This window comes from Chrysemys picta, chromosome 9 (assembly GCF_011386835.1).
Source record: "Chrysemys picta bellii isolate R12L10 chromosome 9, ASM1138683v2, whole genome shotgun sequence".
NCBI lineage: Eukaryota > Metazoa > Chordata > Testudines > Emydidae > Chrysemys > Chrysemys picta.
Genome location: NC_088799.1, coordinates 91,550,612 through 91,663,816, shown reverse-complemented (window position 1 = coordinate 91,663,816; position 113,205 = coordinate 91,550,612). Strand labels below are relative to the sequence as shown.

The 113,205-nt window shown below is 43.4% G+C and overlaps 3 protein-coding genes and 1 long non-coding RNA gene across 8 annotated transcripts; 2 read left to right on the top strand and 2 right to left on the bottom strand.

Annotated features, from left to right (window-relative positions):
- Nucleotides 1-8,001: 8,001 nt before the first annotated feature.
- Nucleotides 8,002-42,828, bottom strand: CUL4B (cullin 4B). Of its 2 annotated transcripts, none has more exons than XM_008173065.4 (21): nt 42,726-42,828; nt 41,094-41,600; nt 37,506-37,621; nt 32,190-32,293; nt 31,077-31,146; nt 30,461-30,534; nt 28,682-28,844; nt 28,489-28,578; nt 28,079-28,161; nt 26,160-26,227; nt 24,821-24,939; nt 22,920-23,112; nt 20,457-20,561; nt 20,006-20,116; nt 17,716-17,801; nt 15,898-16,005; nt 15,459-15,572; nt 14,781-14,886; nt 14,535-14,707; nt 13,703-13,855; nt 8,002-11,693 (listed from the first exon to the last, which is right to left on the bottom strand). In XM_008173065.4, exons 2-21 carry the CDS (start codon nt 41,302-41,304, stop codon nt 11,598-11,600), a joined length of 2,343 nt encoding a protein of 780 aa, XP_008171287.1. In that variant the 5' UTR covers nt 41,305-41,600; nt 42,726-42,828; the 3' UTR covers nt 8,002-11,597. The 2 variants fall into 2 exon arrangements, with proteins under 2 accessions (XP_008171287.1, XP_005307468.2); XM_005307411.5 differs by having other exon boundaries at nt 42,491-42,737.
- Nucleotides 42,829-42,943: 115 nt separating this feature from the next.
- LOC135973455 (uncharacterized) lies at nt 42,944-44,820 on the top strand. The gene is made up of 2 exons (XR_010590294.1): nt 42,944-43,240; nt 44,033-44,820. It is a non-coding gene; the product is annotated as an uncharacterized LOC135973455 (long non-coding RNA).
- An 8,904-nt stretch (nt 44,821-53,724) lies between these two features.
- Nucleotides 53,725-64,290, top strand: MCTS1 (MCTS1 re-initiation and release factor). Of its 2 annotated transcripts, none has more exons than XM_005307410.5 (6): nt 53,725-53,991; nt 56,589-56,741; nt 57,485-57,582; nt 58,794-58,927; nt 61,533-61,600; nt 62,751-64,290. In XM_005307410.5, the coding sequence occupies exons 1-6, from the start codon at nt 53,981-53,983 to the stop codon at nt 62,830-62,832; spliced, it is 546 nt and encodes a 181-aa protein (XP_005307467.1). In that variant the 5' UTR covers nt 53,725-53,980; the 3' UTR covers nt 62,833-64,290. The 2 variants fall into 2 exon arrangements, with proteins under 2 accessions (XP_005307467.1, XP_042707018.2); XM_042851084.2 differs by lacking the exon at nt 53,725-53,991 and adding an exon at nt 54,239-54,513.
- A 3,003-nt stretch (nt 64,291-67,293) lies between these two features.
- Nucleotides 67,294-71,131, bottom strand: C1GALT1C1 (C1GALT1 specific chaperone 1). 3 transcript variants are annotated; one of them, XM_005307413.3, is made up of 2 exons: nt 70,958-71,131; nt 67,294-68,727 (listed from the first exon to the last, which is right to left on the bottom strand). In XM_005307413.3, the coding sequence occupies exon 2, from the start codon at nt 68,719-68,721 to the stop codon at nt 67,765-67,767; it is 957 nt and encodes a 318-aa protein (XP_005307470.1). In that variant the 5' UTR covers nt 68,722-68,727; nt 70,958-71,131; the 3' UTR covers nt 67,294-67,764. The 3 variants fall into 3 exon arrangements, with proteins under 3 accessions (XP_005307470.1, XP_065412724.1, XP_065412723.1); XM_065556652.1 differs by lacking the exon at nt 70,958-71,131 and adding an exon at nt 69,888-70,025; XM_065556651.1 differs by lacking the exon at nt 70,958-71,131 and adding an exon at nt 69,080-69,272.
- Nucleotides 71,132-113,205: the final 42,074 nt, after the last annotated feature.

Here is a 113,205-nt window from a genome sequence, read left to right as displayed (position 1 = left end):
GCTGGTGCCCAGGCAGTGTGGAGAAGGACGCTGCCTGACTGGAATGCAGAGGAGAGAACAGCTAACCTAGCAGGAGAGAAATGAGTAGATTGGGACAAGGAGCCTGCTGACACTGGGACTGAAGGGTTGGGGAGAGAGAAACTGGGACTGGCTGGTCAAGGAGACTGGTACAAGGAGCAGGTGAAGGAAACAAGTGAGGACCAGGAGCTAGTTGATTGGGAGGGTAACCACTGAGATTGGACAAGGTGTAGGGGAGACTGGCACTGGCTGGACAATGAGACTGGGACAAGCAGCCAGGGAAAGGGGTGGGACTGAGACAGGGAATTGGGAAGGGGGTGGGTATAAGGATTAGATTGAAATTGGATGAGGAGCCCTGTGCGGGAGACTGGACTGGGAGCCAGTGGAGGGAAGAGGGAGACAAGAAGTTGGGAGGGGAAAAGTGGGACTGGGTAGGCATGGAGACTGGGGACAAAAAGTTGGGATGGGGGCGTGAAATTGATAAGCGAGTGGGTGTGGGGAGGGGGCAATTCGGACTCAAACAGGGAACTTGGAGGGGAAGACTAGGACTGGCTCGGCAAAGTGACTGGGACTGGGATGAGAAGCCTGAGAAATGGAGCCTGGGACTGGGTAGACAAGGAGCCAGGGATGGGAGAGAGACAGGACTGGGAGAAGGACAGATTGAAGGGCATGGGCAGACAGTTTCAGACTTGGTGAAAACAGTCAGAACTCTCCCGTCCAGAGCCTGAAATGGAACCCAGGATTCCTGAATCTCAATATACCTCTGCTGTCAACAAATATCTGTGAAACCCATTGGCAAAGTGTGTGACCCATCCAACCCTAGTGCTGGTCAGCGTAGAGAATGACAACCTATTACTGTATTGCTATCCATTACTCTGTTAGCTCAAGTGGCAGAGATCTGTGTAGTGGATCTAAAGGTTTGCTGATATCCCATGTGGGATTTTTTGTTTGCTTTTTTATAAACTTAAGAAATTACACATAAAAAATTTCATTTAAAGAGCACAGTAAGGCTGGAGAGTCAAGCATGCAAAAGTTAGCAAATGGCAATATTAAGATTGCCTATGCAACCTTGGATGTGTGGATTATAATGGTCTTTAATGACATGATCACATATTGTTTTTCAAATAAGTAATAATAAATATGAATATAATATAACATAAGTGTAATTATGGCAACTGCCAAAACATTGTCTCAATAATGAACAAGAAACAAATATTAAAGTAGTCCCTTTCTCAGAGGTTACAATGTCAAGTGATTTATTATGCATATAATTCATTATTTAGAATATTTATAATGACTACAAGTGCATTAATGTTACTGTAACGTGAACAAGCTATTTATTTTAATGTTATTTGATTTTACAGTAGCATTCAGAAGGCCCAGTCCAGATTGGGCCCCCATTTTGCTGGATATTTTGCTTTATTAACGGTCATGAAGAGCCCTGCTCCTAACATCTTACAGTCTGAAGCCTTAAGTTTTAAAATGCTTACATGCTTATCTTTATGCACATGAGTAGTCACGCTATGGTCTATACCCCTGATCCTGCTTAACTCTACTGCAAATGCAACTGAGCATGTGCGTACGTCTATCCAGGAGTAGGGCCTAAGAAACTTGAGCAGACAACGAGGGAGGAGCAGAGTCATGAAAGTTCTTGAAGGTGAGGTGAGGCCAAGAAGGTGAGTAAATTGATGGGGTGAGCCAGTGGAGGGATTCAAAGAGGCAGTGTAATGATGTAGACAAGACAGAAAATCACAGGAGCTGTGTTATGTATGGTCCTGAGGGGGCTGGTGTAATATGAATTATCTATAATATCAATAATTGTAATTTGCGTAATCACTTATAATGCTTTATTTCTCCAAAGAGCTGCACAAGCAATTAGCCTGATATTGCAAGCCCTTCAAGCAGGGAACTCCATTGAAATCAATGAGTCTTACTGTTGGGAGTTCCTCACACAAAGTGCTTGCAGGATTGGGCATATTAACTAGGTCAGTCCCTTCCTTTTAAAAAAATGTCTAATTACTCACAGGATCAACCCAAGCTCTGTGGGCATGCAGCTATATCTCATCTCTCTCTCCAGGCACCACTGTATCTGACCCCCCCATTCCTATTTAGATGGAAATAATGACAATCTTTCTTCCTTCCTTCTCCGTATGTTGGAGAAATAGCTTGATTAGTAGATACGTTTTTTGTTAGCGTGTATGTAGAACTTACTGGAAAAAAGCTAAGCTGAAGAAATTAATTTTGCATGTAATACCTGATCCTGTGCCTATTGAAGTGAATGGAAAAGCTTTCTTTGGTGCAGGATCAAGCCATTAGTTCTAAAAGTAGCAAGGACTGTGGTCATTATCTCTTGTAGGAGTAAATATGTGACTTTTGTAGTCCAGGTCCAGCTTTCAGGATCATGAAGTGTGATCTCTCAGGAACATAGGACCAGTTGCAGGAAGGAGTTTGAATACCAGAACAGAGATCTTCAGCTAGACTCTGTAATGAATGTGGAGCCACTAAAGAAAGGAGAGCTCTCGGTTGATGTGTTTGTAGCAATCTGTATTCTGGAATGCTGTATTTTGTATCAGTTGGAGCTTTACTTCAGGGCCTGTGGGTTCAGTCCTAAATGTATGTGGATTTAAATGTTCCCTTGTACTATTTGTATACTGTACATTCCAGCCTTTGGCTAGTGCATCAGAGCCAGAATGTGAACGTGAGCAGAAATTCAGGAGAAACAAAAGTGAAACTGGTTAGTCTGTTTCATTGTCTCAGTTTAGTAGAGTGATAGAAGGGACCAAATAGATTATTAAAACTGAACAAATGTTAAGAAGATTTGCTTATCACTAAATATGCCAAGGTATGATTAGAAACAGGTAAGCGATTTCTTAACATATATCTCATTTTTAACCTGACAAGTATGAGTGTCCCCGTTAATCAAGAACACTAAAAACATTCAGGCAGTTTTCTTTTTCACGTGGTTGCTTTGCCCTCCCCTACCCCCTGTAAGACTGCCTGTGATGTCACCTAATCTCATTGTGAGCTTATCACATGCATTGTGTGTTCTGGGATTGGCTGAAGCTGCTTGGTGGTGGTGTGTCATGTTGACTGTTTTAAGCAAGAGAAAGATGAGGAGATAGTTCAACCCTGGGAATTGTGGGAAAGCTAATTTTTCTAATACAATTGATGGGCCCAATCCTGCTCCCATTGAGGTCAGTGGCAAAACTCGCATTGATGTAAGTGGGAGCTGGAGCAGGATTTAATTTTTCTTAATAAAAATGACAAAAATACAGTCTCTGCCTTAACTTATTATTTTACTATCACACAATGAAACAAGAGATGCTGATGGCTGCCCTGGGTCTGTGGTTGCATGGTTGCAAATTTCTGTTAGCTGCAGTGATCATGATGATGAGACAGCCCCTGGGAAGATCTCTCTAGGTCCCAGCCCCGAAATGCAGAGCCGTTGAGGACCTCTGTAGGCCTGGTCTGTGGAAACACAGGGACAAATTCTACTCTGGTGTGAGTGAGTGCAAGCTCCATTGAGGTTAATGGAGTTGGATCCAGAGAGGAATTTGGTCTGCAATCTTCAGAACCCTCACTCACCCTTCAGCCCCCTTAAGTGTTGGGTTTAGTCTTGCACAGGAGACATTTGCATATTTTAACCAGCTTCCAACCTTATGTCAGCCCCTTAGTTCTCTCTTTTTCTCTCTCGCTCTCCTAACTTGAATTACCTTGATCCTACTAACAGAGGCTGGGTTTTCAAGATATTCTCTCCAGCCCCAGCGTGGCAGGCATGCAGCCTGCCCGACCACCTTTCTGGCAGGTCCCAAACCCTTTGCCCTCACCTTAGTTCTGGAACTAGCCTAGTTAGGAAGGGACAAAATAAAGTCTTCTCCCTTTAGCAAAAACTACCAGGTTAATTTTGTAAACCCACACAGCTATTTTTATTGAGCGAGCATGACAGCAACATTTGTGGGTTGGGGTCAGACTTAGGGTGCCTCATCCTAAAAGGTGCAAAAAACTCTCCACTCCCAGTGAAGGGAATAGGAATCAAGGACCTTGCAGGATTCAGCCTCTGAGGAATACTTAGTATTAATCATGTTTATTACCCTGGTGTCTAAGGGCCAATCAAGAATAGTGCCCCGTTGTGCTAGGTGCTGTACAAACACAGAGGAGCAGACAGTCCCTGCCCTGAAGAGCTTACAATCTAAATAGACATGACAGACCCAGTGGGGGTGGGGAGGGGGGAGAGAGATGGGTAGAACACATCGGCAGAGTGAAGATTGTGATGGCAGCAAATGGCATGTTAGGGCCATGACTTTTTGGAGCAGGAGGGGTTAGTTAGGAGGCACCAAGTTAAATGGAAGGGAGACAGGTAGGGGAGAAGAGGGTAGGAAAAATGAGGCTGAGGTGAAAAGACTGATGGAGAGGGAGGGAGAAGGTTGGAGGAACCAGCCTATCGGCACAGAGCAGAGAAAGTCCAATCAAAACTATAAAAAGTTCTCCCGATGTCTCTGCTTTGGCATGTTCTTATGGTTGCCAACCCTCCAGGAATGTCCAGGATTTGGCTATAGTCTGGAGAGCTGCTTAATGAGGATCATACTGTATCCACCAGGATGTTACCATTACGAGGAGTCTACATTACATGAAAGCATTAGCCTTTTAACATTAGAAAAAAAGAGTAGATCTTGACGGCTTTGGATTGCTGGACTGGTGTCTTTAAAGCAATTTCTTAATACCCAAAGTGAGTAACAACTATAATAAAGTAATGCTTCCAGGAGCCACTAGTTGTTTCTGAAATGCAGATTGTCTGAAAGAGGCGGTGACAGTAAACCAAACAATTAAATTCAGCACCTTAATGAAAGCGCTGAGTCAAGACTCTAGCAGTCACCTGATGCATTTTAATCAGAAACAAAGGAAACTTCTATTATAACTTATAGGAATAATAGATCATGCTGCAGGAGAAAAACAAACAGACAAAGTAAAACTTTCAAAGAAAGGGAACAGGCTCTGAAGTATGACTTTCTGAAACAGCTGGGGATGTTTTGTGAGCTGACCAGAAGGACAGGGAGGGGTTGAGACAGACAATATTTCAACATGAAGAGCTATATAATTGAGCAATCAGTTGCTAATCCTTTTAAACTTGATTGCATTACCTGTCTGATTCTTCCTGAGGTGAGAGCAATTTATGCTCAGGCTTTAAATAAAATGGCACCCCTACCTCATTGAGATTCAGTGTCTTCTTCAGCATCAGTTTCAGCATAGATCTGTTCTACAGTCATATTAAGTAGTCAGGCAGCTAGGGCTAACAGTGATGACAGAATCAAACTTTTATGCATTGTGTAATAAATGGCAAGCTAGTTAAGGGGATTTTTTTTTTGAGTGGTGGGAGTGATGGACAGTAACTTACACTGGTCTAGCAATCCAGCCTTTTCCTAACACAGTTTCTTTCTAAAGTCAGATTGTATGAGGTACTAAACATTGACATTTTAACTATGTTTCATATTAGTGATCAATGCAGATCGGTGACAAAGGTTTCAGTGCTTATAGTCTCTGGGGAATTCAGGACATATAAAAGCCCCAAATACAGGACTCATCTGTAAACTATAGAAAGTATTAGTGAGAATGAAAAATGTTCTTGTTTTCATATTGAACCACACTGACTGACACTATTCCACACATATATATCATAGCACCATCCACACTGATAGTGCTATATAAATCCTGAAGAACTGTCATTTTATTCCAAAGGTTTCTATTGCATTAAGACAGATTCAGGATAAAATAGTATGTTAGGTACCAGCTGTCTTACAGTATAAAATCCTAGAATATCAGGGTTGGAAGGGACCTTAGGAGGTCATAGGGGAGGAAGAAGGTGGATGTGGGTGGGGGCACTGCACAAAACTTTTAGCTTTAGATTTACCTTTCCAAAAGGAGAGAAAGGCTTCATAGTTTTATTCACAGTCTTTTGCATAGCACTCCCCATTGTAGCATTGTGCCTCCATATACACGCACTGCCATAGTTCTGTTACAACAAGCAAAATCTGGAGCTTGATGCAACGCTAAGTTCTTTTCAAGACAGGCTCAGGTGTGTCCTTTAAAATCTGATGACTCACATGGCCTGGTGAACAGGAGGCATAGTGACTTGGAAATCCAATACTTTGCTTTGAAAATGCTAGTGGAGACATATTAGACCTTTACTGCATTTTAGAAGGAAGGGCCCTATTTATATTTTTGCAACCCTCTTTGCAAAATTCTGACCATTAAGAGACTATATGGATGCCCTTCATATGGCTGGAAACCCAGAGCAGGCGAATGGCTCAGAAGGAGCAGTGAGATTGTCCCTTCCTTCCTCCTATGAGGTATACCTTAATCCTTATCCCACAGATATGATAGCAAGGAATTCCAGGTGGGCAACGTTAAAAAAGGCCAGGAGGAATACCACTCCCTCTGCCTAGGGATGTTCAGCATCTGCCTCCCTTCTCTGCCCATTATCCTCACTTCCTGTGGATTGATTCTTATTCCTCTCCCCCAGTGCTACTCTAGAACTTTAAGTATTGCTAGACTGGAAGATATCTTTGTACAATAGAGTTCTAAGCACCTAGCCCAGCAAAAGTATTTTGATTAATTACCTAGTTACAACATTCAGTAGCTTAGGGTTGGTTTCTGCCTAGGAATAAACTGTTATACTGGCATACCTTGCCCTGCAGATGGTTTACTTTTTTTTTTTTAAACGTACACACCCACACACACACCCACCCCCCTACCTGATCTTATTGTAAATGGCCTTATACAATAAAACCATATTTTAGGAGGCCTTATCAGCAACCTTATTTGTTACATATCTTCTATTTTTCCAGAAAGAAGATATTAAGAGACCAATTAGCCTTCATCCCCCTCCTCTCCTCCATTCACTTTGCTTTAGGGAATTATTTAAGCCAAAAAACGGTTAGATGCACAGGAAGAAGAACAAGATGCAGATTATACCCATATAGAGAATGCACTGTGTAAGGAGCATTAATTTCTTAGACAAGATCTCAGCAGTATCATTCAAACTCATTGTTCCTGAAGCACCATCCTAATCTTCAGCAGAGGGTATTGCATAGAGAATGAAGGACTTGCTTTGCTTCAGGCCACCAAACTCTTCAAGCCAGCCATTATGTGTTGAAACATATGCCCCGCACCGTCATTGCAAAAGCAACTGATCTGGCAAACCCTTACTCATGAGAGCAGTCCCACTGACATCAGTGGGACTTGCTTTGTGAAAAGGGAAGCTTCTCTGTCAGTGAATTCTGCATGGACAAGTCCTATGCTTGTAACAAGTTTTCCCAAAAGGCACCAAGTGTCAGATGGCACAACCCACCAAAAAGGTGGCCCAGCATTGTACAGAAGTGAGTATCAATGTGTTTTTTTCCAAAAGTGTTCTTCATATTTCAGATTAGTATATAAAATGATTCTGAGCAAGCTCTCACTTGACAGCAGCAACAGTAGCGACAAGAGACAATGATTCAGGGCTAGCTGCAGCCAGTCCTGTTTTCTCAAGAAGTCACTCCCCAGTCTGGCCTGGGAACTGTGTATTTGGGTTCTGTACTATGGAAACAGGCAGCAAGCCCTATTTGGTACTTTAGTGCAGTTTTTAGTACTCCCGTGCATTCTGGGCCTGGTTCAAAGCTCAGTGAAGTCACTGGATTTAATGGGGCTTGGATCAGGCCCTTAATTTTTAAACCATGTTTACCAGCCCCTCTCTTAGAAAACAGTGTGTCAGATCTTAAAAATATAAAAATAAAACAAACAAGGTGAATCGAAGAATGGAACCCACTTGGAAAACCCAAGTAAGTGTGATACCTCAACAAAAGGTAACTACTTCATCGGATGAACCCAGGAAGAAAGCAAAAATCTTGTTATCAAAATACATCCCAAAGATATAAAGGAGAGTGCCAAAGACACATTAGCACACCAATATATACAAGTCTGATTAAAAAGACACTTCACACACACAAATAAGAGTTTATCAACACAAAACTGTTTAATATTTATTAAATGACACAAAATACCTAGATAACAGACTCACTCTTTGAAAGGACATGTATTTACATTATTTACCAACTTAGCAAAGACTCTCTGTACCCATTTTAGACTTGTTATGAAACATTAAAAAGGTTTTGCTTTTTGCATTAAAGGACGCAATGGTGACACATGTCCCATTTGCAAATCTGCAAAACTATAACATTTTGATGCAGTTAAACAAGCACAATTTTATATTCTAGTAGCCAAGTGACGAGGCTTCTTAAAAGTAACAGGGTTAGTTTTTTCACTCCAGAGATACTTCTGAAGAATTGTTATACAAAAAGTATATTACATTTTTTGAATGCTGCTGTACTCTTACAACTTTACTGTAACTTTTCAAAGAAAATACTCTTCCTATTATATGAAATCACTAAAAAACAGTGGTATTTGAACATTGTTTTAGATGCGCAAATAAAACATTGTTTAAAAAGTAAGCATTAGGGCAAATGATATGTTTAGGGAAACGAAAAATACTGTGACTGAAAGATGAGCATTAGAAAGATCAAAATATAAACCACGGCTACAGCAACTTAACAAATTTGTTAGGTCTCTTATTAACTATTTACTTTGGCACCTTTGTGTGAACTATAGAACAAAACAATGGTTTACAACACTTTCGCAATTACAGCATTTAAACAAAATGGTCACTTTTTTTAAACCAGCCAAGACAAAAAAAATAGTCCATTTATGGGTATAAAGATTAAAAAACCTAAAATATATACTTCTAAGAATAAACTGCAATTTCTTATGAACTAGTCTGCTATAAACTGCATGCAAGAGTCAGGATTAAAAATATGTGGCCGAACAGACAAGCTGTTTTATAGCCAAATGAGTTGTGGTCCAAGCCCACTAAAACAAAAATTAATATATGGCTCAGTAGGCAGGCACGTGATCCCAGCAAGAAGTATGGCTGGATGCTAATCTTGGCTGCAGCTTTGTCACTAGCCAGGAGCAAAAACCACTAGCAGAAGAAATGAACAATTTGTCGGGGATAGGCCAGTGTTCTCATAGGCCATTCATTGGGTTAGTTTAATAGCTGGACTGCCAGTGAAAAGGTTAACTCAGTTTCAGTGTCAAATCTTGAAGTATGTTGACAATTCAGGACATGAGTTTTCTACACAATAGTCTCTGCATTTACTGGTTGAAATAAATGGGATAAATAAAAACAAACAAAAATAAAACCTTCTGGTTGGTTATAGTTGAAATTCAACACCCCTCTAATTAGAGATTCTAATGGAGTCTCCTTTTTAAAGTATGTGGCATTGGTTGTATTTAAACTGTTGCAACAAATCAGAACATGGGCAGTCAAATATTTTGGTTTCCATCCCTCCCCTAAAAGTGAATATTTTAAAGCTTTCCCTCCATAAACAGTATCTTCTTTTAAATAAATCTTTTATTTGAGAAAACAACCACAATATACATGGAGAAAAGAGACATAATGCAACTGATACAGAAAGAAGTTTAAAAATAATGAAGATAGAAAAACCATGATCTCAATTTCATTGTTGTCCTCTCTCTGGTGGCTCTCTGCTTCTGAGCTAATAGTTATAGGCTTGCCTGATTCCCTACAGAAGCAGCCTCCACAAGAAATGACCCCACTGGATATATTATGCCTCTCAAAGGTAGTGACCCTGAATGTCTCCCATTGGATTAGACTGATAACTACTATGCAAAAAATTGACAGGTTTCTTACTGCGGCTCATGTGGAAGAGAGCTGTGCAAATTTTATAAGAAGTCAGCATTGAGGGAACAATATGAAACGAGGAGTGCTCTTTACTTGGGGGAGAACCCAGCTTCTTTGTTTTGTCAAGTGAGCACTTTATGTAAAGGAGCCTGAGAAAAAAAATGGAGGCAATTCACACCATACAGTTGTTTACAAAAAGCAACATTCAGGAAGGGGAAGTTCTGGATATAATGTGTACACACACACACACTACAGGGTTTATGTACTCTACAGGGCCATAAGGTGATGAAATAATAGATCATCAACAATATATGAGTGCTAGTCATCAGGCGGGTTAAAGAAAGGCCATTATTATTATTATTATTTTAAAATAAAGTAACATTTTCTTGCCTCCTAGGGTTGTCTGGCATTTCTCAGGGCTGTAGATGCCTGAAAGTGAATCATATTCTTCATCTTCCTATGCCGCATGGCTGAAACTGGTGAGGAGGGGTAGGGGAGCTGTCACATGTCTAGGAAAACTGGAAAAATTAACTCTTCTGCTGCCACTTTATATTCCTGGCATATTCTGCTAGAGCAAAAAAAGTTTCCAGTTGCAAAAACTTCAAGCAATAACCTCACTGTTTGGGGAACTTCTGTATTCAAGCTATTTTTTCCTCCCAGGTTTCACGAAGATCCAAATAATGCTCTTGTCAACTAGGAAAACAGGATCTAGATGCCTTGAAGCAATATTTAAGTATCTTTCTGTAGGAGAGGTAGGCTTAGGGTTCTAGGAGGCAAAGCCTGCTACTGTCTAGGACTGATTTCGTAAAGCTTTAGGTTGGCTTGAGTTAACTCCTAAAAGCAATCCAACGCAGGACATGTCTATAAGATTCTCACCCTGTCTAAACCTAGGGTGAAGTTCAAGCCATTTAGATTGTTTCAAAGAAAAATAGTATTAAAATCCATTTGTAATTTTTGTTCATGTAGCTTTTGTGTGTGTGTGCGCAAGAACTGTGTTGCTTTTTGCCTCATTTTATAATATAATTATCTTTTGCTGAGTGTTGCTGCAAAGAGTTGGACTCTCCTGCTCAAGACTAGTAAAAATTGTCACTGTTTCTGTTGCTGCTGTTTTATGTTAAGAATAGGGTAAACACTTTACATTTTGGGGTAAGCCATATAAATACAAGTCTAAGCTTGTTAATTAAAGTAAGTGGCACAGTTATTTAAGGAATGGTACATATTTTGTAACCTTACAATCATTTTATATTGATACCGTTTCCTTTACATTTCCTCCTAATTGCAACAGAGAATGTTTTCTATATCAATAAGTATAACTTGACTTGGTAATTATTTCCACCCCCCGCCCCCCCAGGGTGAAATCCAAATATGAGTGAATCAAATCATTGGTCATTTTGCGACTTGATAAATATATCCAATATTCTGTACAGTAAATTAAAAGTTTGCATGCAGTTTAAGCATTTTAAAGGCTATTTTCTGTATGTTAATTAACCTTCTACTTCATAGTTTAAAGATGTAAAAGAACATTTGTCATATACCAAGGGACTCCTCTTCAGACTCGGAGACAAATGGAATCACGAAGACCAGGTACTTTCTTACAGTTTTCTGCACATCATACTAAATAACATGCAAAGAGTTCAACAGCATTCTTCTTAAAATGTAAATAGTACTCTTTAAATGGGCATGTTAACCACTGAAAAAAGTCCACTCTACTATACTTTTCCATTACACCGCTTTCATTCATTCATCGGTAGTATAAAAAGTCAAATAATGGGCGCAACAGGCTAGTTTATCCACCGGCAATTTAGTATGACACCAAATGTGCAGAAAAACAAAGGCCAACATATGTTTATGCAATATAGTTGTACTGGTTTGGGTTCTCTTTGTCTCTTTCCATGTAGTCCCTGTCAATTAAGGATTCTATTCTCTTCTTAAGGTCAGCAGGCTGTAAAATAATGCAGATCATCAGTACTACTTTTTTTGCAGCCATCTTTACAAAGTTTCTGATCACTCAGTTCCTCCTACTTTAACAATATTACATGAATACATTTTTCAAATTACCATCTGAATAGCTAAATATCCTATTGAGCAATTACAGAAATGCCACAGAAAATCCTTCAGGTACAAGAGCATAACAAATCTAAACTGTCTTTCACAGAAATAGAAAGCAAAAGTATGTGATGGTTAATTTTGGGGTCTGTCAAACATGAATGCCCTATTAAAACTGGAATTCAGGCAGACATACTTCCCATAATGTAACGCTTTCGTATCTTCTAAATCAGGTCACAAAGTGTATTTTGTAACACAATTATCTTATCTCCTGTTTGTGTGGAGCTTTCATCCAGTAACAGAGACGTACTTTGTACATTTGAAAGCATATTGTATAAGTTAGTGACCTAGATTGATGATGTGCGAAAGACCCCCACGAACAAGGGAGAAAACACATTTATGTCAGCTATTATACCTATGCATGCCTGGCTGCCAATTTTATGCAATACAAATGCTTACTTATCTGCAGAGAAAATGTAAAAATTGGTGTTTTTCAAGAAAGCTACAGAAGAAAGTGGCAAAGCTTTCTACTTTACATTTCTTGCACTGGAAAACATCAGAAGTTACAGCTGGCTGAAAAATGAAACAAGTGATTCACATGTTTATTTGCAAACTAAGCTCCAAGTTCAATATGAACTTGACTGGATCTCTCCCTATAGATACAGACATCATTCATTGTTTGAGACAGCCACAAGCTACATGTGTTTGTAAATCTCAGTTTACACAAAGTTTTAGCCCGAACTGTTGGTCTGAAAAGTTGTATTAGGTATTTGTTATTCTCTTCTTGATAAGAAGTTTGAATTAAGCAGCTGGGAAGCAGCACCAATACTATGCAACTTGTCGCAAATGACCACCCACAGAGTCTTTCCAGAGAATGCATAGCCAGAACATGTTCCCTAACAATTGGTGAGGGCTTATAAATAAGGCTACATTTTAGTCACGGGTATTTTTAGTAAAAGTCAGAGACAGGTCACAGATAGTAAAACAAAAATTCACAGCCCGTGACCTGTCCATGACTTTTACTGAAAATACCTGTTACTAAAACTTGGGGGGAGAGGAGGGCGCTGCCCGGGGGCCCCGCAGATACTGGGGGAAGGCGGCCCAGGACCCCCTCCCAGCAGCAGCAGAGTTTGAGTGTGGGAGGGGGCAGGGGACTGGGGCCCAGGATGGGGGTGAGGTGGGCTCTGGGCAGCGCTTACCTGGGGGGGGGGGTCCCCGGAAGCGGTGACATCCCCCTCTCTCAGCTGCTAGGCGGAGGCATGGCTGCAGTTCCCGGCCAATGAGAGCTGCGGGGGGGCGGTGCCTGCAGGCAGAGGCAGCGTGCAGAGCTGCCTGGCCATGCCTCTGCCTAGCAACTGAGTGAGGGTTATGTTGCCGCAGGGACCCCACCTCATCCCATCCCCTGCCCCCTCCCACACCCAAACTCTGCTGTTGCTGGAGGGGGCCCGAGACTGCTCCAGCAGCGGCCAGTGCGCCTGGCGCAGGGGCTACCTGAGCTGCCCCTGAACCAAGTGAACCGGCTGCTGCAGAAGTCACAGAAACTCGCAGCCTTACTTATAAATGCATGCATGCAAAAAAAATCAGTCTGAGAATGACTTACAAACAAAAAGGAGGCTAAGTTTTTAATGTTATTCACAACCAGTAGTTTGCCCAGCTCTAGAATAATATGCTTTATCTTGTAGCTTTATTTAAAAAAAAAAGTCTTATTATGTCTGTTGACTCGAATGCACAAATAAATATAACTGGCACCTCAAACAAAATTCCTAGAAGGAAATACTTTCCCTACCAAATAAGAGTGCTTCACTGGCTGTATTATTTATTCGAGCGATCTCTACAACACCGATGAGGAGAAAGTATAGCAAAGAACAATATCTTCTGAAACAAAAGAAAGAATCAGAACTCTACCTTTACTGGGAATTTAAGCTGGTTGTACACCTCTGACACAAGCAAATTGTGGCTCAGAGTCTTGCGCATCTTCATGATTCGTACAATTGCAGCATCAATTTGGTACTGCCGATCCTGAAATACTCTCTCTGTAGTGCTTGCCTGTTCCTCTACCTGGATGAGCAGTTTAAAAAAAAAAGTTTTAAAAAGAACACTAAAACAGTCAAAGTCATCCTTTTCTGGTTGTCTGACCTGCAGAAAGCTACACATTAAACCCAGCATTTTTGGTGTCAAATATTTGTCTCCTGACTTCCTTCCCAAGTCCTTTTTGAAAGGCTATTGTCTACAAAGAGAAACATACTCACACAGGGGATTAAAATAGTTTCAGATATCAGCGGGAACCCAATGATAAGTTAACGCATAGCCATAATATAGAGAACGGAATGCCAATTAAGGGTCTGAATGTTCTTATTCCCATGTAATCTAGCCAGATTAATCTATAGCAGTTTGCAAAGTTTTTATTTAGTCAAGCTTCAGAATACAAAGGTCAATGGGCACACGACAACAGGTACTACTTAAATCTTTCAGATTCCTAGAAATATGGGTAGATTATCAAATCTGATTAATAGGATAGCTGCAAGGTAATCTGGATTAGTTTACTAATCCAGATTTAAGCCCTATGGTTCACTTGCCACACAAAGTACACCTGCATACTTCATGTAGGTGACCAAATATACAAATTCAAACACTGGACAAAAGAAAGTTTACTGTATTTTTAAGACATACAATAGATAATTGAACTAAGAATCAGGAGAGAGGGCAGCAATCGGGGGAAAAAAACCCAAACCCATACCGTTTCTTTCATCTGGATTTGGTTTATCTTTATCCTGAAGAGTTTATGTCTGAAATCATCATTGCATGTAAATTTATCACCATCTTCCACGTCTTTGCCTTTGGGACTTTTAGTCAGTACTCTAGCTTTGCCACAGGCTAATGACTGGAGTGTTCTCCTTAACTCTCCATCCTCTAAAGCAGAAACAAGCTGTTTAGTATTTTAGACAACAGCATTCAGACACCATCAACTGCATTTAATACTGACCTATCCCAGTTGCTTGCTTTATCTCCTCTAAACTGAACTCCTCGCCTTCATTAAACATAAGCAGCACCAGTGTCTGGAACAAAGAGACTTGAAGCTCTTTTTTGCCCTGTCAAGGATGAAGTGATCAGATGTTACTAAGTCTTCTTGGAAAGAAAGTCAAAAATCATTCATGTATTGTACATTAATTCAAATGAAAACTTGGCTTGCAGGAAAGCCAACCATTTTATTTGGGTCAGGAATCTGAACAGGCATATTACTAACTACCATGTGCTAACTGAAATACAGCACCAGGCTTAGACATGAGATGTTCAATTACTATTGGTTCCCCACCATCACAAACATGGTGTGCAGAATTTCTCTCTACTTTCAGACCAATAAATTAAGTAACAAGAGTGTCATTTATCTTGTGTGAATTATACCATCCAATACCAGAGTCTCTGATGCATTAAAACACAAAATATTTTGGGTAGCTCCTGCAATGGCACCAAACTGGATGGTACCACACAGTCATTATATTAAAAGAAATTCAAGAAGGTTATTGCCAATGCTAAATATTGATCATATTGCAAGATTCTTTCCTAGAGCTATCCATGGTCATATCACAAAGTACCTCAAAATGGACAAAAGCCAGACTGCAGGAATACATCAGCAGAAAATAACCCAGAGACTCATACTTGCCTCTTTAAATTCTGCTTTTAGTACACAGTGACCTAGTGTTGATTGCCACTGAAGTTTCCTACCACTGTGTTTTCCCAGGTAGAAGGTCTTAAAGATCTCCTGCAGTTTTACCATCTAAAGAATGGGAAAGAAAGAAAAATTCCACTTTAAAAACTCCACTTCATTTCCACTTGCATTTATTTAATCAAATACATGAAATGTAAACAAAACAGTTTAAGGGAGGAGCAAGCTTAGATAGGAAAAACAATGTTAAGGTTTTGTTTTTTAAAAGAGATGTTAACTATGTATTTATGTCCTAAAGGTTGATCTATTTTTAAAAATAGTTATAATCCTTAACCCTTTATTCAAAAGGCAGTTAAACATTAAACATTAACTAATGGCAAGCCTAAGAAAGAAGTGTTCTACTCCTGTGTGCAAAGTCCAACATAGTTATCCTTACCTCTGGTGGTAAGTGGACTTCCATAGGCACATAGGTTGGCCAATAACCCATAGTCAGGATGTTCACGGTTAGTTCAATGTTACCAGGTACATTCTGATTTTGCATATACTGCAAGGAGAAACAAAAGCATATTGAAAAAGTGGTGTTGTTCTCTTGTTCTTACAGGCAGAACTACCAGGAAGTTAAACAGGCATTATCAGTGCCATGTCTGCACAGAATGCAAGTGACCTCATGATATATTCTCTGCACTGAATGCAAGTTAACTACATGAGTATTAGAACGAGTATGATAGCACCTTTCAGAGGCTCTCAAAACACTTTTTGCTGTTTGTAAGGAAACCCATACACTGCCATTGTGGAGTACAAGACTATTTAAAAAGACAGAGAAACTGAAGCCAAGAGGTTAAATAACTTGACCAAAGTCAACCCAAATCAGTGGCAGAGTCAGGAACACAACAGTTGTGCTGACACCATGTGCTCTACTCTAGCCACTAGATCAGTGATCTAGTCTCATCAGCTTGTAATGTTGTTAAGCTAGACATTCAACAAGTTTGCAAATTTATTTCAATATATTTCCTATTAAATCCCAGTAGGTACTTGTTCTGCTGATTTTTGCTCCGTTATTAGTTAAATCAATTAGTGAACTAAGGTGGAAGATTCTCAAAAGGCACAAATAGGATTTGAGTATTCAATTCCCATTGACTTTTTAGTAGGAGTTGTGCTTCTAATTGTCTTTTGTCTTTGAAAAAATCATCCCCTCCCAAGGATCTTTGTACAAAAAAGAAACAAGTTAAAAAAACTGCACCCTGTAAGAGCAAGTTATTCTCTGTGTCTTCTGAAGGAGAGAAATGGTAAGGAAATATTTACAACTGGAGCTTTAAACAAACATTTTGGCCATAACACACTGTGACCCAAGAACCTCAATGCCATCTGGCAAGGAGGTGCAGAGGGGTTACAGGAATTTCTTGGGTTTGGCATGTACATTCTAGCTCACCAGAGTGTACTGAGAGATCTCAAATAAAAGCCAGTGTCACGCTGGTTATCAACATCATTGCAAAATACATGTATGGCTATTGTATAAGGAGTTATGTATCTACACTGAAAATTATGTTCTTGAAGGTCTGGTCACCAACAAATATGTTTACTGGCAAGAATGTTTATCTAGCTGGCTCTTTACATGTAAATTAAGTACTATATAGTTCACATTGGATCTCCTATCACCTGTCAGAACCGAATGTTAAGAATGGAAAGATTGTGGGAACTTCAGAGACAATAACTAAACACCAGAATAGGGTGAGGATAGGAGAGCTGGGGAGAACCTTATATTAAGGTGTATTCCACGGATTTGCCCTATTGTATTTGGGAGGCAAAGATGACATCCTGACAATCCTTCACTGACGAAGTAAAGGGACAGAGCTTGCTTTATGAAAAACAGGTCTCAACCAGGCTTTGTTGAATATGCTGGAGAGAACTTTGGCTGAAATAAGCTTTTTTTGTTTAGACGGGTGTAAACTGTTAGTTAAATTTAGTCAGTAGAAAGCATGTTATGATTTTGTTTTATATGTAACCATTTGTTCTGAAGACTCCAGGATTCATGTGTTACTACTCTACAGAGTGAGCGAGGCTGTGCTGTGCTGCCGGAGGCTGGTGGTTTCAAGGATTTGATCCACAACAGGCACAGCCAAGATTCCTTCAAGCTAAGAGGAGGTAGTAGTGAGGTGCCTCACAACCCTGAGTACCCCTGGGGTGCATCACACATACCTACAAGGAAAGTAATAAAACACTAGAGAACAAACCATGGCAGGCTTTATAGCTATACCTGTTTAAACTGTATCATGATATCTTTTGAAAGTTCCATGTCTTTAAACATTCCTTCAAGCTTGCTGGTGAAAGCAGCTCCACATTCTATAAGAGAAGTTTTTATAATTAAAAAAAAACAGTCAAAAACTAAGAAGCAACACATTTAAAACGGTGACAGGTTTCCGAGTGGCAGCCGTGTTAGTCTGTATCAGCAAACAGAACGAGGAGTACTTGTGGCACCTTAGAGACTAACAAATGTATTTGAGCATAAGCTTTTGTGGGCCAAAACCCACTTCATCCGATGCATGCAGTAGAAAATACAGTGGGAAGATATATATACATACACAGAATATGAAAAAATGGGTGTTGCCATACCAACTGTAATGAGAGTAATTAATTAAGGTGAGCTATTATCAACAGGAGAAAAAAAAAAAAAACACTTTTGTAGTGATAATCAGGATGGCCCATTTCCAACAGTTGACAAGAAGGTGTGAGTAACAGGGGGAGGGGAGGGGAGAGGGAGGAAGAATTAGCATGTGGAAACAGTTTTTACTTTGTGTAATGACCCATCCACTCCCAGTCTTTATTTAAGCCTAATTTAATGGTGTCTAGTTTGCAAATTAATTCCAGTTCTGCAGTTTCTCGTTGGAGTCTGTTTTTGAAGTTTTTTTGTCGAAGAATTGCAACTTTGTGGTCTGTAATCGAGTGACCAGGGAGGTTGAAGTGTTCTCCGACTGGTTTTTGAATGTTAGAATTCTGGACGTCTGATTTGTGTCCATTTATTCTTTTGCGTAGAGACTGTCCGGTTTGGTCAATGTACATGGCAGAGGGGCATTGCTGGCACATGATGGCATAGATCACATTGGTAGATGTGCAGGTGAACGAGCCTCTGATAGCGTGGCTGATGTGATTAGGTCCTATGATGGTGTCCCCTGAATAGATATGTGGACAAAGTTGGCAACAGGCTTTTTTGCAAGGATGGGTTCCTGGGTTAGTGTTTTTGTTGTGTGATTGCTGGTGAGTATTTGGCTTCAGGTTGGGGGGCTGTCTGTAAGCGAGGACTGGCCTGTCTCCCAAGATCTGTGAGAGTGAGAGATGATCTTTCAGGATAGGTTGTAGATCCTTGATGATGCGCTGGAGAGGTTTTCGTGGGGGGCTGAAAGTGACTGCTAATGGCGTTCTGTTAATTTCTTTGTTGGGCCTGTCCTGTAGTGGGTGTCTTCTGGGTATTCTTCTGGCTCTGTAAATTTGTTTCTTCAAACTAGATACCATTAAATTAGGCTTGAATAAAGATTGGGAGTGGATGGATCATTACACAAAGTAAAAACTGTTTCCCCATGCTAATTTTTCCCACTACTGTTACTCACACCTTCTTGTGAACTGTTGGAAATGGGCCATCCTGATTATCACTACAAATTTTTTTTTCTCCTGCTGCTAATAGCTCACCTAAATTAATTACTCTCATTACAGTTGGTATGGCGACACCCATTTTTCATGTTCTCTGTGTGTGTATATATATATATCTTCCTACTGTATTTTCTACTGCATGCATCCGATGAAGTGGGTTTTAGCCCACAAAAGCTTATGCTCAAATACATTTGTTAGTCTCTAAGGTGCCACAAGTACTCCTCGTTCTTTTTACATTTAAAATGGTTATACCATTGGTCAAAGAGCCATTCAAATCTAGCACACAAATAGAAATTCAGAAAATAGATTATTCCTAATTTAAGAACTGTCCTAGGGCCAGCCCATTGAGTACCTGCACATTGATTTTAACTTTGATCTTCTGCATGGTGATCTTTAGATTCTTGAAGTTTGAACCTGGATTAAACTTTAGAAATCCTGTCTGGCACAAGATTTTGTATTATGAAACAGCGAAGGTCAATCGGTAAGAGCTGACTAGCAGTTACACGGGGCTGAGAGTCCTTATACTGGATAAAAATCATGACCCAAGAGGAAAAAGCACATTATATTCTCATAGCATAAGTATTTTGTGCCAGAATCCCTCAGATTTACCCCCGAAGACCAGGATGGTACAAGCTAGATGGTCAGGTTGAACTTTCAATTCCTGACTTCTGCCTGGTACTAATGTATTTGCTTATATGAAATTGTTTTCTTAAAACACAATAAAATTGTTAAAGATAAACATAACATTGTAGAAAAAGATTTACACACCCACTGCATTTCCCCTTTCACTTCTTTCAAAAGAGAAAGACCAAAAAAAATATCTGTTATGGGGGAAAAACAGATATTAATTTAGACTATTATTTGTAACAGAGAAAAGCAGGGAGGGAGGGCAAGATACTCACCATGTTTGAGTTTGGAAAGCATAGATTTTTCTGCATCTACTGATGCACTTTTCCCAACTAATAGCCGCTTTGCTAGATCTTTCTTATAGAAGGCCTCAAAGACATCTTTTCCTGTAATGTAAAGGACATGATTTGTTAATGATCAGATAAAACTTGTTTGTGAAAACTGCAACATTTAAATGAAAGGTTACTCAATAGGCCCCATCTAAAGTCCATGGGAGCTTTTCAGTTAACTTCAATTAGCTCTGAATCAGGCACCACATGAGCATTTAGGGCACTCTCTACAGCTAAATGATTGGAAGATAAACTAAATCCACAGAGATACTGCACGCTTTTTTTTTTTTTTTTTTTTTTTTTTTTTTTTGAGGCAGATTGATTTTAATCTATCAACTTGCAAGGAAACATTGTTACAGATAAAACAACTGTACACAAACAAAATTGTAACCCTTACCATAAATGAACCTAAATATAATCATAATTTTATCCAGCATTTTTTCAAGTTCTTCATCAGTAGCTTCTTTGTTGCCTGCACGAAGCTTTGAATCCACGTACTTAGCTAAAAAGTAAAACAGGTAAAAGGAATTGAAAACCTGACTCTGCCGAGCATCAGAATGAACCTACATTTAAATTTTGACATTTAGCTCATTCTGGAGATGTTTTAAAAAAATAAACCAAAAACTATGGTCCTTTTGGAAAGCCAGAACAATTAGACATTACCATGAACAAACTTAGCACTGCCATTTTGACACTACTTTAATTTATGCCTTTAAAACATCATTAAAATTACAATAGTTCAAGGACCTCTTCTCATATGAGTGAGAGTACCAGCTTAAATATAAGATGACGAAAAAATCACAAACTCATGACTATTCCACAGGCCTGTATCGGTTACTTTAAAATTAAGGTTTTTAAACATAATAAACCATACTCCATATAAAGGTCTATAGCTAAAGTAGCAGCAAAAGAAGGCTTTAGGTACCAGAGTAAAATCTGTTGTTAAAATCGTTCTAGAAATTTAAACTTGGGGAAGAAAAATTATGCATACTAGCTGATTTCAATCGCCAGTTTCAGTTTGTTTCAGTTTCAAATGGTGGGAGAATATCTGCTAAAATTATTGAAACAGAGACCACTGAAAAATAGGGCACTCTGAAGCAAGTTTCCACTAAAAGGGTAGCCCCAACAGCCCAGCTAGCATAACAGGTATGGTGCCATTGCACAGGAAAGTGAGCAGGTCTGTATTTCTGAATGCCACAGAACACTGGTCCACTGGGGCTCCATTCGGTGAGACGATAGAGAGAGAGTGGGCAGGAAGGTCATATGGTTGGTGGATCCACTACTACATGGTTGCACAGGCTGCAGACCCCTACGTCACTCTGTGCACATATGAGGTATCACAGGGACTGCATAGACTCCCGAAGACCAAACTAATTCCATTGTCAGGAAAGTTTTGCCTAATCTCTGTTAGTGATTGACTTGGGTCCTGAAGCATGGCTGATATACCTCAACTCAACTAAAAAAAAACAACAAAAACTAGCCAGTGAAATGGTGAATAGTCATTCTTCATAACAATATCTAATGCTTCTGGAATCCTATTAAGCTACACCTCTACCCCGATATAACATGGTCCTCGGGAGCCAAAAAAATCTCACCGTGTTATAGGTGAGACTGCGTTACACTGGGGTAGGGAAAGGAACTGCTTTTACCGTTCCACACCCCAGCTTCTCTCCCCCTTCCCCCACCCAGGTGTGCCACGCCAACCAGCTGTTTGGCCCAGCAAGCCGGGGGAGGGGGTGGGGGAAGAGCAGAGCGGCGTGCTCAGGGGAGAAGGCGGAGATGAGCAGGAGCGGTTCCTCTGCGCCCCCCCCTTACTTGCTGCAGCCCCCCTGCCCCAGCTCACCTCGGCCTCCGCCTCCTCCCACGAGCACACCACTCAGCTCCGCTTTGCCCCCCTCACCCCCCAGGCTTGCTGCGCCAATCAGCTGTTTTGCACGGCAAGCCTGGGAGAGAGGAGAAGCGGAGCTGAGTGGTGCGCTCGTGGGACAGGCAGAGGCAGAGGTTAGCTGGGGCAGGGGGGGCCGCATCAAGTAAGGGAGGGGGAGGGCGCAGAGGAACCGCTCCCCGCCCCAATTCACCTCCGCTCCGCCCCCTCCTCCTCCCATGAGCACGCTGCTCAGGGCTGCACGGGGGGCGGGGGCAAGTGGGGCAATTTGCCCCAGGCCCTGCAAACCCTGGCCCGGCGGCGGTCTGGGTCTTTGGCGGCACTTCGGCGGCGGGGGGGTCCTTCAGTGCTGCCGAAGAAGCCGAGCGACTGAAGGACCCCCCCCCCCCCACCGCCAAAATCCCGCCGAAGACCCGGACCACCGCCAGGTGAGTACAAGCGCTGCAGCTCCCCTGCTTTGCCCCAGGCCCCCTGAATCCTCTGGGTGGCCCTGACGCCACTCAGCTCCACTTCTCCTCCCTCCCAGGCTTGCCACGCAAAACACCTGATTGGCGTGGCAAGCCTGGGAGGGAGGGGTGAGAAGCGGAGCTGCGGTGCGCTCATGGGAGGAGGCGGTGCAGAGGTGAGCTGGGGCATGGGGGCCCTGGGGAGGGCCACAGCAAGTAACGGGGGGGCGCAGAGGAACCGCTTGCGGTAACACGAATTCGGATACAACGCGGTAAAAAACAGCCTCTTCCCCCAAAGCGCTGCTTTACCGCATTATATCAGACCGCGTTATATCGGGGTAGAGGTGTATTTGCAGAAATACACATTGTGGTAGGAGATTACACAGTTTAGTTATGCTTTCTGTTAAGCCTCCTTTCGTATATAAAACCCCATCATTCCCCTAATCATCTGTTCAAATTGCATAATCAAAAAACCCAAAACAAAAAATCAATCAACAGCTTCTATGTAGAAAGAGACTGAAAATGATACCTATCAGTTCAGCTGGTTTATTTGGTCTCTTGTTAATGAAGGTTTCAAATGCTTCTTTCATAGCATTGACAAATTTCTCATTCTTCAGAAAGCAGACATCAATAATATGGTCAACTTTATCCTTAAAATCTAGCAGTTCTTGGACCATAGTTTTGTCTTTTTCTGGGTTAATTACTATAGTGCTACCAAATGCCTGAAAAACAAAAATTCACCCTTCAATCAAAATTCTAAATACCAGATCTGAATGAAATCTTCAAACAAAAGTTGGATGATGTAAAAGTTCAGATTTTACAATGAAAAATGTTTGCTTCCCTAACACAACAATAATTAAAATGGCAGAATGTACTTGCTAGACACAGATAGTATTTTATATTTTGAATCACCATACCAAGATAGACAGCAATTAAAAAAAAAAAAAAAAAATTGCTGAAGTCAGTATATAGCAGAACTTGCATTTCAGAAGAGATGCAAACACAATGGTAAGCCAACTTTATGGTACAAACACTTAAAGATGATAGTCAAACTATATACGACTAAAATATTACATGCTGTAAGGACTCATTCCTGCAGAGACTTACATGGGCAAGACTCCCAGTGAAGTCAATTTCACCACAACAGTAATACAAAGCACTCTCCTACCAAAGTTAGGATGCCTGTGTGACAATATTATTAAAGTTACAGAATCATCTGCCCACTGAACACTTAAGTCAATGGGAGTTTTCCTATGAATAAATGAAGGATAATAAAGGTCTTTAGTGTTGTAACCTAGTATGTATGTCCTTTGCTTTTTAAGTAGCTTTTCCCCCCTAAATCCACCACTCAATTAAAGCAGAGAATTTAAGTGTAGGCTGGAGCAATACAGACTGGGGATACTCTACTCACACACTCAGGAATACAAATACTGCATGTATGAAAGTGTATTCCACTTAATAAGCAAAAACTTTACTTTTGTTGCTGAAAGTTTAGTGCTTTTGGATTTTTTTCCTATGTGCAACACAAGGCAACAGCAAACAAAACCCCACATATGCTGTTGGCAGCAAACTGCTCTTTCAGACAAGATCCTAGCCTGGCAATATCCATGATGCTGGTGCACAGACAAAAGTAATCAAAATATAATCACACAAGCTTCATTGTTAGAAATAGAGACGTGTTTTTCCTTTAGTACACAATCAGTATGAATTAACATTTTAAATTCCAAATTTCTCAGTGGACTTTTCTGAACAAATGAGTGGAAACCCAAAGAGTTAACTATAAAAAAAAAAAGATAACTGGCAGTATCACTTCAGGTGGTGGTGTAGACCAAGCCTATGTCAGTATAACTATGTTGCTCAGAGGTGTGGAAAATCCACACCCGAGTGACACAGTTCTACCAACCTAGTCCCCCGGTGCAGACAGCACCATATTGATGGAAGGGCTTCTCCCATAGACATAGACTCGGAGGCGGAGTACCTATGCCAACGGGAGAAGTTCTTCCGTCGGCGTAGATAGAGTCATTATTAAGCGCTACAGCTCTGTAAGTGTAGACAAGGTAAACTTGACCTGGAAATAAAGGTATAAATTACAGCCAACATTATTCTAAAGTGACAGGAAGATACCAGGAATATGTCTTTCCTCGACCAATACACATTGTTCTGTGTAAACCAAAAACAAAAATCCAGATTTTGGAATGATAGATACTTCAAGACAATATTCAATTATTCTAAAATAATACATCATTCCCAATGCAATTTCACAGGTTGTTAGGTTGCATATAAGCATGCTGTTTAAAAGTTTCCAAGTCATCTGTTGAAACATAGTTTTATCTTTCTAAGCTATAATACTTGTTTATGAAAAGAAATGTTTGTGGACAATCCTTGGTGATTATATAAAGTCAGTACAAGATCCTGGATATATATCAGTACCTTTATGTATTCAATCCAATGCTGTAAGAGAACTTGCACTCCACCTCTGACCCGACTGAACAACTGATATAGAAGAGACAAGTCTTGAATTCGGTTTTCATCAAGAAGATGGTTTAAACCTGTGAGTTTGAAAGTTTAAACACGTAAAAAAGGTATAATCATTGGAAGTGATCCATGCATGCTACTGGAATGTACAGAACTTCAAATCTCATGTTAACCCAGCCATATTATCACTCAATATATCAGTTTATTCTCCAATGGAATAGTTTGTCGATTTAAAAAAAAAAAATTTGGCAGTCAAACTGGCTAGACAACAAAAAACAGAATGGCAATCTGGATTAACTCTGTACCTGAAAGCCCTTGTTTAATTGGGCCATGTATCTTGGACTATCGTACTATATGTAACTGTCTCATCACATAAGCTTTGCTCATTCATACTTCATTGCTCCTTTAAATTCAGTAATAAAAAAAGTTTATGCTCCATTAGCCCCTGGGAAGCTTTGCTAGGAAGCTCAGAAGTCCTAAACCTCAATTTTTGCAGAAAATTAAGCTTTATAACCCTATAAAAAATGCAAGTCTCTTCATGTAGCCAAGCAGCATCTTCATCTTTCATATTAACCTCTTGGTAGCAGATGTCTGAAAAACCACAGCAGAGTCCAGGGACATCACATAGGTAAGAATCCCCGAATACCCTCACTTCTAGTAGCTGGGAAGAGGGAACAGGTGGGGGCAGGGCTTCTTAACAGAACACCCTCCCACACACCATTCGGCTAACACGTGTCTAGTAATTTTCAAGTCAAAGAAAAAATATTAAAGCATATTAGATGAACAATTTGTGCAGGCTGCACTCATGTATCCATTATTCACCTTCCTTGGAGCACACACGGTCTCATGACCAGGAGGAGAGATTATTACAGGGCTAAAGCAGTGTATCTTAACTGCTTTTGCCTTCTTTAGAGTACAGTAGCATGTCTGCTTGCTAATCCCGAATGGTCTCCCTTGCTACATCGGGCCCTAACGCAACGGCTACCCCCACTCATGATCTTCAAAAGGTTACTTGAATCCTCAACCCAACATCTATATTTTAATTCTAGTTTTCCTTCTGCTCTGCAATGTATTTGAAGACACCATTGTGGCTCCTTACCTCTGAAAAGGAGAATGGGACTTGCCCTCCTGCAAAATGTTCAGTGCTATTTCATGAACTGAGTAGCAAGGAGTGTTAAAGAATGATGTGGCTTGTGTCCTCCCCCAGCACCTGAATGTGTCACTTTCTTTTCAGCACAGGAATGAAAGCCCCGAAGCAGTAATTAGAAACATTTCTATAAAGAAGAAAGATTACCTTTCTGAAGAATGGCTGTTAAATGTTCACCTAGCAGTTGCTTTTCTACAGTAGCAATTAGTGGCTTCCTATAGAAGAAATGTTTAGAATTACTTTTCCTTTTTCTATCACTAACAGTTTTAAATCCCATTTGAAGAACAGACTAGCCTGACTTAAATCTACACTTGGCATTTGGTAGGCTCCTGATCAATAACTCGGGGCTGTTTGTTTAATAAATATATTTAACCTATTTCCCCCAGTAGGTGACTCTACATGCTGGTTGCTGACTAGGGATTTATAGTAAACTCATCACTATGGTATCTGAGTGCCTCGAGGTGATGCACAAGATGGATCTCATCAGGGCAGAAAGTTAGGGAAGCAGCTCCTCAGGGAATATGCTTCCTCCAACCTCATGCAAGAGGGCATTCAGGCCTTTCAAGAGACGATAAAGCAAGGAGAGTGTGACCAGGAATGGGCAAAGATGACAGGTATTTGAACCAACAGCTCCTAAATTAGAACAGGGACTTTGCTAATAATGGACTGAGGAAGAAGGGATCCACTGAAGGATCTAGCAGCCTCTTACTCTAGTGGCTGAGGGGGTGGGGGTGGGGACAGCAGGACTGGAGAAACAACATACACAGCAGTCCCAAATCGCCTCCCTCAGAGAGTTCATCTCTAGTGGATGAGGAGGCAGCACAGAGCAGCATTTCTCAAATGCAGCCACCAGCAGATTTTTTTGTGGCCAGGACAGCCTCCAAAGCATGGGTGGAGATTCGGGGAGGGGAGGGGGGTGAAGAGGTGGAGGAGAGGGAGCAGCAGCCTCTCCCTGCAGCACCCAGCTGTTGCTCCTGAATAATTGTTACAAAGGGCAGTGAGATGCGCTGCCTGGGTGTTTGTTTTGGCGCCGCCAGCAGGGATCGGCATCCTGCACCACGCAGGCTCCTCGGGGGCTCCAAGCAGAACTTCTGGAGACACATGGGGCTGGTGTGCACAGCGCCAGAGTCAGCTATGGTGTTCAGTCATTGGGGCACTCCTCTGCTCCAGCTTGCCTGGGGAGCCTGGGACTCCACAGGTGGCCAGTGAGTCCCCGACACACCTTCCCTGGGGCGGGCTCTTGCTGAAGGACTATGGCGGGCAGGAACAGAGAGACTGGTTTGTCAGAGTGGCCAGCAGCAAGAGCTGGTGGCCACACTCTGAGGCCACCAAAATATTTGTTGGGAGAACCCCTGCACTGCAGTAAGAGGCCTCTATATCATTCAGTGGTCTGCTCCCTCCCAACTCCAATGTAAGACCTGCTGCCCACATATTCAAAGAGGGCCATACATCCTATTGCAGGTCTCCGCTTCCTCCCAGTAACCACAACAGTGGCCTCAAAGTATGTCTCAGTAGGGGAATTCCAGCATCCCCACCAGCAACCTCCTGCACCTGAGTCCACCCCGAAAGGTAATCTTCATTTTAAGTTTCCAGGGTGATAACTGTGTTATCTAAGAAACTGACATTCAAGGGGTTTTCTTCCTTGAATGGTATTTACATCCTTTAACTAGTTTAGAGTTTTCCCTCTGAGAATACCCGATAACTATTGCTGGCCCCGCTCTACTTTCGTTAGGAAGATAACTGAGTATTTGCTCATACAGGTAGTTGCCACTGCTAGTAGGAACACAGGCTCTCTCCCCTAAAATGACCCGCAAATCAAATTAATTGCCCAAAAGTCAAATCAGCCTCTAATCTGAACCACTCCAGTTAGCTGTGCAAAATAAGACAATGATTGATTGGCTCCAAGCAGTTTTAGGGAAGAGGAGAAGCATTTGGCAGCTTACATTACATTTGTATACAAAAAACAAGTTAGTCAATAACTATAGTTATTTTCTGTGGCAAAAGCCTTCAACAGGATTAGAACCGAATGGCTAAAGATACCAAGCCAAGGCAGATCACACACTTACTGTGTACTTTGATCCAAGTATGTGATAATTCTATCTGCTTCTTCTTCTAATCGCTTGTTGACATGATGAAGATACTCTGGAACCTGAAAAGATGGAAGAAAGTTATTTTACTGTTTACATAATGAAGAAAAGTTGAAGAGATGCTGAGACCAAAGTCTGACAGCAGCAGCTACAGACCAATGTTGGGACCAAGAACCCCAGGCCCTACAGTGATGGTGCTCGAGTACATTTGCCACGAGTACATTCTTTAAAAAGGTAAATGTGTGGGTCCCACTATTGCTGAGAATATTTTCTGCTACCCTTATGCATGAGGAGAATGCACTATAGGAACACATTATTCTGCTCTCTCTTAGCTAAGATGTTTCATCAGTGGCTGCAAACAAGAGGAAAAAGATTAAAACATAAAATACCTCTCGTTCTTGCATAAGCCTCTGTCCCTCTGCTGCATACAGACGATTAGTCTCTTCCAAGAATCTATGTTCAAAAGAATCTTGATAAATCTACGGAATAAAGAAGAATAATTCAGTTTAAAGCATAGTGTATCCTTGAATACAAGTGTGATGCTTTTTTCAGTTTTCTGCAAACTGAAGAAAATGTACTCACCTGCAAATCGGAAAGCATACTTAGAAGACTTCGGAGCAAACTCCTATCAATAGCCTCACCATTTCTTTCCCTCTCAATCAGGAGAAGAATGCCATCAATGGTCTTGTTCTGAACTTTCTGATCGCTAATTATATGAGTCCTAAATAACTCTAAACCCATATCCCTAAAAAGAGAAAAAAGCCTCTTAAATAATTTGCATCAGAACCATCCCTGATTTTTTATTTTTAACCATTACAATAAAAACCAACAGCACACGTTCTTGATTCTGATGCTCAAATATTTATTTTCTCAGAGTTTCCTAAGCCATTTCAGAGGTAAATGCACACATACAACAATAGGCAACTATCTAAAGTAAAATTCTTGTACACATTCTCATATCTGCATATACAAGTGAGATTTATTTTTGATAATCACCTTGTTTTAGGACATTAACCATTCTTAGCTTGGATTAGCTGGATTTAGAAAGATTAAAAACTGATGTGCCTTAAAAAGTATTTCCTCAATTTAATATTAAGACTAGCATATATTCAAAGATAAAGCAGTTTTGTCAAAAGAACTAAGCATGGAATGGAAGCCAGGGTTCTAATCTCAGCTCTAGCACTGGGTGTCCTTAACCAAAGATTTTAAATGATGAATGGTGATGTGGAAGCAGGGATCTCAGTTTTGGGTGTCCAACGTGATGCCTTAAATGGGTCTGATTTGAGAGTGGGTGCTCAGTACTTTCTGAAAAGTTAGACCTTTAAGGTATATCAAGTTGGATGCCCCAAAATGGAGGCATCCAATCACTGCAATTCACTTTCAAAAATCTGTGATTTCCCAGCTCACATACACTGACTTCGGCTAGCTTGATGAGAGCTATTGTGAGTATAAATAGTAATGTGGCCATGGTAGCAAAGGCAGTGGCAGCAGTGGCATGGCTTAGCCATATTGAATACAACCTGCTTGTAGGTATGGACTCGGCATGGGTAAGCCATGCTGTTGCTGCCTCTGCTACTGCAGCTAAACTGCTATTTATACTTGCACTAGTTCTCATCGAACTAACGTGAGTATGTGTAAATGACCTGGAAATCACAGCCCTAGCTGGTACTGTAGATGTAACCTTAGGGCTGGTCCACACTAACCCCCCACTTTGAACGAAGATACGCAACTTCAGCTACGTGAATAACACAGTAGTTATTAATAACATAGAAGTATCTTAGTTCGAACTTACCGCGGGTCCACACGCGGCAGGCAGGCTCCCCCGTCGACTCCGCGTACTCCTCTTGCGGAGCAGGAGTACCAGCGTCGACAGCGAGCACTTCCGGGATCGATCTGGGATCGATTTATCGCGTCTAGACAAGACACGATAAATCGATCCCAGAAGATCGATTGCTTACTGCAGGACCCGGAGGTAAGTATAGACGTACCCTTAGTTTACCCCTTTATAAAATTAGGAGTTGTACATATTCGTTATCCAATATATTTAAAGCATTGTATCTTTAGAATGTTACAGATGTAACAAATATCCTCACTACCTTTGTAGTGTACCTGTGACCCTAAATCCTGGCTTTTCAATTACTTTTTTGTATTATGCAAACTGGAGTTCGATGGTATCAGTTCAGTTAAAATTTGGTATTAGTCACTGCAAAACTCTCACATTTTATGGAAATGAAATTCAAAACATCTCTCTCTTCAAGGAGGACAGAAAATTATAAGCTAGCCGCAATTCCTATATTTCAACTAGTAAGACAGTATGAAAGTGTGTTTTAAAAAAATCTATTTTATTCTTTGCATCCTTACCAAATAGATGGTAGCATTGAATTTTGAAGAACATAAGTTCGATCCAGGAACAAAAAGATACTCCTAATCATGATCTGTTGGGGGAGGAGGGAAAAAGTCACCAGCATTTTTATATTAGTTGAAATTGAAATGCCATATACCTATATATGTGTATGTGCCAAAATTACCAACAATTTTGGGAGTATTCTGCATTTATTAGTATGCAGTGGGATGTTTTAAGTAAGATGATCAACAGGATATTTAGTATTTGATTTAGGGTGGGAAAGAATGCAAAACAGCATTTAGACATGAATCAAGGGTAAAATTAGAATTAGTCTCCGAGTTACAAACACGAGGGGAAAGGCTAGCATATACACACACGCAATGTGTGTTTCAAATGTTTATTCAAGACCAAAGCCATATGTTCAGAAGTACATCTCAGGGAAGTGCTTTCAAAGTTTCATTTCTAACAAGTTAGATGTCATTTCCTCCTATAAAGGAAGCCTTTACATTAGACATCAGATAACATTTCAGAAGCACAAAGTGTATTTGTAAAAAAAAGTATGAGCGAGATAAGTAAACTGTCAGGAATAGACAAGGTTGTTTTTAAAAGAAAAAACAAAAACAAAAAACTTACCATTTGTCTGCAGTGATCTTGCCAACATTTGTCTATTTTCTTTAGAAAAAGAACACTGTCCAGCGAATCCATGAAAAGGCAGTTAAGAAAATTATGACCAAAATCCCATAGCTGACATTAGCTACACAAAAAGCTCAACACTACTTGTTTGCTTTTCCACAATACTTTCAGTAGAGTGCATCACAAATTCACTAGCTACCTTTTGGAAAGGATCGCAATTTTTTTTCATATGCTATTTTAATTTCTATTAGAGTCATGGTTATTAACAGTAGTTCAAGACCAGGGTAAAATTATTAAAAGCACCTAAAAATCACTCAGGAGCTGAAGTCCCATTATCAAAAACAAAAATGTTTGGACTCAGAAGCCTAATCTCCATTAACAATAGTACTTTGCTAGCATATGGAAAATTTCCATTATATGTTGTTTTATTCAGACACAATGATTTACTAAAGTGTAAACATACAGAATGTTACAGTTTCGGGCCATATTTTCAGAAGGACTCAAACTTACAAAGTTTGCACACGAGATCATTTCCAAGCACAAATGCCAGAATTAAGGTGTCTGATACCAAACATGTGACCCCAAATCCTATAGGTACATATCTAAACATAACATTTGCATCCACATTTTATTGTGGGCACAAAATATGCAGGTGTAAAATTAGTGGGTTATTGAAAGTCTGCCTCTTGGTAAAGTACTAGCAATAGTCCATTTTCCATTTCATCAGGAAAGCTTTAAAGATCCCAAACCAGTAACTGAGTACTAGATATATCTAGATTCTTAATACAGTTCAAAACTAAAGTTGCTGAAATTAATTCTCTTTGTTTACCTGCACATAAAGAAGTTTTGGGTGTCTTCCTGTGCATTACAACAGTTGATGCCATTGCTAATACTTAGAAGGTGCTATAGAAGTGTGTTATAAATAAAACAGTTCAGGGACTGCATTCATTTTGCTTCATTGTTCTCTGTGAAGATCCCAAATGGCTTTACAAACATTTATCTTCCACAATGCCAAACTATAAGATAATGCTACCTCCCCAATGCCATCAACTGATGCACAAGAAACATGACTTCTGAGATTGGCAGATGAAAAGACTTTCAGTTAAAGGATATTCTCTGAATTGGTGAATTTGTGCTTTGATGTGGTCTTCACAAATCTGTCTCAATTGTTTATACAAGTTTGCAGAAATCTTGTAGGAGCAGAGATTTTCGACAGCCTAAAATAAATAATGAAACAGATATAGCAAGATAAATATGAATTTCTCCATATGGCTTCCATAAAAAAAATAATAATAGCATGATATGTTTGTTTTTGATCCTTGAGCAAGATCTACCGCTCTTGAACTTTACATTACACACTGCTGCTTACAGAGCACAGTAGATGTACAAAGCACTTTACAGCAGTAAGAAGACACAGAAAGGGCCTGCCCCTAAACAGTTCACAACCCATGTGTCTACAGACTTCACCAGGAGCCTTAGCATACGTCTACACTGGAATAAAAGACCTGTGGCACAGCTACAGCTGGTCTGAGTCAACTGACGCAGGTTCACAGGGCTTGGGCTGCCGGGTTAAAAACTGTTGTGTAGATGTTTGGGCTCAAGCTAGAGTCTGGGACCCTTCCCACTCAGGAGGCTCCAGGGTTTGGGCTCCAGCCTGAGCCTGAATTTCTGTGCGGCAATTTTACAGCCCTGCAGTCGGAGCCTTGTGAGCCCGAGTCAGCGGACCCACACCAGCTGCAGGTGCTTAACTGCTGTGTAGACCTATATTAAGTGCCCAAGTGAGAAACGCGGGATTTGTCCCTAAAGGAACAAAGGTAGTTCAATTTTCCAGCAATTTATGGGTTTTATTACTCTGAAGCACAGACACTTAAGGTTTTATTTTATGAGCTACTAAACTTACCAAGCCATTTGCTGTTCCACGGGGAGAGACAGGGAAGCCTTAGTGCAAGAGAGCATGATTTCCACTGTCACCCTTTCACACTCCCCACTTCAAGTTCCCTCTAAATCCTGAGGTATCCTGCAACATCTCTCCAGGTCACACAGGCTTAATTATGACCTCAGATTTTTTTGGTAGTGCTCTGTGTTCTATACTTTCTCAATAAAATATCTTAAACTACCTGAGGGCATAGTTAACTATGAGCATTTGGGTGTGATTTAGAAAAAATGAATCCATGCATCCTGGATGTTTAAATGGGAAGTAAAAGGCAATTAAGATAAAGTCTGTAGGCATAATGGCAATGTGAAGTGACATTGCTTGTTATGTGGATGGACCCTCACCTGGTGTTTTCCTAATTTATATTGATTGTGTTTACATAGAATGCACATGAACAACTTTAACAGTTAGGTTAACAAGGTTTTTGTGTAAGAATATGTGGAGATCTGTAGAAGAGCTAGTCTTTAGTTCCACATGTATTGTCTCCATGATTGTCAGACTGTATTTGCTCAGTTCACTACTAACTCAGCGTGGGATCTGACAGTTAAGTTGGGTTCTTTCTAGCTTCTGCAACAACAGTAAAGCATTAAAGACTCTACAATCCAAAGTTAGCAATTCTGTGAAATGAATGCTGCTCACTCACCCACAATTATATTAGCTCCAAAGGATGAACAGGGAGTAAAAAGTAGTACAAACTTCCTTTGTCAGAAACAGTTAACTCTGAATATATATGGGACGCAGATTTACGGAGTTAGAATTCATCATTTTTTCAATATAGTTTTAGTCATGAAAGCAAGATGTATCAACAACACATATACAAAATGCTATATAAGCACAAAATGGTTGAGTTCTGGCTGCCGGGAAAGCCAGAACTGAATTTCCTGATATCTGAGAGTTCTTGATATATATATATATATTTTAAATTGTATGAATCTAACATAAGGGTTTTCAACCATTTTTTATTTGTGGACCCCTAAACATTTTTTGAATGGAGGTGCGGACCCTTTTGGAAATCTTAATTATAGTCTGTGGATCCCATGGGTCCATGGACCACAAGTTGAAAACCACAGATCTAACAGAAAACCACTGTACAGTTCTTTGTTCAGTTTGATGGCATATGGGTTGGAGTTTTCTTCCTTTCTCTCATGCTACTATAGCCTACGTTGTCAGCTTCTAACTTACATATCATTAAAATGTGAGAAGTCAGATCAAACTTTCAAGTAAACACAGGATACAAAATGTAACCCCTCTTCCACCCAAATGGGCTGGGGGCGGGGGGGGGGGGAAGGGGGAGAGAAGGGGGATGACTACTGGGGGCTGGAAATATGGAACACTACCTTCAAGCCAGATGCACAATCCCTCTGCACCCATTCTTCTAGCTAATAAGCAGGAGTAACAATGGCTGGCTCTCCATACTCCGTAGGGCAATGGTTTCTGGCCAATTGATCTGCTCCTGATCTGCACCCCTCTTTGCCAGCCTATTTTGAGGTGTTACAGAGTCCTCCCTGACCTTAGAAAACAGTTGCTGCATAAATAAATGCTCCGTTTCCCACTCTTTGCATGGATAGCAAGGACTTACGCACTTTGGAGGACCCTCTACAGGCCCATTATGAATGGATGGATTTCATCCCAGGTGTATTTATTTCAATGTGTAATAAGTGAAATAAAACTCAGATGATTTTAATGTATGAAACTTCACACATATACATGTATATCTGGAGTTCTACACAGTCGTAAGTATTGGAAAATTCACGACACGCTTGTGTCAAATAGGATTTTCAAACCTTTTGTTTTGACACAAGAAATCAAATACAAAATACATGCATTTTAATGGAGAAAAAATTCCACACAGTGTGAAATTTCAGAAAAAAACAGACAAGCTTTTTGTTTTGTTTTAAAACAGGCAGATAGAGGGAATTTCCACTGAAAACCGTGTGCTTTTAAATGGAAGTATCTCCACCGATACTATATAATTGCTACTGCAACATTGTACTAGATCAATATTTAAAATAATAGCAATAGCAGAATGTCTTGTGTGGTAACACTTCAAATAATCACACTACCTACTTGCCGTTCACAGAAGTGGGTTGTTCAGAATAAGACACCCTGCCTCGGGATTCTGCACTCTCAGATATATTAGCCATACTCGGGACATGGGATCAAGGCTCCCCAGACTCATCTGGGTATTGTGAAATTTACATTTGTTTTGGGGGAGGATAAGGAAGAAGAGAAGGCAGGGAGGAAAACCACACATGGCTGTCTAAGAACACAGCAATGGGTACTTCAATAAACATTTAAAAAGCTGACCTTTCTTATTTGTAATCATACATTTAAAACAGGGAATTACTGCCCAAGTCTAGTACTGATGTACTGAAGAAAATTATTCTGAAAAATAAACATTTGTATAAAGCTTTCAGTTCTCCAGGATTATTTAGCTGCTTATCTATGTGCACTCTTCCCCAACTTCAACCTGAGAAGTAGAAGAACCAACACAGTGCTAATGGCTAGTGGTCTAAAAAATTAAAGGCTTAAAAAATGTTCACTTGGTGGGATTTTACTGGCAAACAGATGTGTCAAACCAAGAAGCTTAGCTCTGTTCAAAAACAAAATATGAATAAATCCTTTTGAAGAGTGTTGGAAGGAACCTCTAGAGGCTTTTTTTTGGCCATTCCTCTCTCTGCTTAGATAATGGTGTCTGCCAAAGCATATTTGGAATCAGATCCATTTACTAAGCAGCTGTTCACAAGCAGCACTGGTTTATTTACCATTTAAAATACTAGCAATCACTATTACTATTTTTAAATTAAGACATTTATTTTTAGATTCAACTTAGAGGGCAGTCAAGTATGAAATGTTCCTAGTCTACTTGACAATGTTCCTAGTCACTTAAATAATTGTAACATTACAGCTGAGATTTTCAACACGTCAGGATATTCAAAGTCATGACACTCAAAGTAGTTGTAACTCACTCTCCTTGAGCATAAGTACCACAGAGAAACCTGGTTTGATATTAACCTCCAAGAAGGCAACTTCATTTAAAATTACTACTTTGAAGTAGCGGCAAGGTTTTCAGTAGGACTTTGTAGATAAAGGTCATTTCAACTAGTTAACTGATTTGTTTGTCCTCTGAGTGGTAGATTAGCCCATGATTCACTTTATTTTTTAAAAACACGTTTATTTGTAGTTCTGCATTATTCAATACAGTATAAGCCTATTTGTACTGAGGTGAAATACCCTGAGATCAACAACTGCACGTGTATCTCATTTGCCATCAATTCCTCCAAATGCTGCAAAGAAGGCACTCTTTATTGTGGAACCATGCACGTGCCAAACATGAAATTTCTCAACCTCGCTGGTTTTGATTTAAAAATTCTAAACAAAGAATCTAAAGTGCATGTAACATGCAGTGGGTGGGGAGGAACATGGGAATGACCAAAAAAAATAAATAAAAAAAAAATCAGCCCATATTCAGGCAATTCAACCCATCCCAAACTTCAATGAGACCTAAAAATAGAATGTCATCACATATTTGCTGGAGTTCAAAATTCACCTTTTTGAGAAAAAACATGAAAACCTATCAAACAATAAAAGCTTGAAAATAGAACAAAGAATAGAAGTACTTCTTTATAACTAGTTGCAGCACTAGGTGGTACAAAAAAACCCTAAGTTTAGGAAGTCCCAGTTATTTTGACTAAACAAATTTAGTTAAGTAACTGTACATGAAGAATGCAGAAACAGAAATGTAATTATATAAAGACTGAAGAGCTTATAAAAAAAGGTCTAATACTCAATTTAGACCTGACAGCATTCTTTAAAAATAAATAAAATAAAATAAATAATCAGGGCAAACTAATCATTATTAATGATGGGCGGGGAAAAGTAGTTTGAATGTTTTCACTGTCAAATATACATAATTCTAATGGCAAGCAATGACAACCAAATGAATATGATTTTCATGAGGAAATATCGTGACACATTTTACACCTACTTTAAAAGTTAAATGATTTTTTTAAATGGTTGTTTATGATCCTAAATTATGAACAGATTGTGTTTAGACAGACACAAATAGATTACATTTTAATCCAAGTTGTCCTTTTCTTACCTAAACACCAAACGTTTTAGGATTTCATGTTTCTCCTTGAGCAGCTACACAGCACAAACTCAAAAGCAGTAGTAAAGGGAATACAGCTCCTTGCCTTATTTAATTCGTGTCAACTGTTGCAAGGGAAACCACACCTTAGATTACGCTCTTGGCAGGTAAAAAGGTTCTCAGTTCAACTTTAGCTCTTGCAAATCCTTTATTCTGGATTTTTAAATTCACTTTGAGAAACTGTTCTAAGTAAATAGTTTGTTCACTAGGAATGTAACTACAAATTGTCATATTTCCTTTTTTTTTTAATCATCATAAAAATCATGTTGAGAAATGAAAAATGAACAGAGCATATCCAGATTTTATTTAGACTGAAGGGCTTTAAATATAGACCGGGCCCACTTACCTGATAGAGCTCTTCTAAATTGTACTTAATTGAAGTACTGTTCTGGATAGCTTCCACAGCTTCTTTCAATTTTTGCCAGGTTTCATCTGTGTAGTTTTCAGGCAATTTAGGTTTATCTAGGATATAAACAAAGGTTGAGATCCTGTTTAAGGAGAGCAGAAAATTCCAGCTGTTTTCTGATGTGAAGATGACAAATTTGCAAAAACACTCTAGCTTCCACTAAAACATACATGAAGAAAGTCTCTTTAGGCATATATCAGATTCTGCTTTCATTGTTAGGTAGCAAGGAAATTCTAAGTTTCAACTTAACTCTCAGTCTTCAAGTCACCCTGTTGTGCTTGCACATCACAGCACTTGTAGCAGATACCAGACACTGGTCTATAAACACTGCAATACCTATGACTTAACAGTTCAAGTGAAAAAATATTGTCAGTCTATACTTTCATTAATACTGACTTTTTATTAGGCTAGCAGCACAGGACAAAATAATTAGAAAGTGACATACAGATTGATCATCACGTGTTGGTAAGATGGAGCCAGCCCTTTTTAGATATGTATGACAGATGTTCCAAGACAGACAACTGTATATACCTAGTAAGAACGTTGTAATTATTATGTACTACTCTTCCTCACAACCTGAAAAACATCTATACAATGGCCAAGTGGGAAACCGGTGAAGGAGACTCATCCCACCAATTTATGCAGGTTTCAAGCTATATTTACACAGGAAACATTATGATTATAGACCTTTGTTTGCAAAGAAAACCTTCCAATCTGAACCAATGCAGTGGTGTTTTCCTAGGTCTGCAGGTTCTGGCCAGTAGGTGTATGTTATTTTTTTCAAGCCCTGTTCTTTATGTTCAAGTACGTCAAACTTGGAAAAATTCAACTCCACTATCATTTAGTACAGCCTTCTTCCACTGTACATTATCTTCAACAAAAAAGTATGTAAAACGGGTTAACAAAAATCTCCAAAGTCAAATCCTCAGTGCTGCAGTGAGTTTGATTTTTAAATCATAAATCTAACCACAAAATGATTGTCTAAAGCAAGTTTATAGAAATATTTGGGGATTTTTTTAATGAAAAAAATTAATATTAATTAGCTCAGTAACAGGATCCTGTGAGTAACACTAGTCTCTGGCAAGGGCTAGAAGTGCAGCAGAAGTGGAGACCTTAACACCTATGAGATGGAGAATCCCTTGTAGTGTTCAACAGGAACCCTTCTGAACAATTAACACAAATGGATGAGATGCCTAAACGATTGGTTCTCACTCTCTTTCAGCCAGGATCATAGCCACATCTCAAGGCATCAAAAAATATCAGAGGTTTCAGGACAGAGCACACTTAGAATTCTAAAAACAAAAATACTTAAGTGATCGTCTTTGTTCCAGGAGGAATATTGGGATATGGGAAAGGAAGGGAGGGGAGGGAGTTTAAAGAGAAAGACATGCACACTTTCAGGTCAAGTTTGGCCCATAGTTTGGGTGTTGCAAACCCAGTTTTTAAACAAAATTAAGACAACAGAAATTTGTGATTTTTGGGGGGGGGGGGGGGGGGAGGAGAGAAAGTCATAATAGAGACAGGTATTTTGTTTTATATATACAAGTAATTTCCTAGAGTGTTGGCAATATTCCAGCATTATGTTAGTGCATAAGAACCTGAATGGGAAACTAAGTAGAAATGTGATTAGCCCACTTTCACTGTCCAAGATGAGTGAATTAAAAAAAGAAATACATAAATAAAACAGTGAAAAATTACTGTTTTTAAAATGTATTCTAATTTTAATACGGTGTTATTAGTAACACAGATAAGGGCATAATTAAAAAAATATTTTCAATCTGTCATTTAATGCTGACTCAATAAATAGTAGTCACAGAGGTGGTAATTTTTTTAAGTGTCAGACAACACAACAATTCATAATATGCAACAAGTGGTCACAAGAATGTGTAATCTACAACATTAACAAACATTAAGTAAGTTGTGAAAAGCTACTGCCATATTCCGTTCACCTATGACCTGTAAGAGAAGCCATAAACAAAGACTAGACTTCACTATCATGCATCACCATCCTAAAATTCCAGAACTCAGTCAAACTAAATGAGGATAGTGCATTCCGCAGTAGGGTGGAAGAACTTTTCATAAGTGCTATCATGAATACCACAGAGCACAGTTATAATCTAATTTAAGCACCATAAATTAGCACTAGATATAGATGCACTACAAACTTACTGTCCTGAATAAGATAAAAAACTCCTCTCCTCTTGTATATCTTTAAAGCATATGAAGAAGCACCTCAGTATCCTTTGGGATGCAAATGTTGTATCAGGGGTAGGCAACCTATGGCACACGTGCCAAAGGCGGCATGTGAGCTGATTTTCAGTGGCACTCAGCTCGGGTCCTGGCCACTGGTCCAGGGGACTCTGCATTTTAATTTAATTTTAAATGAAGCTTCTTAAACATTTTAAAAACCTTATTTACTTTACGTACAACAATAGTTGAGTTATATATTATAGACTTATAGATACAGACCTTCTAAAAATGTTAAAATGTATTACTGGCACACAAAACCTTAAATTAGGGTGAATAAATGAAGACTTGGCACACCACTTCTGAAAGGTTGCCGACCCCTGTGTTATATAAACCACCGTTTGTTCAATGTGAGTGAGTAGAATAGGGGTAGGGAATTAAGGTGTGAGACTAGCATGAGGTGGTGCAGAGGGAAGAAACAAGAAAAGGTGCATGAACTTTGGATTTTGCCCATGGTTTTCAGGTAAAGTGACAGGCAGCTCCTTGAAAGCTATGCACATTCCCTACTTGCTCCTATAATGGCCCATAATGCAGCTATTTGCTGAAATAGCTCTCAGGCAGCATCACATCAGCCCAAGCTTTGCTTCTCTGCTTCTGCAGCAATCAGCTCTGTCACAATGCTACCTGGCCTCACATAGCACTCCAAAACTCAAGCAACAAGAGCAGCACACATTCTTCTGGTGAGAGGATGGAGAAGTGGAGCAACAAGGAGAGGAAAAGAAAAAAAAAAAAAAGTATGCCAATCCATTTAGAGACCTGGGAAAGGGAAGAGCAGCTCAATCATAAAAGCTTAGTAATCACCTACAAATTTAAGTTATTTAAAAATGAAATAAAATAGACAGAGACCATACCATGAGATGGACAATTATCTTATCTTCTGCAGAGACCTGTCAAACACCCTGGACTAAACTATTTGTTGTTTCTGGAGTTGGAATTACTACATTAGGGATATCAAATGGTATCATTCTGAATAAGGTTGATTTAAAAGCAAAAATCAGGAGTAAGAGGTCTCAAATCCTTCCTCTCAAGAGACACAATGAAAGCTGCCTTAAAAAGTAATCCCAAATGATGGAGTTTGCCTCCAAGTGTGCATTAGATTTGGCAAGTCTACACCATAAGAGATTATTTTCCTTTTTACATACAGATTCAGGCGTTCACCACAGAAGTGTATTTCCAATAAAGCCTATTTACAAGCCAACTGGATAGCTTGTCATGTTGAAATAGCACATGAGTTGAGTGTCAACTCATCAAAGGTGAGGACAAATTATGGCTTGTTATTACCTTTAAAGTTCTTGATCACTAACTTCTTGGCAGAGCCAGGTTTACTGTTGGCGAAACTGGAGACCGTGGAGGAGGCAGCTTTGGTCAAGCCATTTGCATGGTGCCCCACTGCCACTGAAGAAATTAAAAGGCTTTTATTTTTGAGCTGTTGCTGGTGCTGCTGCTGAGAAGATGCAGCAGGAGAAGAGGATGAGGAAGACTCTTCAGCCATCTTCACATCTAGTCCAATAAAATCCAAGGAGTCCTCAAAGCGCAGCTTCTTCTGCAGGTGATGGTTGGATGAGGGGCCCCCCGAGGAGGTGGTGATGATGGAGGAAGATGATGATGAGTTGTTTTTGGAAGGAGAAGAGGAGCAGGAGGAAATGGAATCAAACTCTTCTCTTTCAGAATTGTTGCTGCTGTTGTTTAACTTTCTCTTCTTGCAGGAGGAGGAGCTGCTGCTGCTATTACCATCAGTGGCAGGTCTGACCTCCTGAGCTGCTGCTGGGGGGTTGGGGGAAGAGAAACCTGTGGGAAACATGAACACACAGAGGTGAACAGACTGAGGGGCATCAAATTCTTTTGGTGTGACACACAAAGAGAGAGTTAGAGTCAGTCTCTGGTTTGTCTTCTCTCAGAGGAGTCTCTCAACTCCTCCTTTTTGCCAGCAGAGTCTTTCAGTCCCCCCCCTCCTTCACTTTCTTCTCTCGGTAGAATCACTTGTTTCCTCTCTTCGCTGCTCCTTTGTTTCTTCTCAGTAGTTTCTCATGCCTCTCTTGCTTCTACGTCTCTCAGCAGCGTTTCTCTTCCTTCTTCTCTCCACCCACTAGCCTCTCCCAGTCCTCCTCTTTACACCTGTATTCTACCTTTTCTGCTCCCACTGGGGTCTCTCAATTCCTCACTCTCTCCTTCTTTTGCTCCTACTCTCTTTCTTCAAGAGGAAATAAAAGGGGGGAGTGAGTCTCTCTCGCTCCCTCTTGTCTATAGACCCCTTTCTCCACCTCCTCCCTTGCCCGTTTCCTTCCTTCCTTCTCTTCCACCTCAGCCCCCGCCCCTCTCGCCTTTTCCTCTCCTCTCGCTTTAGCTCCCCCGCTCTCCCTCCTCCCCCCTCTCTGCCTCCTTCTCTCTCTCCCGGGAGGGGGGACGGGACGGATCGGGGCTTGTTATTGTCAATACAAGGGAGAGAGGGAGCCTAAAGATGGCGGCACATCCGGCCGCCAGGCATTCTGGGAGGCAACCGCCCGGAAATTCTACCGAGGGCCCCAGAGCGGTGGAGGCCGGAGGGGGAGAGTGTCTCTCGCCACCGACAGCCCGAAGTATGTGGCGGAGGAATAGCCTCCCTGCGGGACCTTCTCCCCACTCGCCGTCTGGCGTAACCTGCCACCTTCTACCACCCCTTCCGCTACCCTCTGACCTACCGGAAGTGATCATGGTGCCGGCTGCTCGCGCCGGGGGACGGGACGGTTCGTTATCCCCTCGCGCTCCGGAGCGTGGGGTACGTCGTACGGCAGGAGGCGTGGCTACAGCCCGACTCCGCGTGGCGGGAGCAGAGGGAGGGGTTGGGCTGGTTCCCTGTAGGGTCCCGTGCCTGGGTTACGCCCGCCCACCCCAGCCCTTGGAGGGGGTTGGTGTGATCCTTGTCGGCTCCCGTACCTCTGCCCTGTCGAGAGAAGTACGTGCAGGCCCTCGTGGTGCCTGGGCCACTCCCGCTGTCCAGCTCGGGGATGGGGCGGCTTGGGCCCGGCTTCTCCCACGCTCGCTCAGGCGGCGGGGGTGCCCCCTGGTGCTGCTCCCTGGGACTGCTCCCTCCCCCTTAGCCGCTGCCCTCCCCACAGGCGCTGGCAGAGCCGGCCCGGGGGGAGGGGACGGCTCCCCGCCCACTTAGCTCGCGGGCTGCCCGCTCCCGCCTAGGGCCGGGCTGACCCGGGCCTGCCTCTCCTGGGCTGTGTGCGCGGGGGGATGCCTGTCGCCTCACGGCCCTGCCTCCCTCCGTGATCCGGGGGCAGCTGGGTGAAATTCCTTCTCTGTCGCCAGATGTCTGTGCCCTGGCTCTAAGCCTTTCCAGCAGACGTGTCTGTGTAGGGCGTGTTCTTCTGCGCTCTGAGACCGCAGACTTGAAGGCTAGAAGGGACCATCTTGATCATCTAGTCTGACCTCTACCCTGCAAGGTACAGGCCCAGAACCTCACCCGCTCACACATCTTCAGCTGCTTTGTGTCCCTCGGGCTGCAGATTGTGTTGTCTTCCTACCTGCCCCTCTTGGGGTTTCACAGAAATGAGTGGGGGGGGGGGGGATGGCCCGGACCCTGAATGGTTGCAGGGGCAGACACCCAGGTATGCTGGGTGGCTCCCCCATTCAGTGCATGTACTGCAAAAACTCACAGTCAAGATAATGTAGGTACATTGTCACCCTGGCCCTGTGCCTATGCTGGCATACTGTAAGTGACCTACTTTACAGCTGGGGAAGTATTCTGGAACACTTGCACTTTTCTAGTGCCTTCCATCTGAGGATGCTCTCCCAATATTAACTAGGCATCACCAACCCTTGGAGAAGCAGGTAAGTATTTGACAAACAGGGGGACTGAAACAGCTAAAGTGCAGTGACCTGCCCAAAGCTGTGGTAGAGCTATAAAGATTCCAGATTTCAGTAATCCGGGTTTTGTTCTTTAACCACTAGGTACCACTCACTTACACAATGGCAAACAGTAATATGCAAACAAGAATTGAATTAGAAAGTTGGGCTAGACTTATTTAAATGATGGTATCTTTGATCTTACTCTCAAATTTCAGACTTTAGTCAGTGGTTGACTTATAGTGGAAAAGGAGGGTTCCCCCCCCCCCCCCAGCTAATTTTGCAAGAATCAGGTGGGTTATTTTTTAGAAAATTATAACTCTTGTGACAATTTGCATTAGGCCATAATTTAACAAATTTTAATCAAAATAAGTTTGGCTTTTTTATAGTTTACAGCAGTGGTTCTCAAAGCCGGTCCGGGAAGCGGCGCGGGCCGAGGGATGTGCTGGCCGCCCTTCCTGCAGCCCCCAATGGCCTGGAGCGGCAAACCGCGGCGAGTAGGAGTCGCGATCGGCCAAACCTGTGGATGCGGCAAGTGAACAAACCGGCCCAGCCCACCAGGGGCTTTCCCTGAACAAGTGGCGGACCAGCTTTGAGAACCACTGGTTTAGAGTCAGAACCATTGACATCAGGATGGAGATAATTAAATTGCTTTCTTAACACCCTTTTGTGCTACGGGTGTGTTTTCATCATCCGAAAAAATACAAAAAATAATCCATCAAGTGTACTGTTGTGAGTCACTAAGGACTGAGATATACTTGTGGAAATAACAAAACAAGCTGTGGGTGCTATCAGACCCTGCTGCTGCAGACAGTGTCAAAGGACTACTCACAGGAGCTCACGCACCTGCGTTTTTTGGGCAGAAGAGGTCTTCAAAGAGAGACTGCTGGCAGCTATGTTATGATAGAAAAAGATAAGTTAGCATATCTTGACAGAAAGTATGGAGATATGGAAGTCATTTTACTGAGTTTTCCTGGACGTTTTTTTTCCCGTCCGAATAGTAGAAAAACAACTCCTGAGTCCTAAAACCTAATTGCACTGATGGATGGAAAAATAACTCAGGAGTGTTTTCTCCAGATGCAAGATATTTTGAACTTGCTTTTGAGTGGATGCATAATAGAATAAGTGTGTAATTGATTGGTTACTAATAGTATAATAAAGATAAAATATAACAGTGTTGCTTTTATTATCACTTAATTTTTTAGCCTAGTTAGTTTAGCTAGTCTTTATCAGTTTGCTTTTCATTGTCCACTTGCTCACCTCTCCTTAAATTATTCAAGAATTCTAAATGCTGTATATTTAGAACCTGATCCTGAAAGGTGATTTCACTGGAAGTTGAGAGTGCAAAGCAGCTTGCATGAGGTCCTCTGCATAGAAATTCTACTAATAAAGGTGTTATGCAACCTAAGAAACAGGCTTCTGTGTAAATCTTGGTGAAATTAAGAATGATGGACAGTTGTATTACAAAACTTCAGTTTAAATGCTTTGAGGTTTATTCAAAGACACTCTATGCAAACAAATTCAGATCATGCAAAAACTAAAGTAGCCTTGAAGTCTTTGCAGATGTGCCTCCAAAGACAGTCATATGTGTGGAAGAGAACCTAGGGGAATTGGAAAATAGATAGTGATGTCCTGCCTTGGGACCCAGTGAGACTGAAAGAGTTCATCTTATCAGAAGAAAGGAGATGCTAACTTCCCATTGGAAAAAACCTCTATGTGAACCCCGGGGCCAAATTACGCCCTCAGTTATACTGGTGTAAAACCACTGATTTATTTTTCTACACTGAAGTTACTCCAGGTTTACTCAAATGTTACCGAAGGCAACATTTGGCCTTATGTTCTTAATACTATCTATATATTGTGTGAATATAGTAGTTTCTTAACTGTAATCCTCTAAAAAGGGTTACCATATCTAGCCAGGCTATGATTACTAAGGTGTAGCTGTTTTACAGAAAATAAATGTCTTCCAAAGAGCTCAAGAAAATCCTCTTGAAATAGTTTGTCATTGTGACAAATTTTCCCTCTTGCTCATACTCCAGTAAGAGAATAACGACTATTTGTGCAAAAGATAAAATGAGGTCCCTGATTATTTTTTTTAAATGACGTGCAAGGTAATTGCTTTTTAAATTACTTATACACTTCAGTATTTATATAATGTTGGAGTTCTTTCATCTTTGTATATTGTATATTTATCCTTTACCTTGCATATATTTATTTTACTGTTTGAAGAAATGTTGCTATTTATGCAGGTATAATTTTACCCTGTGTACCATAGCCATAATTTCATTAAGTATTAAGCCCTAGTTAAATGTACAGTATCAAGGTTGGCCAGTTCACTTTGTCTGGGAAAAGAACCTCACAGTTTGCATATGGGTTCGATCCTGTTCTCACTGAAGTATATGGCAAAACTACCACTGGCTTCAACAGGAGTAGGATTGGAGCCCATATGTACATTTTCCTTTTCTATTAGTAATATAAAGAACCAAAGCATTTATGTCTAGTCAGACTAGAAGAAGATTGATGGATACATTCTCTAATCTATTTTAACTATCTAATCTATGGTTTTTACTGTGCTAATCACCATGGTGGTGATTGTACATCCATTATCACAACCATCACCAGACAAAATATAATTTGGTCCTAATCAACAATATAAAACATAACTGTCTTCACCAGAACCCATTCCCCCTTCCGGCAGCTGGGATCTTCATGGGAAGCTACTGTTCCGCTCCCCCTCCACCTTCAGGGGTGGCTCTTTCCCTGTCCTCACCTGTGGCACCAGGATCTCCTCCGGTGACAGATTCTCTGACCAGCCCCAGTGTTCAGTCTTCAAGAGTCGGATCTTTTTCCACCCTGCAAAAGATAGGGCCTTCTTTGGGATTCAAAGGCCGGGGAAGGATAGCTTTTGGTCTGGTTAATTTTAAGATTTTTGTTGTTTTAAAAATATTCTGTGTTCAATAATGTTAATAATTACTTCTGGTTTCTTTTTGAAGAACTATTTTTTGAAAGAGTGGAATAACACCCAGGAAAGCAGTGTTAAGGCTGCAAGTAACAAACAAGCAGTGCTTCTGAAAGCATAATAAAAGCTCTATTGTGCAATAGCTAGGGCCCTACCAAATTCACGGTCCATTTTGATCAATTTCACGGTTATAGGATTTTTAAAATAGTAAATTTCATGATTTCGGCTATTTAAATCTGAAATTTCACGATGTTTTAACTGTAGGGGCCCTGACCCAAAAAGGAGTTGTAGTGGGGTTGTGTACTGCTACCCTTACTTCTGTTCTGCTGCTGGTGGCAGCTGCCTTCAGAGCTGGAGAGCGGCAGCTGCTGGCTGGGATCCCAGCTCTGAAGACAGAGCCACTGCCAGCAGCAGCACAGAAGTCAGGATGTCATGGTATGGTATTGCCACCCTTACTTCTGTGCTGCTGCTGGCGGGGCGCTGCCTTCAGAGCAGGGCACCAGGACAACAGCCGCTGCTCTCTGGCCATCCAGCTCTGAATGACCCCCCTAAAATAACCTTGTGACCTTCCCAATAAATCCCTTTTAGGTCAGGACCCTACATTTGAGAAACACTGGTCTTCCCTGTGAAATCTGCATTGTATATGGTAAAAGCACAAAAAAACTCCCAACAGATTTCACAGGAAACCAGAATTCAAGGTCCGTGACGTGTTTTTCATGGCCGGAAATTTGGTAGGGCCTTAGCAATAGCTAATAACATTTTGATAGTGGTACTAAAGAAAACATTTCAATCCATGTATCAAAGTGATTAATCTGTAGTCAGATGTTAGCAGGTAACAAGGAAAAATAATCAATGTGGACCTATTACAGTGCAATGGGTTTGTGATCAATTTAAAATATATTTAAATTATCTGCCAATTTTAAGAAATTATTTAAAAATGTAAAATAGAAGACTTCCGGTATGAGACCTTCAGATCTCAGTTTGTCCAATGTAGTTTACAGCAAAATCTCAGCCCTAGCATCAGAGGAACATAAAAATTGCCATACTTGATCAGACCCATGGTCCTTGCAATCCAGTATCCAGTTTTTGATAGTGGCCATTACCAAATGCTTCAGAGGAAGATGTAAGAAATATTTTAGAAGAATTATGGAATAACCTGCTCACAGAGAAAGTTTCCTCCTAATACTTCTCATGTAGAGGTTGGCTTATGCCCTGAAGCATGATGATTTATATCTTTTCCAAACTTTAGGGTTTTTTAAAATCTGTACTATTTGACCTCTGAGTGTTCTCATTATATCTATATAAATATCTATCCTTTTGGCTTCAGTGATATATTGGGCAATGAGTTCCATAGGATAATTGTATGTGTAATTTTTTTTATCGGTTTTAAGTGCTGACTCTGGAATTTACGGAATGTCTCTGTTCTTTTATTATGAGAAAGATCAAGCTCTTCTAGTCACCCTATCATCTCTAGATTATTAATTATTTAGTATACCTTTACCCTGTCGCCTCTATTTTGTCTCCTCTCTGAAATAAATAGCCTTAATTTTTTCAAGTGGTGTGTGTGTGTGTGTGTATTTTATAACAAATACTGGCGCTGCAGAGCGAGTCTTATTTGAAAAATAATCACTATATACTATTTTAAGGCACAATATTACTCTGAAAAATGACTATGTAAAAATAACGAGGTGTACTTATAGACTAACAAATTTATTTGGGCATAATAAATTTGTTCACAAAAGCTTATGCCCAAATAAATTTGTTAGTCTGTAAGGTGCCACAAGTACTCCTTGTTTTTGCTGATACAGACTAACATGGCTACCACTCTGAAACCTATGTAAAAATAGTACCTCTTTTGAGTCAGATGGTCTCTGTGTGGGCTCAGGGTTGTATCCTGTTGACTTCAGGGACAAAAATAACTTTGTTGCTTTTATTTCTGTTAGCCATATAGCTTGTAGGGAATGAGTGGGATTCTATTCCTTCTTGTGCATCATCAATATAATTGTTTACTAAATTCTAATCAGTTAGACCTGTGCAGCCACATTGAGAACAATACTTCAGTACTTCAGAAATATAGACAAAATGGAAGGAGTTCAGAGAGGATCAATAAAAGTGACCGGGAACTAGAAGGACTGATTTATGAGGGAAAATTAAAGGTTTAAGCCTCCCAGAATCAGGCCCTAAAACTGTGAAATCAACTTAGGCTATGTCAACGCTAGAGACCTTAGAGCTTCTCCCGCTGACATAGCGCTGTGTGCACTACTGCTTATGCTAGTCAAACTAGGTTGCTCAGGGTGTGTTTTTTTCACATCTCTGAGTGACTTAAGTGGTAGTGTAGATATGACCTAAGGAGGGTAAGTGACAACTGAGAAGGTGGGATGTAACCATTCATTTTCTACAAAATTTGAATATTATGAAGACTAAGGAGGGAGAGGAATTACCGAGGGTGATGTCCCCTGACAACTAGGAGTATTGGGATGAAATTAAGAAAGGGAAAATTTAGGCTGAATATTAGGAAAAATGTCCAGGTGGTTTAGAGGCTTTGGAACAGACAGTTAATGGAAGAAGTGGAAACCCTATCACTTAAGTTATTTACACTGAAGAAAACAATATAAATGTACCTTGGGAATAATCCCACATTGGCAGGGACAAGGACTTGATCAAATAGGTCTTTCCCATCTTAATGTGATTGCATGGACTATGCAGTTTAGTGGGAAATTTAAATCCTTTAACTATTGCACTTATTGGCAACTAGAAACTACAACAAAACTTTTCACTTTGGCCTCTCTTGGCTTTATCATGTAAATAAAAACCATACTTACAGGCTTTTCAGGTAAGGAGATGTGATGGATAAATGCAGATTGTTTGCACCAGAAGGCTCCATACTATCTTGCTTTAGTAACAGAAGTACTTCTCTGATGGATTATATCTACTAAAGGGACAACCCATCCTAAATGCTCAATTACTGAGGGACAGTCTACACTCATTCCTATATTTGCTTTCTACAACCAACTCTCAGTAAAACTTTTCATGAGAGACGTACCCGAGTATTCGGATTCTAATATCTAAACTTTCATTAAATTTATCTAAATTTGGGTTATTGCAGATTATGTACTATATGTATCTTATGAGGTTTTTAAACAAACTTTGTATTTGTGGATAATCTAAGCACTATACCCGGATGTACAGACACTTTTCTCAACCTGTGTATTATATCATTTTAACATTATCTTTAATAAAATGTTCTCACCCTGCTGTATAGTACTTTGTCAGCTATGGCTTTAATGACTTTGAATTTGGTCTGCTAAAATTCTGAATGTATTTTGTTATTTTTATAAACCAGATCAGTGATTCACAATATAAGGAAGGATTTTACAATTTGGGAGATAAATTAACCCATTGTGGTAAATTTACAAAAAGGGAAACCTCACTGACACACATGCTCTAGATTTGCATGTAAAATAGCATTCATTGTCAAAATACACATTGGCCCATGTACATTGTGTCCATTTATTCTTTTGCGTAGAGACTGTCCTGTTTGGCCAATCTGACATCAGGAATCCTAACATTCAAAAACCAGTAGGAGAACACGTCAACCTCTCTGGTCACTCAGTAACAGACTTAAAGGTGGCAATTTTACAACAGAAAACCTTCAAAAACAGACTCCAACGATAAACTGCTGAACTAGAATTAATTTGCAAACTATATACCATTAACTTGGGCTTGAATAGAGACTGGGAGTGGCTGGGTCATTACACAAATTTAATCTATTTCCCCATGTTAAGAATCCTCACACCTTCTTGTCAGCTGTCTGGAATGGGCCATCTTGATTATCACTACAAAAGTCTTTTTTTCTCTTGCTGATAATAGCTCATCTTAATTAATTAGCCTCTTAGAGTTGGTATGGCAACTTCCACCTTTGCATGTTGTCTGTATGTATACCTCTACCCCGATATAACGCGACCCAATATAACATGAATTCGGATATAATGCAGTAAAGCAGCGCTCCGGGGGAGGGGGGGGGAGGGGCTGCACACTCTGGTGGATCAAAGCAAGTTCGATATAACGTGGTTTCACCTATAACGCGGTAAGATTTTTTGGCTCCCGAGGACAGCATTATATGGGGGTAGAGGTGTATATATATATCTTCTTACTATATGTTCCATTCTATGCATCTGATGAAGTGGGCTGTAGCCCACAAAAACTTATGCTCAAATAAATTTGTTAGTCTCTAAGGTGCCACAAGTATTCCTGTTCTTTTTGTGGATACAGACTAACACGGCTGCTACTCTGAAACCTGTCACACTGATAAGTGTTTGTTGAAGGAGAATAGTGTAGTCTGGTAAATGACATAAGGTAAGGACTATGCTTTGCAACGTGAGACTTGTTGTAGGAACCTTCAGTTATAGCTGGTCCCACATCTGTTGTCATAATGCACTTACATTTTATTACTTTAAAGTATATAAACCGATAGATTCAAAATGAGTCACTTTTTTAACATTCTCTCTCGATCTTGCTATTGCTGTTGATTTTAGTTTGCACATTTTCAGTTCCTGATCACTCCTTTGTAAAGTCTTGAATGAATTCCCACTACACACATGCAAACACAATCTCTTTATTTGCAGATTTGGTTAATGAAACATTTGAAAACTACACAGCTAGTTCTGTCTTTTTATATTTTCTCATGGAATATCCAAATTTTAAATAGGATGTTTCCTATTCCCATATTTCACGCAAGTAGGTGTGGTAATTATAATTCATCTCTTGGTATCTTGTTTGGTTCCATCATATGTACAAAAGTTCTCAAAATCTTATGGACCCCTTTGGTTTTAATTTAGATTTATGATTAAAGTAGCTGGTAAATGCTAACAGATGAGAGATAAATGACCAGCTTCTGACGTCTGATCACATCATTTAGTTACCATATATTCATCATTGCTGCCAAGTTTTCTTATTTATGCTGGTATTACTTAATTTACCACATGGGTAAAAGAACTATGGAGGTTGTTCATTCTTCTTCCCTTCATATCCACTTCCAGATTGTAATTGTTTGTGAGAAGCCTGTTCAGATTTTTCCTACCAAAACAGATGACATTTGTGCTTCCTTTACAGCAGTATGCAGGGAGTGTGCTGCATTTACAGAGGATTCCACCTTCTACCCTGATAAAACCACCTCAACGAGAGGCATAATTTTAAAGCTTTTTGCGGCAAAGTTAAAGCAACAAAGCATCAGTGTAGACACTGCTGTTTGTTTTGTTGACATAACTGGCATCCACCAGTATCCCACAATGCCTGCTGTGAGGGCTCTGCTCACTGTTTTGATCTCTAAAAAAAGAACAGGAGTACTTGTGGCACCTTAGAGACTAACAAATTTATTAGAGCATAAGATTTCGTGGACTACAGCCCACTTCTTCGGATGTTTTGATCTCTGTTGCCCTGCAGGCATGTGCCCCTCCCTTTTCAAAGCTCTGGGAACTGGGAAGTATGACAGCTGAGTGTACTGCTCTGCTCCCAAAGAGCAAATCATTAATCTGGAATGCTCCTGTTGTGCCCTGCACTAGGAACACAGCCCTCTGCTATAGGGAGTGGGGGGCAGGGAGGGGAACAACTGCTGTGCTGCTTTGACATTCCTCAGGACAGGGAGCTCACAGACCTGCTTGGGATGCTGGGAGAACTCGGAGGGAATCACAGAACCAAAGGCAGCACGGGCTGCTTCGGGAGAGACTGCTGTGCTGAGCAGAACTGGGGGGGCTGATGTGGGGTGTGTGTATGTATCCCTATGCCTCAGGATAGGTCGGTCAGCTTGCTGTCTCCTCCGACCCAGACACACTATTCTCGTCTCCCGCCACCTTCAGTTGAAAAAGCATCTGACAATCTACTAGATGCCCCTGGGAACAATGGGATTTAGAAACCTGCATCATGTGATGCTGTACCTGCCCCATAAGGCATTTAAACCCATCCCAAAGCACCCTCTGTGGCCAGTTGCACAGTGGGATACCTACTACAGTGTTACTGCTCTCAGCCTCGTTGCAAGAGCTGCTAGGTGTGGATGCACTCTGCCCACACAAGGAGCTAGTGTAGATGTGCAACAGCGGCTTTAATTAAAGCGGCATGACTTTTGCTGACAAAACTTTGTAGCGTTGACAAGGCCTGAGTTACAATTCATTCAGCTTTATCCACATCAACCCCTGGGAGAGGGGAGGTGTGATTAGCTTTCATGTGAAGCAGGCAGGGACATTCCAAAGCCACAGATGTCTTTGGGCCTACTATGGCTCTCAGTGCAAGCATGGAGGGCTTGGGCTTTTTGTGTTATGGTATAGTGATACTACCAACCTCCTCCCCAGAGTAGTATGATTTATTCCCAAAGTTTTGAGGGGGGTGGGGAATAATGTTCACTAGAGGCCCTGTCCCTAGCATATCCCCTGCACAACACGGTGTGGAACAGAGAGATGCCATGGCCTCATTTCCCCTTCACCTACCCCCACAATCTATCCTTTCCCCTTCTAGCTGAGCTAGAGGACAGCATTGGGGCCTTGGAGTTCTTTAATCACACTTTGCAACCTCCATAGATTGTGGGCTTTCTTAGCACTCGTCTATGTCTCACAATCACTCTGCACTGCTGACTTCGCCACTTCAACCTCAGTTCCAGCAGTTCAGTTAGTAAATCCTTAGCGGGACTTTTAAGGATTTTGCACAGCCAGCCAGGTTGAAGGTGAGCACGAAGCGCTCGGCGGAACCATAGGCTACGATTTCACAAAGTCTGCACTGGAGGCAGCAGCCGTGCAAGGGTTCCGAGGTGCACGGGGCTGCAGTCCTGCGTACGGATTAACGAGCCGGGAAACAAGGCCAGCAGGGTGGGAGGGGGGCGTGCGTAACTGAGGGCAGGGTGCTGTGTCCAGTCACGGGACGAGCAGAGCAATGAGGGGCCGCGGTGAAGCTGTGGGTCGGGCTCTGTGGCTGAGCCAAGGCAAGGCGGGTAGAGAGCGGAGCGCGATGGCCCCGTTGCAGGTTTGTGTGGGGGAGGGGCAGGACACTTCCCCCGCCCCTCCGTCAAAGCCGCAAGATGGAATGGGCAGGCGCAGCGGCACGAACCGGCCGCCGCCAATCCTTACGCGCATGCGCAAGGAGGCGGTGCCGCGCGTTGACCGCCGGGAGTTGTAGTACTCCTGGCTGGCAGTCAGCCTTCTGTTGTTATGGTGAGGTGCGACATGCCGTAAAGAGGGCTTGCTTCCGGCTGGGGCTGACGGGAGGTCCGGGGCCTCGTGTGAGGCATCTAGGACTCGGAGCCCGTGGATGCCAGTTCCACCTCCAGCCCCTCCGTCCGCCCGGCCCCCCAGGGACCCGCCGCCTCCTCCGGCCGGCCCCCAGCGTCCCCAAGATGTTCAAAAAGTAAGTGGGGGGGGACTGCTTCCCCTGCGGGAGGTAATGGGCGCCCCTCGTGGAGCCGGGCCCCGCCCTCCTTGGCGGAGCTGGGGGTCCTGTGCTGGCGGGTGGGGCCCTGCTGATCCCCTCCGTGTACGTGGCGACGCGTCCTGCTGCACCGGCCGCCTGCACCTTCTCCCGGCAGCATAGAGGGGCAGGGGCTGGGCTGGGCTGCCTTGGCTCCCGGGCGCTGGGTCTCCGGGGCAGCCTCCCGCCTGGGAGCCCGTTCATGTTCACTGCGGCCAGGCCGGGGTTCATGTGCCCACGTCCTCAAACCCTGGGGGCGGGGTGGGTACTCCCCCCCCCCACCACAGTGCCTCCTCCTCCCCCCCCACAGTGCCTCCCCATCACCCGCCCAGCCACTGCGCACCCCGCACACGTCCCCGCTTCGTGGGGGTGTGAGAGCCTTGCACTAGCCAACGGTGACACGGCGGCCATCAGTCGTAGAGATCCCGGGCGGCGGGATGGAGCCATACATAGCGATGCCGGGTGGGTACCTCGGTATTACCATCGCTCAGCACGTGGGCTTGGCTGCTCTTTATTTGTTGGGTGCGTTTTAAGTAACGCAGGGGATAAAATGCGCACTGATATTTCACAATTTCATTCAATGCTGTAGGCTTGATGCTCTCTTTATAATGCTGTATTTCGGGCATTTCTGATCTTCTGTAGTGGTGTCCAAACACAAAATGAATGTTATTAAACAATTAGTTTGTCAAGACTTTTGATAGGTTCACATTATACCTAAAGATAATATTAAGTCTAGGTCATGGGTGGGCAAACTTTTTGGCCCGAGGGCCACATTGGGGTTGCAAAACTATGGAGGGCTGGGTAGGGAAGGCTGTGCCTCCTCAAACAGCCCCCTCCCACTTCCTGCCCCCTCACTGCCCCCCTCAGAACCTCTGACCTATCCAGTTCCCCCTGCTCCTTGTCCCCTAACTGCCCCCTACCGGGACCCCTGCCCCTAACCGCCCCCTGGGGCCCCACCTCCTATCCAACCCCCCTGCTCCCAGTCACCCGACCCCTATCCCTGCCCCCTGACAGGCCCCGGGACCCCACACCTATCCAACCCCTCTTGTTCCCTATCCACACCCCTGCCCCCTGACAGGCCCCCTGGGACTCTACACTTATCCAACTCCCCCCGTTCCCTCCCCCCTGACCGCCCCTCCCCCCCAGAACCTCTGCCCCATCCAACCGCTCCCTGTCCCCTGACTGCCCCCCGGGACCGCCCGCCCCTTACTTATCCATTACTGGCCCCATTACCATGCTGCTCAGAGCAGCATGTCTGGCAGCTGCACCACCAGGCCGGAGCTAGACACGCTGCTGCTCTGCTTGGCATGAACTCGCAGCCCCGCTGCCCAGGGTGCTGCCCGCGTGGCTGCGGGGAGGGGTTGGGAGCTCAAGGGCCGGAGAGTACGGTCCAGCAGGCTGTGGTTTGCCCACCTCTGGTCTAGGTAAAACTTAGGCCAGCCATTAATGAAGGGGACTGGACTTCACTAGATGACCTCTTGTGGTCCCTTCCAGTTCTATGATTCTCTGAAAGTGTAAATGTCCAATAACTGATACAAATAAGAGGTGTCTCAAACACCGATACAATGCAATCCTTAGCACTCTTCTCTCTTAACCTTTCTTTAGACTGTTAGGCCTGTCCCTAAGTATAAGTGCTCTTCCCTATGCTTTTGTACTGCTATCTTCTAGAATCTAGCTAGTGGATTTCAGAGAATACATTCATGTGGCAGATTCAGTTTGTAACTTCACATCTAAATAGTTTGGTGATAAAGTAGGTCAGTGGCATTGTTAAAGCGCCCAACATCTGGGATAATGTACATAATTCATTTTTTTTTAATTGTTCCCTTCACATGTATCCTGGATCTAAATAAATACATTAAAAAGGGTGTGTAAATAGGTTTTAGAATTATTAAAACATATTCTCTTATGTACTGAAATAACAATCAGCTTGGTAACATACATCTACCAAAGCAATGAGACAACATGCTTTTTTCATGTACACACTCAACGCGAAGATAAACCCAGAAACACATAATAACTTGTAATATTGGAACCAAATGGGACAAATTTAGGCCCCAATCATGCAAGTTGTTCAATGGGAGCAGAATCAAGCCCTAAAACTAGAAGTTAATGAAAACACTCCCTTTGACTTTAATGGAGCAGGATCCAACCTTTGGGGAAGACCCCTCTTCTGGGAAGAGTATTGTTGACTTCAGTGGGACTGACCCAAACTAGGAGAATATTGGGCTTGCTGTGAAAGCAAGTATTCGGCATCTAAATGCCATTTAACTGCCACTGAAATGTTGTAAATTCTGTTGTATTACAATTATCAGATTATGTATTTCCTTTAACAAATGAGTTGCATATTGTCTAGATTAAAGTTAGAAAATGTTTTTGTGAGTAGTACATGTGGTCATTAAATTGTAATCTTTTGTGAAAGATGCACAACTGCAATGCTGCCAGACATTTAATAGCTAAATTACATGTGCTTTTTAAACTTAAAATAGTGATCACACTGGGATATTGCAGACAGTGACGTCTGTTTTGTGACTTGGCAGGTTTGATGAAAAGGAGAATGTATCCAACTGCATCCAGCTGAAGACATCAGTTATTAAAGGCATTAAGAACCAACTGATAGATCAGTTTCCTGGCATTGAACCATGGCTTAACCAAATCATGCCAAAGAAAGATCCTGTCAAAATAGTAAGATGGTAAGTTTCTCTTCTTGTAACCTCCACTTCCAAATTGCCTGGATGTTTACTTGTTACATACTCTTCTGTGTCCAAGCAAAATTAAGTCTTTTTTTTTGAGAAATACTTCTTCTCTTGGATATCTTAGATGAGAGTGCATGTAGGAGCTTATAAATTATGACCTAGTCCAAAAGAAACCATGTTCACTATGCTTTTGGAAATCTATGTAAGAACTCATCCAAATAACTAAGCCATCACCTGGTGCATGGCTGGTGTTACTGGGAATAATTATCTCTGAGAATATCTCTCTTTCAACGCACACAAACAAAACAAATAAAATAGAAATCTTCTTCAAATCTTATTTGCTTATGGTTGGGTAAGTGGGGTTGAGAGGAGGTGGAAACTTGGAGAGTATTTTTTCACCATATCTGGCCTTCCAAGTATGACTTGACTGATTCTATTTTATTTTTTTGCACAATGCACAGTATACTTGTACTGAACTTCACTGTTAAATTAAAAAAACAGAGAAAGCAGACCCATAGTGACTGAAGGGCTGTGCCTCTTTTTTTATATTGCTGCTAAGGGGGGAAATTTTGAGGAATTAGGTATATGAGCTTAGTAAGGAAACTTGTGACTAAAATGTTACTGCTTGAATGCCCCATTTCTGCATCAAACAAATGGTGAGATGCAGGAGAGACTGAGTAGTATGATGCACTACCCCCAAAAAATTAATTGGCTATTAGAATAACTCTTTTATCTTGCAGTCATGAACATATAGAAATCCTCACGGTAAATGGAGAGTTACTGTTCTTCAGGCAAAGAGAAGGGACATTTTACCCAACGCTAAGGTTACTTCACAAATGTAAGTCTCTTGGGAGCTGGGCATAATAATGGGTGAGTGGAACTCAAATAGGTTTCTGTAATTACTGTATCATACAAAACTTACCACTTGCATATATCTGCCATAGATAAAAACAAAATAGATCCAGTCAGTAAGCTGCAGGTGGAAAAGAGCTGCTAAGTCACTTAGTTCTTTTTGCTGCCAATGAGGGATTGTTCCCTACCGCGTTTTTGTGATGCTTTGTGCAATCTTGTTCTTAAATGTGCGAAGCTTCCCCCCGTTCCTCTGGGAGACTTTTCCCTGGTATTCAGTCTAAATTGTTGTTTTATCCTATTACCTCATGTGTTATCCCCCGGTTCTACCCAATATTTCTTTTGGTTCTTTCTTTATTTATTTGGAATAATTGTATGTGGTTATCATGTAAATATCCTTGTAATATGTATTTTGCTCCTCAACCCCACCCCTTCCAAAACATATATTTGATCAGACCCATCCCTTTGGATTTTGTTTTGTTGCTCTTCTCTGAATTTTTCCTGTTTGTTTCGTTATTGTGGTACCAAAGGATAACATTTGCAAAAGCTCCTAAATTCCATTGAAAATCAATGGGACTTGGGCTACTAAGTGACTTAGGTGTTTGAAAATATTACCTGACCTGTCCAGAACTGATGTCGGTATTGTAAATGTAATTTTGCAGAGCTTCTCTCTCCATGACACTTATGTCCTGATCCCTTTCTCTTTTCTGTGGGTCTGTGATCCTCGCTATTTCTGCCCCATCACGTTTAGACTGAAAGTTTTCCGGTGAAGGACTGTATCTTTACTTGTTTTGGGGAGTACAGATTTGGATAGCATTACTGTTTTAAAATGTCATTATGAGAACCCTTACTGAAATTGTTAATTGATGTGTGGGAGATTTAGGTTCAACTATCTTAGTCGTGTTCTTTGGATCAGTAATGGATGAGAACTGTGGAGAAAGTGCTTGGGAGATGGTGTTGCCAAACAACACGGCCTCCAGATAACTGATGAGGTGATGATAAATCTCCCCAAAAAATCTACTGCCATAATAAACTAAATTTGTGATACCTGTAACCTGTTTTGTCCTTTTTAACCTGATTTAGAACATGCAGGTGTATTACTGAGTCCACCCAGTGGCATGGATTACTGATGTCTGTCGTTGTCCCTCCTACAGTGTGGTAAATTGTAATTCTTCATTTTTTTTTCCCCCTCCCTCCTAGATCCATTTATTTTACCACATCAGCAGGTTGATAAAGGAGCCATTAAATTTGTACTCAGTGGAGCGAATATAATGTGTCCTGGCCTGACCTCTCCTGGAGCGAAACTTTACCCTGCTGCTGTTGATACAGTTGTTGTATCCTTCTTGGTCAATTATATTCATGTGTGCCACAAGATGAGTGAATTGTCTATCACTGTATTTTACGAGTTAGGCATAGTCTGTTCTGAATTATCCTAGCTTTTCAGGGGCCCTGCCTCTAATAGCCTGATAAGGGACAAAGGCATTCAGATCCTTCTGAAGAGTGAAGATTGTTCCGTAGTTCTTACTTATGTTGGTTTTGGTGCATAGTCACTAATGATTATAGTTTTGTCTGTAGCTCTTATTTAAGGGCTCATAGGGTCAGGATGCTGTTTCGTTAATCTAAACATAATTATTTTATTGCACCACTAGGCCCTATCATTAAATCATCCCAACTAGAATAACAGGAGACTAGGGAGGAGAGATGTAATTCACCACACAAAAGTAAATACAAATAAATCAGTTGAGAGCTTTGCTCAACTGTATATTGATGAAATATTGGTCCCACTGATGTCAAAGGGACCCTTGCAATTGAGTGAAGCCAGGATTTTACTCTATGCCTGTGATGGATTCCATTGAGTGTGAAGGGGGCAATCTCTGGTCTCGCTTCTCCACTGACTGAGAGTGGAACAATCGGCAGATCCATCCTGGCTGATCTGAAATGCTTCTACTGTGCTGCTGCAGTTAGTTAGCATGCATCATTGTAGCCTTAGGGCTTGTCTACAGTGGCACTTTACAGCCCTGCAACTTTCTCACTCGGGTGTGAAAAAACACCCCCCTGAGCGCTGCAAGTTTCAGTGCTATAAAGTGCCAGTGTAGACAGTGCACCAGTGCTGGGAGCTATTCCCCTCGTGGAAGGTTTTTTTTTTTTTTTTTAATAGCGCTGGGAGAGCTCTCTCCCAGTGCTATGCCGTGACTACACAAACCACGTTAAAGCACAGCTGCGGCAGTGCTTTAATATTGCTAGTGAAGCGGTGCCCTTAGTAATGAAAGAGCATACATCTGACGTCTCTGGTGGTTCTTGATGTACCCAAGATTGTGAGTCACTTTGTTACCCCCTGCCTCCAGCGAGGGGGGAGTCTGTGGTAGCTGGGTGGCAGCTCCCTGACACTGCGAGCCCTTCACCCATTCATGCACTCTTCTCTGGGCTTACGTCAGCCCTTCCTTTGCCTGCAGGCTAACAATAGGTGCACCCAGTTCACGAATCCCTTTGAAACATCCCCTTGTGATGCCCAGACCCTGATGCTGGCTATTCACCGAATTTTCAGATCCTGTGCTCCCAAAGATGCAGCAATCCCCAATTTACTAGTTTTACTTTAAACCACCACTCCTGTAAGGTACACGGCACTTGTGAGCGCTTAAATAAACCTACTTTTGTTTCTTCCTAAGAAAGAATAATGATTTAACTAGAAACAAGAGAGTGTGGTGGAAACAAGTGCTTCTGATATAAACCGTAAATCTCTGTTTATACTTGCAATAGTACCTTTCCTATTCAATAAAGTAGATTTCCCCCACCTCCAAGTTCAGTCTGTTGCAGAGTGGTGGTTCCTCAGTAACCAGGATCCAAATTTTTCATGAAAACATCCCAGTCAGTGAATGGATTGGAAGCAGTGTGTCCTTCCCAGCACAGTTAAACTGAAAACAGGTTTTTGTTTCTATTCACAGCCAGGGTGAAGCTCTGTCTGTTATGTTCGTTTTTCCACCTTTACCTGGTTTTGACTCTCTATCACTGATGGTTTCCTATTCAAAGTCTCCGTATTGAACAAGGCTAAACAACTGAGCCTTGAAAATTGCATCACTGGCCAAACAGGACAGCGTGACAACCCCACCCTTGCCCAAATGGGCCATTACCCAGACATCCTAGTGACTAATCTTTACTTTTTTTACTTCAAGTCCATAAAGCATACTTTCAATATAGATACATTATGCCTTAAATATTACCTGTACATACATCTCACAATGATTATGAATCTTCACAAGTTACGAGCTTTCTGTAGATACCTTACACATTACTATTTATGGATAAATACCCTGCAAAATGTGTTCAGTGTAATGAGTTTGTCAGGTCTGTGGTGGGACTTGTTTGTGAAGAAAAGGGGACCCTTTGGCTTGGAGTTTGTGTCACAACTTTGTTTTAATATTGTTTCAGTCCTGTAATTGGTTACGTTCCTCAGGATTTTGGCTTCCTGGTAGTTTAAAACAACATCCCAGATACACTGATTAAAGTTGTACATCATTCTTTTAAGTAGGGCAGGGCCATCACCTTTCGCTATTAGGCAAAAAGGAAGCAGTTAAACTAACAGCAATACAGTACTATACATGTGTTTTTATTTCACTGCTGTTTAAAGGCAATAAAAACTGTGGTTGTGTGTTTCTTTGCACAGTGACTCAACAGTTTAATGCACTATATTTTTTCTGCTTAACAAATCTAGAGCGCTAGTTTGTTAATATTCTGACCAGTGTTGTTCAGTCAGACATTGCATGAATACAATGCTTTTGTGCTTACAACTATATTTAAGAACTGGGCTCTTGAGAGTAGTTAAAGGGTAACAGTTAACCTAGTGACTGACACTTCTGAAAAGGTGTTTCCTAATGTTCTGCTGCTTTTATTTTTAAAAAACAAAAACAAAAAAACCCTGTATTCCTTAGCTGTACGTTGTAGGCAATAATGGCAGAAGGAAAACAACATGCACTGTGTGTTGGAGTCATGAAGATGTCAGCTGAGGACATGTGAGTCTTGTTTTTAAAATTGATATACTGTATAACCTATCCCTTGTGATAATTCTTAATTACATTTAGAAGACAATGACCTAAGCCAGGGTTTCTCAGTGTGGCTGTGCAGAACTCATTCAGGCGTGTTTCCTGCTGAATCATTCTAAGAAGCACAGAGAAAAATCTTTTCCCCCCTGAGTCGGGTCAGGGAGAGCTGCGCTGGCAGCTGTGGGGAGCTGCAGCAGACCCTCCACCTGCACTGGGCAGGGGGCCACAGCAGCCTCCCAGCTCGGTGTCCCTGCCCCTCAGCCCAGGGCAGGTGGAGGGACCACGGCTCTCCACAGTTGCCAGCATGGCTCTCCCAGCTCTGGCCGGGGGGGCTGCTCAGAGCCGCAGCCCAGCCATGGTAAGAGCTGGGCGGGCAGCTGTGGGGAGCCGTGGGAGACCTTCCACCTGCCCTGGGCATGGGACCCAAGCAACCCCCTGCCCAGTGTCCTTGCCCCCCAGACCTTCCACCTAGGGCAGGTGGAGGATCCATGCCATGGTTCCTCACTGCCACCTGCCCGGTTCTTACCGTCAGAGCCCTGCGCGGATACAAAATTTGTATCCGCAGCCGCGCTGCTATCCGCAGATATCAAGTGGATACCTGTGGATTTGCAGGGCTCTATGCATGAGAAAGAGAATCCACAGGCAGATAGATAATGTTCTTGGTTGAGTGAGTGGAAGACCACTGGATAACAAAAGTAATGTTATAATTTCATTTCAGTCTGACAGGGTTTTTTGGTGTTTCTTAGCACTGGACAGTCTTTTTCTGGTAGATGGTGTTTGTTTTTTCTAGTTTCAGACTACTTGATTGTATGTCAAATATTTCTGGTTGTGGTGTGAGGTGCAGCTGAGCAGTAAAGTTTGATTCCTACTTCAAGGATTGTTTTTTATGTACTTTGAACTTTAGTTTTTAATTTAAACAGCATCTTTACAAAATAAGGTATAAAGTCACGGTCAACTTACATAAAGAGGCTCTTCTACAGCTTTCCGTGTATTTTAATGTAAGTGAACTAACATGACTACAAAATGTAATGTAGACGAGCCCAAAAGGTTAGTTGGGTTGAATTGGAAGTATATGGTAATGAACCATTATACCTTTTACATTTAATTTTTCCTTTCACAGTGAGAAAGTCAACAAAGGGATTGGCATTGAAAATATCCATTATTTAAATGATGGTCTCTGGCATATGAAAACCTATAAGTGAAGCAAAAGAAACTGTGTGACCCCCAAAGGAATGCACTTAGAGTAAATGGACTGCTTTGTAATTCCTTTTGTTTTTAATGTGACTGAATGTACAAATTTATTTTGTTCAGTGGCTACGCTAAATAAATCAAGTGAATGCTAAAGTCCTGTTAGCGGCAATAGTTTTCTAGACTTTATTACAGTTCTTAAGCTTTTATCCTAAACCCATGTTGTCAGAATGCTTGAAGATTATATCTGATGAAAAGGTCAAATGTGAACAGTGAATAGAACACTTCCTGCTAGGAAGAGAGAAAGCTAACAGGTGTAAAATTTTGTGCTCTCTCCTAGCACAGTAATTTAAATTGGATTTAGGATATATTTAATGCTTTTGTATATAAAATTTCTAAAATGTGTTAATGCATTTGCTTTTGATAACAGGCAGTCTAGAAGGATGAAAAGTCAGAAACTGTAACAACACACAAACTGGATGTTTCTATGTTCCATATACTTTGTGTCAAATTCTAATTTAACTTATTGTCCAACAGTAATGGTTTGAATGTTTTACTCAGCTGAGTGGCCATTTTTTAAGATGCAATTAGTTTTATGGACTATAAACCAAACACTGGATTGTGAGACACGTGACATCTCCAGGATACACAGAATATGCTATTTAAATGATCATTTACCACACGATATTTGAGATCAGTTTTTCCCTGCATTGAAAATCTATAGTAACTGGGGAAACTTTAAATGGCTACAGTGGTAAGGGCTAACAGATCCTGTAACCAGAAGTTAGTATTTCTGGGCCAAATTTTAAAAGGAGGATCAACTAGGCCTCCATTTGTGCACTCTATCACCTGCACATGTGCTGTTACTACTAATAAATGGGGACTGCATGCACAGACTCATCCTCTGTATTTAAGTGATTGTGCATGCAGAAAGAATGTTGTCGTGTGGAAACATCTGAGGTCTCTACCACTCATGGAATGACCAGAGTAATAAGTCTACATGACTCATTGTTGGAAGGATTTATTAATATTGTAAATCTTATTTGTATTTGCAGTTTTTAATTTTGTATCAAATGGCTTCTGTCTCATTCTGTGTGTGTTTTGTTTCAACATTTTTGGATCCTCTAATTCAAGAACTATTGACTTAGAAAAATACTCTTCCCTTATCCTAAAGTGTTATTACAAATATGGGATATGAAATATATTTTACCTAACAATAGGTAGTGCTAGCTTGAAGATTTCTCCTCTTCATCTAACACTAAGTTAAAAGGCGTCACTTTTGAAAATGACAGAATTCTAATGCTTCAGCTACTTATTGTATTAACCAAGGAATTACTAAAGTAACCAGTTTGATGGGTACCACCCTACCATTGTTGCACAAAGAAAGCTATACAAATATAAGTGCTCACACTTTATTCTAAACAGTTACATGTCAGTCTTTAAACTTGGTAATAAAACTTCTCTGAACTCACCATTAACCGTATGTGGGATTACATTACATGCCTTAATTTGTACTAGTCAAGTAAATTCAGAATTTTTTCCTTACTTTACAAAGCATCTGACACAATATGGTAAAGTAGGCCTGTTCTGGGAGGGGTTGTATAGGAAATTTATTCTACTTGCCCTTTAACTCCTTTGTAGATGTTAAATGATGAAATACTGTCAACTAAACTTCTCTTGGGTAACAAGGGAAGCTGATAACATAAGCAATGGAAGTGAATTGGTTACAGATCACAGAATGAGGGATGGAGTAACTTACCTCTAACAACTTCTGGCTATGATTTGCATAGTTTAAAAGTTGCTTTCAAGTAAAGCAAATAGCTCTAACATTACCTGTCCTGCCACTACTTGGAAAGGAATAGTAACATCAGGGCAGGTCCCTCTATGAACACACTTATCATTCTGACTTGCTGCTGTAACTATAGATGGGTACATTTACATTGATTTAAGAAGGTCCAGTCACCGAGCAAGTTAATTAAATCTGTTTAAAATTACATCTTTAGTTGAACTGCTGCAACTTTGGGCATAGGCCAGGCCTCAAACAATGGTGCAGTTTTAGCCTATCAGTATCAACAAAGAAAGGGTGAAGGAAATACCTATTGAATCTCCCCCTGCCAAAAAGACTGTTGGAAACTGAATAACCTGCTAAAATTGCTTATTCCCTTTTGCTGGGGCAGGAGTGTAGTAAAATATAATAGCCCTTTCCACAAAAAAAATGTTGGAAATGTGTAGGTAGACAGAGGATCTATAATAGAACGGTCTAGTACCAACATTACAACTACAGTCTCTCCTTTTACGTCTTTTGGAATTAAAGGGGGGGGGGCAGAAGAATTCTACACGGAAGTACTGGTATTTACTGTGGTACTGTGACCTTGGGGGACTGAGGCTGGTGACTTGTAGAGACTGTAATGATTTAAAATGTAGTTATTCTCTAAATAGAGTGTATTATTCCACATTTATTGTTTCACTGGCTTCTAGCTCAGCTCTGCTACATTTCCAAACTAGCTTTTTCTAATATCCAGGATTGTAAAGCTGTGCTCTCACTGGTTTTCACATCAGCCATAAAAGATTCTCTTAATTAGAATTTAGTTAATTTTGTGTATGGATTTAAATACTCTAGCTCCCTTTCCTATAACATGTAAGACCCCATTCCTTACAGGAGTGAAAACTTGTCACTATGTGAACTGTGAATTACACAGCAGGAGATCTGCGTAAGGAGATGCCTATTTTTAGTCTCTTTCCTGACCATAAGTGCAGTTCAAAAGAATCTTGGGAAGGTTATTTTATGAATATGGGGTTTAGAAAATACACAAGCACTTTCTGACTTTCTAGAATGGGTTAGTTAAAAATAAATTTTAATATCTTACAACTATTTGTACTTGATTATTAACACGTTCAACTATTTTGAGAATCTGCTGTGCATACAGTTACATGAAACAGCCAGTCCTTAACTCACATAGCAGATCTCTGGATGCAAAGTACATCTCTACCCCTATATAACGCTGTCTTCAGGAGCCCAAAAATCTTACCGCATTATAGGTAAAACCACATTATATCAATCTTGCTTTGATCCGCCGGAGTGCACAGCCTCCCCCCCCCCCCCCCGCCCCCGGAGCACTGCTTTACCGCGTTATATCCGAATTTGTGATATATCGGGTCGTGTTATATCAGGGTAGAGGTGTACGATATAAGAGTGAGCCAGGTATTACTAAAAAAGGACACCTCGCTTGATGAGGTGAATGAAATCAGCCAACAACTGCACCAGTTTGTTTTAAAATGTTTAATTTCCACAAGTTTTGGTTGGTTCTTCTATAAGAGACTTTGATAATGTAAATCCACATTTGATAAAACTACCTTTGGTTGAAGTTTCCTCTGACACAGCTTAATAGGTTTTAATGTCACAGTAACAATTTTTGAAAAAATAAATGAGTTAAAGGGATACTCTTCTAACTTCAGAAATGGTAAAGAATGAAAAAATCCCTTTCATCTTAATTTTTAACTGGTCATTCCAAATTACAAACCTTCTCCCTACTTGTTTGTACTACACATTTAGTGAAGCTGAGTCAGTATCTACCTTTCTGTGACACTTGCAATTGGCTAACTAATACTAGTTTGTTATAGAAGTGAAATTTTAATACAACATTTTCCACAATTGGGGTTGATATTTTCTCTAAAAACACACCCACCCTCCCTTGGCTAACCCAGTTATTTCCATGGAAGCAGTGATATATGTAGACACTTAACTAGCCATCTTGAGTATGGGACTTAAATATATAAAACCAGTGTACGTAATATAGAACAGAAGTGAACAGTAGTGTAATGTCTACTATGGCCTGGAAAGAAGGAAAAGTTCCTAATTTGGATTTATAGCAAACAAGAATATTTTTGTTTCAGATGCAGCATTTCAATATTGTCACCTTCAGTGTTTTGGGTGAGAATACATTAAAGGTATATTGCCATCTTGATTTTTTGAAATTGCTAGAAAATTCTATTCAATAGAGCATTTCCTGAGTTACCAGAACAAATTTGTTTTACATGAAGATTCCCCTCCCCCACTGATGGTTAGAAGGATCCTTTAGATGGGCCCCAACAGCAATACCAAACATGCTTGGTCACATCCTCTGGCTTGATCCCTCTGTCTCCTGCACCTATCTGTATGTTGCCTCTTAATTTCAGCTTCACTGGTGTTTTTGCAGAAGGTAGTGAAGAGAGTGGATATGCTCTCCTCCCTGAGCTGTGCAGAGTGCTAGCATGTGTACAAAGTAAAACAGAGGAAATGCATGTTTTTTCTTCTTATAGAAGTTTGACTAAACAGCACTATCAATAGGCACAGCAGCCTTCAGCTGGTTATGAAGTTGATTAGGTTTCTTCATATTAATACTGCTCCATTTTTCTGAAGGGTAAAAATTCAGGCCACTGACATTTCTATTCTAGACGACAACAAACTGAAAAAAAATTGCACTAATGTAAAGAAAACAGCTTAAAGTTGTACTTTAATACAAAATTCTGTATTTTCAGTTTTATTTGTACATCTTAGAAAGATATAAAGATTTTCAAGAAGTGCATGGAAGAGTTCAAAATCAAAAAATCTTGCAAAAATATATTTAAATTACAATAGATTAAGATTCATTTGTTTTCACTTATAAATATTTAGCCATACAAACATCCCCTATAAATTCATTTCCTTTATCACACAAAGATTGTAGCATTACCATTAACATTTTTCATTCCAACACAGTCAAGAGCCAGAAACATTTTTGTATAAAAGTTTTAGGAAAAAAAGATTCCCACTTTTGAAACGAAAATGACCAAACCCTGATGTGCAAAAAATACACAGATACCATCAAATACAAAAATTGCACCAGCTTGTATACATGCAAGTCACATTATGCATTAACAGCTGACTGCATGTTCTACACAATACATATGCCTTCTTTGAACAGGTATCAGTCATTGTCTGAATCTGTGGGAGGTAAGAAAACCAGTGCATCTTTGAAATTGTGCCCATATGCTCTGAGCCTATAAACACCATACATCATTACATGCATGTGGTTAGGAGCCAATCCATTGAAAGTGATGGCCATGTCAGAACAGCATCCCTCTACTACTTGTTGAGGGTGATTAGCCATTGCTTCTTTAATAAGAGAACCAACTGATTTGGTGTTAAAGACATCTTTTCCTTCAGAATCTTCTGCATTTTCAGCAAATACTCCAGTATATTTCAGGCAGACTGCTAGTTGTTTATCCTCAGAGAGTTTCCAAATCAAGCCTCCCTGTTCTGGACACTTATCAGGGTCTTCAAAAATTTTAGAGAGTCTTTTTAGGGACTCTATACTTAAGACAATTCCTCCATCACCATCTACGTACTCAAGCTCTCCTGATTTTACAGTATGACCTATATAAAAAGGCTGTGATGCGTCTTTTTTCAGCAAGAAATATTTGAGATTTTCTATAACAGCAAATGTCGTTGGATGTGCTAGAAAGAACCAGTTGTACTCATCTTTATAGCGTTCATATGCTAATTTATAAGCGTTTCTCACCATCATCCACATGTCATTTGTGTTGAGAACAACAGAATCAAACACCTTAACGCTTTCAGAACTGTAGAATTCGGCCTTGTCACAGTGTTTGCTCCATGTTTCTTTCACAGCAGCCCAATTGCCAAGATCTTTAGGTTTTACAAGGATGATACAATAAACACGGATACTGTGGCTGAGCTCCAGGCGCTCACCTTCTGACAGATTTAAGACATCTTCTTTGTTAGGTGCTTGAATATGATGATGCTCATGGTGATGTGCTTTAGTCCCGTGGCCCATCTTATTATGTCCTATGAGTGTGACAAATACACAGAAGAGTCCTCCTAACACCATGCCTTTCACAAAAGAACTGCTTTCGGAAATCATTTTTTCCTAGAAAGAAAAGACACCTTTTGAGAGGTTATGGAAATTATTTGTAAAGATTCAATTTTATCTCAACATAAACTTTTTCTGTTCATACTTTAAAAGAAGTTCCTAAATTTTAAATTGCAATTATCGTTCCTTTAACTTTCTGCTGTAGTTTAAATTGTTAAGCCACTGTACATTGTCATGAGAGGAGCATCAAGAATTAATTATAATGCTCTTTTACCAATCCTAAATATTATGGTAAATTTACAGGATAGAGATGTTTCCAAATTAACTCTGTAAAAGTATTCCCTCAAGGTCTTTATCTTCAGAAATCTGTGTTCAATCTCTTGTCTGTGCACTGGATGGAACAGCTTACCTTTACTCTAACAAAGGAAGTGGAAAGTGGCAGTTGGTATCAGAATGAGTACTAGCTGCCTATGCCCCGTGGGCTCAAAATTATGGATAGCTAAGGAAGCTCCAGCCTGTCTCATGCGAGGGAGCTGAGAACCTTAGCATAGAAATCCAGGTATCTTCAGAGAAGCAGAGTTGCTGATACAGGCAGCTGTCAGCTGAAACATCAGTCAAAAGAACTTGGTTGTCACTGTAATTCAATCCAAAACTTTAATCAAGTAAAGCTATTTTGCAGGACAAAGCCTTGCCATTACCAAGTATGATTCACAATCCTGCTTCTCTCATTCCACATGCACTGACTGTGGTTCCTTGGCTGGGGAATTTATCACTGGAGATCAGGCTAAACTTGAGTCTTGCCACACGTATAGTAAGATGCACGCTCTTTCTGTGGGCTCTCTCCTTAACAACTAAACTGCAGAATGGTCTCAACTGTCTGTCCTGGGAAACAATCACCTGGATTATGTCCTAATCAGATTTATTAACTGAGCTGTGGGAAAGGATTTGAGAGTTTAGTGCCTTTATTCTAAAGACCAGCATAGTGGTCCTTGTAACAGGGCAGTAGGTGCAGAGATACATTTCAGTTAATCTGTTACAGCCTTTAAAACTGGGAGTTATAGGTGCAAGTGTCAAGAGTAGGAGGAAGCATATAACCTAGAGAAAGGTAAATATTGTATAAGGTTTCCTTCCTCTTAGGTAAGGGCAGCAGAGTAGAGATTCCCAAGGTCAGGGGAGTGCTAGTGTGGGTCTCCCCATGGTAGGCAGGAAAGCGCTACCTAGCATAGAAGCATAGATCATTTCCCTTCCCAGGTGTGGGCGGCAGGAACAGTCACTATTATTTCGTGTTGTGCCCTATTTTGAGTCTTCAATTTATTAACAATCTTGTCCTAGGAAAGGGCACAGGAACAAAGAGGATCCTTTGGGCTTTACTTGGCCTGTCCAAGCTGGACCATGACATTTTCTTCTAATGACAGTAACTGCTGAGACAGGTGTGACTGCTGCTGCTGCACAACCATGGTACGTGGAAGGAAGACAGACTCAAGCAGAAGGTAAGTGGTGCAGGGGCAGGTCCCTAGGAGATGAGGGATGTTTACTCTTCTCAGCACCTGTTATAGGATGACCAGATATCAAGTGAGAAAAACCAGGACAAAGGATGGGGGGGAGGGGCGGGGGAGGAAACAGGTGTCTATATAAGACAAAGCCCTGAATATCGGGACATCTGGTTACCCTAATCTGTTCTCCTGAGGCGGGGGCAATGGGAAAGGAAGGGGGAGTCATTCTTGTTTTGGGAAAGGAGGGTGGGGCCCACCAGAGCAGCCAACTGGAAGGGGCGGTTACTCCCCTCGCCCCGAGGGGGGTAGGACGACCGGAGGAGCCCGTCGGAACGGGGTGTGTGTGTGTACCAGATGAGCCCATCCGAACGGGGGCTGCTATGCCCCTCTCCCGGGGGTGTGTGTGCCAGAGGACCCCGTAGGAACGGGGGGGGGGGATTATGCCCCTCTCCCGGGGGTGTGTGTGCCAGAGGACCCCGTAGGAACGGGGGGGGGGATTATGCCCCTCTCCCGGGGGGGGGGTGTGTGCCAGAGGACCCCGTAGGAACGGGGGGGGATTATGCCCCTCTCCCGGGGGTGTGTGTGTGCCAGAGGACCCCGTAGGAACGGGGGGGGATTATGCCCCTCTCTCGGGGGGGGTGTGTGTGCCAGAGGAGCCCATCGGAACGGGGGGGGGGGGGGCGCCACGGGAGCCCGCCGGAACGGGGGGTATTTTCTCTGTCAACATTGACACTTCCTTGGCGGGAGTCTCCCCCGTGTCCGTGCTGGGAGATTTGCCCTCCCCCATCACTCACCGGTGCCGCCGAGCGGACGGGACCACTGGCCCACCGAAGACGAGCTCCAGCTCCACCCCCACCCCGAGACGAAGGCGGAACTACTAATTCGTCTTCCGGCCAGCCTGGCGCACGAGCCGCACGCAGCCCTTCTAGCCGCGGCCACTCGCTGGTTCGCAGGGACGGGCGACTTCTAGGGCTGAGAGGCCGGAGCTGACGTTCGAGCCAGAGCGGCTAGGCGAGGGGGCGGGGACACACATCCCTCTCTTCCCGCCCAGCGACCGTCCCTCCCCCCCGCACAGCCCCTCCCCGCATCGTTCCCCCCGCACAGCCCTTCCCTCCAGCAGCACGGTCCCTCCCCCCAACTCCGCACAGCCCTTCCCCCCAGCAGCACGGTCCCTCCTCTCCCCCCCCCCCCGCACAGCCCTTCCCACCCAGCAGCACGGTCCCTTCCACCCGCACAGCCCCTCCCCCCATCGGCCCCCTCCGCACAGCCCTTCCCTCCAGCAGCACAGTCCCTCCCCCCGCCCCGCACAGCCCTTCCCCCCAGCAGCACGGTCCCTCCCTCTCACCCCAGTCCTCCCGCCCTGTCCTTCCCCCCAGCAGCACGGTCCCTCCCCTCCCCCCCCGCACAGCCCTTCCCCCCAGCAGCACGGTCCCTCCCCTCCCCCCCCCCGCACAGCCCTTCCCACCCAGCAGCACGGTCCCTTCCACCCGCACAGCCCCTCCCCCCATCGTCCCCCCCCGCACAGCCCTTCCCTCCAGCAGCACGGTCCCTCCCTCTCGCCCTGCCCTTCCCACCAGCAGCACGGTACCTTCCACCCGCACAGTCCCTCCCCCCCATCATTCCCCCTCGCACAGCCCTTCCCTCCAGCAGCACGGTCCCTCCCTCTCACCCCAGCCCTCCCGCCCCTCGCACAGCCCTTCCCTCCAGCAGCACGGTCCCTCCCTCTCACCCCAGCCCTCCCGCCCCCCGCACAACCCTCCCCCCCAGCAGCACGGTCTCTCCCGCCCACCGACCGTCCCTCCCACCCCAGCACACTCCCTCGCACATCCCCTCCCCCCATCGTTCCCCCTCGCACATCCCTTCCCTCCAGCAGCACGGTCCCTCCCCTCCCACACCCGCACAGCCCTTCCCACCCAGCAGCACGGTCCCTCCCTCTCACCCCAGCCCTCCCGCCCCCCGCACAGCCCTTCCCACCCAGCAGCACGGTCCCTCCCTCTCACCCCAGCCCTCCCGCCCCCTGCACAGCCCTTCCCACCCAGCAGCACGGTCCCTCCCGCCCACCGACCGTCCCTCCCACTCCAGCACACCCCCTCACACAGCCTCCCCCATCGTTCCCCCCTGCACAGCCCTTCCCCCCCAGCAGCACAGTCCCTCCCGCCAGTGGCGTAGCCAGGTTCTAAGAGCAGGGGGAGCAAACATTAAAAAGGCGCACCCCCCTTGGCTCCTCCTCTGGCCACGCCCCCTTGGCTCCTCCTCCGGCCGCTCCGCACTTCCCCCCACCTTGGCTGGTTCCTCCGGCTGTGCCACGCTTCCCCCATGGCTCCTCTGGCCGTGCCGCCCCCATGGCGCCCCCCCCCATAGCGCCCCCCCCATGGCTCCTCCGGCCGCGCTGTGGCCATGCTGCGCCCCCTCTTCAAGCCTGGGGTGCGGCAGCTCCCCCCAGTTCCAGCCCCATATGTGTGCAGGGAACAGAGGGGGTTACAGCCTGGATCGGGGTTACAGGGCCCAGCTCTGCTCAGGGGTTCTGACCCCTCGCAGCTGGCCGGGAACGCAGCTCCTGGCGGGTCCGAGCCCCTTGGGCAGCGGGGCAGTTTGTGGGAGTCTCTGCGCTCCAGGCTGAGCGCCGGCCGCCCTGAACTCATCCCCCGCTTGCCCGGCTCAGGCCGGGCGGCAAAGAGCCAGAGGCTCCCACCTAGGCTGACATCCCCACATGCCTCTGTTCTTCCCTGGGGCCTGCCCGCTTCCCCTCACGCACCCTGGAGCAGCGAGAGCTGCTAGCTCCATTTGCCTGTCTCCTTCCCCTTCCTCGCCCGAGGCCACCCTCGCTTCTCCAGCTGCGCTGCCCCTCTGCCCCATGGCTCCTCCGGCCGCGCTGCTGGCTGCCATGCTGCGCCCTCCCTCCCTCCTCCGGCCGTGCCCCCCCCATGGCTCCTCCGGCCGTGCCGCCCCCTTCCTATGGCTCCTCTGGCTGTGCTGCCCCCCCTTGCCTGCAGGAGCCCAGCGCTGGCCCGGCAGGCCAAGCTTCAGAGTGGAGTGTGGGCCCTGCCCGCTGGCACCATGGTAACCCCTAACTGAGGCGCCGCTTTTGGAAAATGTGCTGAGAGGAAGCGGCTGCTTCCCCTGCACACCCCCAGCTACGCTACTGCCTCCCGCCCACTGACCGTCCCTCCCACGCCAGCACGACGCCCGCCCCCCCCCCCCCCCGCACAGCCATCCCCCCCAGCAGCACGGCCCCTCCCATTCTTCCCCCTCACACAGCCCTTCCCCCCCAGCAGCAGGGCCCCTCCTACCCACCATCCATCCATCCCCCCAGCTCGGCCTTCTCCCTGTCCCCATCCATCCATCCCCTGGCCCAGCACAGCCCTACAGCCCCAGCCACCATCCATCCATACCTTCTTGCTATCCATCCCACAAAGCACTACCTTCATCCCCACACCCCCACTTGCCGTCTCATCATCTCTCTCTTACACACACAAAGTACAATCGCCCTCCCCATATGCTTGCTCCCTATATTTCTTTCACGAACACGGTACCACTAATCCCTGTGTACCTACTCATTGTCTGTCACACAGCACTCCTACTACAGCGTACACAGCACAACACAATGCAATGCCACATCAATTATATACCACCCACATATATTATTTGCCCCATATATATGAGAACTGCCCCCATAACACATAAAGCCACCACACACACATCACATACACACACAAAGATGCCTCAGGTTAAAGTTAAGCATGTGCTTAAGTGCCTTGCTGACGTGGGGGCCTCAGAGCACAAGCGTAAGGTAAGAGAGACTCTCATCCTGCTGATAACACAATAGGGCAAATTATACCCCATTTGAGTAATTCTCGTGGTGTCCACTAGTGAGCAGCTGTAAACATACACACTAGACAAAACATGCCACCATTAGGTTAGTTTGATGAGGTGCTATTGAGTTTCTCTGTTCCAGAAGGCAGAGGTTGGAGGAAGTCAATGGCCTTTTTGTAAAATGAGGTCATTAGAGTAGGGGTCTTTCTGCAGCTCCATGTAGCATGCAGAAGAATGTAAAATAGAGAATGGACTGAAGGATAAGAAAAGGATTTACATTTTTCTGTCCCCCCCCCCCCTGCTTTTTGGACATATAAATATTAGAATCTGTCTCTCTCCTTGGTTATTGTATAGTATCAGTGACAGAGGTCAGTGCCTTGGGCATCTCCCCCCCTCCCCACAGGGTAATAGAAATGAGATGCAGGACCTGTGCCTACAGAGAACAATGATGATACTTTATAAAGGAAAAAATCCATCTGTTCAACAGTTAATTGATAATGGACAGATAAGAGAACAAGATCCATCTTATGTTTATTTTGGGAATAGTAACATGAGGTAATATGGCTAGACTAAACCTCACCACAACTGTTCCTGGGAGTAGGCAAGTGTACTGCCACCATGAGATTCATGGAAGTAGTTTTCCACACCTGGGGCAAGTAAACATGATTATAGAAAGGATCAGATTGTCTCAGTGTCTTTGTATATTTGCAAAGGGAAGATGTACACCTTGTTCGTAAAATGTGGCCAAACATTGCTCATTTCACGTGTAGCAAAAGTTACCTCTTCTTTTCTCTGAAGTTTGTAGCCACAAAGGAACTTACTTGGTCCTGAGGGAGTTATGATAAATGGTGGGGAAATGAATAGAAAAAATAAGAAGAGAAAGTGTGCCATCTTGTGGTGTAGTGTCTTTTATTTTTTTCTCTGTGAATTTATAGATCGGTGGTGAAGTAAATGTAGATTGGTCCAGGCCTTATATTTTATGAGAGAGGAGTCAGGGCCTGTGGTGGTAGGAATGGCTATTAGGGTTACCATACGTCCTCTTTTTCCCGGACATGTCCGGCTTTTCGGCACTCAACCCCCTGTCCGGGGGGAATTGCCAAAAAGCCGAACATGTCCGGGAAAATGGCGGCTCTGCTCGTCCCTGACTCTTCGACTTTGTTTAAGAGCCGGGCTGCCCGAGCGCTACCGGCTTCGGGCAGCCCCCGTGCCTCCGGACCCTGCGCCGCCGGAGCCCGGGAGGGGAAGTGCCCGGCTGGGGGCGCAGGGTCTGGAGGCAAGGGGGCTGCCCGAAGCCCGAGCGCTACCGGCTTCACAGTTTGCCGGGCAGCCTCCAGACCCTGCGCCCCCGGCTGGGCGCTTCCCCTCCTGGGCTCCAGCTGCGCTGGGGAAGCGCCGGCTGGGGGCTGCCCGGCAAACCCTGAAGCCGGTAGCGCTGGGGCAGCCCTTTCCCCCTGGCTGGGAGTGGGAGGGAGGAAGGGGCGGGGCTATGGGTGGGGAAATGGGCGGGGCCAGGGCCTGTGGAGGGTCCTCTTTTTTTATTTATGAGATATGGTAACCCTAATGGCTATGCAACTGCTGTGAAAGAATTGTAATACACCTCTACCCCAATATAACACTGTCCTCGGGAGCCAAAAAATCTTACTGCGTTATAGGTGAAGCTGCGTTATATCAAACTTGCTTTGATCTGCCAGAGTGCGCAGCCCCGCCCCCCCGGAGCGCTGCTTTACCGCGTTATATCCGAATTCATGTTATATCGGGTTGCATTATATCAGGGTAGAGGTGTATGTAGTACAGGATGCTTACACTCCATTTTGTTTGTTATTCCTCTTCTCCATCTTTCTTTTTGAGCGTATTTATGCAATTAGTTTAATTTCCCAGCATTGCTCCCTTGCTTTAAAACAAGCTAGTTAATGAAAGGAATACAGAATAGCAAACGAAAGGTAAAGGAGACAGAACCAGCTTTAGACCATGTCCAGGATAAAGTCCCACACAAATAAACACCATCAAACCTGTGCTTAATGAGTAATATCATCTCATTTAGTTGAATCAGCACCATGTACTGTGTTAGGAGGCGATTTGATCTGCGTAGTATAATTCATCGGCTGGCTTTTTGCATCACAACGTGACGCAACAGGAAAAAAACCCAAGTCAATCTTTAAACAGAAGATAAAACCTCATTATTAATTAAAATACTTTGCATACAGAGGAACTTTTCTTTAGTGATGCTTATTATTCTTTCTTGTTCTGTGAAAGAAGAACCCTCAGCAGATTGGTAAATGGATTATAAATAGATTTTCCAGAACCACTTCTAAGTGTTCAGAATTGGCCTTGGTTTGAATTGAATGTGCGTCAGTGAGCAGCACTGAGTCACTCCCATTTTGCTGATGTCCACCAACTGCCTGTAGAAGCATTTTGCAAACTTTTTATTGTATTGCCTGCTTGAGGTGCGCTTTGAGGTGAAGCCTAGTTTGTTGGGATACACTTCACACAATAAATAACTTGTTGCAAGACGCATGCTACTTCTCCTGCATCCCTGATTATTGGAGCCTATCTCAAGTGATCAAGGAGGTCAGCCCAATTCAGCAGAAACCTTTTCATTTGGTTTCTAGCGAGCTGCAGAGGTCATTGCTTCAATTGAGGCAGGCTGCTTGTCAGCCAGATTACATCTCCAGCCAGGCTAGATATTCACTGCCTGGTAAAGTATTCCTATAACCAGATACCAGCAGGCAGAATTTAGAGCAGCCTTGATGCTACTCTGAGTTAAGCTGTGGCCCAAACTAGCACCTAGCAGCCTCAGGGGAGTACAAAGATGGGATAAAGTCTCCTTACCTTTCCCTCCCCAGCTACATTATGCAGATCTCTGGTGCACCTAAAGATTTGTGTCCCTAAATTTTTATTTCTAATATACCAGCTTACCAAGATGGAAAAGTTGATGCTGTGCAGTCTGATTAATTGTTTTTAGCCTTTCAGTCATTTCTTTTCTCCTACGTTCCTCCTGCAAGTGGGGATTGGAAGCTTTAGCAAAACAAAGGATAGTACACCTCTACCCCAATATAATGTGACCCGATATAACACAAATTTGGATATAAAGCGTTAAAGCAGCGCTCTGGGGGGGCGGGGCTGCGCACTCCGGTGGATCAAAGCAAGTTCGATATAACGCGGTTTCGCCTATAACGTGGTAAGATTTTTTGGCTCCCGAGGACAGCGTTATATTGAGGTAGAGGTGTATTCCCAAAAGCAGTATCACTCGCCACCTAGAATTTCTTTCTAATATTTGTACCCCTTCTTCCCCTAAAGGAACATTTTATTGGACTTCAAGATAAATGAGCTTTGATGAGTAACTGAAGAAAACAATAAGAACAGAAATGTTGCTGCTAACCATGCATCAGTGATTTTAGCATTAAATATATGGCAACTCTACTGCCATGTAGAATCTAATTTGAGATATAATTCCAGAAATATTCAATAGTTTTCAACACTAACAGACAAGTTAGGCCAATCTCTGTTCTCAGTTTCACTGGTGTAAATCCACAGTAATTTCACTGAAGTGAATGGAGTTAGTCTGGATTTATTCTGGGTATAAATGAAAGGGAATCTGACCCTCTATCCTTAGCATATGACTGATATAATTTGGTAGCAGTGTACTTGTGTTAAACAGCTGTTATGTCCTACCTCATGGCCTGCACTGTAGTTTTAAGGGATGTGGTCCTTCTGTAATATAAAGGGCCAGATCCTCTGTTGGTGTAAATCAGTGTCGCTCCGTTGACTTCAATGCAGTTATGTTAATTTATACCAACCCAGGATCTGTCTGGTAGCCTTTAAAGCACTTTGAGATTTTCCTAGATGAAAGGAAACACAATGTGTCAATGTGAAGTGCTGTCAATATCAGGCATTATTATTTCACATCTTTTGGGACACTCTTGCAGAGAACTTGGTCCCTCACCTATTGATGATTTTCACTTTGGTTGAGGTCCAGCCTTGACGATTTTCAGATTGGTGTAGAGCTTTTACTCCTGGGAGCATTCTGTACCAAAAAATTAAAAATTCTGCATCAAAAAATTTTAAAATTCTGCACACAATATTTTAAAATTCTGCAAACTTTATTTGTCAAAAAAGCACTACATAATCACGCCAGTTTCAATTATTTTGGTAATTTTTCCAAAATGCTTGTCAGCAAGTATATCTGAAAAATACAAACACACACACAACAATTCCCGTAGGAGTATAGATTTAAAGAAACCTCTATGACAACCCAGTTCCTGTTTCTCTGTTCCCTTACCCCACCCCCCAACTGGGGGGTCCAGATACCCACAACTCTTCCTCCCCCCAGAGCCCAGTTGTAGGCCCCCCCCGGCCCAGATACCCACCCCCACAACCCAGCCTTGCGCAGACACCTGCCCTCTCCCCCCGCAGAGCTCAGGGATCCAGAGGGAGAAACAGCCTGATGCTCAGTCCCAGGCTTGCACGGAGTTTCCTGTGTGCCATCCTCTCCTTCCCCCAGGGCATGCTGGGAATTGCAGCTGCCAGGAACCCTCTCACTCCCTCACCCCCCCAGCAGTGTCTTCTATGTGCGAGCTGGGCTCTGCTGGGTCCAGCAGCCCCTAGTGGTGGCTAGCAGCACTGCAGCCCATTTCTGTGGGGAGAAAGAATTTCTGCACGCACAACGTTAATTTCTGCAAAATTCTGCATTGCGCAGTGGCGCAGAATTCCCCGAGGAGTAAGGTTTGCATCATTAGGTGAGGCCTGTCCCCTCTCATCGTTTGCTTTCCTGGGATGTTTCACCTCTGGGGATTGTCACAAAGAGATGAGTGAGTTTCTTACACCGTGGTCTAGTTGCTGGGGCAAACTTTCAGTCAGATACAGAAGGGACAGACTTTGCTAGAAAGGCCCTGTTCACTTTCTCCTTTGAGAATGGAGACCGTCCCCTCCCCTGGGTGATAGATCTCTCCTATCATGAAAACATATTGTTAGCCCATTACAAAGGGAGGCTCTTGACTCTATCTTGATATAACAGACCTTTCACACTTCAGATAAGGCCTTCTATGCTACCCAGTTAATTTGCTTTCATGTATATTAGAGGGCTGATGTTTTTTTCTGATTTGGCTTTTTCCTTGGCTCCAAATCTTCCTCTCCCAACTTATCAGGCATTTGCTCAGTGATGAAGATGTTTAGCCTGCTCAAGCAGAGAAAGAGGGAAAGCGTTGCTGCACCATGTGGTTATGGTCTCTTGATCAGTTTGTAATGATTCATGATTACAGCAAATGGGCCAGATCTTTGGCTGGGGTATATGGAGGTAGCTCTATTGTTTTTGAAGGACCTATCCTGATTTACCTCTGGCTGAGGATCTGACCCAGCGACTTTACATAAAGTAAGTGGGCAACTCAGGTGAGCTGAGCTCAGACTCTTAGTTCTACAGGTCGTTCTTCATGCTCACTTTAATTTTGGTGACCTTAGGCTGCAAGGGGGCCATGTACCTTTGGGGCCTTACCCTATGTGGGTCCACAAAGGGGAGAGGATAGCCCAGCTCACCACTGCAGTATCCATTCCCAGGGAATCCTGGGAGGAATTCTGGCTGAGTCAGGCTCAATTCCTCCTGAGGTCCCCGGCTGCAGCACAACTCCTCCATATCCCCTCTAACTCAAAAAGGCCGAATTTAGCCATAATGCTAAGTGAGCAGTGTGCTCTGTAATGGCATTTCCATGTTTCTTTTTACTTGTATTGATTATCTGTATCTTAGGTAACAAACATTGCAATAATATCAGCTATGACAAGAAGAAGAACAGTAAGCACATTGGTTACCACACCATTCTGCTGTCAGCCCAAGGTCCTGGAGCACCACTGTCTGTGGTTCATTGAAAAATAAAGACAGAGTGGGCCAACTTGTGCCTTCAGTCAGATTGGTGCAAATCCAGAATACCTCCACTGACATCAGTAGAGTAAATCCAGTTTACACAGGTGTGACTGAGAGGAAAATATGGTCCAGTATCTGCATGCTGGCAGTTCCTAAATTAAAGATAGACCACTGATGCTATCTTTTCTCATGCCTTTGGCCTCTTCCTATCTCTGTCCCTCAGGGTGGTTATCACATTCCAGTGACTAGAAGTCAGTACAAAGTTTGTGTTATGTATCTTCTGTTTGCATAATCAAGCCCAGGTTTCAACTGCTTCAGCAGTTGCTTAAACATGTACTAGAAAGGGTTTCAATGAGCTGCAACTCACTGCTTCAGCAAATTATTTTCCTGCTGGAGTTGGTGAGATTCTCTATGGTCCTGACAGAATGACTAATGTAGCTACAGATTTCAAATGTCACTCTAATATATTTTCATTGTTGCTTTTATCAAGCAGCAGATCAGGGAGGACAAAGTTAAGCAGCATGTAAAACATAATATAAGCATGAAATGACTTTTTGAGCTTCACAGTACTGATGCTTTTGCTTGATAGTAGAAGAAATGAGGCACAATCTAATTATAGAAAAAGGTGACATGGTAATGGATGAGGTCCTATCTCACCACAAAGTGTCAGGAGTTACAGGATAGGCCAGTTCAGCAACAGTTAGGTATCTTAGTGCAATTATAGCATATTTAAAAAAAACCCACCCCAAAATAAAACACTGTTTTCTACCTACCAGTTCCTGCCATACTCCATCTCAAATTACTAATGAAAAATTAAGTTGAGAAGATTATTACACTATGTTGCATCACCTTCATTCTTAAGATTCCAGTAAATTAGTGTTTCAGGTAGATTACTTAAACCAGGCCACCTTGGGCTGGAATCCTGTCAAATCTCATGAACCAGGCAGGGTCAGGCCTAGGACAGGAGAACAGCAAAGAAAACCAAGAGATAGCAGCATGTGGGATTATAAGAACATAACATAAGAATGGCCGTACCGGGTCAGACCAAAGGTCCATCTAGCCCAGTATCCTGTCCACCGACAGTGGCCAATGCCAGGTGCCCCAGATGGGGTGGACCAACATGCAATGATCAAGTGATCTCTCTCCTGCCATCCATCTCCATCCTCTGACAAACAGAGGCTAGGGACACCATTCCTTACCCATCCTGGCTAATAGCCATTAATGGACTTAACCACCATAAATTTATCCAGTTCTCTTTTAAATGCTGTTATAATCCTAGCCTTCACAACCTCCTCAGGTAAGGGGTTCCACAAGTTGACGGTGTGCTGCGTGAAGAAGAACTTCCTTGTATTTGTTTTAAACCTGCTGCCTATTAATTTCATTTGGTGACCCCTAGTTCTTGTATTATGGGGATAAGTAAATAACTTTTCCTTATCCACTTTCTCCACATCACTCATGATTTTATATACCTCTATCATATACCCCATTAGTCTCCTCTTTTCCAAGCTGAAGAGTCCTAGCCTCTTTAATCTCTCCTCATATGGGACCCGTTCCAAACCCCTAATCATTTTAGTTGCCCTTTTCGGAACCTTTTCTAGTGCCAGTATATCTTTTTTTAGATGAGGAGACCACATCTGTACGCAGTATTATTGAGTCAATAGGTGGAATTCTTCATCAGTACTGAACTGGTGTCCCAGCATGGTACTAGGGAGCTCTGTGTTACTAGAGGAGCCACCTTTCAGCTGAGATGTCCACAGATAGTTAGAGCCTTGGTTTAAAGATCCCTCTTTCCATGCATGTACGGGATATCAACCTTAGTGTCAAGGTCAAATTCCAATAATGAGGGACTATTTGTGCCTACTGTCCTTAAACAGCAATGTAAACCCCTTCTTGCTATTGATCATATAGCACTTTTGCCACATCTCCAAACAATACCAGTTCCTGATCACTACCATCTTTTGGCTGGATTAAAACCAAGAACCTGGAGCTGAAAGGGCCATTAGGAAGCCCCTGAGACATTTGGTCTCCCGGATAGGTTATATTTATGGTTTTTATGTTGACTGCGATTGCATAATTCAACATTCGATCTACAATTATCCCATCTAATTCAGAGGTAGATATTGAGCATTAGAGGTGGTATTTAATATATTAGTGTCAGGCAGCAAACGCTCCTTGTTGGAGCTGTTGGCCAAGAATAACTTTTCATAAGAAGATATTGTAGGGTTACCATATTTTAAGGGTCCAAAAAGAGGACACGCCACGGGCCCCGCCCCAACTCTGCCCCTTCCCCAGCCCCGCCCCTTCCCGGCCCTGCCCCAACCCCGCCCCCTCCCCTGGACGCTTCGCCCCCCCTTGCCCCTGCCCCTCTCCCTCCCCTGCTTCCCACGAGCATTTGATTCGCAGGAAGCCTGAAGCAGCAGGCAAGCTGGGGCGGGGGGGGGGGAGGGGCGCGCCGGAGCGACTCCCTCCGGCGGCTGGCCGGCCCAGGCCAAGAGGCTCTGGCCCCGGCGTCTCCTGCCCGGCTTGGCTCGGGCCTTGGGGCTCCGGCCCCCGGCCGAGCACCGCCGGCCTGTCCTCGGCTCCGCACCGCCGGCCCCCGACCCTGGCCCCGCACCGCCGGCTCCAGGCCCCGGCCAAGCACCGCCTGGCCCGGCACTGTCGGCCCCGGCCCCCGGCCGAGCACCGCTGGCCCATCCTCGGCTCCGCACCGCCGGCCCCTGACCCCGCACTGCCGGCTCCAGCCCCCGGCCGAGCACCGCCCGGCCCGACACCGCCGACCCCCGGCCGAGCACCCCCGGCCCGGCCCCCAGCTCTGCACCGCCGGCCGAGCACCGCCAGCTCCCAGCTCCGCACCGCCGGCTGAGCACCCCCGGCCCGGCCCCCGGCCAAGAACTGCCGGCCCTAGCGGCTCCAGCCCCCGGCCGAGCACCGCCGGTCCCTCCCTCCCTATTTTCCCGGACATGTCCGGCTTTTTGGGATTTCCCCCCCGGACGGGGATTTGAGGCCCAAAAAGCCGGACATGTCCGGGAAAATCCGGACGTATGGTAACCCTAAGATATTGATGAAGTTATTAGAAAACCAGATGAACAGAGGAATTGGGACAAACTCTGGTAACTTGCCCAACAAATGAATATGTGTGCATAAAACAGAGTCTGAAAATATCTCATCAGTCCATCTGATTTAGTGGCTATTTTTTGCTTCAGTATAGCAGGTTTTTCAGATGCCTTTATAGATGCATTATGGGAAGGGGACAGCTTCTGCTGTTAAGGTAGATCGCATGTGTAAAAGCTGCTGAGAAGTAATATGTGGTCACACGAGAGCTGGGATGACAAGTTGTAGCTAGTAATTAATGGAAGAACACATATCTTGCTGAATGTGGCTTTACGTCACACATCTCCCTCCTGTAACCTTGACAATGCTGCTAATAGTTTGGAACTCATTCAGCTGATTGTAGCAATGTCACATCTGTCTCACTAGTTAAGGCTGTAGTTGCATTTTCTTTGCAAACAAACTCCTGTTGAGTTTGATCCTGCACCCACTGAAGTCAGTGGGCAAAACACTCATTAGATTTCCCAAAACTGCACTTGCTGGTAGGGTGTGGAGTCACATGGTGTTGGCTCCTCCTCTGTGTTTCCAGCTGAAAAAAACTGAACAGGTGGGAGGAGGCAGTGAAACCAAGAGCAAAGGCAGAGAGTGTAACTAGCTTTCTTCAGAAGAGACAAAACACTTATCACACTATTGACAGCTAATATCACACACACACACACGTTATCGGAACAAAAATTGTGGAACTAAACACAACTACTGAACTTCACTGCTCAGCCCTGATATTTTTCATCACATTCCATCCCTCAACTTTCACTTGTGCTTTGTGGGCCAGATCCTGATCTTATGTTGGTGTAAATCCAGAGTAACGCCATTGACTCAAACAGTTAAGGCTTGTCTAGGGGAGCAGTTAGAGACCAGCAAGCTGGGGTGTAAATCTACAGCACACTAGTGTGTCACACATAGTGCAATTTTAGTGCATGGTGCAGTGGCTATGCAGACAGTCAGTATGCGACAGGTTAATGAGCTGTACATTTACATCCCAGCTTGATGCACACTAGCTGTTTGTCTAGATAAGCTTTCGTGTGCACTTTATTTGGTCTCCTATTGCGCCTTCTCTTCCTTGCACTGTCCCCAGGGACTCCTTTTCCAGACTGCTTTCTTTCTGGACAAGACACCTGGGTGTTTTGAACAAGATCAATTGATGCAGATGTAGGTTTAGTCATTTAGGTCATTCATCTTGATCAAGTGAATTAACCCCCACTCACAGCAGAGCATGAGGTAAAGCACACAAACCCCATAAAGCACACACCAAGCAATAGTTGGATGGGCACAAAGAAATCTGTTTCATTAGCAATCAAATAGCTATTTCAATTCTGGCAGGTTAGAGGAGATCTTATAAACTAAACTCTTTATAGAAGAACTGAGACCTTATCTAAAGCCTCCTATTTACAAATGTTTTGCTGATACCACACTTACCTCCTGCTTTTCTTCCCTTGATTGTTAAAAAAATTCTAGGGAGCATTTACATTATCGTAGGAATTATGCTAGTAATAACTACATTTAAATACAGTTGTCAGTAGGAGAGTTCTAGCACAATCTTCCTGTCCAGGGTGAATAGGGATTTTTTTCCCAAAGGACTTTGCTTTCCAAACCATGAGTTAGGCCATAGTTAGACTGGCCATTTTTTGTATAGCGTTCCAATTATTATAGCACAGTTTGTGCAAAGCCAGGGGCATCAAACTCATTCAGTGGAGAGGGTCGACACCTCTTTGAACTATGGCCGTGGATCGAGATATACATTTAGGGTCACAAACTTTCCTTGTTCCACAGAGGGACTCCTACTGACGTCAATAGACTTGAGTGCAAGGGTAGAATAGGACCACTATGTAGTAGCTAAATCCCCATCACTTATTTATCCAATGCCTTTATTGTTATGTTGAGCCCCATGGGCTCCAGCCTACTGGCAAGGCATTGGACTCCACTGGTCCAGCCTATAAGGATAAAGCCAGATCATGTTAAAGAATTGTGTTCTGGTCCTGACTTTTACTAGGACTAGAGCACAGTTCCATAACATGGATCTAACCCAGTCATGGTATACCTAGAAGTTCCTTTGCTTCTGTGGCTAGAGCAGTGGTCCCCAAACTCTATCGTCCACCTGGCCCACATTCCCCCAGGAGCCATGGTTGGGGATCAGGAGCAGAACCAGAGCTGCGGTCAGGAGCCCGGGCTCGGAGTGGGCCGGGAACCGGGAGTGGGGCCGCAGTCAGTGCTGCAGCTAGGGCGGCAGCCAGGAGGTGGGGGCTGTGGCCAGGAGCAGGCCCGTGGTTGGGGCCAGGATCCTGGGGTTGTAGCTGGGAATGGAGCCATAGCCAGGAGTGGGGCCGCAGTTGGGGCTAGAAGTGGAGCTGGGGGCTGGGTGGTGCTCCCTCCCCACCCCTCCATGGGGGCTGACCTTGATATCCACTGGGGGGTAGAGGGCATTCAGCATCTTGCAGGATCAGGACCATTCAGAGCAAAAACGTACAGTAGCTGCAAGTGATACAGCTGCAGTTTAACAGGGATAACAACTGGTCTTTTAAAGCAATATATAGTCCTGGATAGCTCAGTTAGTAAAGGATCTTTTTAATCAGAGGATATAGGGTTCAAATCCCTGGTCAGGTGGTAACATTTCATCTAGTTCATCTCCCAGGTACAGAAATTGCTGGATTAAATTTTATGGCATGTGTTATACAGACTAGATGATCATAATGCTCTCTTCTGGCTTTATAATCTACAAAATTGATTAAAGATGGTAACAGTAGTTTCATATCACTTTTTCTCCTCTTTCCACGATGAGAAAAATCAAGAAAGGAGCTTGGCATTGAACATAACCATTATTTAAATGATGACCTCTGGCGCACAGGAAGATATGTAAAGAAGACGACGATATTGTGTGACTCTAAAGGAGCCCACGGGATGGCTTTATAATTCCTTCTATTTTTAACATGTGTGTAGCGGAATGAGAAAGGCATCATCATCTTTGTCTATGCTACGCTAGCTCGATCAATTGAATGCTCAAGTCCTGCTACATCCAGCAGTGCTGCTAGTATTGAGCTAACAAACACACTACCCAGAGTTGGGCTGACATCATAGCTGATGGCTGTTGTGTACAAATATGACTGGAAAAAAGGGGAAATAGCCGTGGTAATTTTCTCTTTCTCAGAAACACAAGGGAAAGAGTCACTGTTGATCAAATAGAAAAGGACAGGAAAAAGCCTTAGGTAAAGAAATCTTATTTTCAAGCTTCGGAGAGACCTTGCATATAATAGAGATGGAAATAGACTTCTCTCTTTAAAAAAAAGACTCTTAATTGTCTTTTTAAATAAAAATATGAAACAAAGATCAGAATGTTATTTCTGGCATGTTCTCAAGGAGTTTGTATTTGGCAATCTGGTCTCAGAGCTACATAACTTGTAGGGCCCAGTATTTGAAAAATGCTTCTACAGAGAGGTGTTGCCCAGAGGTCTGTGCCCAGGATTGGGGGCCAGAAATCCTGAATTCTAATCCTGGGTCTGACAGCATGTGCTTCTGTAGTCTTGAGCCAGTTCCTTAAACTTTTCTGTTTCCTTATTTGTAAAATGGGGATGGTAATATGTCTGCGCCTGGACCTTCCTCCCCTGGGGTTGTGGAGATTAGTTAGTTAATGTTTGAAGACGGAAAGCTCTACGTGCTGTTGTTATTATATTGTTATGGGGTTTACCTGGGACAAAAGGTTTATGGCAGGGCAAACTATTCTGAAAAGAGAGGGACTGGGTAAATAGTGAAAGGAATGAATGAAAGCTTGGCAAGCCTGAATTTCAATAGCTTCTATAAGATGCATTCTGAGTAACCAATGGTTAGGGAAGATGGACATCGTCCCCCTACTGACCATATCTGTTTTCTTAGAAGAAGGCTAAGGTTTGTAAATGTCAGATTCTCAAAGAAGATGTTTATTTTTCTAGATTGAGGCTGGAATAGGAGTGTCAGCACAGAGACATCCCAGGCTGTTTGCACTGAGACAAAACAAAAAATGTCTGTTAGCTGTGTTTTTGGTGCAAAACTGGATTGTTAAGAGTGTTTAAATTGTCGGAGAAAAACAGAGTTTTATACAACAGATACTTTATACCTTTGTTACATACAATAATGGACAACAGCTGCATTTTGTTTACCTGTTTTGCTCTCTCCCTCCACACAATTGCTAGAGAAAATAAAGTATCTGACTTGCTGCACCCAATCTGAGAGTGAGAACTCTGTTTTTCTCCGACAATTGTATCAGCAGCAAATGCATTGCTGTGCAGGTGTAACACACACCCCTCCTGGGTGTGGTGTTCTGTCTCATCTAGTGGTACCGAGACCACTTAGAGAAAGAGATTAATGAATTTGCTGTACTACCTTAGCTAACAGACCGTTGGCTTTTTGCTCATGCGGTAAATGCTCATGCACTAAGCTCAAGAGGTCCCAGGTTCGATCCCACCCGCTGACGACTGGGGTCTTTTGGCGTTACACAGGCAGCCCAAATGTGGGACCTATCTTGGGACTCCTACTCTTTGAGCTAGCAGAGACCACACGCATCATGAACATGACATGCTTACTGTGTGGGTAGGAAGGAAGAGAACAGCATCACTCTTCAGCATCCTCTACTAGCCAAGGGCTCATGGACCAGGTGGATTGTCCTGTCTGTCCGTGGGAAGGGAAGTGCTGGCTGTGTGGCTGTGATCAGGAAGAGAATGAACAGTAGCAGCTTTGCACTCTCTGATCCTCATTGGAACAGACACCTGAGCAATGCTGATAGTGTGTGGAATAATGGCAGCTGTGCTACCAATGCTAGAAGCAACATGCGGGCAAAAAAGGAAACTGTGCAAGGCCTGAGATCCGTGGGGTTCTCTGTCACTTCTTGTGGAGATCAGGGCTATGTGTCAGATTTTAGAACCCTGCCTCTTCTAAACAGATGCTGGCTAATGCAGCTCTATAGGGGCAACTTACGGCAGAATTTGGCCAGTCTCTTTGTACTGCCCTGTTTCTGTTAGTTCATTTAACGAACACAATGGGCTGTACTGGGTGCTCTTGGCTTGCACACAGACCCCTATAAGTCACTCATCTAGTGCTGCAGTCTTTGCTCTAACAATAACATTTTTGTCAACTCTTGAACCAAAATGCTCCTGAGTCCTCTCTTGCACTGGGCCTTATGGATCGCTTTCCTATGTAAAAACGTATGGAAGTGGAACGCTTACTTGCAAAGCTGTGTGGCATTTCAGGAGATGCCGTTCTGCTATCCCTTGAAACCCCTTGGAACTGCTGGGCAAGCCACAGGGGCATGGCCAAATTTCATGCACAGGCTAGAGATCCATGAAAAAGGATCTTGGACCCTACAAAGTTCTCCCCTTTGTTCTATACTGCTCCAGGTCACCCCCCAGAATGGCTGGCAGAGTTGTCAAGCTGTCATTAGTTAGGGTTACCATATTTCAACAAGCAAAAAAGAGGACGGGAGGAGCCCCGCCCTAGCCCCGCCCCTGCCCCTCCCACTTCCCGCCCCCCCAGAACCCCTAACCCTCCCCCCGTTCCTTGTCCCCTGACTGCCCCCTCCTGGGACCCCTGCCCCTAACTGCCCCCCGGGACTCCACTCCCTATCTAAGCCTCCTTGCCTCTTGTCCCCTGACTGCCCCAACCCTTATCCACACCCCCACCCCCAGACAGACCCCTGGGACTCCCACGCCCCATCCAACCACTCCCCACCCCCTGACAGCCCCCCCCAGAACTCCCAACCCATCTAAACCCCTCTGCTCCCTGTCCCCTGACTGCTCCGATCCCTCTCCACACTCCTGCCCCCTGACAGCCCCCCCAGAACTCCCAACCCATCTAAACCCCTCTGCTCCCTGTCCCCTGACTGCTCCGATCCCTCTCCCCACTCCTGCCCCCTGACAGCTCCCCCCCAGAACTCCCAGCCCCCTACCCCCCGCTCCTTGTCCCCTGACTGCCCCCTCCTGGGACCCCTGCTCCTAACTGCCCTCCAGAACCCCACCCCCTACCTAAGACTCCCTGTTCCTTGTCCCCTAACTGCCCCCTCCTAAGACCCCCCCCCAACTGCCCCCCAGGACCCTACTCCCTACCTGTACCCTGACTGCCCAAAACTTTCTCCACTCCCCTCCAAAAGCCCCCCCCCGTTTCTTGACTGCCCCCTCCAGAACCTCCCTGTCCCTTCTCCTGCCCCCCCTTACCCTGCTGCTCAGAACAGGGTGTTGGGCTCTGTGCCAGCCGGACACATGGCTGAGCTCCCCTGCACAACACAAAACCCGGTCCCTGGCCCTGCACAGGGCTGCCGGAGCGGGCTGCAGGAGGAGGAGCTGCCGGCCGGCTCAGAATGCAGGGAGGGGGGGGTGGGAGGAGGAAGCTGCTCCGGAGTCCAGCCCGGGACTTTCCTGCAGCCCTCCCAGCCGCTCGCTCTGCTCTGCCAGGGGAGGGGGAAATCCCGGACATTGTGAGTGCTTTACAAATTCCCCCCGGACGCTATTTTTAGCACACAAAAGGAGGACATGTCCGGGTAAATCCGGACGAATGGTAACCCTACATTAGTTCTTTGCCCTCCAGGAGCACTCCTGTGCTGGAGAGAACAACATGATGGTTAATGCAGCTCAGGTCAGCAGCACAGATGAGCTGTGGGTTTTGTTTTTTGTTTTTACCGTCAGTGATGCTCTTTTCTAATGACAACATGCCAGGGGCCAGGGCTGTTTCCTAACTCCTCCCTCCTGCCATGTCATGCTGCCCCATTTACATGGGAATGCTGCCCCATTTACATTTACATGATGTGGATGCAGGAGGAATGCTGGTGGGGAGGTATATATTGTGTAGTCACTTCCCCTCCTTGCGCTATTTTCTGTAGAACTTCCATGGGTTGATCCTCTGCACGATGTGCATTGGAGAGGAGCACATGGCTCTCAGAATAAATCTACCATTTCAAACAGACGATGTGTTCTTTTCCCAAGTCAGACCTATACATTTAAATTCAGATAAGAGAAATGCAATAGCTGGTTGTCCAAGCTCACTTTTAGCTTTGGTGTCAGTTTTATTATTTAATTACCTTGAGGAAATCTTAATGGAACATGTTAAAATTAGGCATGTTACAATCAGTTATTTCAGAAAAGTAGGCAAGCAGTTTTAAGTGAAAGTTCTTGTGAGGCTAATATAAAAGGAGAGCACAGTAGTACATACTTGCTAGATAAATCTGTTTTGCAATGTGAATTGTCAGTGATGTACAGTATCTAGTCACAGCCTAAAAGACTGAATTTTAAGTGATAAAATTATGTGCTGTTTTTCCTGCTCAAGAGGTGTAATGTCATTATGCATGTGGTACTTAATGAAAAAGCTTAGCATCAGAGTAGCCCGGGAGTACCAAAAACATAAATGAGTTTCTGTTCAAGACATACTTTCTGCTCGGCAACAAATCCAAACCCAACAAAATACATGACAGTCTTTGGACTCAATAAGTCGTCCCCTCTCCTCCAGTTTTAGAGCAAAATTAGCATTTAACAGCGGTTCTCAGAAATAGAGCTCCTGTCATCTTGTGGTTGGACATGGTGACTCCCAATGAGAACAAAGTCAGAAGATGCTTAGTTTGGAATTGGCTTTAGTTTGCACCTCTGAGTAGTTTTAAAATAAACTATGAATAATGCACCTGGAGTTTGTGCGTAAAGAGCTTTTATCAAATGAATTGCCAGAAGCATTTTCATCAGCTTCTTGTTCATTGTCTAGCTTCTCTTTCTGAGCTAACGACTTTGGAAAATGGTAACTGGAATGGGAGTGTAGAAATGCATGGAGGGAGGACGGTGCACTACAACACTCAGAAGCATTCTGATAGTCATAGTTCAGTTAATTGAAACAGTGAAACAAGTCCAGTGGACCTCATCACAGTGGGATCTCCGCCAAAGAGTTGTCCAGTGATTTAGATGAGATGTTCAGCTGTGATAATGAAACAGCAGGAAGAAAACAGCTGGGGAACTGAGCAATTGGTGATCCATCATTTTCTAGGCTGATATTGAAATAAAAGGGCCAAGATATCAAGGACCACTTGCTTTTGAGGCTTGTGTGCTGAAAGGTGTGGCAACTTATTACAAAAGCTGCCTCCAACCTGTACACCCAAGCTAAAGTCTGTTAGTTGGTGATGCTGCCATTGCAACTGAGAACCCCAAAAATAGTCCCCCACAGAAGCTCCTCAAAATAGCTCAGAAAAGAATCACAGTGTGCTACCCTGGAAAATTAAATAAAATGACTAAAGAAAACTGATGGCTAGTTACTTGGAGCAGCGGTAATTTGCTGTTGGCCAATCCATTCCAGTGGGCAATGTGAGTTCTCAGCACCTCTGAAAATCAGGCCACCTGTTTACACTAGAAGATTTCAGCCCTAATTTTGCTAATAGTATAGTCCTTGCTTCCTGAGACATAACTTCAAGTTGGTTTTGACTAAAAGGTTTGGCTGGCTATTTGGTAGCCAATGGGAAACAAACTGGTGGTCTCAGTCTATTTCCTGGTGGCCTGGTGTCCCCAACAGAACACCCACTTCAGAACACCCACCCTCAAAACTAGTTCTGTCTAGTTAAGTCTAGGTACTTCATGTATTTTACCTTTCCTTGGTATTTGCATGTTGGTTTTGACCTGGTCTCTTGTCCATTCTTGGTCCTTTTGGTCCATTTATAGCAATGGAACTTTTTAAAATGGTGTTTGAGTGTCTTGGGAAGCAGAATGACTTTCACTGATTAAGGCAACATGTTATAATTTAAAAACATGGTGTGGGATTGAGTTCTTGTCCTTTCAGCACTGAGGAACTGATAGCTGTGGACAGAGTTGCTCATTGTGTAGGCAATCGCACCTGCAGCTTTCTGGCCCCATTGAAGTAAATGGGTATTTTGCCATTGATTTTAGTAAAGCCAGGATTTCACCTTCCATGCATATTCATGACTCTGGTGTAGAGTCTCTCCTGACCCAAGACTGCTTGTCAGTCCGGTTATGCAGAACTGCTTGTGTTTTATTGTCCAGTGGCTTTTCTGATTCTAAAGTTCACCAGGAACTCCATTGTGATCACCAGACAAATTTTGGTCCCAGCCCTGTGCCCATTAAAGTCAATGTTGCAAATAGAATTTAAGGGGAGCAGGATCAAGACCCGTCACAGGGTAGCTGACCCCTGAGAAGGTCAGACACCCAACCTACTTTGACCGTCTCTTCAAGGAGAATGAGTCAGCTCAGATCCACTTGTGAGTAGTTAATTTTTTAGGTGGCAGGGCAGCTGTTAATTTGCTAAGGAACATCTGGGCCTAATATAGGTGTTATGAAGGCTCAGCCAGAAAATAGAGGAGGACACCTTGGGGGAAACTGATTAGAGAGCTCTCCAGGAAAGGTGATCCTGGAGGAAGAGATTCCAACAGGAGAAAGCTGTGAGTGCCAAGCCCTTAGGGAGATCTGGTCCCAGTGAAAGTACCTTACCAGACAGTATCAGGCAGTCCAGATTGTAGAGGAATACATGTCTGTGATGGGTTGGATCACAGAAACCCTCTTGGGGCTGCCAGCGATGTGCCAAGACTACTTCTGCCCCTGCTTTCCTGCACTGGCAGCTTAGGACTTCAGTGCCCTGCCTGGTTTGAGCCAGACCCACTAGCCTGCTGCAAACCCAGGCCCAGGGTCTGAACCACCCCCTAACAGCTGTAGGCTTAATTAAGAGCAACTTACAGAAGTGTTCCTGTCTTTATCACTCAGATGTCCAACTCCCAATGGGGTCCAAACCCCAAATAAATCCGTTTTACCCTGCATAAAGCTTATACAGGGTAAACTCATAAATTGTTCACCCTCTGTAACACTGATATAGAGATATGCACAGCTGTTTGCCCCCCCCCCCCACAGGTATTAAGGCATACTCTGGGTTAATTAATAAGTAAAATGTGGTTTTATTAAATACAGAAAGTAAGATTTAACTGGTTCCAAGTAGTAACAGACAGAACAAAGTGAATTACCAAGTAAAATAAAATAGAACACGCAAGTCTATGTCTAAGGAACTGAACATAGATAAAAACCTCACCCAGTAAGCTTCCTCTTACAGACTAGTCTCCTTCTAGTCTTGGTCCAGCAATCACTCACCCCCATGTAGTTACTGTCCTTTGTTCCAGTTCCTTTCAGGTATCCTAAGGGGTGGATAGGCTCTCTTTAGCCAGCTGAAGACAAAATGGAGGAGTCTCCCAGGGGTTTAAATAGACTTTCTCTTGTGGGTGGAGAACCCCTTCTCACTCCTATGCAAAGTCCAGCTCTGACTCAGTTTTGGAGTCACATGGGCAAGCCACATATGCATGCATGACTCAGTTTTTACCAGCCAAGCCACATTCCTGGGAAGGCTCAGATGTGGATTGGCATCTTCAAGTTCATTGTTGGCTTAAGTGGTTTTTGATTGGGCACTTAATTTGCACTTTTCTCAAGAAGCTGACCAAATGCTCTACTAGGCTTGTTAAAATCAAGCCAGTACCCATCAAATATTCATAACTTTGAATACAAAAATGATACAGGCATACGAATAGGATGAATACATTCAGTAGGTCATGACCTTTACATAGACATGTTACATGGCATATGTAGCCTAAAACATATTCCAGTTATGTCTCATATATACATTCATAAGCATATTTCCATAAAGCCTTATGGGGAGCACCGTCACAATGTCACATAGGAGAAGAGCTGCAGTGGTTTGACCTCTTCGGGGTCCCTGAATCCACAGAGGGAGCACTTCCTAGATCAGTGCTTCTCAAAGCCGGTCCGCTGCTTGTGCAGGGAAGCCCCTGGTGGTCTGGGCCGGTTTGTTTACCTGCCACATCCGCAGGTTCGGCCGATCGCAGCTCCCACTGGCCGCAGTTCGCCGTCCCAGGCCAATGGGGGCTGTGGGAAGTAGCGCGGGCCGAGAGATGTGCTGGTCGCCCTTCCCGCAGCCCCCATTGGCCTGGGACGATGAACTGCGGCCAGTGGGAGCCGCAATCGGCGAAACCTGTGGACGCGGCAGGTAAACAAACTGGCCCGGACCGCCAGGGGCTTTCCCTGCACAAGCGGCGGCCCGACTTTGAGAAGCACTGTCCTAGATGATGGCAGGAGGCCTGACTACAGTCGGGGCCCCAGGTCAAGAGGGCCTTACTGGTAAGGAGCCTGGATGGAGGACACAGATGGGTAGAGGAGGGGGAAAGGGAGGAGGCAGCGGGTGGGCAGACTGACTAAGATGAACTCAGGCCCCCAGCTAGGATGCACAGCTGAAGGCTTGCTTTTGTACCACGTTTTGGCCTTTGGTTAAATAAATAGACCCCTGAAGGGGCACTGTTTACTACCTCAGAGTCTCATTTGAAGTCACTGAATGTCTATTAGGGGAAACTGAGGCAGGGATGGAACTGTGGTTCTGCACTGGGCTCCCAGGAAGAACTCCAGCAGTGAGTGCCCACCATAAGAAGCCCTTAATTTGTTACTTAAATTTGACTTGAACCTTGGTGTCCAAGGTCGAGTTAAAAAGCTATTAAAATAACCCATCCCTCTGTGAACAGCTCTTCATGTTAAACACAAAACAATTTGGTCCATAGTATAGTGTGCTTGAAGACTGCCAAGAACTGCTTGAGTTTCTGTTTCTTTCAATACCTCACTTCTGTAAGCATTCTCTTTCAGGACTCATCCCTATTCTCTGAGTCAACTGAGCTTCCTTCCTGATGAAAACTCTTTGGCAATGATTTTGTATTTGTGCTTGATACAAAAGTTTTCAAAAGATCTTCACAGACACTAATCAGAGTAAAAATGCAAACAGCCTCTGAAATCTGCCTTTTCTAACGTTTCCTTAGGAAACCATTTTGTAACTTGCAAGCACGCTTTGGCAGATGACGTGGTCCTTACTGTAATAAATCACAGGAATGGAAGACACTTCATTGCAGCTGCAACACGGCTAGTTAGGATCCTATTCAAGAAAAAGGCTTAGGCAGTGTATTTTCTTTCCTCTAAGCCACCTGTACCATTTCCCCCCTTATAGATGAAGTGAAAAGGCTCTCAAAATGCTTTTGGAATTGTCTCTTTAGATTTATAATTTGCAAATGTATTTTTTTAACTATAAAAATACCCAAACCTTAATAGAGCTCTTTTAAATGGCATGTTGTTAATTCCCCAACTCCCTGCACGGTTTTCTATAATCTCTTTAATGAGGGTGAAAAGAAGCTTAAAGAGGTGTCTTTGATTGAAGGTTTGACCTGGAATTACTTTGAATTCATCTGATGAAGCTGGCATATATACCACAGTAGCCTTCATAGAGGAATCTTCTGACTCACTGTAACAGGTAGTGTTGTAAAGGGGGACCTTTTTGATTTAACAAAACAGGACCAGTGAAGAGATTGACACCAGTAATTCTACAGCTCATGCTAAAAAAGGACTCCATCCTGCAACATGCTTAACCCCTCCTGGAGAGTGCAATGGACCATCAGCATCAAATGAACTCCTTGAGGATTGAGCATGCTTTAGTGACTTACAGGAAGTGTGCAGCATCATGCTGGCTTGGGCTCAAACAAAAGGAAGAAAAAGCTCAATCACGAGAAGCCCTGTGCACTCACAGCTCCCATAAATTTCAGTGGGAGTTGTGGGCGCTCAGTGTTTCGTAGCTTACCATAGTTTTTTAGGTTAAAAGACTTACCAGCAGGCTATTCCCCCATCAGTTCATGAGCTGGTCTGCTGTATGTGTTAATGGTAACAGGAGTACCCATATGAATTTCTAATTTGTTAGTGGGGGGGAATGGACCCTTTTCCATGTGGCAGAAATTTTCTGGACCTGCTGATGGTGACTTTGCAGGAGCGTTGTATTCATTTAAGTGAGATGGGTTGGAGCTGTTGTTGTTTAAAGTCTGATCCCAGTTCCTAAAAGACAAAACAGGACAAACACAAGAGGTGAAAAAACAGAACCTCAAAGATAGAAAATGCAGCTTCTGTCTCTGGTGTTGACTCTCATTTGTAGCCTGCCTGTTGGAGAAACACAGGCCTAGCATACACTCTGATCAGCCACTCTGAGACCTGGCAAACTTGTACCAGCATTGGGCTGTTTAGGGCATTGCTTTTAGCTGCTTTTCTGGTCACAGGCTCACAGCAGTGTTGCAGCATATACAGTCTTGGCTGGCTAAGCCAGGCTCTTATTAAACAGAAGGGAAAAAGAGAGAGAGATAGGAAACAGAAGAACGAAGATGGGGAAGGAAAATTACACAATGAAGGGAAAGAAAGTCTCACATCCCAGATGGTATTTAGGATTAAGCCAGAGCCAGTGGAGATGGTGATGTCATCTGGGTCCCTCCCTTAGTCTGATCTGGTCAGGATATTGCTCAGGATCAGGGGACAAAGTCCCAATGGTGTCACAGTAGATCCTGGGATCTCAGGAGATGGTGGTCCTGCTGGTGAAACTTGCTTCTTCCCTTTCTTTCAGTCAGCAGTTGTTACACACGTGCTTCCTAGCCAGTCTTTTCTTTTAAGGACCCCAAAAGGTCCTCATTATTAAAGTGCTGCCTCATTATTTTTGTCCACCAATTAGGTCTAGCTTCTGAACTGGGAGAAAGCACGGAGGTGGTTTTTGGAAAATTTAAGAAATGGGTGATTGAGATTGATGTCGTTTAGGTGACCAAGGCATAGGGTCAATGTCTTGATACCACATACTTGATGATAGGTGGGGCCAGGATAGTGATGTGATGAAGAAGGAGAAGCCAGTGGAGGGACACAAAGAGGGTAGCTGACATGGTTGAAGTGACAAGCCAGGAAAAAGGTCTTCACAGAACAATTTTGAAGGCAAGAAGTGAGGCAAGATGGGATTTGCCAGGCCAGAGAGGAGGATGTTACAGTAGTCGAGACATGAGATGAGGGCCAGGATGAGAGATCAGCATTCATAAACCTGTCCCACCTGGATGTAGTAGACAGGAGACTTGAAACACCCTGGTGTCACAGTGTTCAGTGTTACAGAAGTAAGACAATATTTGCATTCTGTGAGTTCATCATTCTGCTCGATCCATGATCAGCAGAATCCAAATGTTTCTGAATTCACCCTCATCTACTTGCTACCCACTCAGAAACCCCCCCCCACCCAACAGAATGTTGTAAATATACATTATTAACTCTAGCACAGTATGTCACTGACCTCTTGGCTTGATCAGGAAATGCACCTCTACCTCGATATAACACTGTCCTCAGGGGCCAAAAAATCTTACCACGTGATAGGTGAAACCGTATTATATCGAACTTGCTTTGATCCACCGGAGTGCACAGCCCTGCCCCCCTGGAGCGCTGCTTTACCGTGTTATATCCAAATTTGTGTTATATCGGGTCGTGTTATATCGAGGTAGAGGTGTATTCCATTGTCCCTGAACAGGAGCCTGTTTGTAACTAGCACCTGCATTTTCACCAATTCCGCATCCTCCTTCCTCCTGGTTTTAATACTCTTCGGAAGTTCACATGGCAGCTGTTGAGCAGACGGCATGTGCTTGGTGTAAGCATGACATCTATCTTCTCTCTGGAATGTGGCTATTCTGCAGCAACATCTGGCTCTGCGGTTGGCTAACTCCCCCCTTGGCAGCTGTGGCGCTGTCTCCAGGCCAGTGTCGGGCAGGTTACTCACATGCTGGGCGACTTGGCCTCCTGGGAGCGTGCCTCACAGGCTGGCTCTCTTGTTGACAGCAGTGGGTCATCCAGTGCTGAATAATGTACCTTGTCCTGAGTGCCTTTCATAAGTCATTTGGATTGTAAAGAATTTGGTGTCTGTTCTGATTTCCCAATTAGGAGCCATTAAGGCAGTTTGTGAAACTAGGGCTGCTGTGAGCGATTGCTCAAAACGCACGTGAAGCCGATGACAGAATGACATTCCTGAGGTTTGTCTGGCACTTGGAGTCTGTGTTGTCTGTGTATTGGAGTATAGGCCTCTGTGCCAGGATTCCTAGGTTCTGTTCTCAGCCCTGTCACTGACCCACTGCAGGAGCTTGGTTGACTGACTTAACCTCTCGGTTCCTCTGCTTTCCCATCTGTAAAATGAGGGTAAATAATACTTTTCTGCCTCAAATGGGTGTTGAGGGGAGACTTAGTTAACTGGAAAGTATTACTACTCATTCATCAAATTTGTAACCATACAGTGCTGGGGAGGCCAAGGCCTGGTTGTTAATCCTTTGTTAGACACGCATACCCATGACTAAATATACCATGTGAAGGAAAGGTCCTTTGGAAGCCCAAAGGGGGTGCTTTTCTGAATGGGAGACGATGACAATATTCTGACAGTTTGAAGAGTGTGTGTGTGTGTCAGGAGGGAGACAAGGGACATTAGTTTGACTATCAGTAAAATATATTTCTTAATATGTTCCACTAAACTTTTTTTTTAAGTGATAGCATTCAGTCCAAATAAACAACCTGTGACTGATTCAGTTATGCTGCCATGTATAATCCTGTACACAGCACATCACATAGTTAGACTGATAAACCTAGACAGATAGGTATTGGGGTATATAGCTATGTACCTGTGGTGACCCTGTTTTCTGTTCACTGTACCTTTAAATTTCTAAATTATTTGCTTGCCTGTTTGCCGTGAGACAAATTTCATTTCAAGCTCATAGACTCTAAGGCCAGAAGGGACCATCATGATAATCTAGTCTGACCTCCTTCACATTGCAGGCTACAGTACCTCACCCACCCCCTCCTATAACAAACCCAAAACATCTGGCTGAGTTACTAAAGTCCTCAAATCATGATTTAATTACTTTAAGTTACAGGGAATCCACCATTTACTCTAGTTTAAACCTGCAAGTGACCCGTGTCCCATGCTGCAGAGGAAGGTATATAACCCTCAGGGTCTTTGCCAATCTGACCTGGGTGAAAATTCCTTCCTGACCCCAAATGTGACGATCAGTTGGATGCTGTGTGCTACAAGACAGATTTATGCTGAGCTCTCTCCGGCAGACTTTACTTCCGTTCTTCCTTATTTTATTGTTTTGTGAGTATAACATGCTCAAGTGGGACTAATGGATGGTCCCTGTTTATTGCTCCATCCGATTAAAAATGCAGCGGCAATGAGAATGAAAGCTTTTCCTCTGGAACCTGCAGTGCAACATCTTTAATCACAGGGAGGAACATGGCGCCCTGTAGGCCCATTTCTGCAACGTGCAGAATGCCCTCAGTTCCCACTGAAGTCAGTGGGAGTTGAGGGGAGTTGGCTTCCGTCAGGAGCTCCTTAGCACCTCTGAGAATGCCACAGCTCTACACTACTATTTTTAGCTATGTGAGCAGCAGGACGGGCTAGCTGCCTGAATATGAACCCATCTGAAACCACAGGTAGATATTTGGGTGGCTAGCCCATCCTGCTGCACACGCTGCTGCAGGTACTCTTGTATTTTCAGCATGTGAGCTCACTCAGAGCTAGTGTGGGTATGTCTACCCGGATTGGAAATTGCACCTCCCGCTCCCATGTAGCTGTAACCTCCATGTCCCTTTATTGTGGAGGAGCACGTACACGAAAGCACTAGCAATGGTGCATTCAAAAGGCACTGACAGGTGGACAATATGCTTTAGAAACTGTTCTGATTCTTTTTAAATGTTCCGCTCCTTACTACTGCTACATTTGAATGAAACCACTGTATATAAATCTCCCAAGCAAAGGCAGCATTGTCACAGGATTTGCAAGACATAAGTGGACCCCTGGATCCATTAAATCCTGTATCCAACATTGGTCAAAGCTGATGCTTCAGCAGAAAGTGGAGGAAAACTGTGCACCCAGCCGGTTTTGCTAGAGTAGTGGGAAATAATTCCTTCATGACTCGTCAGCAATCAGCTTACATCCTCCTGGAGTGAAAGATTTGATTACCCCCGTCTTATGGTAGCTACATAACTACATTCAGTCACAATAGCCTCGTCCTTTTTAACATCCAGCTGCAGTATTTAAATGTTGGATTATGGGAACTAGGACAAAAAATCTCATCTATATGGAGCACTAATGTATCCAGATGAGCACTCTAGATGATATAGCAATGAGGCACTGGTCCAGGCACCTTGGGACCCCTGGGGGTCAGGCTGGAAGTGCTGTAGAGTTGCTGCCCTTTGTCTCTGAGAGGAACAGCAGCATCCACTTTAGGTCTGACCCTGCGCTCATTGAAGATCATGGCAAAATTCCCATTGAGGTCAGTGATTCAGGATCAGGTCCTTAGGGCCTGCTCCTTGAAGGTGCTGATTTTCCTCAACTTTCCTGACTCAGGTGGAGCTTGAGGATGCCTACCTCCTTTTAGGAGATACTCAGCCCCTTGTCGGCTAGTAGCTTTATTATGTGAGCCCCTCTCTCTGGCAGTCGCAGGTACAATGGCCTGGTGGAGAAAGGACAGCGGGGTGTACTCAGTGAGATGCACTGCTCTGGAGTGACAGAGCAGGTGGACACCCCTCCATGCCATCTCTTTCTCCTGCAAAGCCCCCCTACCTTTGTGCCTAACTGACGAGAGGGTGTCACTGAGCCAGCAATCCACTATCTTGGAAGCTTTATTTGCACATAACCCAAATAGAAAAATAATCATAAAAAATATCTCGTGTTCCTTGAAGCCCCAACATCTGGCTCTCATTCTCTGATTTAATACCATACTATTTCCTCATCTATTTTACTAGATGCGGAGGAGCCTTTATTGCTTCTGATATTTAGATGGAGTAGAAACTACTGCTTAAATGAATAACTCCTGAAATTGTTTTCTTGCTGGCGAATCATTAATACACCATATGGATTCAACTCATGTATCTGAACTAAGTGCACCCAGAACTACTCAAACTGTTCCTTATGGTGTCTTAACTGTTTACATGGTGGTAGGATTTATTTATTTATTGAGTCAAAGGTTTCAAAAACTGCATTGGCTGCAGTCATTCAAGACTTCACATTAGATAAAATACATTGCTCCCAGACTGAGATGCTTTACTAATATAATGCTTGCCACCCTATAGATCTCAGTGTGCTTTCCGAATGTAGATAAGAATCATTATCCTCATTTTGCTGATGGGGAAAGTGAGGCACAAAGAGTTGAGGTGACTTGCCCAACATCACACGGGGTACGTCTTCACTTCGAACCGGAGGTGTAAGTTTCAGCTTGAGTAGACTTACCCACCCTTGCTCTGATTGAGTTAGCACATTAAAAACAGAGTGTAGCTGTGGGGGGAGTGCCTAGCCACCCTGAGTTTATACGTAGGTACCTGTCAAAGATGCTAAGTATGTACTTGAGGTGGCTAGTCCCACCCACTGCTTCTGTTGGCATGGCTACAGTCTATTTTTAGTGCATTAGCTCAATCAGAGCTAGCACAGGTATGTCTCCTGGAGCTGGAAGTGTAGACATACCCACAAAAAGTTAGTGGCAGTACTGGGACTAAAACCTAGGTCTCCTGACTTGTATGTGTTGGACTAGGCCCTTCATTTCTCTGGGCCTGCACCTAGAAGCCCTTACTCACAGATAATACAGTGATGTCAGTGAGAGGTTTATAAGAATTACTCACAGGTGTAAAGGTTTGCAAGGTCAAAAAAAGTTTGGAAAACCCCCTGTTAGTATTCAAATGGAAAAAAACAGTGAATCTGAAGGGAAATAATCTGTCCTGATTTTGCCATAAAACAAAATCCTAGAGAAAGATTAATTCTAAGAAACTAAAATGTATCTATTAAAATGGATGACTGTTAGCTCTAGTGAGCATTGACTTAAAATGTCTCGTCTCTTTCCATTTGGCACTGCAGCCTCAAGCATAGAGGGTTTCCAATTGCTGCATTACAGCTGAATCAACCCTTGGAAGCTTTATAGCTCAACTAAGCATTGCATTTTGAAATGGTACCAGAGTGGAATCCTGACAGATGAGATGGGCTAGAACAAACTGGGTGAATCAAATGATGTATTTTTAAAAAACTGCTCCTAGCTCTATACCTGTTTAGCAGTTGCCCTTTTGCTTATTTATGTGTATCTCCCTGACTCAGGAAATTTTTAGAAAAAGTAGCAAAACTGAGCTTGTAATAGTGGCAAAAGATTCCCTTTTTAACCACATGTGGGTGGTACAGAGCTGGAACAAGAGAAGCAAAGCTGTCTTTAAATCTGATACATCTCCCCCACTGTTTATGACTTGCTAGTCTATTGCTAGCAAGATACATATCTGGACCACTCAAGCAGAGATGCATAACAGTGAGGCCTCTGGTTTAGAGTAAATTTTAAAAAAAGATATAAGAATAAAAGACAAATAATAAAAGAAAAACGAGGTACAATGTGGATGGGTGGTCTCGTGGTCAGGGTGCTAGCCTAGCACTGGGAAGACTAGGGTTTAAGTCCCTCTTCTGCCACAGACACACTGTAAGTAGCTCCCTTAGTCTTTCTGTGCCTCATGTATAAAATGAGAATGATAAGAAAGGGCTATCTCACAGGGGTGTGGTAAAGACAAATATATTACAGATTGTGAGGTGCTCAGATACTATAGTAATGAGTGTCACAAGAGTATCCAAGGTTACCGAATAATGCAGCTCCAAACTATATACTGTGCCAGCAAAAGAAACAAACAACTTACACACACCAACACTCCCTGAGGGTGGGGTTATTAATGTTCCCTAAATAACTCTGTCAAAGGGTGGATTGTCCCTTAAGGGCAGGTCTGGGTCCCAGGTTCGGCCCTTCAAGGATAGAAGCAGGGAATTGTAATATTCTGAGGGGTCAGGTGACTGAGAAGGTCAGGTGATAGCAGGGCCATAAAAGAGCTGCTTGTGGCAATAGCTGGATGGGTGTTCCCAGTGGCCTAGGGAGGAGGAGGAGTTGTTGTTGTTGATGATGATGATGATGATGATGTTGAAGGGGAGCATATGTGGTAGGTAGGTTGCTTGTGAAAACGACATGGAAGAAGGCCCAGAGGATCAGCCTGGGGGAAGTCCAGCTTAAGGGCCAGCCCTTCTCTGGGGTAAAGCCAGAACTGGTAGGGACATCTGGAACTAACCATGGCTCTCCAGCAGAGGGCTGTCAGAAAAGCTTGGGGAGGACTATTTGTGAGCCCCTAGACCACAGGCGAGTGAACCCTTCATTAAGGGCTGAAGATTTGAGCCCAGGGAAAGCAGAGGATAAACTGTTTGGCCTGGGACTGGTTGGGGCCTGAGGCTTGGTCTGTGCAGCTACTCTTTGTTTGGGGTCTCTGGCTGGGGCTGGCAGAGAGTGTGGGAGGAAGCCCGCCTCCCACTTCCCTGCAACCAAGCTGAAGGACTTTGTCCAGGGAGAACCTTAAATTGATGCTCACCACTGCACTGAGGGGTGAAGGCTGGGGCCTGTGCAGAGCCAAGGATGCTTTGTTTTATTTGGACTCTTGTGTTTGGCCTGGAAAAGGAGGACTTGCCAAACCAACCTGAGGAAGTTTGTCTTTACAAGGGAAAGTCAGGCAGTGGCTGCATCCTGATGCTAGATTCCATACGCTGTTGTTAGACTGCTGTCTCTCTTCAGCCACGTGGCTAACACCAATGTTAATCTTAGAATGAAGGGAGAGGAGAGACACCTGTATTGTCCATTGACAACGAAATGGAAAGGGCTTGAAATAAGCATATACAAAAATAATTGCCACAGTGATGTAATAGAAAAGTCTGTTAAACTCACCCCCTGAACTCACGGAGTGCCTAAGTGTTTAGGGTAAAAGAGCCCTAGGTGCCTGTGTTTCTGCCTCTGAGCATGCACATTGCTGCTGCCTATTTCCCCCTTAGCCCCCGGAACGAGGCACAAAGCGAAAGACAGGTGGTCAGCCACCTAAAGTGCAGGTAGAGCCCAATTCAGTAGGTGGCTCTGATCTTGTTAGTGGATTGGGGCCCATTCAAAATCCAAGGGGGGCAGGAAGAGGTAGCCTTGGTACCATCTGCCTTATAACTTGTAATCTAGCCGTTCGCGTAGCTGCCTGGCGTATGGAGAGCCAGGTTCAATTCCCCATGTGGCAGAGAGAGAGAAAGGAGCACTATTTAAGTATCTCCTACAGTAGAACAATCATTCAGCTAGAGAGAGTGTGAAAATGACTCTAGCCCAGTGGTTAGGGCACTCACCTAGGAAGTGAAAGACTCAGGACCCCTTTCCCTGCCATGTTTTCATTATTTATCCATAGTGGAACAACTTCAACCAGAGAGACTGAGTAAGCCCCCTGTGATGTTATCAAATTAAAATATGACCATGCAAAATCATGGTTGCTATCACTGTTATATAATTGCAAAAAATCTTATACAAAATGTGGTGTATGGCCAGAAAGGGTTAAGCAGCTTGCAGGCTAAATAACCCAAAGTCAACCATTAGAGAGATGTTTGAACAGTATGTAAATGGTAATTAAGGCCATTCCATGCTAGATAGGCTAGAACTTTGAAGTGCAAACCTATATTGTTAGAAATTAGAGGTGATACTAATTGTATATGTTTACTTATTAATCTTGTTAAATGTTAGCCATGTAAACACACAGTTCCTGTCTGTCACTATAGCTGTTGATTCAGAGATCAAAAGGGAATATTAACATTCAGATGAATCTTGGGTGTCTCTATATGTCTCTTTAAAGTTTGTGATAGACTGCCTAATGGATAAATTGTCTTATGTTAATTAATATAGTTAATTACTGGTGAGGTTTGGGAAACAGAAGGTTACATCAAAGGCCTATTGTTCTCCCTGGATTGTATGGTCAATTGGATGTTAAAAACTGTATAAAAGACCCTTGGGTCCTGATCCTGTCATCTCAGACCTGCTTGATGCTTCATGCAAGGGAAGCTTAAGTTGTAAGGCTGAGATCCCAGTTCTAAGCTGGAACACCCTGAACATAAATATTGGACTATAACCTATGAACTAATTCTGAAAAAACTCTTTGTGACTACAACGCTCACCATCTCTAATATGAATTCAATCTCAGGGACTGTACTCATGTCTGTATATATACTGATCTTTTAACCAATACTCTCTTTTTTTAATACATTTTAATTTAGTTAAGAATTGGCTGTAAGCATGTATTTGGGTAAGATCTGGAATATTCATTAACCTGGGAGGTAATGTGTCCGATCCTTTGGGATTTGTAAAACTTTTTTTATATAATGAATACGATTTTCAGTGATCCTCATCATATTTGACATGGGTGTCTGGGTGGAGGCCCAACGCTGGGTTGCTTTAAGGGAACTGTGTTGTTGTTTCTGGGTAACCAGTAAGGTATGAAAGAAGCTGTTTTGTGCTGTTTTGGTAGATCTAAGTATTGGAATATCCACCAGCTTTGGGGATTGTCTGCCCCATTCTTTGCAGTTCACCCTAATTGAATGATCTCAGTTGGCTCCCCTGGAACCCCGGTCATACATCCCTATCAGAATATCCCAAAGGCTAGTGGTTAGGGCACTTTCCTGAGAGGTGGAGACCCCTGTTCAAATCCTTTATCCCCCCACCTTGGCAGAGTGGATGGAATTGAACCTGGGTCTCCCACATCCCAGCAATACACTTACCACTGTGCCCATAGTTATAAGGTGGGCTCCCCTCTCATTTCTTCTCCTCCATTTTCTAACTTAGATCTTCAAGAAACATCTCAGGCTACTAAGCTGCCTGACTCCAGGTGGTGGGTTCCTGCTGGTGGATCACTAAGTGGCGATTGGAATCTCCCTGCTGCCTGGACTTAGGTGCCTATCTCTGAAAGAGGGGCAGGGCTTGGTACACACCCCTCTCCTTAGCATCTCCAACTGTCTTTCTTAGGCAGCTCCCCACCTAGCATGCCGGCTTATGTGGATCACGTTCTTAGGTCCCTACCTCTCCCTATTCATTGTATAGGGAGCCTAGGTGCCTAACTCTACTTTGTAGATCGGTGATGTTGTGATTTTCTAGGTGCCGTGATGCTCAGTGTCACAACATCTAAATCCTTCATGGATCCTACCCGTAGTGCTTACATACCACTTTCCATTTGAGTTTTTTCAAAGTACTTCACAAGTACATAGCAATTTAAACTTGCAGCAGTGCCTTGAGGAGCTGTTACGATCACCCATTTACAGATGGGTGAAATTGAGGCCCAGTGAAGTTAAGATGCAGATTTTCAGAGGAGTTGTCTTCCTACAATTCCAGTTGAAGTCAGTGGGAGCTGTAGATGCTCTTTACTTCTAAAAATGAGGCCCTAAATGACTTACCAAAGCCAGAACTGTAGTGACCTGACCCCTCAATTTGTGCCATACCCACATGGTCCTTTTTCTTTTTAAGCCATATTCACAAGTCAAGCACTCACTGAAATAGAAACCACACATCAGTAAAAAATTACCTTACTCAAGTATGAAACCTCAGCCGCACACTAGAACAAGACATCGGCATGCAAGAGCTAAATAACCATTTGCTGTATCAGATGTGAGGCTGATGGGTAGATGGCTGATGGAATTTTCAGTAGATTCTCCATGCATTCGCTGTGTATCATCACTAGCTATCCTGGATTACAACTACCGGTATTTAAAAAACAAAAGAAAACTGGGTTGATCACTTTATTAAGCTGGAGGTTTCACCAATATGAAGTATAAGTCCAAAGAATAATCTTCAAGAGGACCTTGGAAGGTAGAATATCCAGCCATTCCTGGCATATGCCCTTGATTGTGAGAACAAATGGTTGCAGTAACCAGTCTAATAAGAATCCTAGCCCAGCGAAAAGTGACAAGATATTTCCCCAAAGAAAGAACTTGAGATGGATTTGTCAAAACTTTTATTTGTAATCCAAATTAGAGTAGTGTGGAGTTGGTCTCCAGTGTAGCTAATATGGGGGAAATTCCAAAGATCAATGTGAAAAAAGAACAAGATATTTAACAAGAGACAGAAAATCAAAACAGAATCCAAATAAATGAGAAATTAACGCTGCGCAGCAGCATGAGCTGCATCTGCCCTATGGGGAAAGCTTATTAATGTAACTAAGGCAATTTTGCCAGAACTCTACATCAGTAATGTGGCCCAAGCCACGTTTCTATTTCTCTTGTGATTTATCTAAACAATGGTGAGGGTAGCAGATCAACAAATGATAAAAGACCAAATAGACTAATTAGAGCCTTGCAGCATGCTGGAACTCTAAAAGATGATATTGAAAGGTGGTGATAGCTGTGTCTGAGCAGTTTATGATAGAACCGAGGCAATATAATTTCTAGTCTGGAGAAATATCCTTTATTAGATCTGGGTAATACGGCATATTGGATCCATAACTTGTGAGAGTCCCCTGAGCACTTTACATTCATTTAATCCAGTCCAAACCTTAACCTTTCACTATCCAAAGTGAGAAGGTCTGAGCACACCTGCCACGTAAAAACAAGGATTTAGCAAACCTGTAGCTACTTTGAGAGTGAGTGGACTATGGGAGTTGGGAACCTGGGTCCTCTAGTCCTGGTTAGGTCACTGACTTGCTGGGCAAATCACTTCATCTCCCTGAGCCTGGGTTTCACCAGCGGTAAAACAATGATAATACTCTCCTTCCTCACAGGGCTCTTGTGAGGAGAGCACTACAAGTGCCAACTATTTTTACCTGTATAGAAAGAGCCTACTGGCCATCAGAACTCTTCATGTGACTTTGGACTAGAACTCAGGCCAAAGACTCCCCACAACAGGCTGCTAACTTTAAAGCTAAACTAGTGCTCATTAGCTGTAGTAGTTCTAGGACTTATAGCCTCTCCTGGGATGTACCTACACTGCAACTAGAGGTGTGATTGCAGCATGTGTAACTGTATCCCAGCTAACATTAAACTAGCTAGCTCGGGTACCAATAGTAGTGAAGCCGCAGCAGTATTGGCTAGCCACCTGAGTAAGTACCAAGGGTCCTGGTCAGGCTTGCACAGCCAGAACTTCTGTGGCTTTACTGCTGTTGTTTGAGCTAGCCTGATTAAAGCTAGCTCAGGTACGTCTACGTGTGCTGCCGTCAGACCCTGTATTTGCGGTGTAGGTTTACCCTACGCTTCAACTACGGAAGCTGTCCTGAGGGCACACACTTGAGCAACTTTGACACTCCATACAATAGAAGGAAATGGTTTACACCCAACTCAGTACGATGCAGGCTGTTTAGCATGGCTGTGAAGTACAGAAATAAAGGTGAAATGATGGGATTCCTTCCAAGCCCATGTAAATGAAAATAATGGGGGAGGTGGGTTATATGTTGGCTTGTGGTGATAGGAACATAAGAACAACCATATTGGGTCATACCAAAGGTCCATCTAGCCCAGTATCCTGTCTTCTGACAGTGGCCAATGCTAGGGAGGCCAGTGCCAGAGGGAATGAACAGAACAGGTAATCATCAAGTGATCCATCCCGTTTCCCATTTCCAGCTTCTGACAAACAGACTAGGGATACCATCCTTGCCCATCTTGGCTAATAGCCATCTAATTTAGCTAGTTCTTTTTTGAACCCTATTATAGTCTTGGCCTTCAAAATATCCTCTGGCAAGGAGTTTTGTGCGTTGTGTGAAGAAATACTTCCTTTTGTTTGTTTTAAACCTCCTGCCTATTAATTTCATTTGGTGACCCCTAGTTCTTGTGTTATGAGGAGGAGTAAATAACACTTCCTTATTTACTTTCTCCACACCAGTCATGATTTTATAGACCTCTATCATATCATATCCCCCCTTAGGGAAAAGAGAAACCTGCCCTATGGAAACAAGGGAAGCCATTGCAGGCTCTGAGAAAGTTAAATCAAAGAGACAACGTGGGTGAGGTAATATCTTTTATAGGACCAACTATAGTGAGAGAGACACACTTTTGGGCTTACACAGAGAGCTCTTCTTCAGGTGTGGGAAATGTACAGACCTGAAGAAAAGCTCTGTATAAGCTTAAAAGCATGTTTCTCTCATCAACAGAAGTTGGTCCAATAAAAGATATTACCTAACCCACTCTCTCTAATATCCTTGTACCAACATGACTACAACAACACTGCATATAGCATAAAATCAAGTCTTTCATCTGCCTAAGCTTATGGTAAAGCGATAAGCAACTACCTGCTTGCCAGTCTGCACTGGAGATTTCGTATTCTGGATTAATTTCACACTGGAGGCTAATCTCAGAGCCAGGGGTTCTCAAACGTTTTTATATTGGGGACCCACATCTTAAAAGAAAGTGCTTTGTTGACACCCGGGTTTCTAATGCTGCAGATCACCTTTCTTCTCTTTCACAACCCCCATAACATCCCTTGGCCCCAACACCAACTGCTTAACCAAAAAGTGGTTTGGGGAACATGTGTATTTTTACCTTCATGTATTGAGATTTAGCAATGGAACATAACATAAGAATGGCCATAGTGGGTCAGACCAAAGGTCCATCCAGCACAGTATCCTGTCTGGCGACAGTGGCCAATGCTAGGTGCCCCAGAGGGAGTGAACCTAACAGGTAATGATCAAGCGATCTCTCTCCTGCCATCCATCTCCACCCTCTGACAAACAGAGGCTAGGGACACCATTCCTTACCCGTCCTGGCTAATAGCCATTAATGGACTTAACCTCCATAAATTTATCTAGTTCTCTTTTAAACCCTGTTATAGTCCTAGCCTTCACAACCTCCTCAGGCAAGGAGTTCCACAGGTTGACTGTGCGCTGTGTGAAGAGGCAAGGAGGAGGAGCCAGTTCAATGTGAATGGCCAGAATGCAGACTGCTAGTGGTCCAGGGGCTACCGTTAGAGAGTGTCTGTTATGGAGATCCACAGTACAGACTAGACCAGGACAATACAACTCCAAACTGTAAAGTTAAAGTACAAACTGCCCTTTTTCCTGAGTAACTGCCCTGTACTTCACACTCCGTCTTGATTTTATCCTTCTTGCCCAAATAAAATGTAAAATGACTCCATCTAATTCATGATTGCCCATCTATTCACACGAGCACAGGCTGTTGTTTCTATGGGGATGTATTAATGGTGTGGTTATCTCCTGATAATGACAATATTAATGCGTGTCACCACTCTATCTGCCTCATTCCACTGTAATTAAAAGCCTATATTTGACAAACAACAAGAACATGTTTGCTCCATGATTAAGAGTGTTCTAAGAAAATTTTGCAGCTTCGAGGTGGGAGTGTGCTTGGCTGGAAGAAGCTTAGGAAAAGAGCTCTTTCAGAAGAGAGGCCCTGCAATAGTGACACTTTGCATTTCCATACCACTTTTCCCTGCTGGACAGGAAGTGCTTTGTAAATGCTAGTGAAATTGTCTTCAAAGCACCCCTCTGAGGGTAAGTGTATATTATCTCTAGGGGGAGATGGAGGCACGTCATGGCTAAGTAATCTGTCCAGATTTAGAGAGCTGGGACCCCGCAGCCTTAGCTCAGTTGCGTGCTTTCAATATTCGGGGTCAAATTGGGCCAGGCAGCTATAGCTTGGTGAGCTGGTATCTCTTCTGGGGGCCATTATCCTGTGCTCCAAGCTCTGACTTAAAATAAAATGTCTGTAACTCTTGTGGTTGTGAAGATAACATTCAAAATGTGAACTGAATGTAACCAATTCCTCATTCTACAGCCAACCGAACTAATAAATCTGAGAAAGGTGTGAACTGCTCCCATTTATCTCATGGGGGAGTTAACTCTGAAGCCTAATTATGATAACTCAGATGTCAACATTGAGAAGTTACATCCAACAATTAACTAGTTAATTTCTGATAAAAGAACAGAGGAAAGGAGAAGAATGGTCATATTAAGAAAATCAACACAATCTTCTGTGAATGGAATATCATTTCCATATCATGTGTGGGTGAAGCATTGGATATCACCATTAGTCTATTTTCTAATCTGACCCTGACTTCCTTTCTAAGGGAGGGGCCATCCATTGTAGTTGGGCACTGTAGTTCCACTGATCAAATTCAGATAGTGGTAGACCTTTTTTCTTCTGAGAGTTCCTCTGATAGGCACTTCTGACTCCACATCATGGACTTATTACATTCAATATAACAGAGGCTTCATACTGACCCTCAGTAACAGCTTTGAATGGAGTATCACAATGCATTCTGTTATCGATATGAATATTGCAGTTCCTAAATTAGCATTTACTAACTTTCTTTAGTAACTGGTATAGTCTCACTTTGACACATGGGACTTGGGCTATGTAACTTCTAAAGCCGATGGAGTTCAAACAGTTATATTTCCCAAGTTCTGCATTCTGTAAACAGTTAATAGGCCATAATGACTTCAAAGAAGTCCTTGTTGAGTTTTGTGTCAGTCCTCTGTAGATGTCTTCAAACTTTGCAGGAGGAGCCTTTACCATTCCATTTAGCAAAGGTTTTAGTAACCTGGACATAAGAGATCATTATCCACTTCTTCATGGACTCCTATGTGCAAACATGTTGAAATCTTGCTAACAAATCCTGTAGGGTTTTGCAGATCCCTTAGTGCAGAGTAGATGCGTGATAATGGGCATCTGTGCATAGTTCTGCAGAACTTTTGAGCACTCAGGGTAGAGAAACTGACTAAATCCACCACTGATATAAATGAGGCTACTCTGCTGAAGTCAATGGATTTGCATCTGCCTATGCCAGTGGTGTATTTCAACCAGCATCAGGGATGATAGCACTGAATGTGCAGCCATGCAGATAGTGGCTTAAATTAGATGGCTTGTACAGGCAGGTCAATAGGTTGTCTAATTTAGCAGCCAATCAGTACTGCTGAATCACATGACCCTCCCTGGCTCTAATTCACTGACTGTGTAAGTGGAGGGGAAAGATGAGTGGGGGTTAACGGCATGTTTCCTGGGGCCCAGACAGTGTCATTGCACCAATTCATATGTGGTGTTAACAGCAGGGATGTAACAATCTCCCTTCAGAGAGATTTTCAGAGAGAACTGATAGTGGTCTGTTAAAGGGTAGACGGGTTGTAATCAGGAGAAAGGCTTTCCCCAGAGCTAATCCCAAAGGGAGAAATTAACATGTGGTTAAAACTACCAGCAACCCACTGGGCAGCAACGGGGCAGTTTGTCCCGTGAATAGGGAAGCAGAGGCAGGACAGGCTGGCAAACCTGCATATGATGCTATTGTCCTCAGAGCTGAGCATGATGCCAATGTTTTATAGGCTCATCTTCCTATGTTAAAAATCACATCCTTCCTGATTTCTCTTGGAATTTGGAAGAATCTCTCTTTCTTCCTTGTTGCCCAAACTAGAGGGGAAACTGAGCAGCTCTTGCCAGAGTTAATGGCACTAGGCTCTCTGGATCACTCAGGCAGAGTTGAGTGTACAAATGGTGCTGTCCGCTGTCTCTCCCTCCTCTAGAGCAGATAAGGTGCATAATGAACAGAGCCTCCCTAGGACCACGGGCCAGCCTGCCAGCTCCATCCTTCCTGGAACTCAGGGTTGCCAGCTGGCAGCACAGACTGTACTGCTGTTCCACTTCACTGGTAATCCAGTAGGTTTTGCATGAAAACATGCCCAGGACAGTCTTGTAATTATGATTAATGTGAATGATCTTATATGGCAAATGTTCATGGATTGGGGCCGGCGGGTGGGGGGAAGCTGCCTAACACTGTATCTTTGGGTTTATATAACCTGTGGGGTTTATAACCCTCTAGGACACTTACCTTCTGTGACATGTACGGTGACTGTTGTGCTGCAGAAGCTCACAACAGCTGCTCCATTAGAGATGGGGGGAGACTGGTGGTTCATTTTCCATTGAAAGTCAGGGAGCCCTAAAACTAAAATGGGGTTAGGAAGAGGGAGTTGGGGAGCTTTAGGAATGCCTGGGTCCCGCTTGCTCATGCCTCCCTGTTTTGTTGACCTTTCACATTTGAGGACAGCCTCTGAAACCCCAGCACACACACTGCTGGCCAGCAGTATCTGACAAAAATTAGGTCATGTCTTTCTTTTCACCATTGTAATGTAATTCCTTGCTAGTGTTAGTGAAAATTGCTTTTCTGTAGCAGAAAGGAGGTAGAGAGCACTTTGCTGTCTTAACAGCCTTACCCCTGACAGAATCAGTTAAAATGGAAAATTACTGCAGCGTGAAGATCAAAGACCCTGACAGAGTGCACCAGGTTCAAATCAGCCTTGATTAATCCATCAGTTTTGATTTAAAATTGGTGGTGTACAATTGTCAAGGTCATTGGAGATGGGACAAAGCTGTTGCTACCTCCCTGGGATGCGGGGGCTGGACTTTCTCCTTCATTTGTGCTAAGCCAGCAATAGACAGTCATTAAGAAGCAAACTGGGGCCAGTAGTATATAACAAGTTTATTTCCCTCCATTTAGAATTTGTTCCCTCATCTCCTACAAATTGTAGTGTGGCAGTTTTGTGTTAAATTGCATTTAACAGGGTGAAGGGCTACAATTAATAGAGCCACAGTCCTCTGATAAGATCTTAGGCCATAATATTTTGAGATAGGATATTCATG

What these genes read in the sequence shown, in the direction of transcription:
- CUL4B (XM_005307411.5), bottom strand. An exon ending in AACAGCCATTCTTCAGAAAG is followed by an intron (nt 24,940 to 26,159) that starts GTAATCTTTCTT and finishes TCAAACTCACAG; the next exon opens with GTTTAAACCATCTTCTTGAT. An exon ending in GCTTTCCAAACTCAAACATG is followed by an intron (nt 17,802 to 20,005) that starts GTGAGTATCTTG and finishes CTTCTCTTATAG; the next exon opens with AATGTGGAGCTGCTTTCACC.
- MCTS1 (XM_042851084.2), top strand. Translation starts at nt 54,254, where the DNA reads ATGTTCACTGCGGCCAGGCCGGGGTTCATGTGCCCACGTCCTCAAACC. An exon ending in GCCATACATAGCGATGCCGG is followed by an intron (nt 54,514 to 56,588) that starts GTGGGTACCTCG and finishes GTGACTTGGCAG; the next exon opens with GTTTGATGAAAAGGAGAATG. An exon ending in CTGCTGTTGATACAGTTGTT is followed by an intron (nt 58,928 to 61,532) that starts GTATCCTTCTTG and finishes TGTACGTTGTAG; the next exon opens with GCAATAATGGCAGAAGGAAA.
- C1GALT1C1 (XM_005307413.3), bottom strand. Translation starts at nt 68,721, where the DNA reads ATGATTTCCGAAAGCAGTTCTTTTGTGAAAGGCATGGTGTTAGGAGGA.